The following is a 144,179-nucleotide window of genomic DNA, read 5'->3' as shown; positions in this document are numbered from 1 at the left end:
GAGAAGGATCTCAACGTTTTCGTGTCGAGGGTCGTTAATGACGTCACCATTATAGTTCACCCCTCCCACTTGCAAATGTTAGGTTAAGTGAAAAATTATTAGTGTTTTTCGCTAGGTGTCTTTCTTGAGCTATTTCTCACGATTATTACATTTGATTAAAAAAAAAACACCTGAAAGTATGCTTAAAGGTTAAGCGTATTCTTTAAAAAAGTTCATTTACAGTTAGTTATCTGTTTGGTGAAGCCAATTGTGTTGAGCAAGTTTACAAAATAGATTAAACAGAGAAATTCGCTATATTATTCAGTATCATTATAACCAAGGTGAAAAGGCACAGAAGGAGGCCAAACAACTTTGTTCTGTTTATGAACCCAATGTAGTATCGAATGCTATAGCAAAGCAATTGTTCCCATTATTCTGTTTTGGAACCATCTAAATTAGATAATCATAACTATGTTAATTTTAATTGACAAAATAATGTGAAGCAAAGCTCAAAGCTTTTTACTACACATATTACAATTACAGGGCCGGAGTTCTTCTTCCAGATGTTATCGTATAAATTATGACTAGACCCCAGTGAACTGCTACCTGAGTCCTGAATGTATGAAATATCTTTAAAGGATTCAGTTCTTTTGCTGAATAAGTTCTTTTAAATATTAAAGTAATTTGATGAGTCAGTTCTTTTGGTGATTCAGTTCATACTTCTTTAGGTGATTCAGTTCGTTTGGAGGAATCAGTTCTTTTCCTGAGTTGGATACTGTCCAGTGAGCGAGTTTAGTTGGATGAGAGCTGAAGATTTTGGGAATTTTTTTCATTAATATTTTTCTTTAAATTTCAAAAATTAATTTTTTTGTGAACAGCTGAAGTCTTTTGAAATTTTTTATAAAAATTTAAAATTTGGATTTTTTTAGATAATTGATATTTTTTTATAAATAACTGTTTTGAACTTTTTTACAAAAAATGTATTTTTTGTGAATAACTATGGATTGACAAAAAAATTAATATTTGAAATTTTTTTTCGAAAAATTTAATTTTTTGTGAAAATTGAACATATACAATTTTTGAAAAAAATTAATAAATGAAACTAAAGCTTTTTAAAAAAAAATTCCAAAATTATAATTATATTTTTTTTTTTTTTCAAAAACTAAGCCATCTAAATTAGTCCACCTTAAAATCATATTTTTTAGATAATTGATATTTTTATAAATAACTGTTTTGAACTTTTTTACAAAAAAATGTATTTTTTTGTGAATAACTATGGATTGACAAAAAAATTAATATTTGAAATTTTTTTGAAAAAATTTAATTTTTTGTGAAAATTGAACATATACAATTTTTGAAAAAAAATTAATAAATGAAACTAAAGCTTTTTAAAAAAATTCCAAAATTATAATTATATATTTTTTTTTTTTCAAAAACTAAGCCATCTAAATTACCTAAACCTTCAAATCATATGCATTAATATTATTTTCTTCTTTTATATTTGAATATCTTTTATATATCTATAAGTCTTAGTTGATTTCTATTCAATTACATGTTACTCCTCAAATGAAATGACTTCTTAGAAATGAATGCATCAATCATAGACATATAATAATTCAAATTGAGCGATTTTGTGACGCCTTTTTGTATAAAGTTATAATAGAAAAGTGTTCATCCATTCGAGACTCTCATAGTCTCTTAAAAAATAGTTACATATAAGTGACTTTATGAAATAATGGAACTTTTTTATACATACATTTTACGACTGACTTTAAGAGTGTATTATATAAAATTACAGGGGGAAACAAATGCATTAAATTATGAAATACTAAAATTTTGATTATTATTATGGAGAGGAAGAAGTAAAGGGGGATGAAGATACCAGTTTGGATTTTCTATTTTCATGTCTCAATCTTATAATATGGCGATTTAAGTGATGAAATATGTCCTACAGGTATGTACAAATAAAAGAAACCGAAAAAGATCTTGGTAATCCTAATAATTTGAGAAATGTTTGAAAATACTGCAGACTCCTATTAAGGTTAATTAAATCAGCTGCAAGCTCCCATAGGAAGATAGAAATAAACACACATCCTACTTCGTATTGGGCTGGAGGGGCTGTAGACCTCACCAAAATTAAGAAATTTTTACTCTTTACCTATAAATTTAATATTTAATTTTTTTTTTACATTAATTTTTTTTTGTACAGCAGTAGATTTTTGTATTTTTTTTTTCAAAAAATTTATTTTTTCGAAAGTACCTCTGGATATTTGAATTAATTTTCCAAAAAAGTTAATTTTTTGTAAATAGCTGTAGATTTTTAATCAAAAAATTTCAAAAAATTTTATATTTGAAAAGAATTTTTTTTTTTTTCATATGTGTAGATTTTAATAAAAAAATTTAAACTTGAAATTTCATTTTTGAAATTTTTTTCCAAAAAATTTAATTTCTAAATGATTTTTTCTAAAGAGTTTAATTTTTTTTTCCTAAAAAAGAAAAATGTGTGAGAAAAAAATATTAAATATTTGGATGACCGATGAGTACTTAAGTCTTTAGAGCGCGCTCACTAATAAAAAGAAACAAAATTTATTTTAACATACACGTGTTTATATTTGATTCAAACCTTAACATGTATACTCTGAAAATTAATGATGGGACGATTGAAAAAAAAAAAAAATCTAACCCGATTCCGATGCCATTTGAGTAAAAATTCCCGATCCTGATTCCAATTCTATAATATTTTAAACAATATATTTAAAAATACAAGTTCGCTATAAATTTTTGAAATAAATCTTCTAATTAAATACATAAAATAAAGGAAGGTGATTATTCTACAAGATCCCTTTAAAATGCTTATTCTCCTAAAATATCTGCACCAACCGCATTTGTTTAGAAGACTTTTGTTAACGTTGAGTGTGTGTTCAATTTGTTTCTTCGCAGTTTTAGAGTACTTTTTATCATAAATTGCAAAAAATTAAAAGACTCAACTTACAAAATATCTTGACGGATATATTATATAATTTTTTTTCTCATAACTTAGATAAGTAATTAACAGTTAAATACACGTAATAAATAATAATACATAATAATTGAAATTACAAATTAACCATTATTTTCCGGATGTCTATTCCAGAAAATAATTTCGATTATCCGATTTCGATTAATCGTCCCAGCCCTACTGAAAATGCACATGAATGATGACTTATGAAATAAGTTTTAAAATAATTTAGACATAACAAAACAAAACCATTTTTCAAATTGTCAGGATTACCAGTTTGATTATAAGTAGTTTTTTTTTTTTTTTAACATACAAAGGATTTTCATTACTGGGGATGACTGATGATTCATCAAATCCGTCTATTCTCTTAACACACTCTCCGGGTATCATCAAATGTATTTGTTATTTCGTTGTGCAAAGTGTCCTTTGGGCAAAGTGGTTAGCCGGGAATAATTTTTTCGGCTAAGGAGTTGTACAACAAACTTTTAGTTTGTTTAATTTTGATGTAAGATTGTTTTTGGGTTGACATATGTATGTACAAAACACGGATTTCCATTGACGCAGTTACATATTTATTACTTAATATACCTTCAATCACTAATGCGTCATATATATAAATTTTATACGTAAATTGGTTATCTATTACCTTTTCAATTGACCACAGGTGTCAAGTCATCTTAGGTCTCTTATTCATGAATACGCAATATAAATATGCTTTGAGAAAAGAGGATATAAAATGATCATCTTGTGTTTTGATTTATTTAAAATTATCTATTTAAGCTATGTCTTCTGACTCTGGGGAGGGGTGTCTGCAAGTGGTGGCTGAAGAGGCTGTAGCCCTCACCCCCAAAATTTAAAAAAAATTACTTTTTGCTAAAAAATTGAATATTTAAATTTGTTTTCAAAAAATGTAATTTCATTGTTAACAGCTGTACATTTTAGAAATTTTTTTCCCAAAAAATTTAATCTCAAAAATCGACTACTTTTCACAAAAAATGTCAAAAATTATATATTTAATATTTCCTTTAAAAAATTAAAATATTTGAAGTTGAATTTTTTAAAAGTTCTGGACAAAAGTTTAGGATTTTTGAATTTTTTTCTAAAAAATTAAATATTTAGAAATTTTTTCTAAGAAAATTTAATTTTTTGTGAACGGCTTTAGATTTTTGACATTTCTTTCTTGAAAAAATTAAATTTTTTGGGCATAGCTTTTTGAACTATTTTCCCAAAAAATAAAAATATATTTAGTTAAAAATGGTTGATTTGTGAAATTTTTTTCTAAAAAATTGAATATTCGAAATTTAATTTTAAAAATTTTGTTGTTTTTTTCTAAACAAATCTAAACAACCAGTGGGCCACAACTCATTCTCACTTCACTTTTGTAGCAAAAGTGTCATAATATCTTAAGATACCGTAGAAAGTGCATAATAAAAACAAACATTTGTGTGTGTGTTTTTACCATTCTTGTTTATAGTAGCACAGACATTAATTAGAAATGTTACCATGTCTCAAATGTTGCCTACCCTGTATCTATGCACTGCTCTTAATACAAACATTTTTTTTTCGACCTCAACATATAGATGGCAGCACTCGTCAATAAAAGCTAAGAAGCATTTTTGAGAATTTTGAGAAAAACAGAGGAAATTTCTTTTAAGGATTTCTTTTTTGAAAAAGATCATTCGATCAAATTATACAACGGAGGAAAACATTTTAGTTCAAAAAGACATTAAAATAACCAAGCCCCCAAAATTATATTCCTCAGTACAACAGGCTTGCCAGATTGGCCTTGAAAAATTAGTTTTAGATTTTCTTTATATTTTACCAAAATATGAAATAAATATGTATTTAATAGTTTTGTTTTAGGGAGCCATTCTTTATTAAATTAAATTTAATTGGTTATCTGGCCCATTATATTAAAAGATTGGACATTTCTGATCTAGATCTTCATAAGTGTCCTTAGCAAAAAATATTTAAAAAAAAATAATAATAAAAATAAAAAAATATTCACGAATGTATTTAATTTTTAAACTATATAGTTTGAATACTGAGGTGTTTAAACAACCCATCGGCACTAACACTAGATATCCTGCACTATCCCGACTGGTTTTTTTCTAGCTAACAGCTAGGTTAAATTACTATGCCGCCACTTCGCTTACCATTAAGGAACCCTCCTAATATCCCAAAATATACACTGGGCTTCATATTGTACATGATCAGTGCTGGGCCCCAAGGTAGATTTAAACTCTACCGACTCCACATTAGCTGAGAACCAAGGATCCTTTAAAAAGTTCTATAGCAAACCCCAGCCAACTGGCTGTGTATATGAGCTCCTGGGATCCAAGGCTATTGAATTCATTTCCCTGAGTATTAATGAACCCTACTAATATCCCGAAATATAGACTGGCCCTCAAGTTATACGGTTGAAGTGCTGGGCCCCAAGGCAGTTTTAGCTTTACCGCCACCGCGTTTCTAAGCACCATGGACCCCTTCTAATATACTATGCTACATATAACATTTAAAAAAAAAAGTAAAACGTGCTTCCTGAGAGGTAGAAGGTTGCACAACCTGTTGGGCGGTGATGTATCATAAAATATTATAAGTGGTCCATCAGAGCCATCTACATTAGAGGGAATAGAGGGGCGGTAGTTCCTTTTCAAAATTTAGGAATTTTAACTTTTAAATAGAATCCATACAAAATAGGGATAGAAAAGATAATCCTGTAGACGCAGACTTTGGTGCATAGAAATTCGGCGGCAGTAGAATTTAACCTGGCTTGAGGCCAGCACTCTACCTATATAATGTGAGGTTCGGGGTGTATTTTTGGTTATGATATTAGAAGAGTTCTTTCATGCTCAGGAATGTGGTCCCTCGAATAATATAATCTTCCTTGGGGCACAATAGCTCATCCACATAACCCAGAGATCTCGATGTATTATATAATATTAGAAGGGGCCTTGGAAACGCGGCGGCAGTGGAGCTTAAACTGCATTTTGGTCCACCACTTCACCTGTACAACCTTTTGCCAGAGATATTAAATGACGTCTTCTATGGCAAGTTTCTTCATCATTCAATAGTTTTATCGTCCGAATATAATATAAATTACAACGAAATTGAACACGATAATAATGTCTTGCAATGAAATTACTCACAATCATATTGCTTCACTATGATCTTACCCAGAGCAATGTTGTCCCACAAAGATTATGTACAGGACGATTTTATTACGCAATGCTATTACCCCAACCATTTTTCTCCGCAATCTTTTTAAAGTGAACCATTATTTTCTTCGTTTTAATACTCTTCAATCCTAGTTTGGAGTGAAGCTAGGTTTAAAGGACCCACTTATCGGTCCTTAGGACTAATGAATGGAGAGAAAAAACCTGCCCAATTAGAGAGGGGAGAATAAAAGAAGACTGGTTAGGAATACAGACTTTGGACCGATCCAACAATAATCGTAATACAATCAAATTTTAATAGTGTATTCCATAAATTAACTATTGGAATGGAAAGCATATGATAATTTCATCTCATTATCCTCAGTGCAGGGGCGTCCACAAGATTGTTGGGTGCAGGGGGGCTTCAGAAACTTTAAGAGGTCTTGAGGCCCCGTAAAGGGGCTATTGACCTCAATAGTTTTTGCTATCATTCATTATTTCCTTCCTTTTTATTTTTTTATTATTCAATACTAGCTTGGGGTTAAAAAAAAAAGTTAGCTAGAAACGACGGACCAACTAAAAGAGTCTGAGGACCGTTGAATGATACAAAAGATTGGACTGATCGATAAATCAGTCCTAGGACCCATCCAACACAAATATGTTCCTTTTATATTGCATTATAATAGAAATATGAATATTTTTTGCAAGATATATGCCAGGGGTGGGCAACCTATGGCACACGGAGGCATATTCACTGGCATACGCAAGTTAGAACATATTCCCGTAGTCTGTGTGTGTGTTTTTACCATTGTTGTTGAAATTGGCACTCCATGTCTCAAATGTTGCCTAGCCCGTATCTATGCACTGCTCTTAATACATACGAGAGTGGTCTGAAAAGTTTCCGACCTCAACGTATAGGTGGCAGCACTCGTCAATAAAAGCTAAGGAGCATCTGTTGAACGTTACTCACGAAACTTTCAGCCATTTTAGATGTAAGTGTCGTTGTTTGAGTGGGTTGATGTGAGTGTGTTTGTGAAAATGGATCAAATCAAGTATTGAGTCGTCATTAAATCTTGATTTTTAAAAGTGTTACTTTTAAATAGATTCAAACAATAACAGACATATAAAGGCTTGTTGTGCTAAAATGGGACGAGGCTAAGTCAATCCAGCTTGGAGTAATTACACCAAAAAGAAAGTGTCTCTCATTAACACTTAATTTACAGAAAAAAAACGCCTAAAACAATTTGGACAAAGTGTGTAGAGTTAAAAGGAGACTATGATGAACAATAAAAAAAAATCAGAACAAATGTTTTGTATGTTTGTTAGGTCGGAAACTTTTCAGAGCACCCTCCTTTATATTATTTGGCTTTATGAAGCATCTAATTTTATCGAAAAAATAAGGAACTACACAACAACAACGTTCTGAAAGTTGAGTTTGTTTTAACCTCCTCCTTATAAGATGAATCCGAAACTTATGAATAAGAAGCTATCTCACGCTACCCTCCCTTTACCTATTTTGTACCGCAGACAAAAATAAAAAATAACGCACGTTTTTTTAACTGGCTAATAAAAAAACACGATGTATTTTCTTAAATGTTCAATAAAATAACACATTTCTCTGCAAGAGATAGAAAAATACGTAAGAAATGGATGTAAAATAATCTGGGTTTTTTTTTTTTTTTTGCTTATGCAAAAAAAAAAAACCAAACAAAAAACAATATCATATTGTGCTTCTAACAAAAAGGCATATAACATATAAAAATATAGACTTAAAAAAATAAGTAATAATTGATTTATATACAAAGAAAATTTTCTGTTTTTTGATTGGATACACTCGCATAGTGTACATAGGCATACTGGGAAATTTTCAAAAAGTTATTCGTCAATATGAGAAAAAAGTGGAGGAAAAAAAATATATTTTGTATATATATATATATAGTAGAAAAAAATAATGTTATTGTACATTGTATCTTGAGTATGTACAATATAATTAATTGATAAAGATATAAAAAGACTACAGGCGGGAGGAGATCAGGGAAAGGAAGTTGATCTCTCTGGGATTCACATACTTAATCAGCTAATAGAAAAAGGCAATGGATAACATAGAAAGGATAACTAAAGAAACCAACAGATTAACACAAAATGACTTGTAAAATATATAATTATAATATAAAAAAAATACATCTTCTCAATACCCAAGCGAATGGTTTTCATTGCTCAAGTTCCCCACTCCTAGTAGAGGACCTTCAAGACCCTCAAGCATATTTGCCACATCTGATTCAAACAGTGAAGATGAAGAATAGGATGAGGCAGAAGAGGACGTTGAGGTTGTAGATGATGAAGAGGGGCGATCCCATGAAAAAGAGCTGGAGAACATCGACGGAGAATTCCCCACTTCCCCACTCCTCCATAAATCCTCATCATTCATGGGTAGAATACCCGTGATAGACTCCCAGTCATCCATCCATGATGACAAGGGTGTAGTAAACTCGTTATTATAGTAGCTGCTATCAAGGAGGCCTTCTTCAGGTGTTGGTCCTAGTAGTGCGGCCCCAGAAGACAACATGGATCTTCCAGCGTTGGAGCTTGGACTAAAGATATCTTGTACATCCATGGGGAAATGCTCCAGTTCCTCAAAGCGTTCGTTATTTGGCAAAAATGATGGGGGTGAAGGAACCTCGATGAAGGATAATGACTCTGGTGAACTAGGAATATCCGAACTACTACATGGACTAGAAGGTACTTTGACAGCTGGAAGCATGGGCGTAAATCGACGACCACGAGTGGCAGATTTTCGCAACTCCGCTTTGTATTTTACATCCGTAGAGGAGAAGCGGCTTCCTTTCAGACGTGTCTCATCTCGGATTGAATAGCTGGTGGTGATTCTGAGGCTTTTGGATCGAGGATAGTCCTTGATGATTTGAGACTTTGTACTATTGCTGCTGTTGTTCGTACTGCTAGCTGCAGATCCGTTGTTCTTTTTGCGGGGCCTATATTTGTAGTCAGGATATTCTTGCATGTGAAGGACTCGTAGACGCTCGGCCTCTTGAATAAAGGGCTCTCGCTCGTCTTGACTTAGAAGCTTCCATTTCTTTCCAAGATTCTTTGAGATTTCCGCATTGTGAATGTCGGGTTGGATTTCTATAATTTTTCGTCTTTCAAGTTGCGACCAGACCATGAAGGCGTTCATTGGGCGTTTGATGTGATTCGCCGGATTCTTTTTCGTCTAATAATAAATATAAAATATCAGTACAAGTCCCCATAACATATAAATATAATTATATCCTTACCTGAGTTGCGTCAGTATAGGGTGTTGATGAATTTGTATCAATCGTTTGACTCCCAAAAATGGGCTCCAGAGAAGTAGCAGTTGTATTATTCATTCTATATAACTTCTCAACAACACTTTTTGTATATCTAATCAAGTACCCCTTACATTCAAAATAAGTATTTAATGAATTGACAAATTAGTTCTATTTAAAGAGCTCTGAAGTGTAGAGGACCTCTTATTCTCTGTGCGTGTGTAAAACAACTAATGAAACATCGCATTTCAATTTGCATGCAATCCTCTTTTTATCGTCTTTTTCAACGCGCTCGAGATGTGTGTAAAATTCGCGCACACGGAATATTACTACACCTTCTATAGTTCATGTCTGTACGTACACGCTTCGTGTAGTAAAAATAAATCGCACGCTTTTTTTGCGTCTTCTTTTGATGGATGATTAATGGATGAAAACCTTCCCTCCTTCTACTCCGCCTTTTCTTCTCCCCCCTCCTCCCATCACTTATAGCGTGCGCGTACGTAATAAAGCGTGTGGTTACTACACAGTCTTAAATGGAAAAAAAATGCAACGTGTAAAACTTTTTTTATTACAAATACGGCAAAAAGAATGTCTTTGAAGGACTCACAAAGAAAATATATATAATTTAATTATAATTCATGGTTCGGTTATACTCTTGTATATTTTTATCTACTCATAAAAAACACATAAGATATTATTACAAGAAATGAGCTAAATAATGGCTTGAAATTATAGGGTAAAGTCATGCATAATTGCAAAAAAAAAAAAAAAAAAAAAAAATGCAATACATTATTAGTATTTTTATATGATAATTATAAAGGGTGAGAGTTTGAGCCCCCATTCAGGAAGAATCGAGTTTCCATCCTTAAAATAAATCCATAAACACTCGCCCAGAAAAAAGTTGCCTTCAAAGCGTGAAAAAAGAGCATTTTTGTCATATCCTCAAGTAATAAATGCTTGAATTAATTAACTTTTATAATAATTATATCAAATGATTTTATTGAAATCAAATTTCGGAAGATGGGCATCTGCAGCAGGATTATTATTTTCATTATTTTTCGGAGGAGAGTTATTGGATCTTTTTGAAAAATAATCCAAAACTTAAAATTTGTTTGAATAACATTTCAAAAATAAAACTTCAACTATTAAATTTCTTGAAAAAAAAATCAGAAATCCATAGATATTCATAAAAGTTTAAATTTTTAGGAATATAATTTCAAAAATTAAACTTCATATAATAAGTCCACAGCATTCATAATTTTTTTTTTTTTTGAAAAGAAACAAAATTATTTGAAGTAAATTTCTAAAACTAATTTTCAACTAGTCATTTTTTTAGAAAAATGTTTCAAAATCCCAGGTTATTGACTAAAGATTTAATTTCTTGGGAAGAAATCTTCAAAAATGCTGTTTAAAAAAAAACACTTCAAAAATGCTGTTTAAAAAAAAAAAAACATTTCAAAAATTATATTTTTTGAAACAAAGTTTCAAATATTAGGTTATGTAGTAAAAAGTTAAAATTCCTCTATTGGGGAGGGCTGCAGCCCATCCAGTCCATCACCTGCGGACACCCCTGAATAGTGATGCTATTTTAATGAATACATTGGTTTTTCAAATATATTTTGAAATTCAAAGAATCAATAATATCAATATCCAATAAATAAATACAATATTTGGTGTTCAGCTGTCGAGATTTCTGCTTCCTTTCCCTTAATCAATTTTCTTAACATTGATTAATAATAAATTGTAGCAAAGTAGAGATGGTTCTCCGGTTCCTCTCTAGTGAGAAGAATTTATGCCCAGATCAAGTCTACAACAGGTAGGTCATCTAAAATAAATCCAAAGGACGTTTCTGAGGGTATGTAAACGAAGTTTCCAGCAACTGTGATGGTCTTTGGAATCGTCTCAAGTGATGATGGTGGAGGAAATTGGAGATCAGCCTCGGGCCTGGAAACATGAAACAGCACCTTGTCATGTGGCAAACAGGTTGCTTAAGTGGCAATACCTTGACTTCATTGAATCCAGGCCATGATTCATCCTGGAGGCGGATTCATCAAATGAGTTCTTTTTCAACATGTATATGTACAATTTATAAGAGTTTTCAAGTAAATTAACTGAAAATTTAATAACTTTTCTGGAAAAAAAAAAAAAAAAAAAAAATGTTGCGCAGACTTACAATTTTTAATTTATAAAAAAAAACACGAATAACTCATGAGTCATTATAATAATGTACTTTTGGGAGAGGACATTCCATTTCTATACAATACATATATACTCGATAATGTACATCTCTTGATTCAAGGCCATTTTTTTATGTTTTACAAAAGATGATGAAATTACAATTGACCCTATAAATTTTCATATCGTGTATTAATTCACATAGGCAATAGTTGGCCCGTCAGCCTAGAAGTAAGGTTAGAATGATTTTTCTCATAATGAAGTCTAGATTAATTCATTTTTATTCTTCGACAACTATGGTCGATCATTTCTGTGAACAAATTAAACAGATGAAGCCTTCTGAAACCCTATAAATTAGAGTTAATCTATAAAAAGTTCTTCGTCACAATGAAATAAATAGAATTTATATATATTTTGTATGTGAAGTCGGTGCTAAATTATGTGCCATAAGTCAAATACAACTCCTGAATTATAGTTAAGATTCTTGGGTATCTCGTCACATCCCAAGAAATTTGAATACAAACGTTCAAACCAAACGAGTAGGTTTACAGGCTTCAGACAAATCACCTTCAACATCTAAAATAACCTCCAACCTGGATCTGAATTACATTCTTCATAAGAGGCATAAAATGTAAGTAGACCTTCTTCACTTGAACGCTAGGCAAATCCTATAATTACCTTTTTGATACGACTAATAAGTTTGTCTTTGGTGTTTCAGAGAATTCGATTGGTTTAAAGTTCGATAGCACCACTCCTAAACAAGTCCATCAGATTAAGATCTGGCGAGTTTAGAGACCAAAAGTACTGCAAAATGATCTAGACTAAATTATCTTTTGGGTATTTTAGACTTTTTGTTGTGGTTTGGCAGGGATTTAAGTCCTATAGGGCCTCAAATTTCCTCAAAATTTGTCTCTCAGAGTTCGAGCAATTGTTATCTTGTCTGTTTTTTCCTTTAAGGTTGTAAAAATGTCAATTTCGGTAAATATCTTCCTTTGATACCTCTAGCTACAGCCCCTCCAGCCCCTTCCGAACGCTACTTAACGCACGATAATTTACTACTGAACTGGCCAAAACCTGTTGTGCACTTAAAGCATTTGTAGTATATATACACCATTACAAAACTTTATCGTAAGATCCAATATGATCAATAATGAACAAACAAGATAAGACTTGGTTTAAAAAAAAAGGGTAGGAAATACGAAATTACTTTTTCCCCAACATAACATATTAAAATTACTTCCCTTTTTAGATGTTGGGGGTAGAAGCATCATAGTTTTGATAGGATACGCCCCTAGTACCCTATGCAGTTACTCTACTTACTTGGACAAGAATTCCAATTATGAATTTTAAGTGATCAATTCATAATTAATCTTTATGGACATAGATTATTCTCGTAAATGATTAATATGATTATAGAAGATTCATGTTAGCTTATCAAATTTATATCTATGTAGGCAACAGCATTTGAAGGGTATTGACCTTTACTATCGTTTAATATATATACATTTTATGTATAGAAAATTTGTGAATATAGGTAAATTAATGATATATTCAGAAATTTGCTCTAGCAACGCATACTTTGTTGTTATTTGTAGTATTTAAGGAGAATCAAAGGCATCTCTAAAAACTTATTTTGCTATGTTAACTATATATTAGAAAATTAATAAATAAAAAATTCCGTGAAATTGAAAATAAAATATCAATAAAATGCGACAAAATGATAAAACATATTATCTATTAAGTGGTTTTTTGAATAAATTAATATGTTCAATAATATTCAAAATATAGCAACTTAAAAAAAGCGTGGAGGCTAACTTTAGAAACCTCTGCATCCTGAGCCGGAGCACAAAAAATATTAATTTTTGGAATTTGGAGTTTTTAACTAATATTAAAATATGCGCCAAATTGAAAAAAAAAATCGAAGATGGGGCTGTGAATAATGTATTTTTTTGATTGATTTTATTTAACCTTCAAATTTTGCAATGTCAAGCTTTATTACGTAAGAAACTTTCTAGAAAACCATATTGCTGAAAGCTACTTTTGCAAAATAGCATTTCACCGAACAACCACATTGAAGAGTGGCCACGGTATAAAATATTTTATGTTGATCCATGATCCAATACTCTGTATTTAAGATTCACATTCATGTTAAACCAATTTTAAAATATAAAATATATAAATATTTGGCACAAATTCTAGTTTTTAAATGTTATTGATTAATAGTTAATTCGTTTCGCTATGGGAAGGGTTCAGCCCCTCGCATATTTCGGGTAAGGACTTCAAATAAATGCAAATCATATATTGTGTTTTCTTCAAACAATGATCATTAAAACGTCCACAGTTATAGTATATATTTTATGTGGGGGAAGTTTGATTTTGGAATTGTATTGAGAAAAAATTAAAATTTAAAATTTTTTTTTAAATACATTCCTATTCCAAAAAAAATTTCTATAATTTAATTTAAAATAATGAACTTTTGGAAAAAAATATGACAAGAAATATTAATTTCTAATATTAAATTTTAAGAAAAGTACTCAAAATCCTTAATTTGGGAGGGGGATATAGCCTCTTCAGCCCACCTCCAGCTAAACTCTTGTTTCAAATTAAAGAACTGATGTACACCTGGCATAAAGAAACGTACATGATTAGAGTAAACTGGGTTTCTTTTAATTTAATTTCCCTTGACTCCAGAACATAGGCAACATGCACAATGCATTTTTGTGATATTACTTCTAGGCAAGGCTTTACCCTTATCGGTTTAGCGGTTCAATCAGTTCTGGTTTTTGATCTGTTAATCTTTTGTGAAAAGCTATGGATTTTTGAAATATTTGTAACAAAATTTTATATTTGAAATAAAATTTTTGAAATTCTTTTTCAAAGAATTTAATTTTTTATGAACAGCAGTGAATTTTTGAAATTTTTTGTAAACAGATATGGATTTTTGAAATATTTTGAGAATAATTATGGGCTTTTAAAATTTATTTTTAATGTCTCAATGAAAAAAAATTGTGCAAAGATAGAGTTAAAAAAAAAATTTCTTAGATTTTTTTTCATAAAAAAAAGATTATTCGGGAAAATTATACAGATGAGCAAATAAATGAATATTTGAATTATTTTTCATTTTTTCAAAGAAAATATTTTTCTGTGAAAGCTATGGATTTTGGAATTTTTTTTCCAAAAAATCTAATTTTCAAATTTTGTGTTAACAACTGTGGATTTTTCAATTTTTTTGTAATAAAATTTAATTTTCTTTGAATGGCGATAGATTTTTAAAATATTTCTACAAAAATTTAATATTCGTTTTTTCTTTGAATGGCGATAGATTTTTGAAATTTTTTACAAAAAATTTAATATTTAATTTTCGTTTTTTCTTTAAATGTAATATTTGTAACTTAACCAACAATTCTTGATTTTTAAATAACTCTTCACTTAAGACTTATTTAAATGCTGTTGAAAAATTCTATTTTTATACCTATAAACATTGTGAAGTATACCCATTTGATACATAAATTTGCATATACCTGAATAGAAAGTTTGCAAAAGATATAGGTATAATCAAGAGCAAATAAATTTTGTTCTATATTACAAAGATCAACAACAACGAATAAAGATGTGAAAGGTATTCACGTCAAAGTAATTTTTTGTTATTTTCTTTTGTGCAATTTTGTTTATTTATCCTTTTAACATATGTAAATAAAAAAAATTACATATCAAACGTATAACTGTAATACAGCTTAACTGTAATTTACACCTAAGGTTAGTGAAAAAAAAATATTCATTGACTCGTATAGACAGTGTGGCTAGAAAAATTTGAAATTAGAACCAGGCCCTACTGGTGGGGTTATCCCCTTTTAGGGGAGCTGGAATCACTTATAGAATTCAAAATATTCGAACAAATACGCGGGAAATTTAGTAAGTAGACGTATAAAATTACTAAAAGTTTTTTATCATATTTTTTGAGGCTCTGATGTCCCTCAAAGTTTATTTCTGCCGGAAATAAATTCGTGGAAAGACTTCTTCTTGAGGACATCCGAAATGTAAAAATCCAAAGGACTATAACACACTGTAAAGATGTATTGATGTGCTCTAAGGGACGTATAACATATCGTTGTTAAACAACAGATGCACGTTGTCCGTACATTTTTTCTTGTGCATTTCCCTTTCAGGATCTGGGAGTAATGTGTATACCGGACCATTACCATTACCGGATTATTATTTACTCATCCTTATTATGCAAATTTTGAGAGGTTAAGAGTATTGTTATTAATTTTTTTTTCAATTTTCCAATGAAAAATGTTGTAGAACATATTACATTAGCTGTCAATTACAAAGTAAAACATTGTCCTTGTTGCCAACATGAGTATACATTACGAAAAGAAGATTGAAATAGCAGAGCTCCTCTGCACGGAATTGTCCCGGAAGACCATCCGGGAGCAGACTGGGACCTCGAGTAGGACGATTTACAATTAATATATTTGCATAATAAAGATGGGTAAATAATAATGGATGGGCCAGTAGATATCTGGGTAAATTCTGATTACTTGTACACTCCCATACTTTAAATGATGTAATAAAAAAAAAGGGTGAAATTGAAAAAAAAAAAAAATTGTTGTCCAATTTTTGTATGTATGGAATGTTTAATTACTCAGTCTTAGATGAATGATTAAAACATCTATTATGACTAATGTACTTCTTAAAAAGAGTGCGATACAAAGTTTGCCTTCCTGGTCATTTAGATTACTCATTAAGTAATACATGCAGGACAAGATTTATTCGTTTGCAGGGGCGTATTCATTAAAACATTTTTGTTTTTTACAAGAAAATTAAATATTTGAATTTTTTTTTTTAAAGTTGAATATTTGAAATTTAATTTGATTTTTTATATTTTTTCCCCCGAAAATTTAATCTTCTGTGAAGAGCTAAGGATTTTTGATGTTTAATATTTGAAATTTTTTCTAAAAAAGTTTTATATTTTAAATATAATTTTATAATTTTTTTTTGAATAAATTGAATTTTTTGTGAGCAGCTATGAACTTGTAAAGTTTTTTTTCTTCAAAAAATGGAGTATTTGAAATTTAATTTTTTGAATCTTTTTTCCAAAAATTTAATTTTTTTTTGAGGAACAACTGTAGATTTTTGAAATGTTTACTAAAAAAGTAGTTTTTGAAATTTGTCTCAAAAAGTTTTATATATAAAAATTAATTTTTTGAGAGAAGCTGTAAAATTTTTTAAAAAGAATTTTCAAAAAAATTTAATTTTTTTGAATTTTTTCCATAAAAAAAATTATTTTTTTTGGGCATAGCTGTTTTTTTATAATTTTTATTTGAATTGTTGTAGATTTTTGGAATTTTTTCCTCAAAAAATAATATTTGAATTTTTTGATTTTTTTTCAAAAGCATTCAAGCACTCCCCCTGAAAAAAATAGTAATTAAATATATATATAATCCTACGGACGCCACTGAATAGTTAGGCTAGTCAAGTTTGTCTTCCATAAGAATTCTTCTTTATTTATTTTTTTAAATGTTCATCTGAACAGTCTAAATAAATATGGATCAAAACTAAACTATTCACAAATTGTATTGTTCCATTACAAGATTCAATTTTGAGAATAATTATTGCGGCTTGCTTTTGTGTGGACAAGTCACATCTTTAAATTACATTCATGCTAATGTAGATTGTTCTAGAATTTATTCATTTTTATGAAACGAGTTTTTATTTTTTTTCATTATTTTAAAGCATTGATGAAGTCATGTTGTATGTAATTAGGTGCTTTACCTCCAAACGCGTGTTTGCAAGTGCAGGCGTTGTCGTATGATTGTGTTTTTTAAATTTCTCAGAAGGTCCTGGTGAAGATGCGTTTCAGGAAACGGAAATCCAAATGATTGCATCTATTTCATGTACTTAAATAACGTCATACTTCTCTACTAACAATGGCAGACATATTTACCGGCTGTGCAAAAGCTTTGAGACTAAAATGAAGAAATTAAAACAATGACGTCTTATTCGGTATATATTTAATATAAAACAATTTTAAGCATATGAAGTGAGGTCAAAAATTCTGAGCTTTATTTTGGCAATAACATTTATATTGTTAGAATTATCCGATTAAGGTGGTTCTAAATAGTTTTATGGCTCATTTTCAGTTCCTTGGTAAAAGGGGAAGTACTCACATGCTGGTCCAACTCGACGGAAAAAAAAAATGGCCGCCTGTTCTTCCTTTTCACTTTAAGAATGTATCGAATTTTCTCTTTTTTTACATTCATTTTGGAAAGATGTAACACAGAACTAGCTTCACCAAATCCAAAGCAGTAAATATACTTTTTTTTTAGTATACTCTAATATAATTTATAATAGTGATATCAAAGATAATTAACCCTAATCTTGAATATCCCTACTATAGGGAGTAATAATGGCTCTTAGAAGGACACATAATTTGCTAGATGGGCATTTGAATTAAACCAGCCGTTTTGTAGGGTCAGGAATCGGGTTTCTCAGTGGGGATCCCATCTAAAATAATTCCGTATATTTACAGTAAGTCCACGAGAAATCACGCATCTTCACGTGCAAGGTCAAGTCGAGGCTCAAATCTTTACACGCAAGTCCAAGTCTTAGAATATTTTCATCGAATCTGCAAATTGAATCGAGTTCATTTCAAGACCATAATTGTTATATGTTATTGTGTTTATACTCCATAGTATGAAGACTTTTCTTGAGTTCCTTATTAAATTTTGTATAAAAAGGATAAATACAATTGTTGTCCATTTTTGGATAATAGCAAATAAGTATGTGTAAAAGTTGTTGAAAATGTTATTTATTTGGTTGACTGTGAGACAACTTGAGTAGTCGATTACATTGCTGGCTAAGCCCTACTGTGGAACCCAATATGTAGGGCAAACTGAAAGAAAGGAAGAAGACTGAAAGACAGAGTACGAGAACATGGGGATTACATTGGAAGAGGAACAGAAGCCACTTGACTACTTCCCACAAGATTAATTATATGAAAGTCTAAATCATTGAAAAAGTGACGATAAATACAGAAGTGATGAGATTGACTAGAAAGGAAGTGTGGAATCGAAAGTTCAGCACAATGAGTGTAAGACTAAACAGGAAACCCTGGGGAAACTACTTCCAATGCTCTATCCCACTTACAGATGAGAAGGATTTACATTTTCGCGGATCCGCGTCGATTCGGATATTTCGAAACCAAAATAAGGTAAATTTTAAGGTATCCGAACTTTCATATCTAAAATTTAAATTAGACAGAATCTTGCCTCGAATTTATAAGTATTTTACCAGAAGTTCAGACTTAAATAAACTAGGATCAGGAATAAGGTTACATTTTTATTGATAATATATGTCGAAGCAATGATTAACAGTATGTTATTACAATTAAAACACAATTATTAATTATTATTTGATTTTTTTAATAACGATATTGAACACATTTTATTCTATCTCAGAACCTCTTCCCTGAAAAGAATCAGAATAAATCCCCCTAAAACAGTTGGTACTTGGCTATTTCTTCCAACTATGGAACTATGTATTGTTGAAAAATAATTAAGAAATTTTTACAGCATAATAAGGAACTCATTCGTATACAACCAATCAATGTTAAGAACAATGATTAGAGGAAAAGAAGAAGAAATATCGACAGCTGAACACCAAATACAGTGTACATTTTAGTGTTTGCGTGTTGTGTTCTTCATTTTTAATTAGTTCATTTTAATTGAACAATACTTGAGGAAAATGGGTTAACTTATCTACTGATTTTTAACCCTTTTGTCTGTTTCTTTTCGGGGAAAAGTTGTATATTACAATAAAGGTAAAGACGTGTGAGATAATGTTGCGTGGAATAACCACGAGATACAACTGTTTATGTTGATGTCGTCTCCAATTTAATGAGAAAAACAGATGTTAAGGGATTTAATAAAAAAGAAGGTCCTTTTACCTTAAGGACTCGAGAGAAAGAGGGGGCACACAGTATAAGACGAGCATGGTTTGTCCTCTCTCTGTGCTGATTGTCTAAAAATTGTCAGCTACCATAAGGTCTATTTTAAAGGTCTTGAAGGCAATTTATGTGGAACTTTTTGGGATTCATTTAATTATTAATCATAATTTAGCGAATGCTTTATAATTAAAATATATTTATCATAATGGTAACTTGTAGTGCAGTTTATTATACTTTGAGTTTAAAGTCCCCTGACTTAAGGCCCAAAAAAATTTTAATTTTCCAAAAGACACCGATCGAAGGAAGTTGTGGATCAATGCCATCAAGCGTGCGAATTGGACTCCCACCAAAGACTCAAGAGTTTGCCTAGTAATATAATCAACAATTTCTTTTTTACTATGTAAAAATTAAATTAATGGGTATTTGTATAAGGATGTCACTGGGCTCTATATTCTAATTATGAATGCTTAAATTATTCGCTGTAGGCTTACTTTGATATTTGTAGTGAAGTCTCCAAAAGGATGGTGGCGTTTGGCAGATAATGCAATTCCTACTTTACATGAACATTCTAAGATTAAAAAAAAACATGTTTGTTTTTTTTGAAAAATTAAATCATGTGAGGATAACAACATTATATTAGTCAGCTGTAAATTAAGACTTATTTCTATCCCTTATATACTTTTTGTAATAAATTTTTTGTCTGTCCGCTCTTTCTCTTGAATCGTTTAATTTGACCAAATTATAAAACGGATAATCACCCCTCTTCGAACAAAAAAATATATATCCAGGGGAAGCTCTGTAAATGATATGCCTACATGCATGTAAAGTTTCCTAATATCCCATCATACATATTTTTATCACTCAGAGAGTGTCCAATAACATTGTCCGTGGATTTTGTTTTTATGTGCTTCCTTCGCAGTTTCAATGATTGATAAATATGTACTTTGAAGTCCATTCCATGACAATGAAAGAAAAAAAATCACAACGTATGTCAGGTTTTAACTGGATGTTGAGTAAAAGCGTATTATTTACAAAACATGATGCAATCTTGATTAATTTCTCATAAGTTATCTACAAGCATGGGAATCTAGACGTACTCTTATGGAATATACATGTATGGCGCTTAGCATGTTTTAATCTAATCCTACAGATCCTACAAATATATGCTACAGGGTCCTAATTAAAAAAAAAAAAAATCAGGGGTAGTATTTATCAACTTATTAACAGTTTTTTACTAGTGTTTAGACTCGGTCCAACACCGAATTTTTTTTTTCGGGTCTATCTTAAGTAATTTTTTCTAGACAGATTTGGACCAATATTTTATCGGTCTCACTTTGAATACCAATTTTTTTTGGCCTCACTTTATGGCCGATTTTTTTCGATCTCATATTTTATGAGGGCCCAACTTTCTTTTTTCTAGATCAATTGTATTTGATTTTTCAAAAAAAATCTTAAAAGTACAAGATGTTCTTTAGAACAAATATTGTATACATATAATATAAATTTATTTATTTCGATTATACAAACAAATTTGTTGCGCCCTACATAATAAGTTTTATAAGTAATAAGAATTAAGAATCCCCGCCCCCTCCTCATTCATTTGTTTTATTATTTTACTAAGTTTTTTTCGATGTTCTTCAAGAGTTAGGGCCAAATGAATATAAAAGGAATCGACAAAAGATATATCAAACTTGATCATCCATCTCTAGAGATACTCGAAGGAATAATTCTGTTTTCTACGAGAGACGACGGAATTAAAACACATCCGATCTATCTCTTTTTAAACTTAGTATGACGTCATTGTACTTGAAAATTCACATTAAGTCATGTTATAAACAATTTATCTATAAAATCGCTCTAGACCAATTTGTTTGGGGATAAAACTAGACCTTTTTTTGGGCCGATCTAGACCTAGCTTTTTTATTGAACCTAATTAGTTTGGTCAAAAAAAATTAAAAATGTAACGGTCTGAGACCGGTTTAGGATTTCCAGACCAAACCCCAACACTATTGTTGCCTCAACCAGCTCCCCACCCCATAACAAGAAATCTGACCCCAAATAACCTAACTTTGATTTCTACACTGTCCTATTAAGCTTAATTTAGGCCCTTCTTATTCATTATTTAGTAAATACTTTGTTCGTGAGTAAGATACAATTATTCATAGATCTAAAAAAAAAAAAAAAAAAAAAAAAAACATTTTTGAGAATTTCTTGAATTTGCTCGAACTACTCGAATATATATAAACAAGACAGGGGCAAGACAGTGGGCTTTAGGGTCCTAATTATCCCCCAAAAAAAAATAAGATATACAATTATGCGGAAACCCCTGCAGATGCGTCGCTAATCCCTTCTTTGCTAGGGCTCAAGTTATGTGGCGTAATAATCACGGAGTCACCAACAACCTGTCTCACCAGTAACCCCACTGGGCTGACAATGCGTTAAATCCAGGAAACCAGAAAGAAAGTTAAGGATTTGAGGAATCACCCGAGGACTATTTCGAGATAGTGGGATTAGAGGAGGACTCCAGTAAAGCCATGGACGCGGAGTTTATCGAGAAGGTGCACACCATCAGTAACCGGTCCCCCACAAAGTCCTCCGTCTCATTTGGAAAGGAACTTTTAGTCACTGACTAGACAGGTAGGGAATGTGTTAACAAGGATCTCAATAGCCCAATCTTACAAGATTCCAACTGGCCAAATTCGTAGCTGCCCTAGTACCCCCGACATTTATCCAATAGATTACTTTGTCTAGGACTACCTTGAGGCACACCCTAATAAACGTTTCAAAAATTTCAAAATTAAATTTTTTGCTACACAACCTTCTATGACTTTGTTATTTATTTGAAATAAAATATTAATAACTACATGTTATATGATGTTTTTTATACATACGAGAGAGGGCGCAGATTTTTTTTTTCGAACCCTGTACATCATCCATTTATCTATATAAAATACTTAGAGAATACTTTTGTAGCGGAAATGCTTTTTAGGGGGGCAGTGATTTAAAAAGTATATTTGACTATGTATATATTTGATTATTTGTGTTTTTTTAGTGCATCATTATCATTTCTAAAAGTCCAATTAGCTTATCAAATGTGTAACTAAGTTTAAAGGTTTCAGACATTGACCTTCCTCTAGACTTGATATTATCTTGTCAATGCAAATATTTCTTATCCTACTCACTTGACGTCACGAATTTGCATCTGCAGTTGAGACACTATTGTGTCGCTTCTGTTGAGTCTAAGAAAAATCAAGGGAAATATTTATTCTGCTGGAAATTGGGCAAAAAATTGGGGAAAAATATTCATATTTTCATTATTATACATTTAAATACGTACATATATTAGTTTACTTGGTAATATAATTTACTAGCAAAGGCTTAGCCGGCGCTGCTTGTTCTAAGGAGAGAGCAAGAAATCCCATTGATAATGGTCAATATGATTTCTTCTGAATGTTTGGACCCTTCCGTGAGGGCGAACATTAATGTATAGCAATAACATAAAAAGCAAGGTGGAATACATTTTCTCAAGTTGCGACAGTATGATAAACATATCCGTTGATATGAGTAATATAATTCATATTAATTTAAAAAAGTGATAAAGTCCTATGGAGCCACGATTTTTAAGGTTAACTCAACCTGATAAAAATGGGTTATTTGGTAATACTGCTGATCATAAAAGATACTGTGACGTCATGATGTGAAAATTATTGTTTCACATGAAGAGTGTATAAGTATTCCTGTTGCAAGATTAACAAAAGAAGAAAGGGATTAGCTGGTTAAAAACATACCTCACCAACTGAAATTGATTATATTGATGATATCAAAATTCGATTTAAAGTTGAAATACCGCACTATCTAACTGACTGAACTTGTATATAATATTTTCATGTAAAAATTTAAACAAATATCATTCATATTAATAAGACAGACAGCTTTTCAGGGGTTTATTATAGAGTATTTGAGTCTTACAAAATTCCTCTTAGGGTTTTCATTGAAGTAAAATACTCATAATGCGTTTTTCTCTGCTTCTTTAAAAAAATTCCCAGCTTGCTTTTATATTCTCGCCACACATATACATAAGACCGAACCGAAAAAAAAATCGGCTCTACACCGAGTCTCAACACTAATATATACCTTAGTTATGAAAATAAAGATGGAGTGGGGAAATGAATATACGTTATACTACATAATATACTAATCACATATATTTTAATCCACTTAAGTAAGGTAATCCACGAAATCTCATAAGAGCAACACCCCCTTCCCCCAATGCTCTTATTCGTGCGAAGAAACATTGCCGAAAGCCATTTTGCGGAAAGGTAACATTGCCAAACTTATTGTTTGCCCAATGACCACTTTGCCAACAATGTGGTAAATTTATTTGGTGATGATTCATACTCCAATACTTTGGAATTATACTTCAGATTCATATTACTCAAAAATTAAAAGATAAAATGTTCAATTATTTGACACAAATTGCAATAATTAAGTGTTTTAAGATTTATTCATCGTTAAATTTATTCGTTTATTTATGTTAAATAAAACTTTTTGTTAAGTACTTTTTTGGTTTCAGTACATTTAAAGAAAAGTTTTAGAAATAAATCATGTAAATAGATCATTTGTTGGCATGATTTAGTTTCAACAGCTATTGGTTCTTTGGGAATATAGTTTAATATTGCTGGATATCAGATTCAAAATAACTAAATACTTTTAAGAAATGAATAGCAGATTCCTAGGTTAGATGGAGTAATTGTAATACTATAATGTTTACTCATACTTGATCAGTGCAACTCCATCTAACCAATTAAAGGAACATTAAAAAAATGAATAACAATTTTGATGATGGGCATATCTCCTTCCCCTAGGGATACTCTGCCCTTCTTAGCGGTCTCCCAAGAGTTCCAAGGGCCCTGGACTAAGGAGTAGTAAAAATAATTAACCAAGAAAAGACTAATGTTTTTATTTCGTATGGTGTATCCCACAATAGTTATAAATATTTTATAAAGGGATATGTGAAATAAGTGAGTTGGGATAGACTTTAATGATTCAAAAGGGGGGGAAATGTTGGATTTAGTATTGGAAACTAGGCTGGAAATATGAATATGTACATAGTTGATATATTGTCTGATGATTCAACTTTTCATTTGTTCCTGAACCTTAGGTAGATACAACGACTTGTAGGAGAAGAGACCAAAATATTGGTATGCATAATCAGTAATAATTAATTATTCTTTCTGCTCCTTATGTACTGTAAGTTGGATTCAACTCCAATAAAAAGCAAATCTTGAGGATTATTGAAACTCAGAGGACCTCGAGATAGAGGGGTAGTTAGTTATTAGTTTTTAGACTCAACTGAATGAATATAAACGTACACAAAAATCACTTACGAGCCATTCTTTTAATTATTTCATATATGAGGTAAGGTAATTTTAAAAAATCTTGACTAAAATTAAACAAGGGTCAACTTCTCAATTTTGTATTATCATCATTAGTGATGTAAATCCGTTGAATTTTTTTTGGAATTGGTAATCTGAAGTCTGAATTTTCTTTTCTTTTGCTATTGACATTATTATTTAAGTATTTACTATTACATTTAAGTATATTTCAAACCTGATTGAATATTTGTATGGGCTCATACAATACAAAGAGTCATCTTAAGGATTTGTTTTGGAGTGTACATAATTTTTAGTGTTTGGTGGACTCTGAGTAGAATTGATAAACTACTCTGTTCTACCCAATGTCTTTTTTTATTTCCTTCTCCCCACCTATGTACAATCTCACAGCTGATTGTAGATGATCCTAGGTGACATCATTGCAACTAAGCCTCTCTCCTCCAAACATACTTCAAATTGTCGGGGTTACCATCCTTAGAAACTGTCAATAAATTTTTTAAGAATATAAATGTAATCTAGACTCACTTTCGATAAAAATCATTGCAACTTGCTTGTGTGTTAACAAGTCACATACGTAACTCTGATTCCTGCATAAGTTAAGTATATTGTTATATAATTTACTTCATTTTTATGAGATGAGTAACGCTTTTAAAACTTTGATGAAGTCAAGTTGCATGTATTTAGATGAGTACTCACGCTTCATCCATATTGTACCTCCAAACACGTTTTTGAATATGCAGGCGTGGCTGTATGAGGGTGTTGAAGATGCGTTTCAGGAAACGGACATCCAAATGATTGCATCAATTTAATGTACTTAAATCATACGTCATACGTGCATCTATACCGGGCGTCCAAAAGATTTGAGACACTAAAAAGAACCAATTAAATAATGACGTTTAATTTAGCATAGCTTTAAAATATAAAGCAATTTCATTAATATCATTTATAATAATGACACTAAGGATAAGTGATCTGTAATATGACTATCAAAGACTGCCTAAAACGGGTTTCAGGCAGCAGTGGAAATTGCTACAGATACTTTTGATTTAGGCCTCCGATATGAAAGAATTTGAGCCCTCGAACATTTGTGTGTCAGATTTTGAAAGTCTAAGACTCTACATGCCACAAAATACTACAATCAAGGGGGTTTAGATCTGGTGCAATTTAGAAAAATACAAGCGCTTTTTCTCCATTTTTGCTGTTAGGAGTGGTACTTTTTGGGGTTGTAGGAAACACCCCTAGAGGAATTCCATGTCAAATCAGCCAAGGGCCTATAGCAAGGTTTTTAGATTTTCTTCATTTTTAGATATGTTTGACCCCTTATTGTAAAAACTCTCCTGGCAAAATTTGAAGGCATTACGATGAAGGTCCATTTCCCAAATATGGAGTGGTTCACATAAGGATCTGAAAACTAATTTAGCTTAGATTTGGAGAAGTACTCGCAGAAAAAAAAAAAAAAATTGCCACGTGTGATCATTTCTTGATGAAGAATTTAAAAAAACACATTGAAACACCCATAAATGAAAGCATCAACTTCAAAAATTATTGTATATGCGTCAGTAACCGCACCCTGCTCTGCGGTCCATACCTCAAAACACTATTTTTTTTACAACTTTCTTTCCGTATACTCAAAACTAACTTTATGGAAAGTTTTGTGTTTGGAAAATGTCTATTAAATGCAAAATAAACAATTTTAGATCTGGGTGAAATCAACTAAAAAAATTATTTTCTGAGACCAAACCAAGTAATTTCTGCTAGGTTTCGGAGTAAAATTATCTATTTCGGGAAGAATATTAATTAATAAATTGTTAAATTTAATTACTACATTGTATATTTAATATGTATATTGCATTCAGAATTAGTCAGATATCCAATAATAATAATATAAATTTACTTAAAATCAAGTTTCAGTAGTAAGTTTCCATCAATTTCTATTGAACGCCGCTCAAAATTCTTAAGATAGAACGGGGTGCCCTCATTTGTAATTTAGTGGGAACACGCTCATTGCTTCAAAAAAGGAGTGGAAGAGAGAGAGTGCGCTCACAAATTTGTAACTGAAGGAACTATTATGGTTATGTCAACCTTCAATGTCACTAAATAACATGCACAAAAATAAATAACTTATTGAGTGAAAAAGGTCCAATATATTACCATCTTCCACAGTAGAGACTGTTGCATTATTTTATGAAAATGATGAATTGTCACGTGTAATGCCAGGAAATAAAGACTGTGTTAGTGTCAGTAAAAATATTAAAGCATTAGATTCAAAAATGACTTTATCTTTGTCAGTACCCGCAGCCTGCTCTGCGGCCTATATCTCAAAATACAGAGTGTCGTCATTGACACTGAAATAGTAATTTTTGACGTTGATGCTTTCATTTATGGGTGTGGTGTTCCTATGGGGTTTTTTAAAATTCTACATCAAGAAATGATCACATCTGGCAATTTTTAATTTTTTTCTACAAGTACTTCTCCAAATATTACTTAAATTATTTTTCGAATCCTAATGGGAACCAGTCTATTTTTGGGAAATAGCCCTTTAAGAAAACATCAATAACTCGGGAACACCTCATCATAATGAAATCAAATTTTAGCAGTGAAGTTTTTACAATAAGGGGTAAAACATATCTAAAAATGAAGAAAATCTGAAAACCTTGGCGTAAATTTTGAAAAAAATGGGCTGATTTGACATGGAATGACTAACCAGCCTCTTTGATTTGCTTTGAGACATTGACGTCCATGGCCATTTTCGTCATGGAGACCCAGCTGCTCTTCAAAGACTTTAACTACAGCTTCAGTAGTCAATTCAGGGGTGTCTACAGGATTATATCTTGTATGTGTGAGGGGGGAATGGGTAGTTTTGGGTTTTTTTTGAAGCATCAATAAACATGCAAAAATTAAGATTTTTTTAAATTAATTTAAAAAATCCATATTCATTTAGAAACAATTAAATTATAAACAAAAAAAAGTACTTATATTAAATATCAAATATTAAATTTTAAGGAAAAAAATTCGTTAAATAAAATTTATTTATTCAATTTTGAAGAAAAAAATTCGAAAAAATAAAGTTCATGATATAAATTTTTTTGAAAAAGATTTTGAGATATTTTTAAATTTTGGGAAAAATATCATAAATTAATAGCAACTAATAGAAAAAATTTCAAATATTCCATTTAAAAAAAATCAAAATCCTCAGTTATTCACAAAATTACATTTTAAATATAAGATTATTTCAAAAAAAAATTCAAAAATTCACAACTATTTATGAAAAATTAAATTTTTACCAAAAAAATTGCAAAAGATTAAATTTCAAATATTAAATTTGTTGGGAAAACATTTCAAGAATCCAAAACTATTCACAAAAAGTTAAGTTTTTTTAATGTTAAATTATTTACTCTGCTGCATAATCGGCCCAAATGACGAAAAAAATAAAATTCTAGTAAAAAACACAAAAATTCTTAATTTGGGGAGGCTACAGCCCTTCCAGCCCACCCCTTGTGGACACTCTGCAATTTCTTAGACGCCCACTCCTCTTGGGCTTCTACGAGATCCACACACTTATCTTGGTGCTACTTGACACGGTAAACAGTTACCTTTGAACTATATTTGGCCTCAATAGCTTCTTTCGGGACCTATTTGTTGCTAGAAATGTTTATGGTATACATCATGGAGCACTAAATACTGCACCCAGTGCCTTGATTTCATATACACATTGACGCTTTGCTTTATTTATATAGATATACTTTTGTGGACTGAATTTAATGAGCATACTTTTATAAACAATTTATGCCAAGATATTGGGGTCCGAATCTAAACCCCCACCCAGTACTTATATTAAAAAATCATATTTATCATCGTTTTATGAATTTATTCATAAATGTAAAAGTTTCATTTTATTCACAACTTTTATTTATTTTCACATTTTTTCAGTATGGAATTTGCCAATTCCTTTAGGGAATTATTTATATGAATACCTACAAATGCACATTTGAAAGAATCATTCGTTCCCCAAAGATTTACAATTTGTATGTTTTCTTTTGTATGTGTCAGTTATGTTGTTCCTAGTACTGAAAGGTAATTCAAAATGTCACAGTTCTTTTATCTTATTACACAAAACACAGATTTTACACTACATAGAATTTTGAGGTGAAAAAAAAAAATTGTGAAGAAAAAAGTTTGGAGCGTTTTACCGCCTTTTTTTTTACAATAAAATTAACATAGTTAAGTTATCCTATTTAAATGGTTTGAAACGGTTTTTAGCTAACCTATAGATCCTTGGCAATGGAATAATTGCTCACATGACGGCTGAACTCAAATATTTCCATTTTTTATTGACATTTTGGACGTCTATATTACTAGAACGGAATAATTGGAACCCCCGCCTTGCTAATGCATTCGATACTGTTTAACATCCATACATATCAAAAAAAAAAATCAAGAATCCACAGCTGTTTACAAAAAAATTCAAATTTTTGAATCAATTTTTCCAAAATCGACAAGTCTTTAAAAAATTACAGTTTTCGGGGGATAAAAAAGCTGAATTTGGGGGGGTGACTACAGCCCTGTGGAAGCCTCTGATTAGTTTCGTATCAACATGAGGAAGAAATCTGATTCATTCAAGCTGGTAAAGAATGCAATATATAAGTAATTACCCTGGCTTAACAAAGGTTCTCATTAAATATTAGAGCAACAACAAAAAAAGGGATCACGTGTCCAATAATATCCAGCTGAAAAGACTGTTAGCATCCCCATCTCGACTGCCTTCATCCATTACGGCCACATACCCGCAAAAAAATAAATTGTAGCATCAATTTGACTGACTTTTTGGTTGTCTCTATGTGGCTCTTCTTGACCTCGAACCCTTGGACTTTGCTCTTTAAATATTTTAAATTTAATTAAATTATTCAATTTTCTGCCGCAAAAAATAGATTTTCTATTAATAACTATGGATTTTTGAAATTTTTCTCTGTTAAATTTTAGTTTTTACTCACCCGCTCTTGATTTTTGAAATTTTTCTCGAGAAAATGTAATATTTGAACTTTTTTTTCCAAAAAATTTAATATTTGATATTTTTTACCAAAAAAAATTAATTTTTCAAATTTTTTTCCATAAAATGTAATACTTGATATTTGTTTTACAAAAAAAATCATTTTTGAATTTTTTTTTTCAGAAAAATGTAATTTCTGAAAAAAAATTTCAGAAAATTATAGTGTTTAGAGTTTTTTTTGTGCAATTATTATTATATAATTCCAAAAACAAAGCCCGTCCTCTCACCCCCACCAAATATAATACTGCAGACACTCCTGGTGTTGACACGGCCTTTTTCGAAAAGAGCCTTCAATTTAGTATTTAAACAAATCACAAATTAGTTTTTAGGTTACTTTTCTTGATTCCATAAAAATCACGTTTCTCATAATTAAGTCATCCTACCTCAAGTTTTGAGTCCCTCCTCCGAATACTCTCTAAAAATGGAGAAGAAAATATTTGTATATTTCCCAACCATACTTTTTAATGCAAAAAATTTAGTATCAATTTGATATGCCCAAAATATAAGGGGTTTATTTTAATATCGTAGGGATCTTTTATATCTTCTTCACATAGTCTATTTGTTTGTTTTGCATAGAAATGGTTTTTTGAGTAGAGAGAGGGGAGGGGGGGGGGAGATTCAAAGATTTCTTTCATTTACAAATCTTCCGACACGATAACCTATGCTCTTGAGTGCTGGTATTATATTTGAAAAAATTTATGTATATATTCACAAGTTTGTTTTTATGCATTAAAATAGATAAAATATTCAGATAAAGTTATATATTTTTTAAGAGGGCAGTTGTAGGCATATGTATAGGCAAATATCTGGGCATTAATGTATATATATATTTTTTCAAAATAAAAACAAAAGTATTTAAAGCATTTGGTCGTTTGATGAACATCTACTAATTGTAAGTTATATGTTGGCGAATGGTCACAGACAGTAGTACCTCAATTTCCGAGCAATTTCAGTTCTAAACAAAGTTTTACGTTAATTGAGTATTTCAAACAGGTATAAAGCCATTAATCTGTTTCAAATTTTGACTACTATTGAATAATAAAAAGAGGTGTATCCAAGGACAACTTTTCCGTCGATTTATACAGTTCCCAGTATATAAAATGCCAAATACTGCATTAAAATATTTCAAATATCAAATTTTCTGTTGAAAATTTAAAAAATGAAATTGATTGGAACTTTTTTTGAATATATATATACATTTTTTTTTTTTGGGTGGGGGGTTACAATTCCTTCAGCCCGCCCCCTGTAAATTCCTCTGGTACTACCAGTGATGGGCAGGTTAACTTATCCTTTTTACTTGTTAAGTAAAAGTAAATTATTATTTTATTTTTTAATAACTAGTTGAGTTAAAGTTAATTTTGAGTCTCGTTTTTTAACTAGTTAAGTTTAAGGTAATTAACTTTGGTGTGACTTAATTTAGATTAACTTACAGAACCTTGGTTAAATTAATGTTAATTTTGATTTATTCAGCCTACATAATAAAAATTATTCTATCGCTCTGTCTGTCTGGGATTTTCTCCACTTTCAATTGAACGATCAAGGAAAAAATACAGATTCAAACTCCCGACAACTTCTGGTTTGAAGCAAAGAGCAATGCAATGGAAGCTTGCATCGTAGGATAACAACCGGAGGAAGCTAATATGGAGTGAAACGCGTTTAAAGACGTGTCTACAGATTTTCACTTGAACTTTAACTTAAGTTAAGATAATGTAGTTTAAAAAATTAACCAGTTGAGAAGGAAGTTAATTTTGATAAATATAAAATTAGCTACTTAATTTATAGTTAAAATAATGTTGTTTAAATAATCAAATAGTTAAGTTAAAAGTTAATTAACTTATATAAGTTAAAATACATAAACTTGGCCAACTCTGGATCTTAGACCCTTAGTGTGCTTAAAATTCTTTTCGACAAGAAATTGCTTGAATCTCAGGCAATTAAAAGTTTTAATAATAAAGATTTATTTACAGAAATAACTTTTTATTTCGAAAATGAGAAAAAAGCGAAAATTATTCTTAGAAAATGTTGATTTTCTTGTTTTTTAAAGTAATATATCTATTTATTTATCAAAGTAGAATCTTTTTTATATGGCAAAATTCCGTTCATAGCAATTTGTTAAACCTTTATTCGATAAAAAATTGTCGTTAAATAAACGAATAGATTTTTTCTTCTTAATTTGGATTAAAATGTTGCATATAGCTGCGTAGTACTTGCCTTTTCAGTAATGAAGAATTTTTTTAAGAGTCATAAATTTTAATTGGAACATTGTCTGCCCCATTATTGATTATGTAGACAATATTTTATCCATTTAAAGATTTCTTCATAGTGAGATCAAGGAGTAAATTTTTATTAAAATTCCTGTAATAAATGTTGTGTGTCAATACAAAAAATCTTGGATGAAAAAAATTTCAAAAATCCATCACATGTTCATGACTATTAACAACAAATTAATTTTATTGGAGAAAAATTCAAAATTCCTCAATTATTCAAAACACATTTCAAAATCCACAGCTATTCACAAAACAAAGTCAAATTTTTAGAAAAAAAATCAATAATCTATATTTATTCACAAAAAATTTGCAGAATTCATAGCTTTTAACAAAATATTAATTTTATTGGAGAAAAATTTACAAATAATTTAAAAAATCCATAGCTATTTTCAAAAACTATATTTTTTGAAAAAAAAAGTTCAAAAATCCATAGTTTTAAAATGGAAAAATTACCAAAATGTAATTTATCCTTTTGATGATTTCTTTGTTATGAGATCAAGTTGTAAATGTTGTGGGTTGATTAAAGAAAAATCAAGGCATGGAGCATATCTTAATTTATTTTTTACGTCATATACGTGATTTAGAATCCAATTCTCAGTTGTGTGCGCTTGCGATTTTGTTATAATACAGCTATTTGAACTATCTCTTTTTGGGTGGCAAATACGACATTTTATCAACAAACTTTTGTGAACTTTAGGGCATTATGCCAACAAGTTTTCCAGATATAAATAAGATTCAATTTACAGAGGAGAAAATATATGTCCACGTGACGAGGATGTTTGTCCACAACAACATGAAGATATAAAATTGAGCTTGAGTCGGGGAAACAGACTCGGTACCTTGTCATGTCTCTGACAGGTGGCTGAAGTGGCTGAGTGAGCACTGTTACAACTCCAGACTATGACTGATGCTGGAGGAGGATACATCAAATGAGCTCTTTGTTAACATTCATATGCCCAATTCAAGCTAATTTTTAAGTAAATCCTCAAAAAAATGTGGCCTCAGCGACAATTTAAAGATTTTTTTTTAAAAATGGGACAATTTGATCTTAATACCCTGATTTTCGTTATTTTATCCACGTTTTCGACAATCGGTCTTCCAGAGAGTGGTGTATCTTTGACATGATAATTACCGAAACAGAATCGACGAAAGAAAAATTGAGCATAATTGGTAGTTACATTATCAGGACTTTAAACACTATTAACATTTTTAGCCTCCTGGATTGGGTTTGATCCTTTATCTGTTTGCTGGTGTCCACATTTGACAACCACTCAAATAAACCTGAGTCAAACAATCAAAGAACTATCTAATTAGTTTTTTTAGTACGAAATCTTATCTTTCTAATAAAATCACATTAAATAGCTTTATTAATAAAAAAGACGTATTAGCTAAATTGAATAATACTCCTTAACAAATAAAAGAAGTGGTGTTTGAGTTATATCAAAGTAATGGATTCTTAAAATCCCTATAAAATTGCTACGTTTTTATAACTAATTCTTTGTTGGATCGATAAGCTACGAGAAAAGGTTATGCGTAATAAAAATATTGTAATTATTTTTCGAAAATATGGATATAGTAATGTGTATCGCACATTGTGTAAGTGTAATAAGTTTACGTGAGATGGCGTTAGGAAGATAAGATTTTGTACCAAGAAACTAATTAGACAGTTTTATGATTGTTTGAGTAAGGCTTGTTTCAGTGGTTGACAACAATGGACACCAGCAAATTTTCATTTTTTTTTTCTACAAAAACCTACGCCCCCTCCCCCAAAAAAAAAAAATAATAATATATCCGCTGTAGAAAAATAATGATACCTTCACAAATTGTCTTTGAATAGTCTAAATTCTAAGCCTTTGATTGATGTACATGTTGTAAATAAAAATTATGTATATGTCACGATGAGGCAAAAAGAGCATCATAGGAAACTTAATCCGCGCCGGGAGGACTACCTCAGTTAACATGAAGGCCTTAATTGTAAGCAAGTCCAAAGTCTGTCGGATCAGAAATCGTTTGAAGACAACATTAAGGACAAATCCAAGAGTAAAAGAACCACCAAAGTGAAGCCTGAAGATATCATGGATGTCTTTAAGGTCAACCCAAAGATGAAGATATCAGAGTACGCCAAGAAGAAGAAGAAGGATCATCGGTCTACTGTGGGCAAGGACATCCAAAAGGCTGGAGGAAGGTCACATAGAAGAATTGAGAGGTTACGCCTGTACCAACGTCAAAAAGATCTGCATCTTCAGCAATGTCAACAACAGCAAAATGATATGTTGGTGTGCATTGGCAAGGCTGATAACAGAATCAGGACAGTCACCAAGACGAAACATCCGGCCTCTTTGGCTTTGGGGGTTGTGGCATCACCTGGAGACAAAAATACCTCTAATTTGGGCCTTCTCTTGGATACTGGTTACCTGCACACGACTACTTGTTAGTCATGAACAAGTCCAACAAGCCTAAGTAGTTTTTTTCTTCAGGACAGGGCTAATACTGTACAAGAGTAGACGGGTAGCAACATAAACTTCTGGTCCAAGAACCTTTGGCCCCTTCTGATCTGAATCAACTAGAGCCTCCATTTGGTGGCAATTTGAGAAGAAGGTCTGCAAAGTCCAGGATCATGAAAAAAGACTACCTTGCGCCAAAATTTGTGAGGAGTTCCGGAGGAGGTTAGGGCTGTCATCGAGGGTGATATTGACCAGATTCATGGTTAATGTCTATTGTTATAGTAAACAATATAATAAAATAAAATTTTCTATGTTCAACATCATCCTGATCAATTATTAGTATTTTAATAACTAATTAGATGCAGGGCTCAGTACTTTCCCTGCACCCGGTATATATATACAATCCTGTAGACGCCCTTGTATAATAATATAGAAGACTAGGATGTACCCATCTTATATATTTTATTAAAATATACTAAAACACACACGCTAATCCTCTACCTAATTCCATTTTTTAATTCGCATATAACATATGTACGTTCTCCCTTTTTTGTGGACTTTGAGACACGGGATCTTGTTTTATAAAAAAGAATCAAGTAATTAGTTGAAAAAAAACAACTTGGCTCCAGAGCCAAGAATTGGGTCAGACGTGATTGAAACATAGCCTTAGGTACGTAACTCAGAACTCTGAATAGCTTTTGCTTTATGTGTAAGGACTGTATTTGTCTCCTCTTGTGAAATAAATCCCACTGGTTATGCTTTTTTTTATTAGCGAACTTACATACACCTACTTTAATATTACATTATAGTAGATATTGCCTATAATTTACAAATCACATGTAACTTCTCAATACTTAGTTCAATTCATATGACATATTCTGTCCTCCAGAATGAAAAAAAAACACTAAGTGTTTGTGAAAAAACATTAATATGTTGGGATAATTGATGATTAGTGTTGTATCGGTCCTTATTTATTCGGTCCAGTCCATTTCAGTCTTAGGACCGTCAGTATTTAGGAGTGGTCTTTAAGACCGTCAGTCCTTGAGACCGGTCCTTGGAATTTTTCATAAAAATATCGATGGTTTATTGAGCCAAATGAAATATGTATTAAGATTATTGGACATATCTATCAAAAAATATTATATTTTTCATTAAAAATAGGCTAGACTGGACCGTAGTCCTAAATAAGGACCGACACAACACTACTGATGACTTATTTAGTCCATAGTATGTCCACTTACAAAAACAAACAAAAATATTACAACTACAACATTGCTATTTCTTAAATCAAAAAAATATATATGATATACATTAGGGAACACTATTTACAATGCCACCTGTATACCCGTTTTATGCTATGTGTACACGCCCGCATTAATACAACTACATTGTTATTTCGCCGATAAAAGTAAGTTTATAATATACATCAGTGAGCACAATATACATTGCTTCATGTTACTGTTTTTCATACATTGAGGAATTCATTGACACAGACATACAAACTTTGTTTTATCAATAAGATGAATCCCCAAGACGTCGTTTCTTCAATTAGGTTCCAATTTGATACACCATTGACAACGGGCTATTAATAACTTCACTTGTTTATACCCAGGGGGAAAAATCATTGTTCTTAACATGAGATACACCTGTATTTTGAATTTAACTTCTTCTATAACTATAAGGAATGTAGATATTTATAATTTTGCAATATTGGATGAGTTTGCTAAACGTAATGGGTCATTGTTTACACTTATCGAAGTGGACCTTCCATTTTGAAAATATTTTAGGATTGATAAGATAATAATCAATATACAATAGAGGTGTAAGAGGGTGTAAAGTTCACATCAATGATTGGATATTTATTTTTTTTGTAAAAAGACAACTATAAATTATGTTCCTATCTTCTTCTTTCTTTTTTGCAATTTGAGTGCTCTTACTTTAGGCATTGGGTTACAAATTTTGACAGTCTCTAAGGATTTAATACTCATGGGGCAAATTGACTATAAACTATTTTGTGGAAATATTTGTTGTGTACATCTTAAAAAGCATAATTTAGTTAGAACATTGGTCATTCTAAGTACCTATTAAATGATAGTGTCATTTGATTTTGACCTATTAAAATTACATTGTTATAATGTATTTATGTGTTATATAACTTTGGGCATTTGAACTTTCTAATAGATATACCACTGAATACTATCATACCTATTTTAGTAATTTGGTATTAAAATAGTAAAGAATTACACTATTAATATATGGATCATTCATGGAATATAAAATTAATGCATTATCTTCATGAGAGTTCTAAGTGATAAATCCTCCATTTAAAATTATTCATCTAATTTTTTGATGAAATGTGTAAACAAAATATATAATGAACCAATTTAAATTTGTAATTGTATCGGATGGTCTATTGACATTTGAACATTTATTAATTCAATAATGGACTAATGCTGAGTGATTGAAATTAATTCGTATTTCAATATATTAAAGTTATCTAGCTTACTACAAGTCTAGAAAATGACACTTGAACGTGATGGACGAATTTACATTTATGCAGTCCATGCTGTTGGGTGTCTCCAGGATCACTGTCTACGCCATCAGCAAGTCCGAAACGTTGGAATGCAAGAAGGGGTATATCAAAAAGCCCTAACTGGATCCGGAGGAGTTCAAGGAAATATCCCAGGCCAATCCTCCATGACCATGAGGGCTCATACAAGAAATCTTGGGCTTTCACTACAGACTGTCCAAAGAAGTGTAAATCGGTGCTCCATTTGGTATCCATACCCAATTTCCAATGCCGTGGGTTGCGTTGAGCGTAGGAAACACCTTCTTGCCCAAGATAATTTTATATTCATTCGCCTTCAAGGTCCCTTTTATACATACGGTTAGAAACTCATTACCGTCTGAACCAATGACAGAGAGCAGCATGGCATTGGCTTAATGTTTCAAACACCCAGGGAATTTTACCTCGGGAGGGAAGTCTTTGGTGGTCTTGGTAATATACCTAAGGCTGCAGAAGATGTTAACTGGGACAATTGTGAAAAAAATTTCATCTGAAAATATAAGGAATTTCTAGAATTGGGTTTCTACAATTCATTAAGGAGGATCTTCGATCATTCCAGCCTCTTTTGTCTTTTTTGACAGCCCTAGACTTGATGCCAAACTCTCATTAACGATAATCCATACAACTGCTTCGTGAACCCTGAGATCACTGGTCATTTGGCAGATCTTGTCACGAGGGTTCGCATCTATCTTCGTCTTCACACTCCTTATGAAGCTATTTCTGCAGACCGATTTTGATTTTCCCGACCTCTGACGATCGACAAAAGATTCAGTTTTGTTGTAGAGCTTCTTGGTGTTGTCCACATTGGTCCTACAGATCCTAAAGCTACGTGCAATCACGGAGGATTGTCCCCAGCTTTGATACGTGAAATCATTTTTATGACAAACGTTTTCTATTTCTGCATTTTGGAACTCCTGAAAGGCCTATGGTTGATATTATTTCTTCAATAAACACCTGAAATTATTTTGAAAAACATGACCCCTTCGATGGGGCACCTTGGGACAAGAAACTGTCAATATTAAACATTGCTCTCTTCCCATACATCCTATTATTTACAACTCTACTCCTCCTACATAACTTTGACATGTCTCATCATAATTTTCCATTTGCCCCCCTTATTAGTCAAATATCTTATCTACAACCTCTATTGAATAAATTGTGGGTAAGATAGTGTCCTGACAACAATTATTCTTTGAATATTATTTGTATTTCATCTACTTCACTATCCAGTGAATTCCAAATGATGCAATCTGTAATAATAAAAATAAATATTTATTCAAATGCCTGTTTGGTTGATAAGACTCTTCCACAATTCTTTATAGAATCAAATTCTGCAAATATTAATAACTTGAGACATATGTTGAAATTTCATATTTCAATATGAAAGCCTTTAAAGATTTGAAATCTTTTTTTTAATTAACGATATCAAAATATTATTATTTTGATCATTTTGCAAAAATATATGTATATATTTTATTTTGTGAAAAGTTTCCATGAAGAGTAATGGACATGGCACAAAGTTCCACGACTGATATGCATATCCATTTACATATATGTATCACAAATGGCACTTAAATGGCTCTAATATCCAGGCTCGGAAATAATAATCTCATGCAAAAAAAAAAAAATATATATATACAAAAAGATTAAGAAAAAAATAATATTTTTTATGCGTCTTCAAATCATGAATAGAATTTCACAAAAATTTTATGACTTTTATCCATCGATAATTTTTTTTACAGGATTTTAAGCGGCCAACTGCTTTAATTTTTTTGCACGTGTAAACATTATACATAGATATATATTTTTAATTTGCAATAACTTTTGACTTAATCCGATCAATAGTATGTATATTGTATTAGTGTTGAGACACTACAAGAACGATTTGTTTTCGGTTCGGACTTGAGTACAATAACACGTAACTACTCAATACTTATATCAATTCATATGACGTATTGTATCCTCAATAATGAAGGAATAATAATCATTATAATAATAGTCTGTGATTTTTTGACTGAAAAGTTGTGAGAATTATGTAAATTTTATTAACATTATTTTTAATTTTTTTTTTTTGCATTTTTAGGAAGAAAATGTGTATAGAAACAGCCCTGATTACACACTCACTAAGTTCGTTCTCCCCCTCCCCCAAAAAAAGAACCCTGTCTCTTAGTTACACATCCCTGCTTATCCTATCCGTCTTACCGCCAAAGCTACAAAGGGTTTTGCAATCCATTTATCCTATATAAATATTTAGTGTATCCATTTTTCTTTTGGCTATGGATATATCACCCTACTCCTTAGCTACACTTAGCTTTTAATGATTGTTATTTGCAAATGAAGCTCAATTTTTATGAAATATTTGGACATCACTACTGATGGGTCATAAAACATAACTGTTGGAACGGTCGTCGTACAACCTCCATGGGGATGTCTTCAAAGCCTTCATTAGGTAGTATTTCAGTAGATACAAATTTGAAGAGACTTTTTGCTGATCCTGTCCTTCCAATTGGAGCATATACCAAAATCTGTCTTATTTTATTGGATGAAGGCTAAAGTTGATGCTCCAAAATATGGGAAAATTAGTGTTTGACCATTTTCGCCATCATATTGGACGTGTGAAAGGGAAAACCAATTTGTTGAGAGATATAATTAGTGTTGTGTCAGTCCTAATTTATTCGGTCCAGGCCAGTCTTAGAACAGGTCCCATCGGTCATTAGAACTGTCAATCATTTGAGACCGTTCCTGAATACCGCTGGTCCTTAACTGTCTGTCGTTGGAATTTTTCATAAATATATCGATGGTTTATTTAGCCAAATAAGATATATCAAATATGAATTAAGATTGTTGGACATTCCCGGCTTAAGAATTGTTTTTTTTCCATTATAATACTATATACTAAGAACGGTTACTTAATGATAGAATTTATATGATTATATAACGGAATAATTAGTAAAAAACAAAGCACCCTCATTGACGTCACATGGGTTTGATTTTACCTTCTTATAGGACCGACAAGCGGGAACGGACCGTGGCCCTTACTCCTAAATAAGGGCCGACACAATACTGTGTATAAATCTTCCCGTAAGTAGGAATTGACCAAAAGCTAGATGCATTCCTCAAGGATAGTGCTCACGTTATAAATGTTTTTAATTTGGAACCCCGTGAGCAGAAGAATAATGACCGTCTTACAGAATCGGCTAATGCCACCTTATACCCTTAATGTCTCTGATGTATCCTTTCAGATCGTCTTTTAATGAACACCGTATCATTTTTTGATTTGAATACGACCTCTACAGAAAAACATTATTTGGAGGCGTGACATACTTGAACAAATTGAGGGATTTATTGCTTCTGTTGACTCTCTTTTTTTTTTGTAGATGAGAGATCACCAAAAAGTGCTTAAAATTAATACTTTAAAGCTTGATCAATTATTCTTTACATTGATATCTCTATAAGTTAAGTTTTTATCATATTTAAGGTCAACTCTGTACAATTACTATGAACTTTTCTTTGTGACCGGGTCAAAATTTGTTTGATCCGACAAATACTATGAGGGTTTATTATTTATAGACAAAATTCTAACACTAATCTATATATATAACGACTCGTTAAAATGAACTTCACAAACCTCTCGAATACTAAAAATAAAGATATAATTTTTTATGCAAAAATAAAATATATATATAAATAAATAAAATACTCTAAATCATTTTAAGCCATTCTTTACAACATAATTACATCGTTATTTGCTTAATGGCCTTTCGAAGTAATTACATAATTTTTTAATGACCACTTTTTACCTCTCCACATATGTATTATTTGAGGGTAGATACCTTAATAAATTCAAGATAATAGTAGACTTGAAGAGTCAGGCCCTATGTTTACCAAATGCCTTGCATGTATTTTTTTATGTACTTTTTTTGCAAGGTACGAATTTACATATGTATGTAGTCTATTTTATGCACAGCTTTGCTGTAAAATATCGATTTAAGAAACAAATTAGTTTATACTTGTCTTAAGGTATACTTTTTGTACAAGTTGCAACTTGTACAAACCTATTGCCATGGCTATAACTTTTACATCTCAATACGTTTTATTTATTTACCCTTGGCAGCACCCAAAATTGCCTGGGGTTATTAGGATTTGACGAAGATACAATTTTTTTTTTAATAGTATAAAAGAAATAGCCCCAACAAATCTTGGCCTTAATTAAAGCATTAAAATAAAGTCACGCATCCAGACAGCTCGACTGTAAGGATTCTGTACGCCCGCGTTGAGGTTTTATATTACAAGATGTTGCTTTTGAATCAAACTTCTTACGTGACAATTTCATTCCTGTTATTCATTTTATTCAAATATTAATATTATCATTTTTTCAATTCTACCTACTTCCTTTTTTTCGTATTACGAAATAGTATAATACATATTAGGTTATTTTAAAAGTTCTGAGCATTTTTCACTGGATGTCTTTAGTAAGCTATATCTCACACTTAATAGATTTCATTAAAAAAAGACTCTATGTATCCTTAAAGGTTTAGCGCAGCCTTAAACAAAATTAATGTAAAGTTTTGTTGTTTGGTTAAGCCAGTTGTGTGTTACAGTGTTCCAAAATTGAAGTAAAAAAAAGAGAAAATTCGATACATTCTTAAGGTGAAAAGGAGGAGGAGGGGGCCAAAAAATTTGTTTTGTTTATGGACCGTTTTAACTAAAATTTGACGGATACTTGTCTCAAATTTTATATATTATTTTACCCAAAATTCATTTTAATATAAAAGGATCAGGATTAAGGTCAAATTTTACTTATGCTAAACAATGAATACCCAATGTTATGAACATCATCACTAGTAGTAATGTCGAAATTATCTAAATAAGATTTATTTTTCCATTTTTTGCTTCTATACATTTTTTGCATTTTCGACCTTTATTTTCATTTTTTGATAGATAATGTGTATTAGTGCAATAGTTCCGTAGAGACAGCCTCTATAATCTATTATAGAGAGCTTACACACTATCTAAGTAGGGCTATGCAAAGCAAGAGAGCTTTGCCTCTTACTTTCGCCACCCCGTTTATCCTATCCATCTTGCGGCCAATGCTGGTGAGGTTTTTACAATCCATTTCCTCTCTTGCACAAGACATTGAATTAATAAAGTAAAATTTCAATGTCCTAAAGGAGAGAATACCTCAAATCGAGGAAATATTACATAAAGAATGTTCGCAAGAGCCTACTTGTCCAGAAGATAATGAAAATTCTCAAGAAGCACCAAGGATTTGAGAATATGAGTAATATTTGTTTAGTGCTCTATGAGGAGAATGTGTCTGGCGGGAAGGTGAATTTAAAATCACAGCGAGCTTTAACTTCGCCCCATGACATTCGTGGACTGTGAAAGAGTCTTTAGTATTTTCAAGGACCTTCTCAACAATGAGAGGAACAGGCTAACGGAGGACCTGTTGAGGGATCAAAAGATTATTTGTTGGGATAAGGGCTTGCAAGAATAAAACAATTATAATTTGATAGAAATATTCAAAACCAAATAAACATTTTTTACTGGATTTATCCCCATTTTTTGCTCATTTTCTCCTAATTTTTTGCATTGGTATTTTTTGTCAGCATTTTTACTTTCATATTTAGCTCCTTTTTGATGCATTATTTGGACGTCACTACTTATTGGTTATTATCAGAATTACTTTTATAATCATATTGAACATGACATTACCTATATATTATCTCACAACCAAACACTCCCGAAAAAAATAGAAAAAAACCCCCAAAATCAGTTGGTATTTTTCCAATTATGGAATTATTATTCAATAATAGTTAATAATTGTTTACAGCTTAATAAAACTCATTCGTATCCAACCAATCAATGTTAAGAACATTGATTATAGGGAAAGAAAAAGACACTCTTACAGGTAAAAACCAAATATAATGTTCATTAACATCACTAAAACAAAAATAAAAGTGTATTTTGTGATGAGCTGTTGATATTTTTGCTTATTTTCTCCTAATGAGTGTTCTAAACGTTGATTGGTCGAATAAAAATTAGCTCCTTATAAACTGAAATATGCTAAGCAATCATTGAACAATGCGTTGTCTCCTGTTTGTAAAACCTATTGTCCAGACAAGGGCGTCCACAAGATTATATTTTGGAGTCCATATCCATTTTTAAATTACTATTTTTTTTTTTAAATAATCGAAAATTTACAACTGTTCACGATAAATTAAATTTTTTTGATTTCAAAAATTAAATCTCAAATATTTAATTGTTTGGAAAAATGTAATTCAAAATTACATTTTTTGGAACTTTTTTATAAATCCACAATTACAAAGTTTAAAAACTAAATTCAAAATTGAAAAAAAATTCAATAATCCGTAGTTATATGCCTAAAAATATAATTTTGAGGAAAAAAAATTCTAAAATCCACGTTTGTTCACAAAGAAATTTAGACTATTAAATTTTTTAGAAAACAAAATAATTTAAATATTACATTTTCTTCTAAAAAGCAAAATTCCCTTTTTTTTTTGCTGGGAGGGGGGGGGGCTCCAGCCCACTATATAGTAATATTTCATTAAAAACGTAGTTATACATTCTCCCCTCTGCTTTTTAAACCAATTATCCTCATGCGAAGAACAAGCGTTTTTTTTTGTGATTTTAAAAGCTATTTAGATTAACTAAGTAGCAAATTAGTGGGGATTAAATCAACTTATCTTATATATTAAATTATTGGGAGAAAAAGTTCAAAAATCCGTGGCCATTCACAGAAAATTACATTAAATTTCAGACATTAAATTTTCTAGTAAGAAGCAAAAAAGTCCTTATTTTGAGGAAGCTTACAGCCTCTCCAGCCCACCACCACCGGTAGACGCTCCTGTATACTTAGTGGTATATAGATGTTATCTAAAAGTTTTTAAAGCAAATAAAAAAACCATCTATTCAATGATAAAACGCATTTATGTCAAAGACGGAGACAGAAACAGGCATTTGACAAAGCTAAAAAGTTATTCGGAATTACGAGTTACATAAGTCCGGTTATGTTCAATTCTGATCAGATCAGAATCCTTGGCACTGGAGGCAAGTTTGATTTTTCGCTAATTAGTAATTTTTTTCATAAAAACAGATCGATTGATCTTGACTCAAGGTTTTTTTTTTAAGGTATGGGTTGTCAATTCGAAAATTCACCAAAAAACTAAAAGTCTAAAAAATGAATTATTGTTCTAACAGAACAATTATTACATACGAATTAAAAAAGGGAGTTAGGAAGAGAACGAGATAATTAATCTGAGTATGTATCATCAATCTTGATCTTGGTTGAAGAAGGAACATGCCAAGTTAGCAATGGCAATTACTATAAATAAATCACAGGGTCAAACACTTGAAAAAATTACTTTACCAAAGTCAGTATTTTGACATGGTCAATTATATGTTGAATTTTCAGCAGAACATTTACAACATAAATTTACCTAATAACTATTTATAATAGTTTAGAATTTTTACAGAAATAAAACTAAATATCGATAAAATCTTTTAAACTTTTCATTTCCTATCTTTAAGATAGCGTATTTATCCTTGCACTGTTTAATAAATTTAAATTTAGCACACACAAAAATATGCAGAAAACATTGAAAAATGTTACATTTTTTTGAATTGTTAAACTGTTTAGGAAAGTGGATTTATACATTCTTGAAAATGACCTCGTTTTATCTTAGGTTAATAAAAATACAAGGTTAGACCATCATATAATCGGGCTTGCTTGAATTTTTAATTTGATTATATCGTATTGACTGCTCGGCAGGATAGGCAGATTTTGACAAAACAGACAAACAATCCTAGTCTATGACGTCACTATTGCTAGAATTTTTAATCTGATGTATGTTATCGACTGCTGGGCAAGAAAAACGTACTTTGACAAAAGATGCAACCCCTCATACACTATGAGGTAAACGCGTTAAGGTAAAATAACATTTTATTTCTATTAACCCCAGTTTCATCGACAAGTATTAGTGAAACTGAAATGAGCTATGGATTTCGAATAACAAACAAAAAATTAACTTGTTTATCCATTATATATATTATTCCGTAAATTCCCACACATTTTATTGCGTCATAATAATGCTACAAAAGTATAAAAGCACGTACTTTTAAGGATATTAGGAAGTAATAGTATGTATTTATTAATAATATCATTTCATTTTGGCCTAATACGACTACTACAATGTGCAACAGATACATTTGGACTAATTTGGTTTCATCAAAATCAATAAAATGAGGAACACCAGGGGTGTCTGAAAGATTATGTATTTATGGTTATTGGAATTTAAAAAAAAAAAAAAATAAGTAACTAAATTTCATGTATGAAATTTTTTGGAAAAATTTCACAATGCTATAGTTATTGACAAAAATTAAATTTTGTTTAAAAAAATTTCAAAAATGAAATTGAAAATATTACTTGAAAAATTTCATTAATAAAAATTTTTGTGTAAAAAAAATTCAAAAATCCATAACTATTACCAAAAACTTAATATTTTTTTGCAAAATGTTTCAAAAATCCACCGTTGTTCACCAAAAATGCAATTTTTGGAGAAAAAATTGAAAATTAAATTTTCTTAGGAAGCATTAAATTATTTGGATATATTTAGGGGGGGGGTGCAGCACTTCAAGCTCCCCTGTGGACGCACCCTCAACATGGCAAAAGTCTTCCGCTTTTAATTAACAATATAAGTACCTATTAAAGTAATATTAGATTCGATTCGACCCGTCCCGTACTTGTAACTCAGTAATTCAGAAAATGATATAAATTTTGTTAAACACCAATTTTCTGAGTCAAATTTATATATAAACGAATTTTCAGACAAATTTCTACAAACTTAAATCCGATATTCCATTGGAGAACCATTTTTTTAACCAGAAAAAAAAGGTACAATTTTTACCAATTTCTTTTTTTTGCCCATACCATTTTTGATTTTGAATAAATTTAGAAAACGTCATTTTGTTATAGTTCTTTTTTGAGACACAAGTCAATTTTTGATTGATAACTTAACCCCCTTTCTAGTCTCTTGGAGCTCCAAAAAACGATTTTTGTCTCATGAGTATAGAAGAACCCATGTATATGACCCCCCTCCCCCCACCCACCTCCTGAAAATTGGCAAACCTATTTTAGCCTGACCATGTTCAAAAGAGCAGCTACTTAAAGTTTCAGTCTCCTAAGCCTAACCGTGTGGCCACCCATAAAGGACACACAGAAACTTTATTATATATATACTAGCAAGGAGTTTCCCGGCGTTTCTCGGGCTGAGGAGGAAGCAGGAAATCACAATAACAATAATCACAATTATGAAAAAAAATTGAAAAATTATTCAGAAAATACTACAAATACAGGACAAAATCTGCCGCATTTTAAAGACGGCATTACTCCATACGCTGATGTTTGACCCGTCTATTTTTGGTGTTAAAATTTTTCTGGGGCCATAGGCTTTAGTTATTATTATTTTTGATAGATTTGAATCAAGTTGTAATGAACGTTTAAATTCACCGAAACACTTCATTAGATTTAAAAAAGATCAACCCATCAAGATACATACATGGCTTTGGAGTATACAATCCTTCAGAAGAAGGCTCACCACTTGTAGCGATAGCATTATTTTAAGTGCCCAAGAAAAGTCATTATGTTGAATGAGAGAGATCGTAGGTGCGCTCCTATTCAGGTTATGCTTAGTGATCACATGAAATTAAGCAATGCTGACATCTTTGGCCTTCTGGCAATGCCAGTCAACGGTCAGAAGTCTCAGGAAGCAGCTGGAGGAGTCATCAGATCCGATAAACATTGTTGGCAGGAAGAAGAAGGAGGAGAAGAGCACCAGGGTTGTCCAGGACGTCACCTTCATCAACAAGGTCAGGGGCATCATCGACGAGGACCCCCAGCGTTCCATGAGAGCCATGGCAAGTCTGTTGTCAGCGACAGGCCGTGTATGGTGCAGCAGAACTCGGCTCCGGCCCACAAAGCTAAGCGGACGCAAGAATGGCTGAAAAACAATGCTTTTGCGTTCGTACCTTTCTCCTCTTGGCCTCCCTTATCACCGGATTTGAACCCGTTGGACTACTTTGTCTGGTCCTACGTGGAGAACATGACCAACCGCTCCGCCTATAACACCAAGCAGTGTCTCATCAGCTGCATCAAGGAGAAATTCAGTGAGATAGAAGCAGCGCAGATCCAAAATGCCTGTTCTCGGTTTTCTAGCCGCATTGAGCGGGCTTTGGCTGCAAACGGCGGCACCATTGAATAGATAGATATATCATAATAAATATATTTGTTTTTATTTTATCAATAAATATTATAAAATAAGCTTGTAGTTGTGGTTTTTTGAAGCGGCAGTTTCTGTCCACGCACCCTGTACTAATGATTACTATATTAATGTTTCGTTGTTGTCGAGAAAGATTCTGATAATTATAATTATCCTGTTATGATAATAACCGTGACCGGAAGTTACGCCCTCTGCAGTTTCGCCCTGCGGAAGTTTCGCCCTCATACATATATTATAGCATAAACGTATTCCACATATAATTTAAGGTCTTCCTTTACTTGAACTTGAAGTCATTTGTAATTAATTATGAAATTATGGCATTTGAGTAATTAATATGAAATAATTGTTGTTTATAATGAATTCCAAACCGTTTGATATGTTCTATTTTAAAATATATTAAAATTGAAGGAAATGCACTCATTTTACACTACTGAATGCAAAAATGCATGACAAATGACTTCGATTGAGGGGAGACTAATTTTAAAGCTTCAATTATATGTGGAAGATACATTTACGGTATCATTTTTGTATCCGGGCAAAATTCTGCAGGAAGAAACTTCTTAGGACATAACTTCCCGGGGCGTAACATCCTAGAACCGATAATAAGGATGGAGTGGGAAATTGACTATATTTTATACTACATATGCTAATCACACTACATCAATCCGTTTAAGTAAGGTAATCCACAAAGTCTCGTTATAGCAACACCCTCACATACTTTTACTCTTGGCTTTTCTAACCTTGGTAGTACTATTATGAATTTAAAGATAAATAATATTGTGTTATAGAATTCAAATAACATACCAACAAATACGCATCAAAAAACCTTTTCTGGATGAGAAGTCGATTTGGTAATTTTTTCAAAAAATTACCAAATCGAAATTTGGGAAGAAAATTGCCAAAGCCGAAAAAATTGCAAATGACATTTATTGGCATTTTAAATAAAAAAACTTTCCTACCATTATTTTTGTCGTACGTAAAAAGTAAGGAAGACTAATGCTAGCAAAAATTATAAACCGCCATACCAGGTACAGTTGTGCAAATATTGCAAAAATGATGTAACAAATTAGTCTGGAAATTGAAATACTCACATTTATATGTTGCATCACTATTCTATTGTGCAAAAAGCATGGTTTTATAGCATTTTTTCTGAAAAAATAGAAAAATGACGTTTGATGAAATAGAAGACAAAAAATGAATGAAAAAAATATTCAGAAAATGAAAGATATTTCCATTAAACATCAATTTTTATTAGTCAAATTCATATGCAAACGTGTTTCCCGACAAATTTTTATAAACTTTATTCTATTAACTCATTCAATATTTCCTTTGTGAAGTTCATTTTTCTGCACCTTAAAATTGCAATTTGCACCGATTTCTTTTTTTGCCAATAACTCTTTTGATTTTGAATAAATGTAGAAAACGTAGTTATTCATATAGTTGTTTTTTGAAACGCCAATCAGTTTTTGAACTATAAATCAATCCCCTATCTAGGCTCTTTGAGCTCCAAATACGGTTAATGTGTTTAGGACATAGCATTAGCCCATTTATATGATCCCCAAAAAATTGACAATCCCGTCTTAGCCTGACCAGTTTCAAAAGTAGGGCACATGCAAAATTTCAGCCTCCTTTTGCCAAGGGTATGGGCACACACACAGATTCCTTATCTTTAATATATATATACAGATAAGGAAATGGTGCTGGAATTATCTATACAGATAGTATTGGAATCAGCTGAAATTTTGTATCAGTACATATCTTATTACAGACAGTACCATTTTTGGAACATACCGATTTATGATGGATAAATATAGAAAAATTTACTACATCTATCTCAAAGCTAATACGAATAATTCTCATTATGTTGAAAATGGGCACACTTAAGTTAAACGGGCTGGCTAAATTATTTACAACGCAAAAGATTAAAATGTTAGTGTACTTTTCTTTTTTTTTTTACATGCAAGGAATTTTAATCGGATATGGAGTACTTTCATCAATTAGTTTTTTGTATATTAGAGCATGGGAAAAAGCAGAAACAATTGAATATTCAAGGTCATATGTATGTCAATATATGACGTAATTTTCTACGTTTAGGTGAGGTTGTTTTACGTTGTCCCATGGGGGTTCACTTCTAAATAATTGTGGTAAAAAGGTTAAGGACAAAATAGTACGATTAATATTGCTGCTTGGTAAAATCTTATTATCATCCTTTAGCAATTTCATTGTAAGAAAATATTATGTTCAAACAATCAAATTATTAAATGATTAAAACAATTCCAACGCAGCCGCTTCCTTGACCTCATGGACCCTTTCAATATCCAAAAATAGATCCCAACCCTCAGTTTATATAGATAAATTAGTTTAGTCTAAGGAAGTTTAATTCCCACCGATGCACGTTTCTAAGTATTAAAGATCTCTTCTAAACTGCTATAATACACCTGCTCCACAAGTTGTGGAGGTGAACTGCTGGTATCCAACGGAGGCTAAAATCCAACGCAGGTACTGCGTCAATAAGCAATAAGGTCCTCTTCTAGAACTATATATATAAATAATGTAACTGTGGACAATTGAATTCTATAATGTGAGAGAAAATACTTATATCCATAGTAACTTTAATTAAGATAGTCAGGAATTACACAATTAATATATGGATCCTCATTGGAATATTCAAGTATTGTAGATCATTTAAAATTATTCATCTCATTTTATGCTAGCAGCTTGTATGTAATTTAATGTTACAAGTTGCAATTTGTACAAAATCATAACTTTACAACTTATATATATATATATATGAAAAAAAATTTAGGGGGCACCCTCCAAGGAGCCTAGCAACACCACTGGTAATAACCAATTTTGATATTTTTTGATCAGGGTATATATCCTAGTGAAATAATTTATGTCTAAAGTTTTAGATTTGTGGGAGCACGAGGCCCTGATTGGATCTGCTAAATCAAAATCGGCGATGTTGTGAGAGTATTGACGCATCACATGGAATGCCTACAATGTAAGTTCAATAGACCTGAACAAGATTTTTATTAGTCAAAAAAGTATCGAATTACTGACTCCAATTTTGGTACTGAAAAGGGTAAAAAAAAAAAATTGATTTCGTGGTTACATATTTTAGTATTTGCATTGAGGTGAATATGCAAAAATATACACAGTAGTATTATGTACTTCAAAAACAGAGAGTGTATTTTTATTGCAAAATATTTTTATGCAACATATGATTGCACATAAATATTTTAGCAAGTAGCAATAAATCAAAGGTTCAATGATACAATTCCTAATGACAGATTGAATTATTAGTATTTTCAACAACTTTTCAAAGTGCCATGCACAACAAATTTTATACATAATATATGCATATTATATGGCTTTGCTCGTTCCATGTTATATGAAAACTTTTAAACACTTTTTATTAAATACAGAATGGGGACTCTAAATTTGGGAAAAATTTATGGATCAAGTATAGTACAATTAATTTCCAAAAATAAATTCAGTAAGGGACAAATCTTTTTCTTTTACATATAGGTGTCCATAGTGAAGTCAATTTCTCAAACCAACCAACTCCAGCTTCAACCGCAGCCATGGCCATGAGCCTACGACATGCCTTGATGAGGAAATCCTTATCCATATTGGCAATTACCTAGATAATGGAAGCTACAAGGAGTCAACAATGTTTTGTGTACGTTGATTGGACTCTCAACACAAAGTAGAAGAAATTATTGTAGATCCAGGTAGCTAGGAATCTAGAAATCCTTCTCCCAAAACATAAAGATCTTAAAAATGTTGTTTTTTCCTGAATAAATCTGAATCCAAATATTCAAGCGGACAAACTACACCAGTCCAAAATTTAAGCATGACACCGGATCTATTAACATCAATTAAAGTTCTCTAACATGATTATCTATGGCAGTGGTTCCCAAACTGGGGGTCGTAGGACAAAACAGAGGTGTAGCAATATGATTTCCAAATAAGAATAATTTATATTGACATTACTTTGAGTGTCATTAAAAATTGAATAATGATGAATCTACATATTTTTTTAAAGTCTGTTCTGAAACATTTTAAAAAGTATTTCCCGGAAGATTGAAAAACATAAACGCCACTTTTGTCTTTTTTATGTCGTCTGATATGGAAAATGCATTTATCGAACTTTCATGCGACCAAACACACACACACACAAAAAAAGATTTTGATTCTAAAAGAGATTTAGATTTAATTAAACAGTTTGGCTCAACTGATTTATGTGAGAAGAGCTTTTCCATATTAACTTACATTACAAATAAATAGAGATCCCAGCTCAACCTGGAAGATGATCTTCGAGTTGCAATGTCCAAAATTAAAGTTGGAATAGACCTGTTTTGCTCAATGCATAGTGTGCATCCGTCTCATTAAGACCTTGATTCGTTTATAAAAGTATCATCACTTGCACAGATTATAATGTTATTTGTTTGTGACTCTCAATTTTGATTTTATTTGCCATGTTTACAATATATTCGATTCTTTCGTTGTTTTATTTCTTATTTTTATCGATAAATGTAGAATTAAAATCGTTATTTTTGATCAATACTGTCAAATAACTGATATTATTGGCCTCTAGCTTGAATTAAATAGGGCCGATATGGCCTTTAACTCATTTATTTGCCTTAAATACGTTCCAAATTTTTGTATCCATCTCTCAATGAGAGGATTAGGGGTCGCACATTGTCTAACTAAATATTTGAAGGGTCGAACACAAAAAAGTTTGGGAAACACTTATCGATGGAGCTTCAGGATGTTTTCTACACGGGGACACACAATGATGCCCCCATTGTGTTCGTATTCAGAGGATATCTCAAGGATTTTCTATTTTTTCTTATACAATTTGGCCAGTTAAATATAATGAGCACACTTTCATAAACATACATATCAGGGTTGCCAATATATTGAGGTATAAACTCGTTCCGGATTTAAAATCCCCCCTCCCCCATATCGATATAATCTATTTTCCCAAACTAAGTTCTAGTTCATCTATCATCTTTGGGGCATAATGTTTTATTTTATGCGATGCTCTTGACACGTCCGTCAAAATTTGTTTTATGACAAAAATCTCTACTATATGAACAATAGTGTTGAGACTCGGTCAGCACCGAATATTTTTCGGTTTGGTTTTAATTGATTTTTTCTAGAGGGATTTTTTTCGGTTTACGGACGGAACAAATTAGCTCCAACAAACATTTTAACGGTCTCAGACCGGTATAGGATTTCCGGACCAAAACACAACACTAATTAACATTTTTTATTATAGAATCTTGCTCGGTTCTATGGTGAACCATTAATTTTCCATGCAGGAAAGGTTTTTTATTTATGCTTTAAGTGTCTCAGTTACGTTGAAACGCTATAAAGTCAATATTTCTGTAAGGTTTTGTTATAGAGGGTAAATTTAGTTAAAGAAGCACCCTGGCGTTATCTATACAATTCAATACTATTAACTAATTAATTAATATATTTTGAAGGAACCCTCTTTCTGGCTTTGATTTAGCGTGAATCCCAACCAAAAAGTTTACATTGTCAAATCCGGAGCTAATAAAAACACGCTTATACTCAATGTTCTCAGACACAAATTTTTTACTGCAGAAAATACTTTACAAGGAAGAAACAATTAGTAAATATTTGCATAAAGTCAACTTCCCCATTTTTCCCCTGCTTTTTTTTTGCTATCAAAATCATTATTCCTTTTTTTCCCCAAAAAATTTAATATTCCCTTGATCCCTTTTTCATTTAATCATAGTACAAATTGTAAGCTAGTACCACCATATTTGATTTATTTTATTTTATTTTGAAACTAATTTCCATTGCTTTTCAATCAATACATATCGTGTCTACCCCAAAAAACACTTTTGTTGAAAGACAAGCTAAAAATCCTCAATTGTCTGTCAAAAAAAGTATCTAATCGAACACTGGTTGCCTCATATGGAGAGTTTTAAAATTACTTATTTGCATTAGTATCCAAAAATTGTGTGATTTATACACAATATGTATACTTTGGATATAAGCAAAATTCGGATATAGTCAACTTTTCATATGAAAATAGCAGTTTTCTTTATCCAAATTGGACTTTTTATGTACTTATGTTTAATACAATTTAGTAATTACTTAGTATTAAGGATTAGTTACTTCGTTTTCCAAGATAAACACCTTAAAATTCCTACTGTGTGGTTACGAATTTATATATGTTAATTCTTTTTACAGAAAAGCCAAAAGTATAAGATAAAGTGCGTCCATAAAACTTATTTTATGGACACCAAAGCACATGGGAAATGAAATAAAATTAGCCTGCCTATTAGCTTTGTCTCGATACCAATATTTCAGTACTGGGTCGGTACCAATATTATAGATATTGGTATTTTTGTACTTCTCGATACTTTTTTTGACAGTAATATATTTCAAGAGCAATTTACATGTACTAGAGCACTGAAGCGTCTGAATAATTATAGTTCAGAAATTTGATAACTTTTTTCCATTCGGTAGTTGAGGAGTACAGGGTGATGTATAAGTTAGTAGGGAGAATATTTTTAGCTTAATATTTTTTTATGAACACTTTTGCGAAAAGGATCAGATTGTTAAATAAATTAATCTAGAAAAACATTTGTTGCCATTATCCACATGCAAATAGTTAACCGGAGGAGATAAAGCATCACTTCGGGAGAGCCATCACAGATACTTTCTTCAGAGATATTAACCCATCCCTGTATGAGGGTATGCTTCAGAGTGTTTTTAGTGGGGATGGAGTTTGACACTTGGATTCAGTTTGGTGTTGCGAGGAGGCCGCATATTATTTTCCTAAAAACCCTTGAAATTTGTTTTTCACTAATCCTTCTGACCTTTTGGAGTGTGAAAGGGACCCCACCCTGTGAAGATGTAAGGGGAATCACCATATGTCTCCTTAAGACAGGGAAACAGTTTGTCTATCAAAAGGGTCGTGTAGACGTGTTGACTGATCTTCACACCCTCCTCAATGGAAATGTGGGGCATCTTCTTCCTGTATTTCATATACTGACACCTGGTGATGACGTGCTGCTAAAGTATGCTGTTAAATGGTCTTGCCTAAAACGTAGAGATTTGTGCGTCTTGGATTGCCTCAACCGTGATCAACTTTTCTCCGTGCTGTCTCTTCCCAAGTGCCTCTTCGTCTCCCCCATCTAATTCTGACAAATTGCGGCTATTTCGATATAAAGCGTTTTTAAATGAATTTGTATTACAATTTGATCATATTCACAAAAGTGTATGATGCTAATGAATGCATTTATTTTGAATTTATAAACTTCCCGAAATTATTCCTTAACTTATATATGTATAGCGAAACGACAAAGTGTAAATATATATTTGCTTCTACTTGTACATAAATATAAGCATATAATATATATTTAAAATGTGGGCAATTTTGCTTTAGAATTAAGGAAAGGTTATCTGTTGACATTAAAATTTGGGTTCCTTATAAAATTACAACTACTTCTCTAAGATAATGTGACTCCTATTTCCATGATTTTATCATTCTACATTACTCTCAAGAAGTTTATCTTGTGATGAATTTATATTTAAAAAAAATAAAAAACCATCAAAATATTTGTAAAAAAATGTTACATAAGTTGTTTTCTTTAAATTTATTTGAAAGCTTTTAATGGCGTATTATAATTCCATATAATTGCTTTGATGTACGATATATCACAAATAAATCTTCAAAATACTGATTTAAACATCTTCAAGACATCAGAACTTAGAGTTGGATTCAGTTACAGATCAAGTATTTCATTTCAAAGTAGGACACATACCAAGTTTCCTAGTAAAAAATTAGTGGGGAATGCCCCTCATACAAGGGGCGGGGGGGGATATATATTGCCAACAATGACATCTATGTTTATAAAAGTATGTTAATCAGATTCGGCTGACAATGCTAAAGAAGTAAAACTACATAATCCTTGAAATGTTTTCCCAATAGGAGGAACGCCGTAAGGTCCTGCCTCGTTTTGGGATACACAAACAAAGACGCTAATAACTAAATAGATAATTTTGCTGGCTAGCTCACATTGATGTTAATAGATTTGGTGCTATGTTATACATTTAAATGGGTCCGGGTTGTCCAAATTGGGTTATTGGAACCGGATTTATTCCGGTAAACCAACATTTGAATGGTTTGTATGCTTCAATTTAATGTTTACGATGTTGACAAGATTTTCAAGGGGTCTGATGGTTCGAAAACACCTGTAAAGAAGACTCATGATCGTCTTATGAGTAAAATCTTTACACTAAATTTCTTGTGTGAGTTTTGGGGAATTAAAATGTGGCCTCCTAGTTACCTAGTTCTGAACTCCGTGGTCTACTATGTGCGCCCGTTTTTGAGAGAGAGTCTAATAACCTTGCAGGCTTCCATTCTCGTGGCAGTATCTGACATGGACGAGGAGTTCCTCATCAAATGCCTGTGCCAGGCTTAGGGGCTGTTTCGAGATTGTGTTTGAAGCTGGATGTAGTGGATTTGAGTGATTGACTTCACACTGGATCCCCAATGTAAGATCTAAATGTTTGCGAATTTCTACTATAGTCTGGGATAAAAATTGCAATGTATAGTTAAAATCTTCAATCTAGTTGTGTACTCGTAAATAAATATAATCATAAAATATGTTTAAAATGTGCCAAACTTTCTGTTTTTAATAATTCTGGTTGTATAATTAAGGAAAGGTTATCCGTTGACATTAAAATGTGTTTTCATTATAAAATTACGACTTCGTCTCTGAGGTGGTGTCAATTTGGGAAGATATTCCATAAATCATTTGAAGGATTTATATATTTTTGAATTATTTTTTTGCAATTCTAATTACAATTTGATGTAACCGACTTTTGCGTGGGAATCCTTTGGGATTATTACATGTGATAAATGCCCACTCTGGCATAAATATGTGTAAATCTGTTACTAGGAGAATTTAATAGTGTTGAGACTCAGTCCATTAGTGAAATTATCTTTCGGTTCGGTCTTTAATGATTTTTTCTAGAACAATTTGTTACGATATTTCGGTACAAACAGCGATCTCAAACCAAGAAACCAAAATTTAATCATTTTCAAATAGTAAATCAATTTTTCAGTGTCAATGTTTAGAACAAATTTTTGTTTTCAATCTATGGATCAATTTTTTTTGGTGTCAATATATACAAGGTGAGCCATAAGTATTGGAAAAGTAACTTCAAGTAAATATTTCTCCTCTGTGGTGGTATATTTTACAAATTCTGTTTGTTGCATTTGATTCACGCAATTTCCAGCTTTGTTTTTTTGTTGATATACGTGTCTTGAGCCTCTAATGACGACATACTGAACCCCAAACGCGACATTATTTCGCTTCATTTAAAAGTGAAGAACTTTAAGCCAAGAATCTCGGCCAATGGTCAATAGACTGACCCGGGCGAATGTGCTTCTGAAATTTCTCAATTTTTGTATGCACGTTTCAATCATTTGGACTTAAGGAAAGAACATCCCCTTAAAGCTGACATACAACGACCCCGTTCTGTATCAGAACATCAAAGACATTCCCTTGAATGAGTGCAGCGTGTTGAGGGACCAAAAACCCGGTCTTGATGATGGTCTGCACGGGTATCACCTTCTGCGGGATGAAGACGTCCTTGATCTTTATTCCTGAGGGTGTGAAGGTCAATCAACTTGTTTATCTGGACATGCTACATTACCAAGTACTTCCCTCGATACAGGCGTATAACCGCAATGGGTCTTACTGATTCTAGCAGGACGGAGTACCTTCACGGACTGCAAAGTCTATGCCAGAGTCGTGCCAAACCACATTTGATCACTTCTGGAGCAAAGACATGTGGCCCCCTGCTTCTCCAGACCTTTACTTAATTGACTTCTCCATATAGTCAATTCTGGAGAAGAAAGTTAGTCTGATTTCCTACCGCAGCTTCGACAACATGAGCATGAAAAAGTTCAGGCTGGACTAAAAATAATAACGCTCTCAGACCGGTCTTCGTTTTTCAAACCGAAACCAACACTAGTATTTACCAACATATATAGAGGATTTGAATACATTCAAAATTTGATTAATGGAACCTCTTATTTGTATTCGAAGTGTACGATATAGCGAGGAGTCCACATTAAATAGGTATGTATGTCAGGATTAGCGGCTAATGGGGTAGGTACCTCATTTTATTGATAAATTTCTCAGTTTTGTCAAGTGAATTATCATATTAGGGATGGGATCCTTGTAAAAAAGAAGAAAAATTTGGTCATAAGAAAAGAAAATACGATTGGTGCGTGTACTCTTTTTTTTTATTTGTTCATTCGTTAATATATCGTTGTTCTGTTGGCATATATTTTTGAAGTTTACAATATTCCTAGGAATGAATTGATGCATCGTAATTGGCAAGTATTAGCTTTTTTTGAATCATTAGAATCCACTCAATACTCTCATTAGATTCCTCCAATGTCTAGCAATAATTATAGTTAATATGTACAATATTTGAGCTCATTTTTGGAGACAAATTTGCGGGTTTGTAAATAACCTTTACTTATTAGTGCTCCCTTACATTTGAACTGTATCATGAGTCATTCAATAATTCCGCAATGGAAGGAATTGAGTTGAAGGGAAACCATTACTCTTTTTGAAACGAAGTCAGTGTTTATTTTTTAAAATAAAGTTCCAGTTTTTTCCCAGGTACATTAAAAAAACACGACTCCGTACTCGAGCACTGATTCATACGTATTTCAATCCCTAGGGTAAAAAAATCAAAATCAGTTAGGAACTGTAGAATCTCAAGACCATTTGATCTCATGAGGGCTGCTGACCAATATAATATAATAGGAAATAGCTTATTTTCTGTGTCACATGTATTTTTTTTATCGGTGAGGGAGTTGAAATTAAATCATGGGCAAGGAGGGTGAATTTAAATATCTATAAAAGTAGTCAAATTATCAAATATGAGCCAGCCAGAAATAAATTGACTCCTGAGCACCCAAAGGTATTAACCCTTTAAAATTTAAGTTTATATTTATTTAACAACTAATTACAATTGATAACTTTATGTATTTTTTCCCATATCTGTAATTAATAAAAAGTTATATACTAAAAAAAAGTTAACAATTTTATTCTTTGTGTATGAACCTCATTGATAGATAAGAAGAAATCGGAATGCTGTTTAAAGATGGTATCGGATTCGGCTAAAAACTCTCTATATCCCTAATTATATCCTATTTATGGTTTAAATTATTTTAAAAATACAAGATCAAATATATCTAGCCAGCTATTTGTGCCTCAAAAATAATTTTTTAATGTCATTTTCTCTCCAACCTGAGTATTAATCTAAAAATGATAAAATCAGATGAAGAAAGTTTGATATAGTTTATTTAATAAAATCACCTGCAGCCTCTATAATAGTCTCTATACTAGGCCGAAAGCGTGACCAGGCCTTCACCACTACGTTCTTTCGTATATCCTAGAATTTCTTCTTGATTAGACTAATAAGTTCGTCTTTGTTGTTGCAGGGGACTTGGTTGGTTTATCATTCGATTGTGCAAAAAAAAATAACAAAAAAAAACATCAATAGGGTTCAGATCCAGCGAGTTTGGAGGCCAAAAGTCTGTCGAGATGAAGTAGTCAAAATTATCGTGGATCCATTTGATACTTTTTTTATTTTGTTGTTGCCCCAAAATCACATTTAAAGGCATCAAATTCCCTCCTAATCTTGTGAATGAATGTCTCACTGAGTCCACGAGTTCGAGTACTTGCTATGTAGTCATAGTGCAGTTTAAAAAAAGCTATCTAACAAACAAAAAATCATCTGCTTCAGTTCCCAAAGTGCAGACCATGTATATATATCTGAATTTAAATATAATTATAATTGTAATACCATAAGCCTCCCTAGCCATACTTCAAGTCACATATTATATTCGTTTCATCTCTTAACCTTAAGGAAGAAAAACGTCATTATATTATTTTTATCATTTGTACATAGAAATTCCAACTGTTATATGCTATATTTTCATCTTACTTAAAATTCAGTCTAGAGTGATTATATAAATTAACTGTTCATGACGTCATGTGTGTAATACATTTGTGAACATTGCCACATAGAATAACGTCATATAAAGTTAAATGTTTTGCATAAATCATTTTTGTATAACTCATAAATCACTTCTAACACATATTTTAAAAATGAAGAACAAATAATAAAATGTATGTATGTACGTATTCTTTAGGATTAGAATACTCATAACGTGAGACAAATTAGAGCAGTTTTGTTTAAATACTGCAGAAAGATACACTTCTAATCTACATTATTTAATTTCTTCGAAATTCTTTCTCTCGATTGAACTTGACAATTTTAGTGGAACAACATTTTACAAATCTAATGTAAATATTCTACAATAACAAATTTTGAACTTTTTTCATTATAGTACAGTCATATATTGATAACAAGACCAAAGACTGGTTTACAGGAACTTGCGTTAACTTACATTTCTATGACTATAATTTATAACTTTCACAATTTATGGAGCCAATCTTAAACTTCACAATATTATTGTGTTAGTCCTAATTTATTTGGTCCAGTCCATTCTTAGGACCGATCCTATGAGTCCTTAGATCGATTCGTAATACTTTTGCCCCTAATGACTGTCAGTACTAGAGCCAAATAAAAAAGAAGAAAGAAGTTGATTGACGTCATCATGGACCAAACTGTATAAGTTTACCACTGAGTATTGAACTGAACCGGACTGAAGACTGAACTGGACTTGAGTCCTTTATAAGGATCTACACGACACTACTTCTCAAACAGAGATCCGTCTCGACAATAAAACTCATTTTAAAAATCATAAATCATGTTATCTCAGTTGCACGTAAGTAATCTTATGAAGTTGTGACATCAGACTTAGACTTAAATAAGTGACGAATCCATTTGGATTCACGACTTTTTAATTACTTTATTTATGAGCATTTCGTGAAGGAAAAAGGTCTTTTTGGAGAGCCCAATTAATAGGTCTTTTTTTTACCAATTATAATAGATGAAAGGTGAATGGATACTTTATTTAAAAAAGTAATTGATTCGTACAACTAAAAAAGGATCCCTGAACAGCCTAGTTTATTATGATTAACAATAGCAGAGTGTACAAAGGGGATTTTAGCGAGGAAGTTGTGGAACAATAGAGTACCTACGGTTTGCACATTAGGGCCATTTTTTTTTCAACTTTTATCGAATTTCAATAAAAAAAAGTTTGGATTTGGCAAGAAAATAACTTTTGCAAAATTTCATTTTCCTACGATCTCATGCACATCTAGTTCAAATTGGGAATGTAGACAAAAGTTATGAATTTCGTCAATCAAGATTAAAATACAGCCTAACTAGTTATTTTGCATAAATTCATTATAAGGATGACATAAATAAAAATTATTCATAATTTGATCTATTGATCTGATCTTCATCTGATCAATTAAAGGAAAATATTTTATATCCAAAAAAAAAAGTCTTATCAATTTTTAAATGTAAAGTTACACTTTTCTTTTCCAATGACTAGACTAGATTCGTTAAAATTATAACGAGATTTGACTTTAGGTATAAGGACTTTTCAAATCGTTGCACATTTTGTATAAAAGGATTTGTAATTACTGTCTTTTCCTCAGAGCCTCCTCCCTACCAAATCCTACAAACCTGTTTATTAATATATAATTACCAACCAAACCTCTCTTAATGTACATTCGTTATATAAATACAAAATATCTTATTACATTTGATATGAAACGAACGCAGTCGTATGTACTTGCTGTTTATGCAGTTTTCTAACCGTCTAAGACTTGTAGCATCCCTACAGTCGAGACATGCTTTGGTAAGATAGATAGGCCCAGCAAAAATTCCATATTTCCTTATCAAATCCCTTCAAATAAAAAAAAAATGTTTCTATTGCGTGAGTCAAATATCTAAATATTTTTGCATTCCCAATGATATATATTTTAATATATCGTAATGAATGATGTTTATTAATGAATTTAAATCAATCTAATTTTAAATCACTTTTAAGTAAAATGGTGAATAATTAATTTTGCATATGCATACAGTCAGCATACTGATAGATATTAACAAGTATTAGGATATAATACTTTTTAAGCTCTCTAAAGGGCTCCGCAATTAAATTCCATCACGCATTTTAAAAATCACGTTAAAGAGTATAACTGTTACCAAGAGTAGCTTTATATCGCCTTCCTTTGACTGTTAGAGTATCTCTGTTATACTCTATGACGTCAAAATCTTTATGTCTTGCTTAGTAGTTGGTACGGTACATCAAATTGAAAATTTTAGCAAGCCCGATTTCATAATAGTCTAACCTTGTATTTCTATTAAACTTGTATTATATCACCCACAATCAGTTGTGGCGAGGGAGGTGAATATTTCAATATTCAATATTTTCTCAAGGTTACTCTCCCTCCGTCTTTTATGAGCACACACCATTGTTCAATCAGGTTTCGAATATACAGTCAAATCCGCATAAAGGAAAAGGCTATTTTTATGGAAAAAGTTGAATATATCCAGAGTTTTCTTATATTAGAAAATTTCCGGATACTTTTGTAAATAAGTGATTTTGAATTCTCGAGAATTTGATTAGCTGTTTTTCAATTTTAGCGAGATGTTTTCTTTGGGGACACAGATATGTATTCGAATAAATTAAGGAAAGTAATCATAAATGAATCAAAACATGAACATACCTTACATCAAATTTTGCCGTGAGCTTAGGATTTGTACTTATCAAAAAGACACTTCATGAAATTTCTTCTTTTTCATGAATTCCTATGAAGTTGAAACCAAAAAAAGTAAGAGAGACTTTACGGGAACTTTTTACTTCGTGTTTCTTCAATGCAAAGTATTTTATGTGACAAAAAAAAATGGTAACTCTTGGAGAAAGTTGACTATAAGCCTATTTCTATTATATTCCAAATTCTTATATCCGGAATTGACTGTAGTAGAAAAAGAAGTTTACTCCTCAGGAATTGCATATTACAGAGTGGTCCATTTAAATCTGAACATTTTGAATTTTAAAATTCAACAAGATACTAAAAATTAATTAACAATAAAATGTCAACAAAATGAATACTACAAATAGATGTGTCTCTAAGCTCTCTTAATCATTAATGAAGCTGCCCTTAGTGGCAAAGATGGCTTCCAAGAGGCGGTGGGAGGTATGTCACCTACTGCAGATGAGGTCCTCTGCCTTGGCGTTCCAGTACTGTCTGACAATGGTTTTGAGGTCCTCGGTGTTTTGATGACGGACACTTGAGACCTTCCTCTTGACATGCACCCAAACGGTGTATTCAATGAGGTGGTATCAGGGATGTAGAGGGCTAAAAGTGTCAAAAAAGAATTCAAAAGACTTATTTAAAAGAGTCCTTCAATGTTGTTTTTCATTGTTGGTGACAAAAGTGGCCTTTCCACCCACTTTTTTGAGAGCTCTCTGGACAAGCATGTGTGAGACCCCAAGATCTCTTGCATAGGACCTCATAAACTTGATCAGATTGCCATGGGATGTTTTCTTTAAATCCTCCAAGTCCTTCTTGACAGACACCTTCTTCCTCTTCAAAGTTTCGGATTTGCTGACGGAATAGACGGTGATCCGGGAGACGCCCAACTTCTTGTAGCACGTAAATTGAAATTTGTTGATCATGCTCAAGTGTCATTTTTTCGATTTGTACGTAAGCTAGGGAGACGAAATTAGTTTTGTTCTGTAACTGATTGTTTATGCTTTAATATATCGAAATATGAATTAATTTCAATCACTCAATCTTCATTAATAATTGAATTAGTAAGTGTTCAGATCTGAATGGACCACACGGTATATTCGTGTGTGTATTCAAATGAAAATAATAGAAAATGAAGTTCATTCCCTTGGAATTACATAATAATAGCAACAGCTGAACATGAAAAAATTATCTCTGCAGTTTGCCAACTGAAAAAAAAAGCTGACTAAAAAATGTAACATATTTTCATGTCTATTAATATTTTCCTAAAATACGCTGAAACTGACTCTGATGTCAATTGATATTTTTGTATCCTCAAAACATATGTCACAAACTATATTTGGACTGTTTTGGAAGAGTGCAACAAGCCTCCAATTACAAAAGTTATTAGCTAATCATAAAAATAGCTGACTCAGCCTATTTAAGGATGCACATAATTGATTATTATCTAATTATTTTATTACATCATTTCAAAGTTTCAATTTCACTTTTATATTCCAAATAGTTGTTGATATTAGTAATGGGACAATTTCAAAAAAAAAAAAAAAATCCAATGCCAATTCGAATAAAAAAAATTCCAAGTACGATGACAATTTCGATTTCCTTCCGATTCAAACATTATTTAAAACTGTGCTACCAATATTTAGACTCCTTTAAATCCTGTCATATAATTACTTACCTAAAAAAATCATTGGTTTGAGTGTAGTAATTACAGTATAGACCAGGGATGTACAAACCGTGGACTACAGGCTGCATTACGACCTCCCTAATACTTAAGCGCGCCCCACTACTCATTCTCACTTCATTTAGTATTTTTTTAAGACAATTGTTACAATATCATCTAAAGTCGTAAACGCGCATAATTGCGCAAATAGAGAAATATTGACCAAATAAAGGAATATTTGAAAAATTATCCCTCTTTGATTTTGATTTTTTTTGTGTGAAAAGGAAAAAAATTGTTTTAAGGAGTTATCTTCTAAAAAAGTTTATTCGATGAAATTACGTAGTATATCCCATGTTTTAATTTAAAACAAATTCAAAATAACCAAGCCCCCTAGATTTGGCCTTTTTGTATATTTCCCCTAAATTTAAAATAAATATGAATTTTTGTCTTATGAAGCCATTTTTCATGAAATTTAATTACAGTCGAGACCAAGGATATCCAACCTTTTAATATAATGGCCTACATTCCCACTAGAACCTATAAAATTAAATTTCAAGAGAAATGGCTTCATAAAACAAAACTATTTCTAGGTGGATTTAATCAATCGGTAGAGGCTAGTTGTATTTCTAAAATTGTCTAAAAATTCGGTTAGTACCCACAGCAAACGGTTAAGAATATTTGATGGTTTATAGCTTGAAGGGATTATTTTTTCAAAATTTCAGAAGGACATGAAGATATCAGCGTTGTTTACTTATTTTAGTTATGTAGCTAAGGCAAATTAATACAATTCCCTCAATGATAATGCTCATTATCACATAGAGCAGTGGTTCTCAAAGTGAGGGCCGCGTATTTCCCAAAAAGAGGAATACAATTCAAAATGTGCCATTAAAACTAAGATATTTTTTATAAGTCTCATCTGGATCATTTAAAAAAAGTATTTTCCAGACGATAGTGCTCCACAAAAACATATTAGATAAGCCTAAGTGTAAATCAAGGATTTTTTTTTAATCTATATATTTTTCAGCCTCCCCATAGACACCCCAGGTATTATAATCGTCTAACAACATTACGTTGAGCAATATCATGTGTGTAATCTCCTTGCATGACATTCTTATCAAGTGCAATTTCCTTACAATTTATTTAATATTCGGATGCTTAAATTATTATATGATAAAGAAACTAAAAATCCGTCAAGAATCAGGAAAATAGTTGTAAAGATCAGCTAAGCTTTCTTGCTATTTGCTAAATTATATCTTTTATAGCTATGTCAGACATAAATTACCTAGATCTATATGGAAATCAGCTAGTTCGGCAACACTGCCTCTCTCAAACAATTATAATTTATAACCCTCAACTCCTTCGTCATGAACAGGAAATAAAAAAATATTATTAAATAAACAATTATCTCTCGGAACTGGCTCGTAATATTTTCTTCTCGTCTATGTACACTCATCCAGCAACTTACATATGATTAGATCTCTAACCAGGTAAACCGTGAGTCGATATGAGATTTCTTTGTTTTTGTTTACTGGCTGTTTTAATGACGTCTGAAAGGAGCCAATTGAGGAGGAAATTCGATTAGCACATAATACGAATGATGTCTTAAAAAATAATATATTTGAATAGCTACATTTTATAAATGTATTCAAAATCAAAAAAGTTATCTGCAAAAAAAAAAAAAAGTATGTCAAAATTGTAATTTCGTTTTTATCAGGTACAAAAAAAAAGGAACTTCCAACTAAATATTAGATTTCTAAATGAAGTAAGTTTTGTAGAAATTAGTCGAGAAATTTGTTTGCATATAAATTTGACGTTTAAAAGTTTAAGTGTAATGGAAATATTTGTCATTTTTGAATAATTTTTCAATTTTTTTAATTTTTTGACTCTTTTTTTTATCAAACTTCAATTTTCAATTTTTTAAAGAAAAAATTCCACCAAATGATGCTTTTTGCACAATTAAATATTAGCACAACAATATAAATTGAGTTTGTTCAATTTCCAGAATATTTTGTTAGATAGTTTTTCCAATATTTGCAAAAATTTTGTATAATTTTTTCGAAAATTATTCCCCATGACTTTTTTCTTTTTGCAATAATGGTAGGAAAATGTTTCTCTTTCAAATGCCAATAAATGGTATTAACCATGTTTTTTAGCAAAAAATGAGTAGTAATACTTGGTTTAAAAAGTAGTACTTATGAATACTTATGTAATTTCCACAAAAATAATGAAAAGTATTTACCTTCTTCAATCCATAAATGTTTGTACATCAATAAATATTATTATCTGTTCTAATATGTATTTGTAAATAATAAATATTGATAAAAGGAGTCTTTGACTCTTTACGTATAATCTTGTTACGTCATTTGGGAAATCATAACTGCTACTTGAAAGATGAAAAGGGGTTTCAATCTGGCAGTATAACAAGACGGAATTCTCTCGTTTCAACTAATTAGATCTGTCATCTTTATTTTGAACGATAAATTGTCTTCGTTGCAAATAACTTTACAGCTAACTTCTAGACATTTATTTCCTATCAAAGTAGAATAACTCACAAAATGGGATTGAGACAAAACAATAACTATATTATAAGTATAACAATAAGTATATTTTTTTTAAGACCTTGTTCTTGAATACCATGCAGAGACACTTTGGGAAAATTTGAGGCCTTTCATGTCATTTTCGTCTTTATATGAGTTGTATGTCAAAATTACCCATTTTTAAGCCTCATGCACCGTCCCAAAAATGATAGTATGAGTCAAAATTTTCCTTTTTTAAAATATTTAGTATCTGTTATATTATTTAAAAATATTGTGCAGTTTGTTTTTAATCGTTTAAGAGGTATTAAATGTGCTTAATGACGTACCCCTTCCTTGTTTGATCAAATATTACATATCAAAATGTAACTCTACAGAATAGGAACACAAACCTTGTAATAGAATTTAAGGTCGAGTTTATCCACATATAATATATCTAATTATGAGATGTCATTAGGAAACCAAACGACAGCTGGAACAAAAATAAACAAGTTTTGTTTTTATTCCATGTCTCAATGTGTTCAAATGTTGGGGGAGTAACAACAAACAAGACAACGACTCAGCAATTTCCTCTACGTCGGTGTCAGTGCCGGAAAGGCAGCAGAGACCGTCGACATCTCCATCATTGTAGCCTCTTGCAGACAAAAATAACCAAAAATTATGATGCAACTATATGGTTATCTTTTGGCGTGCATCCATTGGGCCATCCTCCAGCCCTATCCTCAATATTCTGGGCTTTGCAGTGGAGAAGAATATCTGCTACACCCCTCATCCAAATTTGGATTTAATATTCCCTACCCCCCCTTCAACAAATACTTTTCTGCTGTGGACAATCAACCACTCCCTTTGGCAAAACTTGAAGTCTCTCAGGCCATTTTTGACGTTATACGGATTATTTTAATCCTATATCAGACCCATTAGGCATGAGAAAGTATTTTTTTTGTAGAATGCCGATAATTTTTTTAGGTTTCTAGGTGCATACTTACATTATTTAAATTGTTACAAAAAATCATGGAACAAAGGTGTCCCTCTGGGTGTGATGTTTATTTGTTCATTTTTTCATATTTATTATATGTTTGAGCCAAGTCCTTATCGCGGTTTTTGGACACAAGAAAAATCTGTGTTGTACGGGGACTTTTTTAATTATCAAACCTATAAAATAGGAGAAATAATTTTTCAGAGTCCACTTTTTACTATTTTCATATGTTTTTTTTTTTTTAGTATTGTTAAGACAGTAAAAATGATTATAGAAAAGTTTACCGCCCTCTTGTTACCCCAAAAAGTTCACCTCCCTCTTTTCATCCCGAAAGAAAGTTTATCTCACGACAAGTGCATATCGAAGTAAGTTCATCACGAGGAAAGTTCCTACCGAAACAAGTTCATAGGGAAGCAATTTTATCCCAAGTAAAGTTCCTTCCAAGACAAGTTTATTTCGAGGAACTAAACATGCTATTTATATAATATTAAATATATCATTATTAGAATATGTAAATGAGTGATTAATGGGACCGTTTGAAGTACAAGAATTGGCACTAGTTCGACGGTCTCATTATAACTAACCATCTTTTTAATTTTCAAGAAGTTCGAATATAAGCAAACACCCTTAGATCCATACATTGAAATTTCATAAGGCTCATCTTGTCACCTTAAAAAATTTGATCTTCAAGAATGTAATGATTTGATACGTGATTTGAGATTAGGAAAGAAAATATCTCCTCCTAGCTTCACACTTGTATGAGAAAAGATTGCTTTAACCAAAGTTGATGTATTATACATTTGAAAAATAGAAATTAATTTCCTGGAATACGGTGTTTTTAATGAGGTGAAAATATGAAAACTTATCAGAGATGAAGAGTTGATCAATAAAATGACAAATCAGGATTGAAATGTTGTTGTTTTTTTGTTTGTTTGTTTTTTCAAATATTTGATTAACTTACTGGAGAATTACAAAGCAACTAACTACAAAGAGTTAGTGCAAATTAAGATGGAGGACTACAGAGCAATGGAACGTTAAATGCACGTTTAGCAAAGTAGCAAGCTTTCCTGATAATCTTGATAATATAAGCGATGAACAGGAAGAAAGATTTCATCATGACTTAATAGCAATCGACAAAGGATGGGATAAGTCATATGATGATTGACTATTGCTGGAGTGCATTTTGATAGATTTTTCTAACCTATTAACTAAAAATATAGTTTCTAAAGAAGATTTACAGAGTGAAAAAGGAAAAAATTAAAAAAATGTTACCCGTAGTTATTTCCAATTTCACGAGCGAAGTAGATTCATATATAACTGTATATCTTCAAAGTTAAGATTCATATTATAGTTATGAATAAATGAAAAAATAGATATGTTGAATTAGTCAATATCATACGTTTCTTCAAGACACTACAATCAAAATAACATGTTAATATAATGAAGTAAAATATTGTGTATAAACAGAACATTAATATGATATATAATCTATAATCATAAAATTTGATTAAATTAAAAATAACATATATAAATATTTGAGTAAATTGAGAAAGAAATTGTAAGTTTAAAAGTGTTTTTCATTCGCTAAGATATATTTTCATTAATTAAAGACGGAAAGAAGTATATGTTCTCTAAGAATTCAGACAAAAGACGAGATTCAAGATACTTTGCCCTCAACAAGATACAACAATTCTAATATGATTGAATGAAAATTATCCAAAGAAAATACCAAACCAAGTTGAGCCTCATACGAGAACAGACTCCTTCCCTGTGTAGAATTTTATCCATCCATATATAACAAGGAATATACTCAAGGGTTAAAACTATGACGGGTTCAATTTACATTCAGATTCAGATAAAATGGCAGATTTTTTTTTCTAGAGTGCTTCAAAGATGCTTTTGCATCTGAAAAGTTGTTTTAAAATTTAATTTTGTCACTTTCATAAATTAACAACATTTTTCTCTGAATACGAAATTTAAAAAAAAAAAATTTTTTTTCTTTGTTTTACGTAGATGAAACTTGAATCCTTAAGTACACATAACATGCCTTATGCTTGGGGATCTAAGGAGTTACGTCAGAGCATGACGCACACACCTTACTCATAATTATGTACATATTATATAGGTGGTACAGAAATCATCATAATCGTACGATAAATTACCACAATTTCATTCGCTCACAAACATGTCCTAAGTGAATTGATGCATTTAAAATGGCAAATCAACCGAAATTCCTTTTGGAATGACTCATATGATTATTAATAAAGTATGTGGTGTGATATCTTTTCGCATGCAAACTTAACAAGACTAGTAAAAAAGGACGCAGGATTGACTTAGTGACTAATGAAGCAACTATTTTGCAAGATAAAGACGCGAAAAAAAAAAATTAAAGTTGGATCCATTGAGTCTGTCTATACTATTTTGCATAAACAAAGAAATGCAGTAGGTAAAAATAGTTTAAATTGTTTTTTGTTTCGTTTGCAGTTGATGTTTTGTGCGCATCATTTTACAGGGCCCATGGCCAACGTATCAATATTATGCAGTTTCAAATAAGGACTTTGTTTAATCGTTGGAGCTGTAGAAATAATACACGAAGTCAAAAATCAATATGATAAACCTTATAGGTGTATAAAATGGTGTCAAATACTTTCGCCTCAAACTATTTTTCCTCTGACCATTTTCCCTTGAACAATTTCGCCTAAATATTCAGGATGAACAGGCTATCTATGCCGCCACTTTGATGCACTCTCATGGGCAAACGCAGGGGCTTAGGTACTTGGTTTTTTTTTCTTCGTTAGATAACTTGTTCAACCTTGCACCAGTTGAAAAAAAAAAAAGAAATCAATTGACGAATCCACTGTCCTAAATATTTCGAAAAAGCATGGATCACTCCTAGGAAGCTGTCCCGGGAGCGACTACATAACAATTCCTCAAAATATGGAACTTAGTGAGACATTTGTGGTCAAGGGTATGAGAGAGTTTGAGGTCTCTAAATGACTGGGCTCCCAGCCACACCTCGAAAAAAAGTTTCATATGGCTCAAGGCAATTTAAACGACTTTATCTCGTTGACTTTTGGCCTCCAATCTCCTGGATCTGAATATGACGTACTTTATTGTGTGGGGTGAGATAAAACGACAAATTAACCAAAGCCCCTACAACACAAAAGATGAACATATCTGTCCAATCAAGAAGGAATTCCAGGGTTAACTAATGGACCAAGTGGTGAAGGCCCCCGTGTAGTGACTTTAATTAAGACTGGAGGTAATTTTATTGAATAGAATAAATTAAAATCCATCCAGCTTTCATAATCTGGTTCTATTTTTTTTAATTTGATATCTGGTTGGATTTAAAAAATCTTTTTGGCGGGACAGTTAGCTTGGACCATCTTTATAAATAAGTGAGAGATATACGTTGTTATTATTTATTCTTAATTGAAATTGAGGTTTCCTTTGAATTTTAAAATCAAAATGTATAATGTCCATTACAATAAAAATAGTAAATGGACACTATATATTTTGATGAGTTCGAACTAGAGACAAAATATCTAATAAAATTAATATACTAAGAAAAATATAAAACAAGACAACGATTCGAATGCAAGAATCATTAATCTGTTGTCCATTATCATGTGAGACGAAGGGATTAATTATACATGTTCGAAAAGACTCATGGATTTGAGTATAATGTGATCCAGTTACATAATTTAATAACTACTTTAAGAGAAAAAAAAATACAAACATTTAATGCGTTTTAAACTAATAAACATTAGACTTTTTGAATAAATAAAATGGAAAAGGAACATCAACTACAACCAAAAACAGAACGACGTATAACCATCATTTATTTATATAATGAGGCAAAATATCCTTGAAACAGTCTAACTTTATGGAGAAATTGTCCTCATGCAAAATATTTTAATTTAAAAATACTGGACGCCGTTTATATATCCTTTTTATATGCATTTCACTAGCTGAAAGTTAGTCGTAGCTGCTCTCCTTTCCATACTATTTGATTTAAAATATGCAGTTTAATTTTAAGGCCCACTATAATATTTACCAAGTAATCATTTCCCATAAAAAATAAAATTTATATTCAAAATGTGATAAACTCACCTGATAGCTTAATTACATTTGATTGGCTACGATAAAAGAGTTTCCCTGAGAAATGTACTTTTCTAACCTTTTAATATATATTAATTTTTTGCCCTCAAAATAATTTTATCAGTGAAAAGTATTTAATAAAATAAAATACAACAAAAAAATCAATTTTTGTATAATATTTTTCTAATTCCTAATTACATACTTAGTGTATTGTCTGATAAAAAATCATATTAATATCTACTCACATTTACCAACAAGTTTGTTTCATAGGTAAAAAAAAGTTATAATATGACAAATTTTAGTTTAATATTAAACAAGTTTTTTTTAATAGTATGTTGCATATACGCATCAAAAATATTTAAAGGGGAAATACCATGGATAAGGTATTCAATTTTTTATTCCGTTAGCAGAATTTGAAGTTAGTTGTAAAGAAATGTAACTCTCAAAACATCTTCCAGACCAAAAAACTATGCTCAGAGCCACCTTAATTTGTACAAATATTCATCATGTGCTGTTCGTTTTGCTATTTGGCTTATAACTATGTAAACCACGTACGGTAAATTCGGGTCTGTGAAAGAATATGTATACTGTGTTCGTCTTTTGTTTTAATACTGCTATGCTTTTCAGTATTACTAATCCATTTGAACTTTCCTAGTTTTGTTTTTATTCTGATATGATTTACACATTAGTTTTAGTCGTTGTTTTTTGGAACAAATTTATTTAAGTTAGTTGCAACTGATAAGCCATTATCAATCACTTACACGCAAAAAAACCAAGGAACGATAACAACGATATAACATTGTTGACACTTCTAAAATTCTTTTAAGGGACGAAGAACTAAAGTAAACATTGTACACGTCTTAGACAAAAATGCCTGCCGCACCTCTCATCCAAATTTGGATTTGCTACGAGTTGGCATCATGAGTCATGACAGCGGGGTACGCCATAATATGATTTCTTATGAGGAAGTGCCTATTGAATAAAAAAATACCTAGCTAAATACTCGTATAATATTGAAACAGTACATAAATTGGTTTCCAGTTGTCTTTTCTTGATTTTATAAAAATCAAGTTTTCCATAGTTTTACGAAGTAGAACGGAAGTTATATTTTTGACTTTGTTCGTTGGTTAGTGACCAAGATTACGGTTATACGTATGAAACTTGGTACGAAATTTATATGTGGTCACAGTAAGAGACCATCCAATTTTGAGGGATCAAGGTAACACGTAACGCAAAAACTGCATAATCTACCATAACTTTGGTACAAATTGAAAGGCATAGCTCAATTTATTTAAAGTGGAGGTTTTGCACTCTACCGACTGCCAATTCTAGTTAAGTCATGCTACTGCAAGTTTTGGATCCTCACTTGTAGTATACGTGTATATACATATATATATATAATTCCTTATGAGAGGTCAACTCTTGCATTGATTTCAGACTACTTTTTGTGTGATTTGTCTTCTACGTACCTCCACATACATATATTCAAATATATTTAAACTATGTTAGTACATTTTGAAAATACTTAATACACATACAGGAATATATTTCAAAACATCAGACTGTCCTTGAAATATTTTCCGTTTCATTCTACAGAGAAAATAATATAATATGTATGTATTCAACATTTGTGTTCCTAACACTTTAATTTTTTTATGTGTGTTTATCTTCAACATACTTAAAGCCATAAGCTCCCTTCCATCCACTGATAATAGGTCTAAAATTGCATAATACGTCGAGAATGTGTTGTATGTTTAAGCATGTGCCTTGATATGTATGTATACAAAAAAAAGGAAAGAAAAACATCAATTGAAAAAGATCTATAATTCCATTTCAATAATACAAAATGTAAATATACGAGATCAAAATAGTTTTTCTAGAACAGCTGCCTTGTTTCACTTTTGATATGTTCATATACATATATCTTTAACGAAATGACTTTTCCCTCATTCAGATTTTATCTTATCCCTCATGATATTTTTTTTGTGTGTGTGTTCGTTAACTTGAAATAAGATGAGGTTACACTATATTTATAGTCTGTAGCGCTCAGGGATCCGAGTTTTTATTGTGCTACGCAACCTTTCATTCAAAAAGGAACAGAAAAATGGTCCCAAATCCTCTAGTAGGTAGCCAAATAAGTAAATCAACCCAAAAATGGTTATGTTGTCCGTCCTTATTAAGGATCGAGGACCACGGTCCAGTCCTGCCCCATTTTTTTGTCCTTAAAGAAGGCAAAATTGATCCCTTGTGACGATAATGCGAGGTATTTTAATAATGATTCCATTATAAAATGGAATAAATTATATAACTATATAATATGTTCGTATTATATTGTATTATAATGAAAAAACTTACATTTTTTTTTGTAAGATATCTGCAATAATCTTAGTACATATTTAATATATCTTATTTGCCTTAATAAATCATCGATATTTGTATGAAAAATTCTAAGGACTGGTCCCACGGACTGACGGTCCCCAGGTCTGTTAGGATCTACTCTCAAACTGGACTGCAACGAATAAATAAGGATCGACATTACAGTAACCAACAGTGCAGAAGACAATCATGTACATATTAGTGACACATACCAACATATCATCCTGCAATACAAAAATCTTAGTTGATGTCCAGGAACCGGGAGGAATTCTGGAATCTCCCAATGGAGACTGTAATCAAGACCTACTTCCGTTTCTGAGGTCAAGTAGAGGCCGTTATTTACGCCAAAGGTGATTTTATTAAATATAATACTTTTTTAATTTATTCAGCTTTCATAATGGTTTGGTTTTTATTAGAATTGGATAATCAGTTTATGAGAAAATTTGTAAACTGTAGTTTGTGTAATCAGAGTAACACAATTTGATGTACTTTGAGTATCCTTTTGATTAGAGAAATTTCAGAGTAAAAAAAATCAAAAAATCCCATACCTTCCCTCCCCTTGTATTTTGATGTCAGCTGTCAATTCCCTCGTCAACACTTAGGCTTCTTTTCCTAAAGGATAGGAATACGACTTCTTGTTGATTCCTTGTCAGATATATATGTCGTGTACCGGTTGAGATTGAGCACAAATTGTAACTTGTACAAGTTGAAACCAAAAAATGCCATTACTAATTTTAAATGAAGGATTTACAATATTTTGGATGAGCATAAGATAATTATTGAATATTCAGTGGACTATCCATCTATTAATTCTTTCATTTTTGACTATTTTTATACAAATTCCTGAAATATAATTTATGAGTATTCTGTAACACATTATAAAGTTCCAAGGCCCACAGTCATATTCCATGAACTACATAATAACCATGACATTTTAATAGTTCAAAATGAAATGAAAGTATTAGTTGTTCGGCATTAGAATAATAAATTTCAAGTTGTACAAGTTGGTTTTAAAAATTGCAAATCGTACCGACATAGGAACTTGTACCAAGGGCATCCGTAGAGTTATATATATAATTTTTTTTAGAGTAGGGCTTGGGTTTTAAAATAAATTATGAAAGAAAATCCAAATATCAAATTTTTTTTTGCAAATTTTTTCTAAATTATTATAACTATTCACAAAAAAATTCAAAAATACGATGTCAAATATTACATTTTAAAAAATTTGACATAAAATTCAAAAATTAAATATCCCGAAAAAAAAATCCATAGGTATTCACACAATATTAAATTTTTGGGGAAAAAAAAATTTAAGAATAAGCAGCTGTTTACAGCAAATTGATTTTTTGGGAAAAAAATTTCAAAATAAAATGTCAAATATTAAATTTTTGGAAAAAAATTATAAACGTAATATTTTATTATGAGTGTATCTGTATTAATTTGTACTTGTATATGATCGTAAAAATGTTTTCATGCAATTAATAGGATGTCCACTTTATATACAATCATTTACGAATTTTTAAGAACAACTTGGATATTTTATTTTTTTTAGCAGAAAGTTAAGTTCTGTCCTCAAACGATCTGAAATAATATTTATACTCATACCCTTTTTGAATCAAACTACACCTAATTTTTTGCCTGAACTAGTATAAATCCCGAAATTTGCAATATTACTGATGGCAGTGTGAGCAATTGGGAGATTTGAAAATCTATAACTATTCTAAAAAATTCACTGTTACATTATGTGAAAAAAAATCAATAATAGCTATTTTCAAAAAAAAAAAGAAACTAATCAAAAATCTTTTTGGAAAAAAATTAAAAAATCCGTATTTATTCTCAAAGAAATAAATTTTTGGATAATTTTTTCAAAAATCCATATTATTTTTTACAAGAAACTAAATTTTTTGGAAAAAATATCATAAATACATAAACAATTGCTTAGAACAAATTAAATTTATTGGAATAAAATTTCAGAAATCCAAAGCTATTTTCAAGAAATTATTATTTTTTTAAATTGAAAAAATCTGCAGCTACTCACAAAAATGTCAAAAATTACAATTTTAGTAAAAATCAAAAATTCCTTAATATTGGTTCGGGGGTTCATCCCTTCCAGTCCACTCCCTACGGACGCCCCTGATTTGTGGAGAATATCTAATATACGAGTACAAACTTCTCTTGCAAGCGTCATTAGGCAACAGGTTCATGAGCACACTCGCTAGATCCAGTCAAACATGACACGTACCATACTTTTATATTACGCGTTCATACACGTCAAGAAAACGACTATAATTCAATTAGGTGAAATATCAGAGGTGGTCTTAAATTTTTGCATATGGCTGTAAATACGAGGAGTTATCAACAAGAAATTGTATTTCTGTCTTTTTGGAGAGGGAGGATTTATTTCTCAAAAAGGATAAATTATGTCATGGCTTACCAACTGATACTAAGTAATTGACAGTTAACAACGAAATACCGTGGGTGGCAACTTTGCCGAAAACCTTATTCCCGAACCAAATAATAAATATATCTAATTATGATTCATCCAGCAATACGATGTAATTAGGATTCGTATTCATGTCGTATACACCCATTTTGAGAGTTAAAATGTTTAATTATTTGCCTCAAATTACAATGCTTAAGTGTTGATTGATTAAGAATTGAATTATTTCATTATGAAGATGCTTCGACAGTTGGATGGAACCCCTATAGAGCCCGCTCTAACAAAAATCCTGAAAATCACCCAATAAATAAATAAGTTTGGAAAGAGGAAAAATGCTTAAAGAAGAGAAACAGTCAGTTTCAATCAATGATTGAGATCCGATGGACAATGCGAAATAATGAATCGTTTGAATCGAATTTACCAAAGTTTGTATGTAAATGGTCAAATAATGATCGACGCTCCTCTATCCTGAGGTCGTCTTTGACTCTATAATTATCATGATGTGTTTGTCATTGTCGAGTACAAGGAATTTCTTTGTTAATGTTCCTTTAAGATGTTAAATGGAGTTACACGGGTTAAGTGTAGAATAATTAATCTTTTTATAGCTGAGGGATACTTTAAGATTCCTAAGAGGCTTGAGGGATACCAGCTTAAAAATATGTATAAACAAATAAATAAATCAAAATAATACAATATTTTTAGAACAAGTCCAGTGGCCGACTAAGAAGAAGCCAAGGGGCGAACGGGTGCCCGCGGGTATAAGGTTTGTGATCCCTACTTAGAAGGTAATAAAAATAGTATTTAGGAACAAATCTTTATAAATTATATATATTTACTTTTTTCGGCAACAAACAGTTTCATGCCTGTTTGACGGAGTGTTGTGCTGAGTTGTGCGTCCAAAATGGGCAACAGCAAAGAAAAAATACACCATCTTTTACAGTTTTTCTTTCGACAGGGTTAAAACACAAGTCAGACTCCCTAAAATGTGTTTATGGCCTCATACTTAACAGACAATCATGCGGTATTTTGAAGTCAATATTTGAAGACCAATAGTGGAAAATGTGGATAAAATAATTCAAATTGCCGAGTCTGATTGTCATGTAACTAAGCACTGCATTGATTGCCTGAGATATAAAAATTAATGTAGGATTCTGAACGGGCTTTTTTTTTTTAAACGTTGAGCGCTAAAAATTATATTTTAGTGTTCTGTTCCAATAGTAGTAAAAATATTTCATGAAATCAAAGTTTATATTATTTTTTATGGAACATCAAAGTTTCTTGCACTCTACCTTAACTCAAGCATATGAACTTGACCAGTTCAAGAATTCTGAATCAATGGGCCAAGGCTCATAATTTGACTGTGAATGCCAGCAAATGGGCCACTGAAAATAATCAATTCTGCTCTATTGGGTTACAAGGGGCGTAGTATAGTCCTGCTGGAACACATAGTTTACCTCTGGGTAGTTGGACTTCCCCCAGGGCAGTACGGGCAGTACCATCTCTTTGCTGAGGTCCTGATACTCCTGTACCCCAATTTTCAGGCCTTTCGGGAACTACTATGAGGACATCCTCTTCTCGTCCGATGCAACGATACACAGCATCATCGCAGATGATTATAACTTAGTTTGGTTGACCAGAGGGAACCTCATAGACTGCATAGGCGAGGTTGCGGTCCTTCTTAAAGTTTTTTGACTAGTCCATAGTCCAGTTTTTCTTGTTGTGTTGTTGTGCTTCGTGCGAATCAAATTGGCTATACTTTGCCTTTTGCCCTCCATCGCGACAATGAATGAACCGATTTTAGTACGTTGTAGCTGATTTGAACGCTAATATTCACCGAATTATAGTGTTAAAAAACCTAGTTCCCAATTTGAGGCCTTCCTGACACACTCAAAGTTGAAGTCGCAATTTGCTGCAGTAATAATGGTAGAATAAATAACGCTGAAAGAAAAAAAAATAATTGAGCAGAACGCTTACAACCCTGATTAATGAAAAAAATAAAAAAATCCAGTAAAAATAATGGATTTCTTTTTACTATACCTTGCAAAGTTATTTGTACCTAAGTGATACGTCTAAGGATTCAAGAAGCCAAATTTCATCAAATAACCAAAAGTTTATAAATATATACATTTGTATTTGTTCAATCCTTAGAGAATCATTAAATTAATGGGTCTGTGTTTTCATTTACTATGTGTTAATATTATCTATTTCATAATTTAATACGAGTCTTTTGGGTGTCATTTTATGGAAGTATAAAATAATTTGATACTTCTTATTACTCTAATAACTTTAATCTCATTTGCATAGGAATAATATAATATATAATATATTTTTTTGTTAAATGGAAGGTTTTCTGTTTTTTAAAATGGTTGTTACTATTCTTTGGCTCATACATATGGTATTAATATGTGCTCATTAATCCTTTGCTATGTTTGTAGTATATATAAAGATCCTTTAAATTCGAAAAAAGTATTAATATGCCCCTTTTTTAAGAGGTTTTAACTGTTCTATCATTTTTGTTGTTGTTTCAAAGTCAAAGGAAACAACTTGTTTGATTGTAAGGTTCAGTAAAAGATGAAATAGTTGGTTCAATTTATGGACGTTGTATTATTTAAAAAATATATTTTGGCATATATCAAGAAGTTCATGATATGGGGGAAGGTGGTGGATATTGCAGAACAGTGTTTTTAGCTATACATAGTGTTGTAAATTCTAAGGAATTTCGGTATGTAAAAAAAAAAGAAAAGAAAATCAAAAAATGACATGGAATAATCCTGACATTTAAAAATTTTTTGTCATGACGTTTTTTGAAGTTAGCTATGGGCTGAAGGAATTTTCACAAATCCCACATTGTATGTATCATAAACACACTTACTGGTGTTCTCAAATACCCAACACTAAGGTTAATTATACTTCAACCTTCCTATGATATTTCGCCGCAATACTAATTCCTTGCATCAGCTGGTATTGCACAGTTTATATAGGGACTGTTTATTGTCCAGAACGACTTGTTTGTAGATTCACGGCGCTAATATCGTCTAAAAAATCAATGGGATTTCAAACGATAGTTCTAAATAAATGACCCAACGGAAGGAGTGTTAGTAGAAATAACAGGTTAGACCCTCATGTAACCTCATCGACCTTGCTAGAATTGTCCATTTGATGTATCGTACCGACTGCTGGTAAGACAGGCAGATTTTGACAAAACACGTAACCATGCATAGTTTATGACGTCACTATGACTAGAATTTTAAATTTAATGTGTTGTACCGACTGTTGGGCAAGAAAAAACAGATTTTGACAAAATATTTAACCCCTGAGACACTATGACGTCAATCTGAAAAAGCGTAGGAGAAGTCAAACATCAGTCATGCACACGTTTTTTTGGGTATAACCTTGTATTTCTATTAACCTAGGAGAAGAGTATGTTTTTCCCCTTCTCTTTGCTGATTGGCTTAAAATTATCAGTTACCATAAGGTATATTTTAATGTTCTTGAAGGCAGTTTAATATTTATGTACTACATTCTGAGCTTAATTTAATTATTTCTTATAATTAGCCAATACACCTTAATTGCTATATATTTCATAACGGTAACGTGGACTATTGCCATAAAACATCAATGGAAGGAAGTTGTGGATCAATGCCATCAAACAAACAAGTTGGAATTCCTCAAAAGACTCAAGATTTTGCAAAGTAATTTAATCAAATATTTTTTACTATGTGAGGGATATGAGAATTAAATTAATGGGTTGTTTTATAAGGATGTCACTTATCGATATGATGATGGTGAATAGTTAATCGATTTCTTAGATGATTTAAAAGAATGAAGAAATAAATCAGACGAAGCGGATAATGTATCTTTTCTTCAAGAACTAATTCCTCAGCTACAAGAAAATACTCTGATATCTGAACAACAAACAAATATTTTATATTATATTAATGGATATATATCAAGACGTATCAGTTTGTTTTTTGGGACTACCACTTTATGAAAGAAGTCTTTGAAAATATATTCATTACAGTGGAGAAGCGATTTTTCAACCTTATAAAAACTCAAAAATTTAATGATTTAAGAAAAATAACCAAAATATTTCAAGATCTAATTGAAAAAGAAACAACAAATATATACTTACCCGATTGTCATAATATTAAAATAAAAATTATTGCCAGTTACTGCTAAAATGGACGCAAATCTTTCTCGAAATAGACGAACACATAAAGGACGAATGAGGGAAATTTTTTGGGGATAGTCAAAACTGCAATTATGCATGAAATTGTACTACACATGTCTTGACTGTTGGCCACATTCAATTATTAGAAATGATTTCAATGCACTATTTCCTAATAAAGTCATTTAAGTTGAGTGTTTAAAATTCTCTTAAGTATTTAATATTTAAAAAGCAAATTCTTTTCTTCATGAATTTTATATTTATTTTTAAAAATTAAATTCTTTAATAAAGATGATAAAATAAAATATTAACAACTATTTTATGAAAAATACATTCTAAGATTAATTCCCTTGTCCTATTTTTTCTTTTTTTCATTTTAATTCGTGTTAGTATATACTCTTCCTTGTTTTGTATGTACAATAATTCGTTTTTTTTATTTTTTTGTTGCATTTTCGAATCGACAACTCATACCTTTAAAAAAAAACATTCATACAGGGGAAATCGATCTTGTTTTATGACAAAAATCAACTTATTAGCAAAAAAATTAAACTGGCCCTCCAGAGCCCAGGAATCTGATCTGATTAGAATTAAACATAGCCTGACGTACGTAACTTAAAATTCTGAACAACTTTTATTTTATGCCTCCAGTCTGTATCTGTCTCCATTTTTGAAATAAAAGCGTTTTTATCATTGTTTTTCTATGGGGATCGTACATCACACACACAGACATGCATAAATTATTTTAATACTATGTAGGATCATGAATCATGAGAGAATAAGAACTATTTATCCGTCAGTTACATTTTTGTTGTGGTAGGTTTTTTTTCTGTCCGCTTCTTCCCTTGAGTACTTTAGTTATAACTAAAATATTATCACATGTGAAATTATAAGCTCAGAGCAAATTTTATAGCACAAAAAAATCATAATGAATTTGTGATCCTTTTGTGATTGAATAAGGGATCTATAGCTTCTATTCTTGTACATGAAAGAGCCCTTGTATCAATTTAGTCTTTGCGCAGACACTATTCTGAAAAAGATAATATATATATTTGATAATGATTTATGCTCCAATACTATGTAATCATGGTTCCCGATCATGTTGCTCCAATTTTAAATGATAAAAGGTTTAATTATTGGAACAAAAATAATGATAACCGCTCAATAAACAAATTGAAAGAGAAAATAAGTTTATAGAATATAAAAAGTCAATAAATCGATAATTGAGATTGAATGAACAATGCAAATGGAGCAAGCGTTCAGATCGAATGTTTTGGAGCTCTTATGTACCTGATCGCCACTCCTTAGGTTCGGGGTTAAGTAATTTATTGTAGACCGATTTTTCGGTCCAGACCGTGGGCGGATTTTTTTTTGTCTCTCTTTGTAGACATATTTAGATTCGGTTTCACTTTATAGACCGATTTTTTTCCGGTCCATAATTTTTTTTTCTAGATCAACTTTCATCCATTTAAAAAAAAAAAAAAAAAAATCTCAAAAGTTCACGATCAGTTCTAGAACAAATACTGTATACAAATAAGAGATGGTGGATCAAAATTAATCATAGCAATCTCTGTTTAAACTTCGTATAACGTCATAGTACTTGAAAAAACATATGATGTCATGTTATAAACAATTTATCTGTTAATCGGTCTAGACTGATTTTTTTGGGGGATCGTACTAGACCAAATTTTCCCTTTGGACCGATCTAGACCGAATTTTTATTTGAGACCGGTGCAGACTCAGCTTTTTTGTTGGACGGAATTAGTTCGGTCCAAAAAAAATAAAATAACAACGGTCACAGACCGGTCTAGGATTTCTAGACCGAAACCCAACACTAATAATTACATAGTATTGTAGCATAAATTATCATAAAACGTATTTATTACATTTTTCTTCCAGGTATCTGTTCGGCAAAGTTGCATTGGCCAATAATTTTAACGGTAATGTGTCCTTAACCCCAATTTAGTATAGTATCGTTTTAAAGTTAGAACGTTTTAAAGTGAATTATTTCTAATGTGTAACTTCTAATTCTTTATATTTGGAAATTTCTAATCATAGAAATTAAATATAATGAGTGATCAGACTGTGCAATAGCTATGGAAATTCTTTGACGTTGCAACAGCAGATAGGAAATAAATAAGGTTGTGCCCAGTTCATGATTCAGCTGTTCTATCAGTAACGGTTCTTTCATTAGAACGGTTTCGGTCTTGTTTCTTTTAAATACAGGCTCAGTTTGGTAACAGGTATTTAAAATAAAGGGATTCGCTAGAAACTCCAGGCCCAAGACATTATATTAGATACGGCCAGGGCCACAGAAACTTTATAGGCAGAGTGTGTAGCGCCCAAAGTTTCAGGAGTGGGCAAAAAAACTAAGGTTGCTTAATCATCTTCTGAATCAAGCCATGTATATGTACACTAATTAAATCTATTACAAAATGTTTTGCAGGCATAAAATTATATAATTTGGGAAAACGTGAAAGTGAACGGATTCAAGGGATCACATTTCCGGGCCTACTCACGAATCTTATACAATTTTAGACTAATAATTATTTATTCTTTAATTGGACTATACTTAGAATAATCTCCTAAATTCATCATTAATATTTTGAAAGACTAAATATAATAATATTTAAAATTAAAAATTGGGATAAAATATTAATATACTTCATAAAATAATATGTTTAAAAATACTTAATTAGCTTATTGACATCTCATAATTCATATAATTATACTTATGAAATATTATTATTTCAATAAACATTAAAAAAAAAATATATTTGAAGCTCATTCTTTGTTTTTAACATACCTAACTATTACAATTCGAATGTTTAGGTCAGCTGCTTTTTCACATCATCACTCTTTGAATTTTGTCTTTCATCAATAAAAATACGTTTTATTTATATTGATCCTGTTTTGATAATTAATTTTGTCTTTTGTTATGCAAGTAAAACTAATTGGCTTTTACTCTGCAGGATCTGATATCTCTCCTCAGCATTGAAAAAAAAAACCCCATTAAAAATATTATGGATTTCTATATCCTTGGCTTTTTAGTGAAATTAAAATCATTAAAATCAAGATAACTTACCCATTTATATCTGCTCAGAAAAGTCTAATACCCCCATCAATAAGTCATGTAATTATACAAACCCTACATTTTTATATTTATTTGAATTGGAGGCTGTAAAAAAAAAACCCTCATAGATTCTTACAACCTATAAAATTTAATCTGATTAATGCTAAATCATTGAGCATAGGCATGCTCGTATTTAATTGTAAAAATCAAGAAAATGGCAGTTTATATTTTATGGAGATTGAAGAAGAAACTTAAAACCCTTGAGAGAATCTAATTATATTAGATTTTTATCGTCAAACAAGACTCTAATATATGTGTTTTTTTACATAAATATATACGAGAAAAATTAGTAGCCCGTGATCCCGGTCCTATGTAATTTATCACTCGGAATACTAAAATATTACACATCCTGCCTGACTGGCTACATAAAAATATACTTGGAGTAGGAGCTACGTGTGTAAAATGTTTCGTCATAAGATTGTGCGTATTTTGGCATATTAAAAAAATGAAAATGGTAAGCCTGACAGTTTGAATCATTTTTTGTAGAAGAGCGGCTATGGTGACAGAACGTTTCAATCAGCTGTGACAAGGGGAGAAGGAAATAAATCTGAACATTGGCAAAAATTACTCCGATGTTGGAGTCCAACAAAGACTTGCAATTATAATTCCACTACACAACCTCATGGGTACTCATCGTCCTTTAAGACCATACCCGAATGCTCAATCAGGTTTTAATATAATTGAATGTATTAGAAAAAGCTTAAATAATAAAAACATTGGCTAAGGAAATGCAAATTCATTCTACCTACAAAATTCACACGATTTACATCACTAAAGATGTTGTTTTAGCTGATAAGCTGTACTTAATTAGAGCTGTTCTAGTGATTAATGTCTTACTACGCAGGAAGGACTGGATCAAGTACATTGAAATGTAATAAATTGAATTACAAGTACTTTATTGAAATTTTATTTACATATATTACCTTATTGTTAAATACATATTTAAGTAATTTACAGGTAGTCTAGAGTTTCGGTCAGGAAATCCTAAACCAATTATGATTAGTGTTGGACAGAACTATTTGTGTTCTAAACCAGTTTCGGTCTAGATCAGTACGAAGGAACAATTCGACCTTGCTACGTCCCAAAAAAATTGTTTAAAATCCAGTCTAGACGGATTTTACATGGAAATTGATCATATGTGTTTTCAAATTGTGAGCACGCTACAATAACATGCTGGGATGTTGAAGATAGTTTGAAGGAATTTTCATTCCATTGCCCCTCTTGGAATAGAGAACTCCAAATTCGAGTATCTTTTGAGATGGATGATCCAGTTAAAAGTTTGATTTCCTTGACCTTCCTTAGGTTTTAACTCTTGGAGAACTTTTCCGGGCTTTTATCGTTTATCACCATGAAGACAATACTCAAATTAACACTAAATGTACATCCATTCAGCTAAAGAGACACAAAGTTAATCAAGTTGTATGTCGTAATGACAGTTATTCCAAGAAGATTCTGCCCTCCCAATGGCTGCCAATCATAGTCGAATCTTACTCTTATTGTATAACTTTGGATTTAATATGAGTCTGAGCCCATCGGGTAAATTATATAGCGGTTACATCATCAGCGACTGTGAAAGTTTCTTTTATATGGAGGGAGGCATTTCTGTTTGGCTACTTTTACAATTTTGACAGAATGTTTAAAAACTTATTTATAGAAGGGACAAATAAATTTTTTCTAAAATTTAAGAGTTACGTTTTTAAAGAAGGAATAAAATTTGTACGAACAATCGTTTGAATGCTTTTTTGATTTGAGAGCATGATTATAACCTTTAAGTGTTTATTGCAATAGTTTATGAATTTTTTTTAAGGAGGATAAGGTTTTAAGGAGGACAATTTTTTATATGATATATTCTTTTTTAAATAATAAATACCCATTAAAAAAAATGACATGTTAATTTTTTTTAAGCATGACTATGTTTTTTTTTTACAATTATACATTTTTTGCAAAATTGGTGGGTCAATGGCTGCTTGGTCCTTCTGGTTTTTCCCCCACAGTTCTGTACCCACAGTCCACATGTTCAGAGTCCGAGTTCATCAAAAACATAATTGAGTCTCAAATTTAATATACTGCTAAAAATAAATGTACTAAGGTGTCCCTATTTTGGACCAAACAGAGAGACCGAGACAAGGCTAAAATATTCAATAATGTTGATGTTGAGACCAAAAAGGATCTCAATATCCATATTATTAATCTTTATCGAACAAATTCTCTTCAATATTTATTCCAACATTTCCAAACTCTTCTCCTGCATATTACTCTCTAAAAATTAGGAGCGAACCAATGCATCGGAGACGGTATCAGAAAAGGCAAGTATATGCCTTTTTTGAAGTATCGGAGTCGACTAAACAATGCCGATTCCACCAATACTGGTGTTTTTTTAAAAAATGATATAGAAATGGCTAAATAAAAGAATTCAATTTGATACATAGTATGTCAAGATTGTGCAAAAAGGAAAAAAAATCTTAAATTCATTAAGATTTGCAGATAGAGACATATACTTCGATCTTTAATTAACATCAAACTTTAATATCAAATCAAATCAACTGTTCATTATTCTAAAATTAGAAAAGGAAATATTATTCCATCAGATCAAAAATGTAAGTATTCTATTAATGGTATAAAACAGACAATAAATTACCAATGAGATATTCATATTATTTTTTTTTAGGATTGATTAAAAGGTTATCATCTAACTCCACATTTTTCTTTATGGATATTTAGGTTTTATCGTTTTTTTTTTTTTGTTTTTAATTTTATTTTTAGATTAAAAAAGTAGAGTTTATGAGGTAATAAACAGACTTCTTTTTTTTATATGAAGGTTTGCAACTCAAATACACATGACTTGGATATTGAGCAGATGACGTAATTCATAATTCACATCAATTTTTTAATGTCCATGCATAATTATCTGAGACACAAAAATATCATTCACTAAAGTTGATGATTGCACAAAAATATTATGTTTTATGGCTTGTCATAATAATGATGCGTAATAAAACTACTAGCTACCTGTACTTTATTTTACTCAAACTGTTTAAGGGCCAGAGATTCAACCAAGTATTGGATTGAGTAGGCTGCAGTTATAATTTGGCTTAGGCTTTCTTTCAATTAATTGCACGGAGTAATTTTTTTTGTTTTAAATCTATACCATGATAGGATTGATATTGTTGGAAAAATCCTGGCTAGTTGGTGCACAGAGTTAGTTAACCCTCTTTTTTTCCTTCCTTTTTGAACAAGAAATTTTATCCCATTGTTTATTGCAATTTCATCCTTAAAAAATCGGCTTAGTTTATGACATAATCTCTCAAACAAAAGTATCCGTTATAAATAAGAAAAAAGCAATGATTTTTTGTGTAATCAAATCTCTGAGATAAGCAAAAAGCCCTTTTCTGATGTCTCTGAAAGCTCAATTTAGCTACCTTTAACAACATTTTTGTTTTGATTTTGAATAGGGATATACCGACACCAAAATTTGACTAAAATTCGATACCATCTTTATGAACAATTCCAATACCGATGCCTTATTAATTTTATGCATAAAGGAATTAAGTAAACAAATAAAAAAATGATTCACTTTTAATAATATTTATTTTCTTAGTAAATAGAGCTTGACAAGAAAAGACGTCAATATATCAATCATAATTATAGTTAATTGTAAATAATTTGCAATGAAAAGTTATTTAAAAAGTTATTTTCTTTTCTGTTCAGTAGTCAATTTATTCCTGGTTTGCTCATATACATTCCTCCCCACACTAATGAATAGACTTTCATTTTCAATTGATGTACCTGAATTTTTTTATGCAAATCTTTCTTTATTGAACTTATTATATATTAAAATTAAAGAAAACACAATCTTATACGGGTCCCTTACAGGTAGGAGTTGCTAGTTTTAAGTTTAAGTTAGTCTATTCTATGATCATTACTTCTTTTTATTGCTTAACCAAATCGAAATAATAAAATCAAAATTTTATTATGCCTAATAATGTATATAATTAAGTAGACAGATGCATTTGGTGGAACTCTAATAACCAATTACGATACTTCAAACAGGCAAATTCTTGTGTATTCAAATGGATCGACACACTCTTAATTTTTAGTGGAAAAAGTAACAAACTACTGTGGAGGCCGTACGAAAATTTGGGTATTTTGACAACACAACTCGGCACTTGATTATATCTAATATGGTTATAAGCACTGATTGAGATCCGAAGTGCTTGCCTAGAGATTATTTTAATTCAACCCTCTACGAAAATATAATTAAATGTTAAAGATAAAACTGTTTGATTAAAGCAACAACATTAACTTGATTATCTTTTTGCTTAATAATTTGACGTGTATGAACGTAGAATAACCACAGTCATATAATTTTTTATAGGGGTATTCTTTTTGCCTATCTCATATACGTATGCAATTCCTATATAATTTGTACATAAATTGTTAATTTTGAAATATTACATTTATTTAAAAATCTTAAATAAGTTAGGTGGTTGTAAAGGATTGGCTGTTCGTATTATTCTTGGAAATACTCAAATTGACGATAAAAAGTTGTAATATAATATATTTATGGCCATAATTGGCTTATTATAACTTTACATGAAACATATGTGACATCAAACTATTTAGATCTAAATGGAATGCAAATTGCATCTCGAAAAAAAATAAAAATTTGTAGGCATGCAACAAGAATGTATGATTTCTCACACATATTTGCAATTTCAACTACATTGATCATTTAACTTTCATTTCTAAAAACTTGTAATTCTAATAAATCTTTTGGAAGTATCCCAAATAACGCTATATTTTTCAAAAACTCCACTTGATAATTAAAGAAAATTCTGATTTTATTTATAAGGCCATATCTGGCGCCAGATTTCAGTGTTCCATGGTTTTATCCTATATTTATATTATATATCTGCTTTCTCTGAGATAAATTTGTGAAAATAAATAGTGCACTAAATCCACTCATAAATACTTAGATCAGATAATGAAAATTGCTTACAATCAGTCTGGATGGCAAATGGATAAAAAAATAAATTACAGTCGTTAGAAAATGTTTAAATAAAAATATTCAAAATGGATAAAAAAATAAATTACAAAATTGCCAAATCAAAATTCAAACAAAAAATTGCAAAAACTGTTTTGTAGTATTTTTGTAAAAAAATGTACTTATATATAATTTAGTCGTTATTAAAATGTTTGAAAAAAATAAAAATATTCAAGTTTTAATGACTTGTATTATTAGTTTTTGGTATTTGAAAAAAATTGAAAAATGATTACATAAAAGTAAAAAATGACAAAGTGTTAGAGTTTATTTTAGTTAAACATCAATTTTAGAAAATGACTGATATTTTGTCATTTTATTTTTATGCAAACGATTCTATAGACACATTTCTACAAACTGTATTATATCTACAAATCCAATATTCGGTTGAAATACCTTTTCTTTTTTTGCATCTGAAATAAACAAAACAAAGGAAAGGTCCATTTTGAAAAAATTTAGAAAAGGTTCGGTCACTTTTTGCTTTTTAAATCAATATCTAGTCTCCTTGAGCTCCAAAAACAGTTTTTATGTTTTGAGCATAGCATAAGCTGTCTTTATAAGAACCCCCAAAAAAAAAAAAAAAAAAAAAAATCAGCCTCCTAGATTCAACTGTGTAGGGACCCATAAATACATACACACAGCCAGACACAAACTTCATCATACATAGAAAGATATTATATACAGTCCAATTAAAATTATAGCCCGCAAGATAATCTTTTTATATTTGGGCTAACACCCAAAAAATCTCGAAGATCCCTGATCTGCATAATTAAATCAAAGTTTCCCTGATTGTCGACGTCTAATAATTCCCAGAAATACAGACTTCTCCCACTTGCTAAAAAATAAATTGGTTATCTCTCATGTTCATAATTTTTATTGAAAATTACTTTTATATTGGTGGACCTCATATCTACGAAATATTTGCAGATCTCCGGCATTATTCTACATACATTAATATTGACAATCTATTTTATTCCCAGCTGTTGATTTTTCTACTTTTCTTCTCCTTTGACGTTCATGGAATGTTTATATTTTAAATGAATAACCTAATTGTCAACAATTTTTTATGCTTCATGGTAACCCATAATTCCAATGGCACATAAAAAGTTATCAGACATTTCCTTAAAAAAATATCGACTATACTTAGGTATAATTAAGTTTTTTATTTTTTTTAATTTAACTTTAAATTTGTTTGTAATAAAAACATAACTAATTTCGTCTTCCAATTGATTTTGTAAGCTTAGTTTAACATATTTAAAGACTACAAACTGCTTTCTGGCTCCAGTTATGTGAGGGGGGTAGGGAAGAACCTTTTTTCTAATGTACAAATACTTTGTTAGAAGAACACGTAAAGTTGTATTAGTATTCAATTAATGTTCCCCCAACTTCATTTAAAAAAATTCCTTAAGTTTGCCTTGATTCTTCAATTTGCACAATAATTGCAGATTCTGTTTAAGTTATTTTAACTAAAATGCCATTTTGAAGAATGACGATTTTTTTTTTAAACATAACAAAAAAATCTTTTCTGCTGGCAACAATAATAAAAATAAATTTTTTATCATTTACAAATAGTTTTGTTAAAACTTTTGTGTTTTATCATTTACAAATATTTTATACCTTGTCTTGAATAACTTAAGGAGATTTGCTTAATAGGGATGGCACGATTAATTGGAATCAGAGAATCGGGTGTTTTTTCTGGAAACGAATCCAAATTGGTATTGGGAAATTAACGTTTATTATGCGATTTCAATTCTTATTTATTACTGATATTTAACTATGTATAACTTTTCTAATTTATGAAAAAAAAAACACTTGCAAAATTAAGGAATTTTTGCTTTTTATTATAAAATATAATATTTGAAATTTTCTTTCGAAAAATATAATATTGGAAATTTAATTTAATTTTTCAAATTTTTTCCAAAAAATTAAATTTGCACATAATTTAAGTTTCTTTGAATAATAATGTATTTTGAAAAAATTTGTCCAAAAAATATATTATTTGATATATTTTTTCACAAAAAATTTTATATTATAAATTTTATTTGTTATGAGAAGATGTGGATTTTGGAAATTTTTCAGCCAAAAAATTAATTTTTTGCAAGTGGTTGTAGATTTTTGAAAAATATTTAAATATCAAATTGTGTATTTGAAATTTTTTTCCCATAAAAATTAAATATTTGTAATTTTTGTCCAAAAAAAATTACAAAAACCAAGTATCGCCCAAATATAATCATGTGACCACCTCTGATTGCAAAATGGTATTTTTAAGCATTGTATAAAATTTTAAAGATTCGGCATTCCTAATTTTTACTAGAATTGCATGAGAATTGGGATTTGTTTTAATCGTACCATTTTTAGCAATTTTCTAGTGTTATGTTTTAAATATGTTTTTTCTATTTGAGCAACGACTATCCATTCAACTAAAGTTACATTTTGATACGCTATGATAGGCAATACTGTTTAACTGCAAATCAATGAAAACATCTTAAACTCCTTAAATTATTAAAAACAACGTAGACAGTATTTTTAACTGAGAAACAAATGATAAAAAGTATAAAAGTACAAATTTTTACTCGTAACAACATATTTGGGACGGCAATAAAAGACTTAATAATAGTAAACTTTGACCAGAAAATTACATTCCCCCAAAAAAAAAAAAAACAACTAAAATGTCCTGTTATCCATTAAAAGTGACTAAAGTCACTTGTAAATACTATATGTCAAGAAATTGATGTCCTCTTTTTAAAAATCAAACAAATGTAAGTAAATTTACCATTGTGACATAATTTTGTTTCCCAGTATATTCCCCTTTAAGTTTTAATCATTTTTTAATGCATTGAGGCATACATGCGATTAAATTATCCAAAGTAGACTAGGCAAATTTTACATTTTGGACGAGAGTTTTTCCATTAATTGCAGGCGGTAATTTCTTGATCTTATTTTCGACAATGGGTCACAGATTTTCTGTCGGAGACAAGTCTGGACTGTTACTAGGCCATGTACCCTTTCCTAAAATGATTCCAAATTAGCCTGAAGCCAGGCTTGGGAGCTATGAGGAGGAGCTCCTTGCTTGAAAATGGCTCTTGACATGTCTGGTATCATTTTCTTCGTTAGAACCGATCCGTTTACTCGGCTCCTTTGCATCGCAGTAGTGAAACACTTCCTAAGTTGGTCTCAACATAGTATGAAGATATCACAGTTCGTCCTCGAGGTATACAATAAAACTCACTAAAAGCCCGGTAGCTCATAAGATCCCAGCCGTGAATTTTCAAGGGAAACTTCACTTTTGGAGTAGGAACAACATCTTCCTTATTGCCAGCTCAAATGCGATTAGAGGTGGTAAAACAGTTCAAAAGTGGACTCGTGAGAGAAAATAACTCTTCTCTAGTCATTTATTGATCAATTTTTCCTCTCACGATCAAAAATAAGTCGGGGTTTCTTCTGAATCTCTGTGAGTTTCGGCTGCATTTGATACCTGTACCTCAAGACCTTCAGCGATTCCCTGTACTTGCGGACAGTCTCGTGTGACACTGGAGGACCATTTGACGTCAATCTGGTCACTAATTTTCTCAAGTATTCAGCTTTTTTTGTAAGACTTTTTGCCATGGTTATTTTTGAAACTCTTCAAAATAAAATCTTCCTTCCACGTCCACCCTTGTTGTCGAGGCTCTCTCTGGAGAGTTGACAGTTCCACCACCTTCGAATAGTTCAAACCGTAACACCAAGTTCCTGAACGACCTCATACTGTTATTCCTGGCCTCAAGTTGGCCCTGCTTTGGATGCTTAAGGAGTGCTCCTTTACCCTTCTGTGACATGTATTTTTTTATAGTCATGTGTAAATTTCAATTAAAAAAAGAAAAATGCTCTGAGACTACCTACTTTTATTAATATACAAAATATACATATTATACATACTTCTTATACATATTAACGTGAGTATCAAATCAAAAAATAGCAACATAAAGACACATCCGCTCCAGAAACTTAATATTAATGTCTCTTAAAAATAATTTTATTCTTCTCCCTTAATGTCAAGTCATTTTTACCATAAAGGGGCAACGAATTGTTATATCTAGATTATACCTAATACTTTGGAACATAGGTGCTTAAATGTTCTTCCCCCTTCTCAAAAGAAAGCCATGAAATTTGTTGTTTTTTTTCAATTTTATTTCTGCATTTTATGGCACACAGATACACATATCAAAAGACCCATAAAAATTTCTCATAAAAATTCCTGTTCAACACGCTTAATTAACCTATTTAATTACACTTCATTGATAAGAAGATGTCTTTATTGGTTTTTCTTCTTTTTTTTCACATTATTTTTTACTACTGACTTGACATCCTTCCACCTATGTGTGCAGACCTACGTCAAACATTGTTTCATTGTGTTCTGAGTTGATACAAGGAACATAATGTTCTTTTAAATGTCTTGAGACATTAAATTGTATGTACATTTGCAAAGAGTAGAAGTTTTCAATGGTGCAGTCATTTTTATGTATGTACAAGGGTTGTTTCGGCCTAGTACACTCTTGAGACAGGTCCTTCTAAACTTCAGTTCGTGAATTTTTCTTAAAAATAACCGTTGCTTTATTTAGTCAAATAAGTTTTATCTTGTATAAAGGGATGTTCTAAATAATTGAAGCACATAAATTAGCATTAAACAATGTTAAATTCTATATTTAGCCTAAATATATACTTAATATTAAATAATTAATTACAATTTCATAGCTTGAGTGAATATATCAACTATTTAACATCCAACTTTTCAATACCAATAAAAAAAAATTTATATTAATATCGTTAGACGATAAAGAATTACGTATAACATTTGAGTAAATGAGACAAATTTTATATATATACTTTTATATAATATTATTTGTCAAATTATCGTTCATTTCTAGCCTTTGGAGGATAGCCAAATTCCATTTAAAGTAATCAATCATCAAAACGAAAGAATTTGAAGTTGAGAAATTTTATTTGAATGGTCATATCGTGAGCAAATTAATTTTCATAAATCAAATAAAGGCTCCAAACTCAATCTAACATTATTAGGTATATCACCGTCTACTATAAACTTGAATGCACAGACTAAATTTCCCAAAATATGTCTACGAAATAGTGGACTTTACATATTTGGACATTGTGGCCCGTTAACAGACAAACAATCTCGGGAGATTTTTTAAAATAGTAAGCCTGGACTACATTATTACTTTGAATATGATTATCTGACTTTTCTATTGATACAATGTCTTGATTCATCTTTGGTAAGCTCTGTAAATTGCATTTAAAGATCCTACAATTTATCGATCCTTAAAAAAAAAAAAGATAACATAGATTATGTTTGAAAGGCATAAATCAGAACCTATCAAAGGACCCACCACATATTTGATTTAAAAAATATAAAGAATGTATCCTTCGTTTTTTTCTTCTTCAATCACCACTGTATGATTTAACTTAGAATTTCCAGTTTATTGTAAGCCTATTTTTGACGAAAAAATATATTACTAATTCAATGCAACTTGTTTTTTTGTTTTTTTTTGCGAGTGAGAATATTATACATATTATATGTTTTGACTCTTTATACCATATTTTTCGTGGGTAAACTAACCGGTTCTCAAAGTGTTGCTACTAAATTTTAAAATGATGTTGAGTAAGGCTCTATCATATATAGTAGTACATTGGATTACGAGCTTAATTACATCAGCCAACGAAGTTGAACAGAAGTTATGTTTGTTTGTCTGTTCTCACAAGGATTACGGTGGAGGTATGAGCACTATCAAGTGATCATTCTAGTTAGAATTAGATGAGTGTTAGGTATTCAAAATATAAATATAAACAAAACAGGTTCAGATCTTACTTCTATGAAAAGAGTATAAATGAACGATTGTTTCAGGGCAATTATAAACCATGGATCAATTTTCTTTGCATCTCTCAACCTTTCCATCAAAAAGAGAAAAAAAAGACTTAATGATTTAAACTTTTTAAGCGGTACAAAACATATTTGTGAAATACGAGTCTCAGCATGATTAGCTTGGCTGCAAAAAAGCTGTCTGTACATGTAAGATTTCGACTGTGATATACAACATATCACATTAATAAATAGGTTTTTTTTTACTCGTGACGTTTCCAATTTTTTTACACGTCTAACAACTTTTACTCCTGAAAGAAACTGAAAAACGGCACAAAAACAGTTGTTATTTAGCCAATTATTTTTTTTATTTTAAATTATTATGCAATAATTTGTCAGAGGTTAGAAGGAGCTAAATTTAATTCAACCAATCAACGTTCATAACTTTGATTTTGAGAAGGAAGGAGAAACATTGAAAGCTGACATAAAATACCCCGTATACTTTTGTGTGAGGGATGTAAGGGCGTGTTTACATCATTCACCTAGTTTAATTAATGGCCAGGTATGCTTGGGCCGTCAAGAAGTCTCAGGCTATGGTTGGGGAAAAGGTTGTCATATTTTCATAAAGATAAACTTTGCTTATTTAATATAGATACAAATATTTTATAGTCCTTTATATTAAAATATCCACCATTTGCCCTAACTATGGTGTGAAACCTCTTGACATCACTGGCATACCTGATACACGCCATGTCCTCTATGATAACCATTAATGCAGCTTTTAGCTACACCCATTAACCATTAAAAATTGCATTCATAATAATGCTCGCCTGGGCATAAGGGGTCTAAACATTAAAAAGAAATTATGTGGACAATTGTGATTTCCAACTCCCTCCTGGTCCCAAGCAACGTCGGGTAAGCCTCTGCTAGTTATATATACACGATTACCATGCTGGGTACCTTGAGCTATACTGATCATCTCAAATTAAGAGTCTTTATTAATTTATGGTACTTTATTGCTCTCTAATGCAATTTGGAACGGCAACGAAGGATAATTTATAAAGATAATATTTGTGATAACCCCCATTTGCGCTTGCATTTATGTTGATGACTATCATATTTTTTTCCTGAATTTGTAATAATACCACTAAAAAAAGCTATAAAACAAGTGTCTTGAAGAAAAATCACTTGATCAATATTTGTCCTAATATAGTTGAGTACGTACAAACTTTTTTGTCCACTCAGGCGTGGAGTTTATTGAAATATTATTCTATTGCTAATTTAGCAACCTCCACAAATTCACCATTTCAACTGAATTGAAAAATTGAATCCTGCAAAGGGAACAAGAAGTAGTTACGTCATGTGAGCAAATGACGTCATCTGTGGTGTCATAAAAAGCGATTTGTTGCAGTTGGGGGGAAAACATAATTAATACAAGGAATCTACTCAAGCTATCACTTTGTTTTAATGTATGACCACTAAGTAATAAACAAATTTATACTTAATTTAATGCAGTAGATTGCAAGTGTTATATTTAATGCATATGGCTATTACAAAGGCACACGAAGAAAAACATTAAATATCCTTTGTAATGACGTAATACTTAAGACATTCAAAGCTCGACTTATGAGCAACTTGGTTAGGAAGATCTTTGGACATAGAGTCTTATTGTGAATAACATTAAATAATTTCATTATTTTAGTTAATTTCAAAAAAGGGAACTAACCAGGTTTTGGCCTTAAGGTCTCGCAGTTCAAGCAGTTCTTGAACTGCTTGAGCCGGAACCGAAAAAGTTGAACCGAGACCGCAAAATATTGCTTATCCGTCTCGGTTCTTGTGCTTTTGGTCCTACATAAATAGAATATAGGAATAAAATTAATACAAGTTATAAAACATAAGTTAGCTTTAATCAATAAGTCAATTTTCTGAGTGTTTTTTTTTTTGCAATTGCAAAAAGCCGTTTTCCAATGATTTTTGTACGTTGTCTGGGTGATATAGTTGTGTCCCAGGTCCAGTATCTAAGGTCTTCTTATAGATCTGGAAAAGGGGTTTTACACACCAGACATTGTTAATACAAGGGGGAAGGAGTGGGATATATTATGGATCCAGGCCTACTACTAAGCTTGTAAGGGCCCTATAATATGATAAATATACCATTTCTTAAGTCAGCGTTCCCCTAACTTCACTATGCAAAGCTTTCTCCTGAACGAATATATTTTAAACTTAGGCCCCACTTATATGAGTTTTGAGGGCCCCTGTTGGAACTTGGGGAACACACTCTGCGTATAACGTAGCTGTAGCTATTTTTTAGCCCGATTTTTTTATTGACGACCTTTTTTTTAAGTGCATGTTACCAAACGGATCATGAATTAAAAAGAACCGAGACGAATGAAGCGGAACGCAGACCGAAGCCCTTGAAATGAAAGAAGTGAGACCTGGACTGATAAAGCCGCTGAACTAGAATCAGGCACAACCTTGGAACGAACCTTTCCTTATAATTAAGACACTGATGGTTTTTTGATGATTATCCTGTGTATTTTGGGGGTGATCAAAAATAAAGGAACCGAAAATCAGCATGATAACCCTGCCAATTTGATTTTTTTTTTTGCAACAGAGCAGCTTATCTGTCATGACATTCTACAAAATCAACCATGACGAGGGAGGAGGAGGAGGAAAAGAAAATAAACAATGGAGTAATTGACAAAATACTTCATGTCAATCCTCAATTCTACTATATGTCGAACAAGGCCTTACAATAATAATTCTGCAACAAATTGTCCAGGTATCTGTCTTGTATAAACACATAAGAATATTCAATCAGGTTTGAGTATAACAAATTGTAATAGTAAAGGAAATTCACTACTCAGGAGTAAAATAATAATGAAAAGAGCATAGGAAATGCCAATTCGTTCCTCAAATTACCAATTCCAAAAAAAAAAAAAACCCCCGGCCAGCTATAAAATACACACGATTTACATCACTACCAAAAAATATCTATTGCTATAAAAGATTACTATAAAAACCATTACTGCTTAATTTTATGTGGACGGACATCATATTTTTTGGTGGCTTTGTATGACGTTACACAATGCTATCCCAAAACATCAAAAACCCTGAATTTTATAAGGTATCTATTTTCTACTTCTTATTAGGGCTCTTATAGTTGATTCATTGAACTCGAACTAGCTATAGTTAAACTTTGAACAATTTCGTAGAATGAAATGATAAATAGTCCCACATTTCCCATGAACAAAAGCTTTAAACCAAGCTACAAAACAAAGACCGTGTGATTAATATTTCTATTATTTCTTTCAGTAGGTTTACTTGAATGTTATTCTGGTATAGCTAACTATGCAACCTGTATTAACTCAACAAAGTGACATCACGAACACAAAAGTATACAGGGTATTTTATGACAGGCTTTCGATGTTTCTCCTTCTTTCTTCCTTGAATTAGATTTAGCTCCTTTTATTTTTAAAAATTATTGCATAATAATTCCATTATTGGGACGAATTGGCTAAAAACAACTGTATTTGGGCTTTTTCCATTTATTTTTGGAGTAAAAGTTGTGTGATACAATTACGGAAAGGACGTGTAAAAAAATTGGAAACGTCACGAGTAAAAAAAAAACCGATTTATTAATGTGATATGTTGTATATCCCAGTCGAAATCTTACATGTACAGACAGCTTTTTTGCAGCCAAGCTAATCATGCTAAGACTCGTATTTCACAAATATGTTTTGTACCCCTTAGAAAGATTCAATGATTAAGACTTTTTTTCTCTTTTAGATGGAAAGGTTGAGAGATGCAAAGAAAATTGATCCATGGTTTATAATTTCCCTGAAACAATCGTTAATTTATACTCATTTTATAGAAGTAAGATCTGAACCTATTTTGTTTATATTTATATTTTGAATGCCTAACACTTATCTAATTCTAACTAGAATGATCACTTGGTAGTGCTCATACCTCCACCGTAATCCTTGTGAGAATAGGCAAACAAACATACAGAGGAAAAAACATAACCTCTGTTCAACTTCGTTGGCTGATGTAATTAAGCTCGTAATCCAATGTACTACTGTGTATGATAGAGCCTTACTCAATATCATTTTAAAATTTAGTAGCAACATTTTGAGAACCGGTTGGTTTACCCACGAAAAATATGATATAAAGTGACAAAACATATAATATGTATAATATTCTCACTCGCAAAAAAAACAAAAAAACAAGTTGATTTGAATTAGTAATATATTTTGTCGTCTAAAAGAGATTTATAATAAACTGCAGATTCTAAGGTAAATCTTACAGTTGTGCTGATTTAAGACAAAAATACTCTTGAACAAAAATCAAACGAAGAATACATTCTTTTTAAAGCTTTTAAAAATATTATAATTTATCGGATGGGTTTATGTACCATGGAAGGTTAGCCATGGTTTACTGTTTTATTTTGATATATGATACATTAATAGGTTCTAATAGGTCCTTTCAAACATAAGCTACGAGAGTCCTTTCAAAAGTCCGAGAAATTGCACTACTGGGGCATATCGAAGTTATGTTTAGTTAGTAGCATCTCTTGGAAGAACACAAACCAACTTTCAGCCAGATCGGTCTGTTTGGCATTCGTTCGAATCGAGAAAGTGGAGTGATTTTCAAAAAATCAGACGAAAAAGAATTACGTGTGTTAATCAAACATTATTTTATAAAAGGAATAACGCCTCAAGAGACTAAACAGAAGCTTGATAAACATTATGAAGACTCTGCACCTTAAATTAGAACAGTTTATTGGTGGTTTCAAAATTGTGAGAGTGGCCATATTGGTACAGGTGACGCTGAACGTTCTGAACGTCCTGTTGAGGTTACTACTCCAAAAATCATGGATAAAATCCATGATATGGTGATGGATGATAGAAGAGTGAAGATTTTTGAGATTGTTAGCGTTGTGGACATCTCGAGGTGGAACTCTATTTCCAATAATTTTGCGGCTGGTGTGAGTTGGTGAATTGTCGTGGTTGGAAAGGACGTAAAGTTTGTGCGTGTTCTTCCAAGAGATGTTACTAACTAAACATAACCTCGAATCGCCCCAGTAGTGCCATCTCTCGGCCTTTGCATGGACTTTTCAAACGCCCCTCGTCTTTTATCTTTTTTCTATAACTGATTGATAACTTTTATGATCTTTAATTGGAATTTGTAGATCTTACGAATGATTTATCAAGATATAGATTATCGATAGGAAAGTAAGATAATCAAATTGAAAGTACTAATGTATTACAGTCTTACATTTTAGAAAAATCCACCTAGCTTGCTTTACTTTTGACGGGGCATAAATGCAAAATAAGTACAGTCCAATATTTCATAGGCTTATTTTGACAAATTTAGTCTTTTGTGTAAAATGTCTTTCAAGTTTGTGTGTTCGAATAATCCTTTTGTCTATTTTTCTAAAAAGTAGTTATTTGTCGTCAAACATTATAAGTATAAAAATTTTCTCATTGGTATTGGAAAGTTGGATGTGTATAAGTTTAAGTATTCACTCAAACTACGATGATTATTAATTATTTAATATTAGCTACAGGTGATGCCGAAAACGTATCTTATTTTTATTTTGAAACAGTTATTTCAATATGGAATAATGCGTTTGGTTTTTTTATGAATGATAAAAATATGAATTTATAACTTTTTTTGTTGGATACTTAATAATTTTTACGGATTGGATTTGCGATGAATAAGAATTGATCAATCTACATTTTCTATTTATTGCTCTAGGATAACAAATTATTAATAAAATTGAGCACAGCAGGTTATATTATGTAGCTTTGGCTTGAACTATACTTGATAAGGGTCCAATATCTTAGCCGAACATAAATATTCGAGTATATATAAGAAGGAACACACCATGTAGAATTACTAACTTAAACTGAATGTATTTTATCAAAGTTCTCATATAAAATATAAAAGGGATTTCAACCTGTCTTATCTCAAAAATCCTATCTATATATATACTAACGATTGGAAAAAATCACATACTTTGCTCACAGATCCTTTTATAATTTCACTGATTTTTATTTAAGTCAAGAGAAAATGTAAGATCATTTAAAGAGTACTTTATACTCAGTGAACAAATTGAAATGACTTTTGAGTCTATGTCGAGCATATGATTCTTAATCAAGTCAAGAGTCTTTTGAAAATCTATGATCACGTCAGGGTCGCAAGTCTTCAGTCCAAGTCCATACCTCTGATGTACAGGAAGCAACCACTATTTAACAATTAACTCCATTTTTATAAATGGATTTTTTCCTTAACTAATCATCCTATTTTAAGAAAACCAATGACAAATAAAAGCTGATATCAAGGAAAAAAATATTATTATTCAATTTAATCCCCTCTGTCATCAATGATGGCATTCGACCTTAGAAATGGGAGCAGTTCTTGATGAAAATATCATTTGGTTAGTTCTAGAGTTCCTCCCGGATCCTGGGCATCACATCGTATTTTGTGTTTTAGGATTATATATTAGTGTATTGCACAACTGCAGCCCACTCAAAGAAGTCCATGGAGTTGAGGCTCGATGAACTGGAGGCCAGATACTGGGTCAAACAAATTTTTCATCCTCCGTTCCTTTATATTTTTTGTCAGAAGTTTAGCTACTATCATCTTGTATCACCTGTATCGCAAATTATATGTCACACACTTCCTGATAAGCCTTTCAGAAATTGCCCTCATCGATTTGGATGGCTCATCATCCGGCTTTTTTTCCCAAATTTGCAATGAAATCTGCATTCTGACCTAATCTTGTAATTCCAACGATTTTCTGTTGGTTCAAAATCAAATTCAAAGTCTTCCATTTTCTTCCCAAATCTGCAGACCAAATACTTTTCCAGTTTTAAGTGTTTTTAATCTCGACATTATTTAAAAATATATATATTGTTTTTTACAAGAATCACATCGGAATGGGATTTTTTTTTTTTTTAAATCGTCCCATCACTAATACATGATATACATCAGGAATCACTCTATACAGTCCAGCCAATGAATTTTTCTCATACTTACATAAGTTATTTTTCACTCGCTAGAGTGACTGCTTAAGTTGAATCCATGTTACTTTTTAATGACTTTTTCGCGACAATTAAGAATATTTTTTGAAAAAAAAATCCTCAGATGTTTGACACAATTCAGTCAAATTATATCAACTCACTGAATACTAAAATTATAAATTCTGATCACATAATGAAATGCCTTAATGAAACTTCCTTTTAGATTGAAAGATCCAATAGTTGATGTTATTATAATTTCCAAGGAGAGCAACTTTGTAATATTAATAAAGATGACTTCGAAGATCATATTTAGTGATTGCAGAATTGACATAATTATAATGAGTGTAAATTAAAAAAAAGGATATGTTGTATGTATGCTTAGTGTTGTTTCAGTCCTTATATATTCCGTCCAATCCAGTCTTGAGACTGATCCTTAGGATTGGGCTTTTAAGGAAAAGTAAAATATAAGAAAATATATATTAAGATTATTCCATATATCTTGCAAAAAATATTACTCTTTATTATAATATAATATGAATGGTGATGCATCCGTCCCCTATCCATCACTAGTCGTTACTCATCTCCAGTGATGACTGCCCAGTGACAAGCCCTCCGTCTACAGCCCTACACAAAAACTACTAACTAGTGTAGAAATATTAACTTTATGACTTCACTAGCTATGCCTCTTCAAAGTGGGACTGAAACATCCGGGAATGAATTTACTAGGAATGAAAAGGCAGAGAATGAAATTACTGGTCACAGAATATGAACATATTATTTTGTTATATAATTATTCTATTTTATAACGGAATAATTTAATAAAGGAACAACACACTAATTGACGTCATCTGGGATCAATTTTACTTTGAGTAAGGACTCACAAATGTACTACTGAACTTGACTCCGGTCCTTGGTCTAAAGGAAGGACCGACACAACATTACATATCTTAACAAAGGAATCATTATTTTGATAAACATTTTTTTTTAATAACTATTATGACATATTAACTGAAAAATGACATGATGCAAAAATTACCTTACCTGGTTGGATTTGAAGGGAGTAACTGCATTTTTTCTTGGAAAAAAATTAAAACCTTTTATGACCCGCAATCGTCACACTTTGTATTTGTTTGTTTTGTCTATTTGAGCACTAGATGATGGTGTATCGAATTATTAAAACATGGTCATGACAAACATAAAAATCCATACATTTTTTTGTTGATATTAAGACAATTGCAATTCATGATCGCATGACAACATTTCGCCACTTAATGGACAAAAGACTATTATAGTTTACCTCAAATACATATATTCAAATGTTTCTCAAATCAGACTCGGAAGTCGAAAAATATAAGTAATGAGTGAATAAACTTTTATTTTTTGAGGTTGCATAAAAAAAAACTTATTGTTTGTTTTTTCTCTCGTTCAAATTGGATAATAAAACATTCACTGAATAACTAGGGTGAATATATGATAGAGCTACTTAATCTAACTTTAATTTTTTTGTAGTGGCGCCCTCTACATTCTAAACATACCTATATCTTGGTAAGAACATGACATGAATGTTCTTATTAGCTATTTCTTCCTATTTTCTCATGATAACTTTTTCTTCAACATGAGTAATTTTTCAAAAATTCCTTGATTGAGAGGACTGAACACCGTTCACCCCCCAATGCGGACTAGTTATTCCTCTCTATTTTTATAATCAGTTCAGTCTCACATATCCTTCCTAAGAACTTTTTAAGCTAGGTCCTTGATGACGTCAAGTAACTTTATTTCATGCTTCTTATGTTAGTTCTAGTATTGTCAGCCCTAAGGACCTGTACCAAGGACAGATAGCTCCAATTTTAAAATTGGACCGAATAAATAAGTACTTACTCAAAATTTTCTTTTAAAAAAATATCTTCTACTGATAATTATCAGATTATAATATATTTTTATTCAATGTATTTCAGCCTTCAATAGGACAAAAAAAAAAACACGCTGGGAAATTACTTATTCCTGCACCTGTTCATGTAAATCGCCATTATGCGGACTTTGCAAAAATTGTATAAAAAAAGGGAGAGTTGTTGCTGCTGATGTGAGGGTCTAGCACCGACCTATATAGTAACTGGATACTCAATAAGCAACGAAAAAGAAAGTCAACACTCAGTAAATATTATATATTATATCTATGTAATTAAAAAAAACCCATGATGTAGAGCTATTAATGTAGTAGTCAACAGCTGAAAGAGGAGTTGCTCTAAAATCCTTTTATTCAGTAGGTTGTGCATCCAGTCATTATATAGGTCAAGTAGGGTCAAGTCAAATTTAGTGGCCTTTTTTTTGAGGAAAAAAATATAGGGGGATAATATATAATCGGAACTTGTATGTATTAGTGATTTTGTTAAGGTGGAGTTATCTGATGGGGACTCTTTTTGAAAGAGCTGAAAAAAAGTTGTTGTATCGCAAACTTTATTGAAGTTTTTGGCATTATTGCAACAGCTGCTCCAGATATAAAAAGATGGTATTTACAGAGGAGGAACGGTCTTGCAACGTGAAGATAATTTTTGTCCACAACAACATGGAAATTTCAAAATGGGACGTTTCAAATGTGAACAAATCGTTGGAGATCAGCCTTAGGTTTGGCAACAATATGATATGATTTGGAAGAAAATATTGATCCCCAGCCATCTGGAACATAATCAAATGAGCTATTTTGTGTAAAAATACGTTGAATCTAAAACAAACTGAACATCTCATATCACCAATGACTCTCTGATTTCTTTTATCAAGAATATAACGAGCAACATGTCAAGGAACTACCTCGTCTACGCCTGCTCCTCCTTCAGTGTCGGGTTCAGACCATAGTTGATGCTGAAAGACTAAAACATCCAACCAACTCTTTTCCAACAACCATATGTCAATCCAAGCTAATTTTCAGGTAAATCCATCGAAAAATATGCCTCAGTGACAATTTAAAGATTTTGGAAAATGTGTAGATTATATCTTAACAACCTGTATTTGATTTGTATCTCTCAAGTTAAATGACTGAATAGACCCAAATTTTGAGGATGTTTATAGCTAAATAGTATCTATATCCTTTTAAAAGATTATCAAACTCTGAGCTATAAACCCATTCACATGATTTTCCATACATTTATTTTTTCAATTGCTAAGTTAGGTTAAAGAAAAAAAAATTGTATTTTCTAATTTTACATCCAAAATAAACAGTTTTTTATTATTATTTATTTCCCAAAGCCTGGAGTTGCACAATGAATAATAATGCGTAGTATTACAAATTAAAGCATTTCATCTTTGAGCAGAAAACCTAATTGAATTGCATTTTTTTTTCTTCAAATTTACTTACATTTAAAAACAAAAAGCTGCATTATTCAATTACTGAGATACAATTAGCCTCATTAAGTTAACTTTAGTTTCCATCTATCTGACATCTATAAATAAAAATATGATTTTATTATTAAGTTGTCATTTGTTGTCATAATGATTTGATTTTATAAACTTCCTCAATGATAAGTATATGATTGTTAGGGTTAAATCCGTTCTTAATATAGAACAGATATGGAGACTTGTTCACAAGACGTGGCTTGGACTTGAGAGCTGAGACTCGAAAAAAACTTACTATGGACCCTATATTATACCATTCGTTCAGCATCTAGCATGCTATACTTTATTTTAATCAAAAGGAAGTCGAAAAAATTCCGGCATGGTAGACATTAAAGAAAGATTTATTCAATATTTATACAACGACATTATTTGTGAACTTGGTCGCCATAGGAGGAAATAAAGTTTCAAGGTGTGGCCAGAAGGCCACGCACAAATCTATAGAGTAGCTGTAGGTCATTCTACTCCTGATTCAAGGATGATTTAAGGTTGCAATATTGGTGTGTCGTACTGAGCAGTCCTTGGATTCCACTTACCACTAGATGTTGTAGTGCAACAGGTCGAAGTACGGGCTCTGGGGGGGTTAGAAATTAATTTAGAATTGATTAAAAATACTTTAACAACGCTCCAAATTGTTGATGATTTTTAGTCAAGAAGGGCCTCGACTTCCCCCCCCCCAGCTACTTTGGCTATCTTTGACATGGTAGACCAGTCTATGGACTTTTTTGCAAATTTGACATAGACGGATTCGCCTCCCTCAAAAGAGTGTCCTGTGTGTAGGCGTTTATTTTTACTGTTCTACCACCTCGAGGGCGATCCTTGACTAGACCCTCAATCTAGCTATTGCAAACGCATTAGATGGTGTGGCGGGTGAGAGGTGTAATCTCAAACCTTTTTGGTTCCATCTTTGTCCTATAGTAAGATATATTATGTTGCAATATCTCGGTTTTAAGATAACAACTACAGCTTTTTCTATATCTCCCACCTTCAAAATTGAAACTCTCTACACCGCTCAAAAGAGATCTGAGGACTCGAACTGTACTTGATAAAAATATGCAAGGACTTGTATTAATGAGCAAAGACTCGAGACTCAAACTGGGCTTATGGAGTATATGAAGTTTTTCACACATCTGATTTGGAACTTGAAACAAGACCTGACGAAGTAAAGTCTCTTTTGTATACTCTTGAGAAAGTGACAAACAGTATTTTATCACTAATATAATAGGAAATTCAGTTTACCATTGAACTAGTTCAGTCATACTTCTAGTGTCTTTCATATATTCGAATAGTTTTCCATTATACTAATTTAAAGCTAATTAAAGTATATAATGAATAAGGTTACAAATTAAATGATGAGGACGCCACTTAGCAAAAGTTGTTCAACGGACCAGCTTTTCCGTCCCATTCGGACGCGCCCTTAAGATTAAGAATGGGATCAAACAAGCCCTCAAAATTTTTGCTACATTCCTAATATTTCTTAATTAAGTTTTTAATTACCAATTAAAATTTAGTAACTTGAAGTCAGTAATTTTCTTACTTTAAGCTTCATTTTTTCTGCAAGGAGAGAGTTCAAACTTCAATTCAGTTAATTTTATTTTACATAAGTTTAAAAAGATTGAGTTATTACGTAGTAAAAAAGAAAGACAAAAACATTATTGTGGAGTTTTAGGATAATTAATTTTTTATATAAGTTTATCTCTTAAGCCATAGCCTTAAATCCCGTTGTTACCCTTTTAGTAATTATTTTTGTTATCGTACATACGGTAAGAAATTTTTTTAAGTGTGTGGTTGGAGGTTGTAAAGCATAGCAATTAAAAAACTGTCTTTATAGAAAGGTAATTTTTAAAAAGAAAATTAACAATGTTGCTAAACAACATATGTATATAAATGAAATCAAAGTTGCATAACATAAGACCTGTAAATAAATATTTTAAGTGTATCCATCTATCAAATATCTACAACAAAGTAAAACTAATAATAGCAAGATGTGTATTGTTGAAACAAAGGAAAACAAATGCGTAAAATTTAGGACTAATAAAGTTACATTCAAATTGCACTCAAAAGTACATTGAAGGATATTTACTTTGACTTGGTATCTAACAAAGAAACAAATATTTTCTGCAGACCCATAACTTGCAATAACATTTAATTACGACATTTTAAGAATTATTTGTTATTACATGATTTCATTACGCAACTAAAGGACAGTTGAACAAAAATCAACAAGTTTTGGGTTCATCCCGTGCCTCTATGTGTAAAATGTCGGAGAAACAACAAAAAGCGGCAACGCGTGTGCAATCTCCTCTGCGTCAGTATCAGTGGGGTGAAGGCTACAAGTTCTCTTGGTATATCCATCTGCCCAGTCAGCCAGGAAGAATTACAACTTCTGCATGAACAATCTGACTGACTTCTGTCCTTCCTTCATCTGTCTGTCCTTCACAGCTGACCTCAGCCCCCTGGACTCTACAGTATGGAACGCCTTGAAAAAATGTCTGTTGGATCTTTAATTCAAATTTGAATTCACTCCCAGCTCCCAGAATGTCATCATGTTACGCTATGGACACAACAGCCTTCATCATCAAGACCTAACCATCTGCTCGCCACGTCACGTGTTGAGACTGTTGTCTTATTTTATAAAAATATAGCTGAATATAGGATTTGAACGTGTCAGAAATTAGTTTTGAGTTGTCTTCTATTGGTTCCATAAACTCACCTGTTTCTTGATTTAAGGATGCTAGACAATTCCCCACTCTGTATACATGTATTTCAAATCCACCACAAAAGCAAATTCAATGTTGTGCTCTTCAACTAATTAATCAATGTTTGTATACTAAAGTATCATTCAGTCTGATTTTTATTTTAAAAGTAAATGACGGACAGGCTTCTACAGTGGTATTTTCCCTTTAAATCAATTATCTCTACTGCAAATTTCTTAAAACTGACATAATCGTATAAACTCTCTCCTCGGATCATAATTTTAGTGATAGAAAATACATTTTTTTTTTGCTCAGGTCCATAGTTATTTAAACAGGAGGTGTTCAATATACCCAAAAAATATCAGTCTCAAGATAATTTGTTAGCAAAGACTTGAGACTAGTGTTGTGTTAAGCTGGGTGGCCACATCTAAGTGTATATTTAGGCCAATGTGGAAAATTGGACCGGAGTTACTTATAGTATATTAGAAGGGGCCATTTATACTCAGGATAGCGGGTCATATACCCCTTTGGGACCATCTGTCAACCTACACAGCCTGTTGGTCGTGGTATATTTTCCAAGATAAAATGGGGTTCCGCCTAACCATTTCTTATCATACAATAGTTTGATTATCCGAATATAATTTCAATGAAAGTGCACAGGATTATCAAATTGCTTGCAATTAAATTCCATCATAAATCATATCCTTAATGATCAAATGACTTGCAATGAATTGTTTAACGATCAAATTGCACACAATCATTTTACCTGATAATGTAAATAAACGTAAAGTGACCACCACCACTCTTTTGGAAATTTGATAGTTTGTCCGGGTATTTTGCACATTGTGCGCTCGAACGTGCCTTTTGCAAAATTCCAGATTTTTCCCATTGCCGTAACATATAGATATATTTTGACCTATATATACACGTATCACGACGTTATCTTTATTTAATCACTCTACCTTTCCTCCGAAAAGGAACAGAAAAAAGAAAAAAGGCCAGCAATCATTTGTTAGTAAGCTAATGAACCTGCTATTTATCTTGTATGTACTCTCAGACTATCAATTTGATATTATTTTCCACAATTTTTAAAATATGCCATATATATTTCGTAATATTAAAATCCTACATAGTATTTTATTCGATACTGGTATGTATTATAAAATTGCTTAGTAATATTTTATTAAAAGTGTAGCTTCTCCAAAATTTCTTTATATAAATAATAAATTGACAATATATATGTATATATATCGAGGCATTAACAAGAAAATATATTCCTGTACTTTTGGAAACGGTGCAAGTATACAATAACTTATTACTTCCTTTATTCATCAAAAATAATATTTATGAAATAGTCCTGACGTATCAAGGGAGAAGAGGCAATCGACAGCTGACAACCAAATATAGTAGGTATGTTTGTATCAGGGAGGTAACACCGTTTTAGCTGCGTACACACGCACGATATATTTAGTAATCCACGGTAAGTCCTTCTTTTTTCGATTTAATCCAGTTTTAGGACGAGTTCTATTGGTTCTAAGATGAACACACTAGAGTTAATATCTTAATGTCTTACTATTAGCAAAATAGACTCTTTTTTTTTTTTAATCTTCGCTCACCATAATTTAGCCAATATTCACATGTTACATTTGTATTAATATAGAACTTATGCAGTAAAACGTGATCAATACGACCCCAAATTATGCATTTTTCCCTACCTACATATTTATCTAGGTCATTTTGTCTAACCACACATATGTTGCTTATAAGTAATAAGATATCAAGTGCAAAACTTTTTTTCTTTTTTTTTAATATTGACAATATGAGTCTGGACAATTACATTTTTGCAAAAATATATATTTTACAAATGAGTTCCAAGTTTTATTCAATGGAGCATTGGGTTCTTCTTAAAATCGTATATCCAGTACAAAAGGTTACAAGGTTTGTTGATTATAAGTACTGACAATTAATTTATAAGAATGAAAGCTGAATCAATATAATTTATTCAACTTTACAAGGCTTAGTAAGAAATTACCACGTGTTGATACGTTTGATCAACTTAATTGATTTATTTAGATATATACCGATTTTCAATGTTTTTAGTGTACCCTTTGGTTCATTATAATTCACAGAAAGTAAGTAAAAATATAGTAATTTTAGATATAGTAATAAATAGATGTGTATAAAATATGTCCGAAAAAGTGGGAACTAATTATAGATCCATAATTTCCTTACGTCCAGTATATGACAACATGTTCAATGATTTAATATAGGGGAGCCTGTGTAAACATGATAGTTGACTTTTGTCTCTATAGAAAAAGATAATTGAAATATGAACACCGTTTATTAAAAGGGCCTTCATTAGAGTTGAAAAAAAACGTTTAAGTAATCAAAAAAATTGGAAAAAAAAAAAATCAACACTCCACCTCAAAGATCTCTAATTCTGAATTACTCTTTTTTTTTCATAGTCTATGTCAAATTGATTTATTCCATTTGGCGACCATTGGCCTCACAGATGGTCACAAGTCTTTTGCGAAATTATTTGTAACTTTAATTATATAAACAACAGAAAAAAGGCCCCAAATCTGTTAATAGTTGGCCATCTCTTTCAAACTACGTAATTATTAACTACTCAATGATAATGAACTAAAGTAGGCACTAATTAATTATGGATTTGTTGATATGTTTTATTACTGAGATACTGGAACAAAAAACTCTCAGATGACAGCCCAACCCACGAATGATTAATTATACTCTGTTTTCATTTGACTAAAAAAAGTAAATACATGACTGATTCATTTTATTGTTAAATTAATAGCTAATGGAAGCATTATATTAGATATTATCCATAACCGGATTTTACATTTGCAAAACAAAATAAACTGATTTCATAATAATAAAGTATATTTGATATGTATTTAATAGGTCTAGAGCAAAATTTAATTCAAAAATCAGAGTATGCGACTGTATTTAGAGTTGTAAATCCCAAGGACCTTTAGAGTGCAAGTTTTATTCCTGGGGTTGGAAACCTGAGTTGTACATTAAAATTTGAACACTTTGAATGTAAGACTTCAACAAGTTATAATTTATTTATAAAAAATAGAATTTCAACAAATTAATACTATAAATAGAAGTGTATCTGAGCACTCTTAATTATTAATGTAGCCTCCCTTAGCGCCAATGATGATTTCCAGGCTCGATACTCTATCATGGCGTTCCAGTGCTGGCTGATAGTAGCTTTAAGGGCCCCTGTGTTGGAAGGAGGGACACCACAGGCCAGGGTGCATAAAACGCCCCTATGTTCTTTGATTTTCTTCTCTATTCTCCTAAATGTGTGACTTAGTGAAAAAAACCATTGTGCAAAATCAGCACAATCGGAGGGGACCGCTGATCCTTAGAATTTTTCGGATAAAGCTGCAATATAGTAAAAATTACATATCTCCTTTTCCCTCACATTAAATTGCTTGATATGCGATATATTGTTTTATAAATAATTTTTGTATATTCTTGTATAAACACGTTGTTCAAATTCCGGTTGATGCCCTTTGTTTGAAAGAAATGAGAAGAAAAAAAATATACCCCTCGGTTGATGAACTTTAAAATTGAGAAAAATAAATGTTTATTCTCTAACATTTGTGGCTAAATACTTCTGCGATTTTTCTTTTGAAATTGTGCTCATGGGGACTCACAAAACTAGATCAACAAGTGGCTGTATTTGGTCTTGGCAATGGCTTAACTGTGGAAGATGGTATATTAACTGGAGTCCTGAATTTATGGGTAGGTCCTTAGATGCCTGCAAAGACAGTCCTTATTCAGCTGACAATTTTCTGTAATAAGGCGAATATTCATTTCCTTTCGGATCATCCATGTTGTAAATTAATACTTGATCTTCTCAGTGAAAACAGCAAATTACGTCAAATGCCAGCATCTCGTCGGGGAGAAAATCAAAATACCTTGACAAAGCACGAGTCTGAAAAAGCAGGACTCGACAAAACATTTTGTTTATGGATTAGTGATGCTATAGACAAAATTATTAATGAAGAAGATAAATCGTTTTTGGTATCTACGAAATCAGATCAGTTGGCATCATTTGGTTCACCAAACAAAAGAAACGGAGCGGTACACCGTCATTAATTTCTAAAGAAGAAGCTCGACGTCGATCCGAAGCATCAAGCTTAGAACAACATAAATCTTCAAATTTTCATGAAAAGGAAAATGGTTTCCAAAGCCTGTAAAAGGATCGAGGAAATCACTAAACAAAAGAAACGTTGCCACAACAGATTAATCTACATCTACCGGTACACCGTCATTAATTTCTCACGACATTTAAAAAAGGCCATGAAAAGGATAATCCTAACAATTGAAATAATGTATGGAAGGAAAGTAGCTTAGCTGTCATGACTTTGTATTAGATCAGCTGCAAGCAGCTGCGAGAGGAAGAAATGAAAACAAATTCTACTGCATATTTAGCAAGGATTTAAATTAGGGTAAATTACTCTGATGCCTATCCTTCATTTGACTATGAGTTCAACAAGGACTTAAACTTATAACTCCCGAGGAGCAACCCCTCAAGGTTACTCTCTGTCTTTCATGAGCACACACAACAGTCATTACTTATACTGAGATATTCTGCCTGTAAAAATAAAATAATAATGACAAGAGATGTAAATCGTTTGTATTTTTTAGCTAGTCCCTTGTTTTTTTTGGAATTGGCTATGAGCAAAAGATTATCTTTTGCTCTCAGATGTTGTCATTATTCATTAGCTGAGTAGTGAACTTCGCTTCCTACTAATACTGTTCAAACCCTGATTGGATATTCGTATCTGCTCATAAAAGACGGAGAATAACTTGGGAGATTGATTGGATGTTTATGAGTATAAGTTCTATCGGGCTCAGAGTAAAATTGAGGATCTAAATGGGAGTATTTCTGGCCAATGTTCTTGTTCATTTCCTTCCCTCCCTCCTCCCTTGTCAATTCTGATGATAGCAGATCTAATCAAACTTCATGACAACTAAGCTGTTCTCCTCTAAAACATTAATCAAACTGTCAGGGTGATCTTGTTGATTTTTGGTTTATTTTTTAACATGACCAAAATAGACACAAATGCCTTAATTACCTAATTAGATGCATCAGCATCATTTATAGGCTCGGATTAAGTAGATTTTTTTGTATGTTTACAGATTTTTTTAAATAGGTAAATGCAAAATCGTTCTAAATACGTTAAAGTATGACCAGAGCAGAGTGTCCATTTTCAGTTATGTATGCTACTTTTTCTGAATTTTGAATGTTAGTCAACAAAAAATGGATACTTAATTTGTGCAAACTACTATACACAACCAATAGATCTTAAAATACAAAGGCTTATAAATGTAACTTTTCCTATTTTTTGTTTGTTTAAAAAAACAACAAAAGTAATGTACTTGGTCATAATGTCGATTTACAGGAGTACAGGGTTTAATTAAAGGATTCTAATTTGTGATCTTAATTTAATGTGTGAAAATTGGAGTAGTGAAAAATACTTGGACTCGAGACTTGCTACTTGACTTGGACTCAAGTCCATATTTAAGTAATTTAAAGATAAGTCTCAGGCTCAGCTTTAACTCCAAGGTCATTTCAATTTTTCAATAGTTATAATGTATTATTTATTGTTATTTTATGAGGAGATAAACTGGATTCACGGCGTTACCTCGGTTATACAAAAATATCACTTAATACGTAATTCACAATTACAGGGTGGGGAGTTTTAATCCCAAAAATTAAAGGATAATATGTATTACAATTATTTTCCCAAAATTAATTCAGAAATACTTTGCTCTTACATAATGGGTTACATAGTGAAGGCAATCCCTCAAACTAAAAACCTCAAGCTTCTACGACAGCCTCCAACATGAAAAACCTTGATGAGGAACTCCTTCTCCATGTTGCCCACTGCCTCTGGAATGGAAGCCCCAAGCAGTCGACAGTACTGTTATGTGTTCGGTTATTGGACTATGTCTCCAAGTCAGCCCGCTCATATAGTGTAGAGCCGGAGATCTGGAGAGCTAGCAGGCCGCATTTATTTTGCTCAAAGCACAAAGGACTAAAAAATGTTGCATTTTTCGGAATAAATCCGCTTCCAATCCTCCGCACCTATTTAATATTCTAACATGACCCGTAATGTGTTAAAATCAATATAAGCTTTTTAGCATGATTATTTATGAAGTTATTTGCGCACTTGGGGGTATACCCAACAAGGAGGCACACAATAATGGACGCACGGCATTCGTATTCGGAGAACATCTCAATGAATTTGATTTTTTTTTTTTTCAATTTTGTCACTTGAATCTGATGAACACACTTTTTACAAGCATAGATCACAGGGTTGTCAAGATATTGAATTTTAAATTTGTTACAGATTTTATATCTCCAACTTGTATATTGGACATCTGATCATATAAAATGTATAGCTATGCTTTTTATTTATAAAATTACTTAGCAATATTATAAATCATTATTGAATAAAATACGATGTAGGATTTTAACATTAAGAAATATTAATTCATTTTAAAAATTGTAAAAGAATATTATGGCAATGATGGTTTAGGAGTACATAAAAAATAAATAAAAGTTGGTATGATTGACACATACTTGTATAATTACCAAAAAAACTTAGGCCGTTTTTTACATATTTCTTCAAGAAAGGTTGTGTGATATAATACAGATAACGACTTGATTATTTTTTTTAATATTCAAGGGCCTTAACTGGTCCCAATTAAAAAAATATTCATGTGATTGGACTTCTCAGCAAAATTGTTCGTACAACCGAGGAGGCACTGTAAAAATAATTTTTTCAGTCGATTTTACTTACCACTAACGAGCTTAACAAAATATGCATATTAATTGGAGCCTCAATTCTCAAATATCATGTGACTCTGGTGATTAAGGATACAAAAACTTAATATAACAATTTGAAATGAGTAAAAAATTTTATGTAATTTGTACTCCTTGGGGCTATGGCCAAGTCTAAAAAAAAGAGGTATAGATTATTTTTCCCAACTATCTATGTAGGTACATAATTTGTAAATGGATAGTTACATATGTACAAATTAGTTAGTGGGATTATAATTAAATTTATGAGTGAATCTCTTTTTGGAGATTGACTATGTTTTTCAAAAAAAAAGAGTCAAACTTATTTTTTATGACCTATTTTTTTTTTTTTTTGCTATCAAAAAAAAAAATCACATGTGCTATATATAGAATAATTTTACATACACTTATCATCTTCAGGTAAATGTCAACTGAGCAGTAGGACTACATATTTACAGGGTAGTCCAGTATTAACGTACCTTACCACATCTATCCTGCGTGTACTTTAGAAAGGTTTAATTTTCAACTTGACTTGAATTTCGATTATGGTAATGCGGAAAAGTTGTCATATGGTATGGCCATTAACTATGCGAAATATCATTGTCCTGAGAGGTCATCTTAAGGCCGCATAATCAAATTATGAAAATGGCAAAACATCATCAGTTAGCGAATATTGATACTAAAAAGGCTCTACAGTCATATTTTTTTGAAGCAGCGAGGCAAGATGAACTGAAAAAGGAAACGCTCACTTTATGTGAGTTATTAATTTTAAAAACTGAATATAGCTGTTCTCAACCTTAAAACAAAATCCAATTTTGACTGTACATCCAAAATCAATCACGAAAATGTGTTCATTAAATAACACACAACAGACTATGGATTGTATTAAAATATTTCTTTTTACTTTCTTTGAGGCTTAATATTGTCCTAGAAATGACCAATATCTCATTCAATGTACATGCCCTTGTTCTGAACAACTTTGTCGAGGCAGTTTGTCAATGAATTGCGGTTATTACGAACAATGTCTTTCGGAATACTTTTTCCAAGCAGTCGTCTCGGCTACCACCATGGAGTCCTTACTGAGCCTGGAAACTGTCCATAATAGGACCGGCCATTTTGACTCAGTACTAGAACTGAGTAAAAAAAAAAAGAAATAAAGTTGAATGACGTTATCAAGGGCCGAACTGTATCAGTTTTAGGACTGGTAAGAAGGACATAACTGCACCAGACTGAACGGAACAGGACTACAGTCTTCAGTACAAAATAATGACTGACACACCACAAAACATGGGCAACAAAATCCACGGAGCGGTACATTAAAATCTGAACACTTTGAATTTTAGAATTCAACAAGATATAATTTATTAATTAACAATAGAATTTCAACAAAATTAATACTATAAATAGATGTGCGTCTGAGCTCGCTTAATCATTAATGTATCCTTCCTTAGCGGCAATGATGGCTTCCAGGCGGCAGAGGAAGGACTCGCACCCACTTCGAATGTTGTCATCTATCATGGCGTCCCAGTGCTGGATAAAAGTGGTTTTGAGGGCCTCGGTGTTTGGATGATGAACACTGCAGGCCTTCCTCTCGACATGTACCAAAATATGTGGTCGAGCGGATTGACATCAGAGCTGTAGGGGGCCCTAAAATGTCAAAAAAGGGTTCAAAAGAACTCAAAAGTCTCTTTCAAAAGAGTCTTGCAACAGAGGAGATGGGCTTCAGGGCTAAGAGAGCTCAGGTTTTTTTTTGGTTCTGTAACTAATGAGTTATGTTTTAATATCAAAATATGATTTAATTTCTGTCATTCAACCTTCATTAATTATTGAATTAATAAGTTTTCCGATTTCAATGGACCACCCAGTATATATACACTATAATTAATTTAATTACTTTAAAGTTAATGGAGCTCTAATTTTGTACCACTCGGTACAGGGCATTGTAAACGGAGAAGGCAAAGGTACTAATAGTATCCTTGTGCGCAAAGTACAAATCTAAATTCTCAATTCAACAAAATGAATTAATCTCAATTTAATTAATCAGATTTTTAGTGTGTGTGTGGTGAAGGACAGAGAATCTAAATACTAAAAGTCAAAAACCTGTTCACAAATTACAAAATTATGATTATTATCAATTGACTATAATATTTTTTTAACAAATCATTAAAGCTATTTAGACGCACATAAATTTTTATTCAACCCTTAAAACAAAGCATGATTTGTACTTTTTTTTTTAAACAAGAATACAGTGTATCAAATTAGGTTTGTTACTCATCAAAGGTTAGACTCGAAACTTGCCATTCGATTTGAACTTGATTCCGTATTTTATCATATATGTTCCTTTCATTGGTCAAATGGAATTTCACTGATTAAGTTTAAGTAAGGATTATAGTATTATAATTACTACATATACCTAGGAATGGTCTTTAAAGTCCATATACATTAAGCATATTTCCTTTTCTTGGAACGTCTGAGACGGGAATCAACGTGAATTGAATTCAAGAGAATAATTTAGTCCGAGCACATGGTCCATTGAGCTACGTCGTTCCATCCAAAACCATCCAATACACTATAAATAATTACATACTAGGGTAAGATGAACAGTTTCCAATAGTTGTTTAGACAAACTGATTCAGTAAACATATTTTTGTTGTACGTTCAATTGTATAAAATTGAATATCGTTCGGATATAAAATCCTTTATTTTGGATGAATTAACCCCAAAGGAAATTGATTAAAAGTGGACAAAAGTATACGGGGGCTCTGCTCCTTCCATGTCAGCTGTTAAAAAGTGGACAGCTGAATTTAAAAGTGGTAGCGCATCTTTGGAAGAGTCGCCACGTTCAAGGACTACAACCACACCGATAATTATCTTGAATAGGGGAAAAAAATTAGAGGCAAATATTACTCCAACCTTCTTGGACTGTTGAAAGTCAAAAATTGAAGGAAAAAAAACAAATAAAAAACATGTTTCATCAGGACAACGCACATGCACAAAAGAGTGCGCTAGCATTGCGAAAACTGTGGGATTTGTGGTATGATTTGTTCGACCATCCTCCTCGTTGATTTGGCACCCTTAGATTCCATCGGTTTACAAACCATAAAAATTTGTGACTGGAAGGGTTCAAGGGCGCTAGGTGAATATTTTCACAATTTTCTAGAAATCAAAGTATTTTATTGTCAGCCCGAAAATTTTTCACCTTATTCTCATATGTTTACACTCCTACCTATGTACTTTTCTGTCTAAATATATCATCATACATATCAAAAATATATTCTTGGTCCATTAAATTTCTTTTGTATCGGGGGGTTTCTTTGCATTTCTTTACCAAGGACTTTAAGCTCCATATATTATATTTTATGACATATTCAAATGGTATTTCCGCAATATTAATGCGCAATTTCGTCAAAGGAACAATTGCTAATGAAATTATTTATACATATTGAAAGGTCAGTAGTCTTTGTAAAGTTATTTAATAAAAAGACTACCTTTTTTTAATATTGGGAAACACTATAAATTTGTATGGAGAATAGTAGCAATTCCCTTGTGATTACGTCAATCGTGAAGACCCATTGATGATGACAATATGGAACAAGAAACTTACTTTTTACGAACATGAAAAACAATCTGTTATTTTTATATCATTTTAAAAAATGAATGTGACTGACTGAGATTAGAAATGAGCTATGAAATTGTATCATAATCAAATCCTTAATGATCAAATTGCCTTCAATGAATTGTTTAATAATCAAATTAACCAGAATCATTGCTCCTGAAAATTTAAAGGAAGTTAAAGTGAGCATTGACCACTCTATTCGAAGTTTTGTAGATTGCCCGAGCATTTAGCACATTGTCTGTTCTAACAGTATTTTTCGCATTGGCCGTAACATATATATAAATTTTTTATTCTTGAACAGTGAAGTTCTAAGTATTGAGTGACTAGCTACGCGTGAGTGGGCTAAAACTGAGGGTAACACCAAGGATAGTTTAGGAATGTTAACTTCAAATATCTATAAAAGCAAAATTTGTCTTTTAGCAGACGCCTAATAACTCTATACAATGCCTTTTATTACCTCTAGTATTGAAATAAATGGGGTTTATCCATTATTATTCTTTAAATTTATATTTCCTTTGAATGTATTAATCCAAATATACAAAGTCTATAGCTATAAAACGCATTAAGTGGTTATTTTCTATTGAAATAATGATGGAATTATGAAATGACCTCATATTATGGTTTTTTTTAAAAATTCATTAGTATTTTTCAATATGAATAATATCCATCATGTCTGATTGACTAGCACTTTTACTATTGCAATCGTTAAAGTGTTTGTTTTTCTTATTAGACTAATTTTATTATCTATTTTGTCTCTGGTTAGAATTTATTACATAATCAGATATCGATAGTATGCATGTACTGAAATATTTGGAATAATTCCATCATTTTCCAACAGAAAATTACTTTTTAAACTAATAAAAATTAAATATTTTGATTAAAAAATTAAAAAGGAACATCAATTTCCCGCCTAAAATATGGAATAAAGGCGTATAAATCTAATTTATTAATATATTCAGGCGAAATGGTTTAAGGAGGAATGTTCTATGCGAAATAGTTAAAAACTAAAATGGGTAAATCCAAATCAAATCATCCAGAAAAAAGACTTTCGTCAATCTACCTCTTCGATTTTCTTCAAAATTGCAGCAGAGTTAGCTTTAATGAAAATGAGATGATCCTGAAAGTTATAGCGTCTAACTCCCAGCGTTTCTTGAGATATCACATTTTTTTAAATCTGCCTTGTCGAGAATTCTGTTGAAAATTGTAACAATTAATATAACCTTTTTGGTCATTAAATCTGTTCTAGAGGTGCAATAGACCTGAAATTTGGACCAGAAAAGTTAGTTGATACGAAGAACCCAAAAATTGTATTGATTTGATTGAAAAACTTTCCATGTTTCAGATATGATACTAATTCTTTTTTTTTTCCAATCCACATTCATCGAAAAAAATTGGAGTTGGAATAAATATCTGACCAAAACACTTGTGTTAACATCCCTTCCTAAGTCTCTTGATTCTTCTTATCAATTATCTTCACTATTGGTATAAATTTCAGGTATATCTAACCTTTACAACAGATTTTATGACCAAAAAAAATCATTTTAAATGTTGCAATTTCCAACAGGATTATCGAAACGGCTGATTTAAAGAAATGTAATATATCGAGAACAACTGAGAGCTAGAAGCTCAAATTTTCAGGAGAATCTAATTTTCATGAAAACTAAATCTGCTGTAATTTTGAAGAAAATCGAAGAGGTACAGTGACATCCCCTGAATGATGTGGTTTTACCCACGACAACAATTTTGTTCTGAGGCAAAATAGTTTAAGGCAAAATTACTTAGTACCTACCAAAAGAATGGTTCCTGATCCTCTTGAGAATTATAAGCTAAATCTGGCAAATATCATTTAATCCACAAATCAATCAACGAATCGTTGATTGATTCCATTGTCGATCGAATTTAGAAATGCAAAGTCACCGTTATTACCGTTATCTGCTATTTTTTGATGGATTTTCTTCGTATATACAACAAATATAATCCAGTTCATAATTTTTTTTTTGCTTGAAAGACAAACATCAATTATTTCAAGAAAAAGGTGCTCTAATGGATCAGTGTTTTCAAATAATTCAAATAATTATAGGAACTCATTGGATGTCCAAATGAGACTAACAAACAAAAGACTAAAACTGTACTTTTTTATCAAAAGTATACAGGGTGTCCACGATAAATTGGAAATACTTTAAACTTCATCCAATTCCATAATGTGGATATTCGGTGTTAAATCATACTAATATAAAAGGTTGCGTCAACAATACACTATAACTTCCACCACAATTGTTTTGACAACAAACAATAGTCATCATGGAACAAGCAAGGAGAGACGCCATCCTCGAATTGGCTCGCGCAGGACACAAGCCTTCTGCTATCTACAAGCTTCTTAACTACCCCAAGACCACGGTGTACCAGGGTGTTCAATGCCAGGGAGGTTGAGGGGAAGGTCTGCCGCAATGCCCACAATATGAGAAGTGACCCAATTCACACTCCCCGCTTCCTTGAAGGCCTCCAGAAGTCTATCAAGGCTTCGCCGGGGACTTCCTTGTCCAGGTTGGCCAAGAACTGTGGAGTGAGCAAGCAGCTGGTCTCCAAAGGCTGGGAATGAGGACCTCGGGTACACGTCATACCAAATGGCCAAACAACACATCCTCATGGCATCCATGAAGGTCACCAGGCTCACCAACAGTAAGCGTCTCCTCAATGACCTGAAGAGCCATGGAGGAAGAATCCTCTTCTTCTCCGACGAGAAGAACTGGACTGTCGACAGAAGCTACAACGTCCAGAATGACCGGTGGCTTGCCAAGGGGAGAGAAGAGGTCTCTGTGGTCTTCACTACAAAGTTCCCGGCCTCTGCGATGGCCCTGGGTGTCATCTGCAGGACCGGTGAGGTGATGCCTCCTTTCTTCTTCAATCCCAAGGAAAGAGTTAATGCGATAAGGTACTGCGAAGTCATGGAAGAGTTCGTCCTCCCCTGGATGAAGGATACGGCCGCTGGGATGGAGTTAATATTAAATTAAGACTCACCATGTGTGTGACATCACCATGAGGACCACTAACCTCTTCAACTCCCACGACATCACTTTCTGAGATCGCAACACCTGGCCCTCCAACTCACCCGACCTCAATCCGTGTGATTACTACTGGTAGGGAAGTTGGAGAGGGAGGCGTGCAAGGTCAGCCACAAGAGCATCGCGGCCCTGAAGGGCTCTATTACGAGGGAGTGGAATGCTGTCGATTCCGCGGAAGTCATCAGGGCATGCAAATCCTTTAGAGGGCAGGATGGAGAAGATGGTGGCTGCTGAGGGAGGACATGTTGAATAAATTTATTGTTTAATATCATGTTTAACTTTTTCATATTAACAAATACACTCCAAATTCCATTTTTATCAAGCAAGTTGAATTTTAAGATAGTTCCAATTTATCGTGGACACCCTGTAGGCCTGATTTGACAATTTTAATATTTATCTGACCCTAAAATGTATTAAAAATATGTTAGATCCTCATCATAATTTGTTAAAACGCTTCTCCTTTTTATAATCTTGTAACAATTAATGCCATTTACAGTGATGTAAATTGTGTGTATTTTGTAAGTATCCGGGTTTTTTTCTGTGTTTTTTTATTTATGGAATTGGTAATCTGAAGAACACTTTCCCCCCCCCCCTTAGTTGTTGTTATTATTATTTAACTCCTGAGACGTGGACTTCCTCTCCTACTACATTCAATACTATTCATAACCTGATTAAGCATTTGTGTGTGCTCATTAAAGACGGAGAGGTTTTGTTGCAGAGTTTTAATCGTAAGTCCCTTGTTGGACTCAGAGTAGAATTGAGGATTTATATGGGAGTAATTCTTTCCAATGATCCTATTTATTTGTTTATCCCCTCCATATTGTCACAGCTGCTAGTGACTAATCTAATAAAGTATCAAGACATCTAAGCTTCTCTCTTCTAAAACATTCATCAAATTGTTAAACATTTCCCGTTGATTTCCGTCTATTGCAACATGCCTAAAATACACCCAATTTTCATCACTTTACATGTAAGTACTTTGTGTTAAAAATGGGCGAGTCTAAGTCAAACCTTCTTCGAGTAATTGAGGCAAAACAAAAAGTATTGCAGTTCTTCACGGTCCCCCCTACTTTAGATAGGTAAAAGTCACATTAACATTCTTAAGTTTTTTTTGTTTTGTTATTGTTCTATGTTTTCAAAGGCCATTCATATGTGCAAGGGTAACAACAGATCGTTTGGGGTTACACCATCAAATCATTCTGTTATCTCATTAGAGTCAACGATTCCTGAAGATTTATTAACAGATTTTTTTTTTTATAAAAAGTTATGAACAGATAAATAACAATTGTTATGCAATTTGCAAATACACTTCTTTTTATTTCTTGCTAGCTAAATTTATGATTCCCATAAATTTGCATTACACATTTGAGAATACTTTAATGTACTTATATAAATGGGTATATATTCTCCATTTCAGAGCAATTCTAAGGGGGGAGGATGGAATGGAACATACCTAAAATTCTTCATCTAAATTATCGAATAATTATCTGATCAACAAATGAATATTTGTTCTTGTGTCATATATAATAATATGTAGTCAACAAAGTGTTAGTCATATATATCTCCAGATAATTGATTGTCAACACAAAAGTCATTTGGCATACAAATCAGAGAAATGAGACATTTTGTTCAAAACTTCATAAAATAAACCCATCATTATTTCATCGATTAGAACTGTATGGGTCTTGAATAAGGAGGGGGCGGAGTTAAAACTGGCCCAATCCCTATCCCCTGTTATCGGCTCATGCAAAAATATCTCAGGCTTAAAACGCCCCCTACAATGCAACATACACTTTCACAAGTACTGGATTTCCGTCCTTGACGTCTCTGAGACTGCTATGATTTTTGTTGGCTCAAACTAATTGGGTCCTCTAAGAAAAATTCAGTCTAGAGTGGTCCCATAGAACTTTTTTGTTTACGTCACCCATAGAAAAAAATCGGTCTGAACCACTCCTTAGAAAAAAACGGTGAAGATCAGTTACAAAAAAATAGGTCATTTTTTAAATTTGGCATTGACTCATTTTACATAAGGTTTTTAATTGACATCATATGTATTTTCAAATTATGAACACGGTACAATGACGCCAAATGAAGTTTAAACAGAGATAACTCTGAGGCATTTTCATGCCATGCCGTCCTGGCATACAAAACACCGAATTTCAGCATCTCATGAGATATTGATCAAGTTAAAAGTATACTACTCATTTGATTCTCTTTACCTTCATTTTGTTCTAACTCTTGAAGAAACCAGAAATGCACATATTCCGGGCGTAATGAATTAAGAAGGACTTGAGTAATTATTCTCAAATTAAAAGCATGCCTAAACTTCAAACTGTAATGTATATTCAAGTTCTATTTTCATAATTTCATATTGTGATATATGTTGGATAGATATTAACCTTATTCTTAATGTTATATTTATACAAGGTGTGTACTAGAACATATTGTGTCCACTTTAGATTTTGAAGGTTATCCAGATATTTATAATCTATGTCAGATCTTTAAAAAAAAAAAAAAAAACATTAATAAAAAAATTAATTCAGTCTCACATACTCATAATATATAACACGAAAAACATAGATTCAGGGTCTGAAACCGCAGTCAACTTATTTGCAAAACAACAAACCAGGAATCTCGTCTGACCAGAATGAATAATAATATTATATTATAATAAATGTATGTACGGTAATAATAACACGTAACTAGTGTATTTATTTCAAAAACGGATACAACCCTTAGATATAAAATAAAAGTTGTTTAGAATTCTGAGTAACGTACATAAAGCTTTTTTTCATTCTGGTCAGATCAGATTGCTGGGCTCTGAAGGGTCAGTTTGTTCTTTTGCAAATAAGTTGATTTTTTATCAAATTAAAAAAAACCGATTCCCCATGCTTCAAAGTTGTTTTAAGGTATGGGTTTTAGATTCGATAATGCACCAAAAAAAAAACAGAAAAAAGGGAGAACGTATATTTTACAATTGCGTCCCATCCTTAAAGTGTAGAGGAGGACCAAGCAGGACCTCAATTTTTTTTGGACCGTTACATCCCCATTAAAGAAAAAAAAAACCCCATAAAATACGTTTAAAAAATGTCCCTTTACTTTTTTATAAAGGACATTTGTCGCTTAACTTTTTCTTGGGTTTGTTGATTAAGGGAATTTTAATCATACAAATATGACAATAAACAAGAATTAAAAAATTGATTAATTGTTACATTAAAAGCACTAAAAAAATAATCAAATAAGTAAACAAGTGATTAGGAATAAATAAGAATAGACTCATATTTATTATATAACTTGAGCTTTGTTTCACAATTCGATTTAATAGAGGGGATTTTTGTATTGCAGTATGCCTCTTGTTTTCTTTATAATGTTAGAAAATAGGATAAAGACAGATATATAAAAATGTGGTCTGTCAAAACAAAAATGTGTGATAACGTTTTGCTTAAAATTGGCAATAGATTCCATTTGGATTCTTGAACGAATTATTGGCATTTATTTCGTCAAAAATTATTCTGATTCATCCCACAACCAGTAATTTTTCCCAAGAGATTTCACCCCCACTTTCTGTCTTTATACAGAGCAAGGTTAATAGAAATACAAGGTTATACCATAACGCGTGTACGACTGATCTTTTGACTTCCATCACACTTTTAATATTGACGTTTTAGTAGATGAGTAGTGGTTGTTGCATGTTTTGTCAAAATCTGTATTCCTGCCAAGCAGTCGGTACGATACATGAAATTGAAAATTCTACCAATAGTAACGTCATAGACTATGAGTGGTTGGGCGTTTTGTCAAAAACTGCCTGTCTTGCTCAGTAGTCGGGCCGATACATCAAATTGAAAATTCTATCAAGCCACATTACATGAAGGTCTAGCCTTGTATTTCTATTAACCTTGATACAGATTGATTCATTAGAATATGAACACTTTGAATTTCAAACTGCAAAAGGATATAATTTATTTATTCAGAATAAAGTTTCAACAAAATTAATAGCATAAACTGACGTGTTTCTGAGCTCTTTTAGTCATTAATATATCTACCTTTAGCGGCAATGATGGTTTCCAGGCTGCGGTGGAAGTCTTGGAATCCGCTACAGATGTAGTACTATGACATGGCATCCTAGTGCTGGCTGGCAGTTGCTTTGAGAGGTTCGGTGTTTGGATGACGGACACTTAAGGCCTTCCCCTCGACTATACCCAGAAGGTGTAGTCGAGGGATTTATATCCGGGCTATAGGAGGGCCAAAATTGTCAAAAAAAGAGTTCAAAGGCAGTCTGGTGGGAAACCCCGAGATCAATTAGACTTGAGGGTAATTGCCCTGGGCTCTTATGTTTAGTTCCTCCGAGTCCAGTTTGACCTTTTTGGCATAACTTTTTCATATTTTCCTAGGTTTTGGACTTGTTGACGACGTAAACTGTGGTCCTGGAGAGACCCAACTGCTTGGAGTGTGCGAATGGAAGTTCGTCCATCACGTTCAAGTGCCCTTTTCATGTACAATCAAGTTTGTATTGTTTTGTAATTAATTGTTTATGGTCTAATATAGAAATATGAATTAATTTCAATCACTCAACCTTAATTAATTATTGAATTTTAAGCTCAAGTTGTTTGTCCTGTAACTAATTGATTATGCTTTAATATAGTCAAGTAGGAATTAATTTCAATTACTAACCCTTTATTAATTATTGAATTAGTCAGTGTTCAAATTTAAATGGACCACCTGCTATTGTCTGGGTCTCACTCCTAAGAGTATTGAACTCGGTTTATAGTTTTTGCGTGGGCTGCAATGGTATTGACCGTAACACTAATAGATGGAGACTTCGTGTTATTTCTGAAACTGTATTAGCCTTTAATATAACCTTTTAAATATAATCTTGAAACACTTTTATATATAATTGTGGGGATAAATTATTGCAATCCTTCAATGCTATTGGAAGTTCTTATGAAGGGTTAACTTAAATAGTTTAGAAACAAAAAAGGACGAGAATTAATTGATTATTTGACAAATTTAGTATTTAATTATTTGAATTATAAAAATATACTGATATATATATATTGTAATATAAGTTCCAACCAGTTTCAAATAGAGGATTTACAGCACTATGGATGAGGATAATGCAATAATTGACTATTCCATGGACGTCATTTTTGACTATTTTAATACAAATGACCGAAATATAAGTATTATGGAGCACATTATAGAGTTCAAATACCCATGTAGTTATAATATTCATAAATCATAATAACAATGTTATTATGATCGATGGAAATGGTAGCATCAATTTGTATTTGTTGCTAAAAATGACTTGTGTTTTAACTCAATAAATCATTATGGAACGTAAAAAATAAGGAGCAGAATGTACAAGTTACAACTCCTACAGGAATCGCAACCCATACTTATTACTTAATGGCATAATCAAACCCTACAAAAGAAAACAATCAAAATCTGTCTTTAAACGAATAACATGTAATTTACGACGAGAGATACTTACTCCGAAGACAAAGTCCTCTGTTGTACGTTCTTAATTGTCTACGAATACGTAATTTATTAGGTGGAGGTGAAATAAAACTATGGGTAGAAGGTACATAAATGGTTTGAAGGCAGAGAGTGTGAAGAATTCACACTCTACAACGATGCAAATTGTTTTATTTTTATGAATTACGTGATGACGAATGGGACTCAATGTGTCATTGAGAGGAATTAACTTGCATCTAGGGGAGACTTGGAACGTTTGAAGCCTGCCTTCTTTTCCAACATCCAAAGAGCACATGATAATTGGAATAAATACAGGGTGGCCGGTGATAAACTTAAATGACTTTGATGCTAATTTACAGCAGATATCAAGCCATTTTATTTCAGTTTGATTTAAGCAAACAAATATAAGACTGATTTTATTCTGCCTTCCCGTCAGTTTTTGTTCTGAAGGAACAAATCAAAAATCATTGTCACACTTTTTCGAGCTCAAAAATACCCTAAGGCTATTGTGACAGTGTCAAAAAGAGGACATAGGATAACTACAGAAAGCATCCTACCTTCTTAATGGTATTTGACGTCATTTGCAGTGAATGCTTTGAGCCGTTATTCTCTATCCTCTTTTTTACGGCGTAGACAGTGATAAGGTAACCCCAACAATGGCTGCAATCTTCTTCAGGGGAAGTGCTTATTCGAGCTACTTTTTATGTAATTAAACATTAGAGCCAACAAGTTTATTAGCAGAACAGGACTCTCAATGAGTTTTTAAGAGTGAATGGTCCGGATCTCTAATACAAATCTTATTATATCTCAATTTAAAATAATTGAAATATAATTCATTTATTCGTTGAACAACATTATTTATATTTAATCTTCTTAATTTCTATTTCAAAATTATTTTTTTAAACGGTTACAACGGCAAGAAGAGTTGCAACATTTGAATAAATGCATTAAAATGGCCCATATGAGGAAACACTTATTTGAGGGATGATACTCCCTAAATAGATCCAAGCTATTGCATAAATATGTTATGTTAAAGTTGGACTGATCCAAGTCATATATCCTCAGAGTAATTAGGCCAAAAATGAAAGTGTTGCAATTGTCTTCAATCTTCCTATCCTATATTTAACGAATATAATATATCTTTACACAATGAGGAAAAAAACAGAGACAAAATATAAGAGTTCTTTATTGATAATTAAATGTAATTAATATTAGCTAGACAAAGAAAAGCTTAAGTATATAAAATAGTTTGATTGTTGAACGTTATATGGCGCTTTTATTTACAAGTTTTAAGAGTATGGCGTTTTATGATTTAATAAGCAATACGTCACGTTGTTACCTTTATTCTATCACGCAACCTTTTCTAAAAAGGAAACAAAACAAAAAGAGGCCCAAAATCATCTCGTAGATATCCAAATAAGTCAATCATACCAACAGTTCTTTATTTCTTATCGTCACTATTTCTACACAACTTTTAAAATATAACTATATTTTCTTAACAACTACAACCTAAATGTATTTCATAATATTAGAATCCTACATATATTATTATATTCGATACTGTAGTAAAATGTTATTAAAAGGTAGCTGTAAATTTTATATTTGTATTTGATATTCAAAATTTCTTCATAGAAATAATAGTATGGCTAATATATATATATATATATACGATAATAAATCAGCAAAAAATTGTATTCCTGTCCTTTTGGGAACGGAGCCGACGTGTAGTAACACTAGGGATGATTTTTTTGTATGAGCGCGAGGAAAAGGCGGGAGCGAGACATGATTTAAATTAATATATACTTATTTGATTAGGCATTTTTAAATCAATTGATACCAAGGATAGGGGACAATTATTCTTTTAGGGGGAGATGTTAGTAGACACACGACTTGTGAAGTAATGAACAAAGAAGAAGAAACAACCCACCCACTAACCGCTTAGTTTTTTCTTTACCCACATCCCCTCTTTAAATGTAGTATAATTCATTTATACACAGTTATTTTGTGTTAGTATTAGTGCCATCTCTGTCCAAAATCAATTTTTGTTTTCAATTCGGTAGTAAGTGATTTGTTTCAAGACCGATTTGGACCGATATTTCGATTGCAATTGAAGTTAAATATAACTAATTTCCATTATGAGGGTCTCAGACCAGTGTAGGATATTCAGACTGCAACCCATCCCCAATCAGTATGAGCTTACAATCTACATGGTATATAAAAAGTCCTTGACGTATAATTACGATTAAAGATGGATTTGATGAAGATGCCTTTGCATGTTACGTGTGTTTAATGCGTTCGGCTTGCAGGCTAATTAAGTCTATGTACATATGTAAGCACAGCATAGATCATCATTCATAATCTATTAAGCATTGAAGGAGCAGATATGGATATATAATATTTTAAATGATTCCTTCGTTTGAATGTTCAAATCTAGTTATGCTATTTTTTTTTACATTTTAAGTGGAATTTTTCTCGATATATTTCCATTTAAAATAATTCGTTCTTTCATATTTTACAATTTTTTTATTGACTATGAAATAAGCTTTGCTTATGTTTCTAAAAACAAATTATGTAGCAGCTATTAATAATTGTATAAAGGAACAGTGGGTGATTTTGCTTCTGGCCATTTTTATTTGAACCATTTCCCCTTAGGACATTTTTCTTCAAGAATATTTCGCTTCAATATATCAATAAACGAAATTTATACGTCGTTTTTGTATATTTTTGGTTAAAATTTACGTTGTCTCGGTATTTTTTAATCAAAATAAGTTCTGTGTATTACAATGAAATACATTAAATGTTTGTTTTCTATTGCAACAAAATCTCACTATGAAATGAATTCGAACCAGAGACGACAAAATATGTAATCAAATTAGTAAAATAAGAAAAACCAAAATAAGCAAACAAGATACAATTTGAATAGAAAAATGGCATATCACTTATATTTATCATATATATTATGCATTATTCGTACTAGAAAAGACTCATGGATTGACGAAAAAGCATAATACGAGACAAGAGCTTGTATTATTCCAACAGAAATAAATATTTAATAGATTTGAACCTAATAAATATAATATATTTTGATTAAAAAATTTCAAAGGCAACATCAATATAAACTAAAAATAAACAATAAAGACGTATCAACTATATTTATTTATATATTAAAGCAGATATCCTTGAGGCAAAATAGCTTGATGACAAAATGTCTAGAAGCAAAAATAACGGTCACCGTCTCAATGACCAATTATGTCAAGGACAAAATCTTCGAGTTTTACCACGATAGTTGCGGAGATGATCAAAAAACTTGGTGTGTCACCGAGAAAAATTTGTGAATACGCACTCAAAACAAATAGAACTCCATTTATGGACTCCAGATCTGAACTACAAGAAGATAAATAAGGATGATGAAATTGATGAGGGGGAGTAATGATAGAGAATTGTCATGAGGTCATTTATTTCTACTTCCCTTGATCTGAAAAATATCTAGGGATAGGGATTCCATTCCTCCTCACTATTGAAGACCTATGATGGCGTCATTTCTAATCCATAAACACCCATCCATAAAATCCTTCATATCCGTGCCCCATTCATCACAAATAATCAGTTATCTCCAGTGCCGACTGCCCAGGCATTCCTACATACATAAAAACTACGAACTGGTTTTGACCGTATGATGTCATTAAATATTAATGTAGGAATGAAATTACACGCCAGACTATGAAATATTGGGATCTATGCATATGAATAAAAAGCTGAACTGGGATTTATTCCGTTTCTACATATTTGTTAAAGACATTTTTTTTTGTGTGTAATATTTCTATCTTTCGAAAGGTTATTGTCCATTTCTATGAACAAATTATTATTTTTAACCCTTTGGGTGTGCCACAAATAGTAATCTTTTTGTAGGCAAAATTAAGCATCCCAATAAAATTAGGTAACATTGATAGATTTTATTTTAATATCAGTTTCTTATAAGAAATTTAGTTTTCAAATTATATCTAAACGTCTGGAGAATCTTAATCCATCCCACAAATTTGAATAACAAGCCTATAAGTAACTCAATTTTGTCTAGGAAATATTGTGATGTATGTACAGGGTGGTCCAGATAAATAGGGACCCCTTAAAAGGCTATTAACCAACAAACTAGAACAGAATGAATAAAATAAAATTTAATACAAAATTTATTATTCATAATAAGATCCGCCTCGTTCGATAACCTCGCCACACGGGGACAGAAGCATTGGCAGGCCCGGACGACATTCTACGGATCCAGTCTTTGCCATTTTACTGGTTCTGGTTTGTGCTTGCAATTTACATTCCATGGATGGATGGAGTTGGCCAAGGAAGAAATTAAATCTTCTAACAATACAGTGCACCGGCCCACAAAGCCAAACCAAATGCTGGATGTCTTGACCAAAAAATGTTCTCACTTATGGAGTCCAGATTTTTGGCTTGCAATTAGCCCGGACCTGAACCCATGATATTGATATCGCTGGGTAGAGTCGAGTATGATACCTCTGCCAAGTAATATTCGTTTGTAAAGGCCATGAAGAAGTACTTGCTTTACCAGTACAATAGCAAAGCTGGATCTTCACGAGGTCACTCAGACGACCTACCATAGCTTCCAGCACAGTGTGGCCGAGATTATCGAGAAAATTGGATCTCATTATGGATTTCATTAAATGTAGGTTTCAAATAATACAATAATTTTAATTCGTTCGTTATTAGTTTTCTATGATTTTCCTCATTTATCTAGACCACCTTGTATAATTTGAGATTTTCTTAATTAATGTTCAATATTGTTTTTATGATGTCGGTTCGGGGCTTCTAGATTAATTGTGTGTGTGGACCCTGGCTTTTAGTTAAGCCTCTCATCTGAGTATCTTAAATATTTGAGGTAACATAAGTTATTCAGCAGCCTCTCCTTGTAATGAAAGGGAGAGAAAAATAAGTGGTTATGTGAAGATGTTAAAGATCTTAAACCCTCTTTAAGTCCTTAGACAAATAAGACACAAGTTTCATTAAGGAAATGTAATAATTATCCGAGTCGGATTCTCTTTAATACTCATCTCCTCCTGCTCATTCTAACCCTCATCAAAAAAAGAATTAAAAAGTTTATCAACAATACTCCACTCATTTTGGATTTGAAGGATTAAGAATCTCCTACCTAATTATGCGTAAGGTGTTTTTTCTTATATATAATCCATTCTATAGTACAATAAAATGAAGAAGGGGTCAGGACAATTCTCTTCCCAAAGACAAGAGTCAAAACAGTATTAGAGTAAACTTATCTAGCAAATGACATTTCTTAACCTTTTCTCTCCGAATAGGGAGATACAAATATACTCTAAATTAATTGGTAGTTAGCCAAAATAATCATTCTATCAAAATGTATCCATCCATCAAAAGCTGGTTTAAGCTTGATTAAAACAGAGTTCAGTCTAATTATACCTATTATTTTGTTTCAATGCCCTCTTTGGATAAAGTATTACGTGGTGCACTGACGGAAATTTTCATCACGTTCATCTCAGAGAAAACAAAGTTGCATCTTTTATAAATATAAAATAAAACCAGGGAGCACTTTAATAGGAAGTTGGATCTATTTTACTAATCTAGAGTGGAGGTATTGTTTGGGGATGTAAAAGCGTGGTACGAAACAAGGATGATATTACCTAGCACGGGTATAATCAATTCGTAGCAATTGATTATACCCTTCCCAATGTTATTGAGTAAAGCATGTCAGTCTTGTCATTAAAACGCAATAATTGTGTCTAATTATACCCACATCAAAATGAAATTATTTTAATTTTATAATTGTTATAAAATAATATTAAATGCACTTGCGGGCCACCTGTCGAGAATCCCTGGTGTATGTAGTCTTTTGGTGTATGAGATACTCCTTATATACAGTTTGACAATGATCAGGGGCATCCACAGGGAGTGGGCAAGAAGGGCTCCTGTATTTCGTCTTGTTTTGACTGGAAATACTTTCTGAAATTCTTTCAATGTTTGCAGGTGATCGTTTCAGACTACAAGTCTCTTTAATAATCGCGGGTTTAAGACGCTCAATAGAAATAGCATCCTTTTTACCCGATGGTAATTCCACATAAAATGTATCAAGTTTGACAAAAAAACTTTTCTAAAGGAATTTTTACTTTTTGTTAGAATTTTTTTTCGTAATGCAGCAGAGCAAAGAATTAAATTATTCTTATTTATAATTTTTATAATTAGTTAATATTGAAAAGGCTCCCAAGTAGGAGTAAAATGTATTTTTTGTTTACTGATTTCTCCTAAGTCCAGCTTTGGTGAATTGTTGATTGTCTCACTCCCAAATTAATCTACAAAAAAAATTTAAATATTAAATTTTTTTTTCCAATAACTAAAACTTTTCACTTTTTTATTCCAAAACATTTAATTTTCTATGAATAGCTATACATTTTTGAAAAAAAAATTGGAAATTTAATTTTTGAATTTTTTTTTTTTCCAAAAAATTCCAAAAATTAAGCCCCTCCTTCCTTTTCTTCTATTTGCAAGCTGCAATTTGCATGGTTGAAATCAGAATAGAATTTAGGATCGACATCGGTGTAATTATAGCCTATATGTCCTTGCCATATACGATGTGGGATTTCTGTTTTTTTCTATCCTCTCAGGGTTTAATTTTAGCTGATCTAATGAAACGTTATGACAGCTAATCAGCTCTCTTTCAAAACATTCTCGAACTCGTCAGAGTTGCAACATTTATTTTTTTGTTGTTATTTGTTTTTTAAATACAAGAAAGACATGTTTTTATGCTTCCCTGGTTGTCGCATCGAGTAAAAAAGACATAACAAGCTGTCCCATTGACATCACTTGATATCCATCAATAATGTTGCAACTTCAAAATATATTTCTATTTTTCAAAAGCTTTTATCCTCATTGTCTCATTCTTGAGGATAAAATATGCAAGTATTAAATGAGTAAGTTCATGGATATAAGAGAGTTACCCTGAGGATATGTTATGTCGCTTTAATTCCAAGTCCTTGCTATACTCAGAGTACAATTGAAAATTTACAACAGATTAATTTTTGTCTATGTCCTTTTTTTATTTAATAAAATATCCCTAAAATCCTACCCACACATTCAGTCTTATGTCATATTTGAGACAATGGTTAATCCTGATTGAACATTCGTGTGTGATAATCAAAGACGTAGAGTAACCATAAGAGTTTGTTCCGGAGTATTAATTGCAAGTCCTTGTTGGACTCAGAGTATAATTGAGGATCGACACTGGAGTTATTCTTAGATATGGCTTTGGTTTCTTCATTCTCTCTCTCCTCCATCGTCATATCTGATTCAAAATACCACCTGAAACACTTGGTATTTTATGCATTTACTTAATAAATTTGTGGATTTCATGTGAGATAACACCAGAAATCGACTAGTAATTAGGTATGTAAATTGTGGTTATTTTTTGATGTCCCACTTTTTTGGAATTGGTAATTTGAAGAATGAGTTTTCTTTTGATTTGAAGGTATCATTATTATTTAGTTCCTGAGTACTCAACTTCCTTTCCTAAATATCTTCAATCTTACTCAGAACCTGATTGAGCATTCGTTCACAACATTCAAGTCCAACTGAGGATCAACATTGGAGACATTCTTCTTTGTTTCCCTACCTACTCATCAGAGCAAATTGTCAGGGTTACCATTTTGCTTATTAAGCATCACATTGCGAGACACACGTCTTATTTGAGCCGATGTTAGATCTTATTACATTTGAATCATCATAAATTATATTATAAAATCAAAATAAAAGAAAAATTAGCCGGAAACATGAGTTGATAATATTTGTTTCAACAGAGCAAGCCTATTTCTTTGTTTCCTGCCCATACACACATTTATTCTCTCACTTCTGATTTCCCATTGCTTTTTATGTACATATATATAAATAAAGTGATGTTTATTTCTATATTTGGACACAAAGAAACGCAAGGAGATGTCATTCAATTGTATTTGTTGTAAAGGAAACACTGTAGTAGAAGAATAAAAATATATTCATTTATCCTTCTAAGGGAAGAGGGGGGATCCTTGATTAAAGCCCCGGAAGGAGGAAGAATAGGAAAATCTGAATATGAGGAATTTCTTATTAGGAATATTAATACATATATGTATATGTGAACGTCTAAAAACCCTTTTTTAGAATGGTGGCCATTCTGGTTAGTTGATTAATAACAATGGTATACATAAATTGAGCTTTTCTATTATTAAAATTTGTCCATATGAAACGAGTAATCAAATCAAATATCTTTGGATATGATTTCTAGAGTTGTATAAAAATATGACCTGTTGGTTAGACTGGTATGATTTTCAACTTTTTTAGAATTTTAATAACGGGTAGTGTGGAAATGTTGCCTTGAGGTATGGAAATAATCGTTACAACTTTATCTTCATATGGTAAATTTTGTTCAATTTTTTTTTTTTTTAAATTGATAATTTTTCCTTATTTTGACTTTATTTTTTGATACCCCAAGAATATAAAATAGGGATAATGAATAACTTATTTGTCATCAGTTATTGTAATGGACTCAATTTGTTATGTAAATGAAGATCTGAGGATGAAAAAATATAGTCAAAATATGGAAAAATTATCAATTTTCAAAACTGGAATCTTAGGAGAATAAAATTTTGAACGGATTATTTTTATACTCCAATTTAACTTTTCCACATTGCCCATAATCGAAATTCAAAAAAGTTGATGGTGTTGTGTCGATCCTTATTTATTCGGGCCAATCCAGTCTTATGACAGCTCCTATTGGTCCTTCGTAGGTATATAAAATGTTCCATTAAGAAGTGCTATTTTGATATTCAAAGAAAAATGGCATTTTTTGAGTTAAATAATCGGATGCTTAGTTCAATGTATGTTACTAATCATGGAAAACAATATCATCCAAATGACCACCACAGCTCTGCTTACAGGACCGTATCCTTTTTTTTGAAATTTTCCATCATCAAATCCCAAAGTGACTGTTTTGTATGCTCTCAATAGCTCCACGAATTCAACCTTTGAGGTCTTGAATCGACGCTGGGCTGTTGTCGTAGACATATTCTTTCACGTGACCCCTAAGGAAGAAGTCGCAAGGTGTTGAATCACAAGATCTCGGTTGTCAATTGCGATCATCTCTTCGAGAGATGACACGCTTTATAATATATTTTGGCTGGAATTGGATTGTATTGATCTGAAGAACGTTTACTTTCAACAAAATGGCCCTACGTGCCACATAAGCAACGAAACCATCTACTTTTATGGAAAAAGTTTTTATATACCTATATTATATGAATATAATTGTGAATATTTAGATATATAGTGACACAAATTACAATTAGCAAACCTATAGCATTCATTTCTTTATAATCATCACTGTTACTCTCTAAGATTTATGAGCAGACACGTTTGTGGTAGCAATATATACATAGATATTGTTGTAAAAAATATGGGATTGGTTTATTATTCTTAAAGAGAGAACAATTAAGTAATAAGTAATCACTAGTACAATAAATAAAAAAAAGAGTAGTACCAAAGATTTGTTGCAGACTTATAAAAATGTAAGTACTATGTGCACTCTGTAAAACATTCGTGTGTTCTCATAAAGAAAGAAGCATAGTCTGAAAGATTTGTTGCGTACTTATAACTCTTAGTCCCTGTGCGACTCTGATTAGAATTTAGGATCGACATCAGAGTAAATCCTAGCAATGTCCTTGTTTATATCCTTTGTGTGTTCTTTCCTTGTTACAACTGATTGTAGCTGATCAAATGAGGCGACCTGAGCATTATTATTTTACTATAAACAAACATTTTTGAAAGTGTTCGAGTTACCATGTTGATTTTCGGTTTCTTTTTTTTTTAACTGGTGGATATTTTTACAACACATACACACATATCTTTTCGATAATGTAACGATAATGATAACAGCTTTGGAAAATAAAAAAAAATCCTACTCAATTTGAACAGCAAAAATTATTACACGCGTTTAAGTTCATATTTTATACATCTCTAATGGTTTATACAAGGAAAAAATAAGGAAATTAAAAAATCTCAAGGAGATGGCTTTTATTGCAGTTTCCAACTTTATTTTTAACAAATATTTTATAACCCGGTGATAATTTTATTTTACATAGAATTTAATTCGAAAATGAACCATGTTTGAAGAACTTAGTTCTAAGTATCTCAAGGTGCATAAGCTTTTTATTACATATAAGTATATTTGCTTTACGATTTTTACACACACCTCGAAGAATTACAGTAACACCTCAGTAATTTAGTTAGTGGGAGTTTTGAAATAAAAATAGTCCCCATTTCGTAACAGACTAACTGTTATTGTGGACGTCTATATTTTCTACATATAAAACCTACATGATTAAATTTGTAATTTTTCAGAAAACACGCAGTTTTACCATGGTTTGATGAGGCATCACCTAAAGGTCATAAGTAAGATATTTGCACTTTTTTTTGTCCTTGAAATGTATGAGAGCAGAAATTATCAAATTATTTAAATTAAGGTTTCTAAAACTCATTTATGAAGTATGTTACGTATTGCGAACTAGTGTTATCAAAACTCTAGTTTAATTATATTAATCAGATTAATAAAGTTTTGAATCCCCACGAGTAAGTTCTGCTTAATCCGACCCGGGTAAGAATTTGTATGTATTTCATGGTAATCTTATTCATTATTATTAAAGACGGGGAAATGAGCGGATTTGGCTTGTATAAATTAACTCCTCTTCTTAATGAGTACAATCAGCTTGAACAAACATGTACAAGCTGATTATACAAGCTGTCTACCCATAAAGGGTGTAGTAAAATTTCCATTCTAGATAGTATTGTGTCGGTCCTGATTTATTTGGTACAGTAAAATCCAGTCTTAGGATCAGCCAGATCGGTCCTTAGGACTTTCAGTCATTGGATATTTTCCTAAGAGTGTCGATAATTTATTAAGCCAAATATATTGTACATCAGATATGAGTTAACAGCATTACAAATATCTTACAAAAATATCTTCATATCGATAATAAAATATTCATCAAAAGACTATTTTTTTCTTATTTAAGGCCTCAGAGCTTGGGAGTTGAATTGAGTTGCAGATGCAACATATTGCTTCTAACCTGGTTTACTATCAACAGTACCTCGTGCTTGGTTAAATAATTTATTTTACTATATAAAGGAATAATTAATCAAGGAAAACCAGTCTGAATGACATCAGAAATGGTCGACTTTAACTTCTTTAAGGATCTACGAGTTGGACTAGACTGGACTGGACAGGACTGCGCCCTCGTTCCTAAGGACCGATGCAAAAATAACTCTACAAGCCATATTTGAGTTTTTCTCGGAGAACATTTTTGTCTTAACAGAGCCATAGACACGGATATTGCTCGTAATCCAAAGATACTACTGTATCATTTGATAGCCTTCAAGTTGTATAAAAAAAGCAATATCATCACTATAAAGCAATTATGGCTTTAAGGAAAATTATTAATGTCTACTCATTCTATATAGGGTGTTAAGATCAAGTCGGTGTATTTTTCAAAAACCATTAAATTGTCACTGAGCCCACATTTTTCGTACAGTATTAGTTGAGGAGTTACTTGATTTGTATATATGAATGTTGAGAAAGTGTTCATATGATGTATCTACCCCCTAGAATCAGTCACGACCTTGATCCAGAGGAGCAAGTGTTGACGAGTTAGTTCTTTTGTATGTTGATCATTTGTTGTTTGATAGATACAATCAGAGAGCCCTTGATGACATGATATGTTCGATGTGTTTGAGATTCAACATAGCCACAAAAATAATAATCCGTCGGATTAAGATCTGGACTACTGGAGGCCATACATTCTTCCCCATGAACCATATCAGTGCTCACTCAGCCACATCAGCGACCTTTTTGAAACATGACAAAGTGCTGATTCTTGTTTCCTGTCCCGAGGATGATCTCCCATTTCCTCGAACATAATCACTTGAAACGATCCCAAATACCATCACAGTTTCTTGAAACTTCATTTTCATCACCTTGGGAACGTCCTTTGGCATTATTGCTGATGATTCTGGCGGTTGTATACTTGATCTTAACATAAACTCTTCTCATCTCAGAAGAACCAGTGTATTCCTCTCTCATTTGGATGCTACTATCTATTGAACAGTTTTGTAGCATTCAACAGTATCCGATTATTGATTGCATCACTAAGAAACTATGCAGTTTGTAACCGGTAGCTCTTGTATCTCAAATACTCCAACATCCAAGCTCTCACAGTAAATTTGATGGAACATAACTCCTTAGCAATGGATCTGAAGCTTCCGTATGGATGAGCATCGATCATGACCTGGTCTTTTTGGATGAAATCGCTTGTTCTGACTTTCTTGGTCGACTTTTTTTTTGCGTCAGATGACGAATCTAGAATCCTTAGTCTCAAAAGAGACTGACGAATCTTTTGCACGGTACAGACATGGACGATGGTCACATTTGAGACCTCATGATTTGAAATCTTCATGTTGTTTTGGACAAAATTCATCGTTACAGGCCAACGCTGTGCCTCTTTTGTAAATCCAACCTTCTTTATTTCTGAAACAGGTATCACCATTATGTACAAAACGTCACAAAAGCTTAATGGTACAGCAACGTTTCTGCCGGGATAAATTGAGACGGTAACATACATCAAAACACGTTTTTTCGTTTTTCGGAGCACAGTCTGCATAATACTTTAAAACCATTGCTTAGTTTGAATGGTATTTTCTACCATCAAGAAGTATTGTAAAATTTAAACACAAAATTGTTTTTGATCTATTGTTTTTAAAATAACAAAAATAGGAATCCACTTAGCACAATAACTCATAAACTAAAAAACAGATTGACATTAAATTTTGACAACTGTCTTTTGAATGTTGATACAGACTTAAAGTGATATGAATTTAAAACAAAAAGAACCATCTATGTGTGAAGCCTGGAACTTTTCAGCACATGGGTTACTTATTGAAGAAGATTGGAAATTGGATTTGACTCAGGGGCTTTATTTTTATTCATATCTCAGGATCAAAAATTGATGAATTATTGCTTTTTCCTTTAATAAGATGGGTTTAATTATTTAATTACAAAACTAAAAGAAGAGGTTTTTGTTCCTTATTGAAGCAGAAGTGAGTCGTAAAATAAAATAAAAATATTCAATGAACGTATACATAATGCTTTTAATTGTTTTAAAATATAAGTACTTACATATGTAAGTCTAAAGCATAAATTAAGCCTAAAACATGGGCAAATAACAACAAGAAAATGAAATGTTTTGTAATGCTTAATTCGTGATGGAAAGAGCTTTTTGTTTTTTATTGTTTTGATAGTAAAGCTTAAATTACAGTAATATAATTAGAGGTATTTAAAAGTCAAACACACGTTATTTAATGGGGAAAAAGACAATTAGATTTTTGAGAGTAAAAAGTAGGCCTCTTTCCATAAAAACAAATTGAACTAATAATGATTCCAAATCCGCTCAATTAAGACTATTTTTGCAGGAATGGAATCAACGACCAGAGAGATACAAATAAGGAAGACTCTAAATATCTAAATACTCTCCTTCTACTCTTGATTGATCAACTTATTCATCTTGTGATGGTATACTTTAATTTTTTTTTTGGGCATAGTTTTTATTGAAAAAAGAAAAGATTGAATATGAAAGATGTTACTTTTGGAAGTGCTTATGGATGTATATGAACATATTTGTTCATTGCTTATCGTCATAGCCTGAGCTTAAGATTCTACACTGTCCTTCACTCTACCCAAGTTTACAAGGGTGGATCAGAGAAAATCTATATATTCAGTACCTTTGGTTTATTTTCTGGGACACGTCTTGGATAGGTGTCAAAGGAAAACAGTTACAGCATTCAAGGTTGATAGAAATACAAGGTTATAACATAAGGCGTGTATGACTGATGTTTAACTTTCGCCACGCTTTTGATATTGACGTAATAGTAAATGAGTGGTTGCATGTTTTGTCAAAATCTGCCTGTCTTGCACAGCTGCAACGGGTCTATTTTCGTCCCCTCTTACTTTATATTTCACTAACCCCGATCCTGAAGAGTTTTCTAAGACATTAAGTTCGGTATGAGATGCGGGACTATTCTTGTTCGTATCAAATTCTGCATAACCGATCATTTTTAAATCATCAATGAAAAGGGATAAGGCATTAGAGAGAACAGTTTCAGAGATTTATTCACACATTTAAGATATATTAAATTTTCAACTATATATGTATATTGGCTATTTTAAAACCTATAAGCTCTCTTCTTCCAGGATCCGTTTCAGAACTTAAATGGGACAAATCCTAGGCAGGGAGACCACGTTTCTGAATTGCTATATCTCCTAAGTCAAAGTCTAAGAATTATCTATCTCAATGGAAATATCTATCCTTAATTTGAATAATTAAATTAAAAAACTGCCACTTCTTCCATTCAGTTGCTATGTTTAGATTTAAACTTAAGTAATTGTCTTCTTGTGCGTCATCCAATGTCAACTCAGACGGGATTTTGGTGTTCTCCAGGAGCCTTGAGAGATTATTAGAACCAGACAGAGTATCTCGTGGATAGCGTTCTCTGATTACAGATTTTGAGCTCGATTAGTTTGGGAGAGGTCAGTATTCTCCGATGGATTGAGAGTGTGACAATTTGATATGGATTGAGATGGGGAGGGGGTTATCCAAAAAATAAAATTAGTTTAATAATAAGTGATGGAAATCCATGTGTTTTTTAGACATCTAAAAAAATCAACATGGCAACCCTTATTGTTTGAAGAATGTATTGGAGGAGAGCCGCTTATCTATTATGACGTTTCATTAGATCAACTACAATCAGCTGTAATGAGAGAGGAGGGGAGAAGGAAATAAACTATGACATTAGCAAGAATTACTCTAATATTGACCCTCTATATTTCTCTGAGTTTTACAAGGACGTACAATTAAAACACTGCAACAAATCATTAGGGTAAATCTCCGTCTTTTATGACCTCACCAGAATGTTCAATCAGTTTTGAAATATTATTGAATGCAGTAGAAAAGAGTTAAATAATACAGACAACAGCCGAAGATAAGAAAGTTCATCCTTTAGATAAATAAAAAAAACAAAAACCGGTCCGGCTAAAAATAAACACGATTTACATCACTAATGATAGCATGGGGGGATAAAATTCAACTTTTAAAACGCGAGCTTCTACCAATGTCATGCTGAACTACTCTAAAAATATTTCCAAAAATATTTTAAAAAGTGGTTATTCAAGAAAAATTAGCCATGCCAAGCTACTTCTATGACAAAGGACTAAATTTTTCGCTGTAGCCTCCCCACCCCTCCCCCCAAAAAAAGTGAGGCATTACTTATAAACTAGTTATTAAGTTTGACTTAAAGAACCGATAATCCGAGATTCTTCCATTAAGCCTTAATTACATCTAAAATTGATCAATAGAGAAACATTTTGTTGAAACGTAGCACTTCTGTCTCTATAGCTAATCTTCAATCTAATATTGAAACTCAATGTGGTATATTATTCTGCGGTACTCGTAAACCCCTTGGATTCCCTTCAGCCATAAATAAAAGACTCTCTATGATTGAGAGAGACATGACCTTGGAAGCGGTCTTCAAGAATATAATCGGAGATCTGGATTTTTATTCCAAGCATGGATCAGTTGCAGGTCATTCATTCGACTGTAATCTTCGACTTGTGGTTCCTGAGTATCATCACAAGCCCTGAAATGGCCATATGGAATTTCTTCTCTATCTGAAAATTAAAAGTGCATTTTTCAAAAAAAAAGAACAACGCTTTTGCTGATTGTCAATAGCTACTCCTGCAGTGATAATTTCTGCTTTTTTAAACATCAATGAAAGTAATAAAATTGGTTGGCTTCCATTGTAAGTGGATTTCGGGATGGACTGAGTGGTCCAGATAAATTGTGAAATACTGAAGCAGCTAGATGGGGTAAAACCAAGTTCTAGATTTGCCATTCTCCTGGTTCAGGTTTTGCACTTTAAATTTACAATCCCTGGATAAAAAAGGAAGAAACGAAACCTTACAACTAGACAGTACAACAATCCACAAAGCACAAAAAAGTGCAGGATGTCTTACCCACAAAATTTACTCTCTTTTCGAATTTTGGCCTGCAAACACCCCGAATCTGAACTTATTCGTTTTTTTATGTGGGAGGCTCGAACATGAGGCCTGTAGCAATTATCATTCGTCTGTGGAGCGCCTGTTTAATTAAATTACCCGTACAATAACAAAGCTGGATCCACACGAGGTCCCCTGTAAACGTAGCTTTCAAATAAAAATAAAAATGATTATTGCATCTAGCTTTTTTCTTTTATAAGCCTTTAAATATTTTTCTGATGTATTTTGACTACTCTTTCTAATATTTTAGGCCAGCTTTTCTTGTGGTTGCAGCCTTTTGGGGGTTACCTGGGAAAATTTGTATACTATCACAATATCAAAAGAAGCCACACTCTCAAATCTAGAAGGTTTTGTTATAAAAACATACATTATCAGATGACAAACCCCATTACTGCTAATTTCTTCAACTTCAAGGTGCTCTGGTTCAATTGCATAAGCAATGATCTTTTCTCAGAAGTAAACAAAAATTATTCCTAGTAAGTTGTCCAAACTATAGCTAACATTTCCTCACAATATATTATCCTCTTTGTAATTTCCTTATGCCAGAGATTAAGATTGTTTTGGTTAGGCCGAGAGAAGACTACATCCATTCTGATGAGTTTTCTTCTCAGTATCCTGCTCAGGAACAGGCCAAAAATATTGATGACATTTATTTTACCAATATTTCCATGAAGATAATGTGCAGACAGGTAGATTATCGCCTTCACACAAGCTTAAGCAACTTAAAGCTGTAAGTTGAAGCCAGATACTTGAAGCTTAAAAAGGGATCTGATATATAATTTGTAAATTTATATGATCAGACAATAAAGATACTACCGATACAATTGACATGGAGTGAAAAAATGAAGGAAAGATTAAGAAACAGTGCAACTGAAAAGGAAGGATTAGTCATTGAAAAAGACTAATACTGTTTTTCGAAAAGTTGAAAGAGGACGTTGGTAAAATAGATATTTACATGTAATAGTAAGAAAGAAAGAAGGAAAATATGGTATTTTAAATATGGAGGTCTCATTTGCAAGTCCATCTTCCAAATTCCTCCCTAAGCTCATCAGAATACAAGAGACTCTGTCCAGTAAGAAAAGGTGAGACAAAACTCCTGTGAATACGTTAATATGTTGTTGCACTTATAGAATTATTGGGGAAAACCATTCAAAAGCTTATAAATTCTTTGAAGAAAATACCTCACATAGTAAGCATCTTATATGTCAGTATTTTTAATAAAACTTTATGTATGTACCCATTTTATATATAACATTTATCTAATGTTAGAAAATATTAACAATTTTAAA

The 144,179-nt window shown here is 31.7% G+C and overlaps 1 protein-coding gene across 1 annotated transcript; it reads right to left on the bottom strand.

Annotated features, from left to right (window-relative positions):
- Nucleotides 1-7,936: 7,936 nt before the first annotated feature.
- LOC121130299 (uncharacterized) lies at nucleotides 7,937-9,675 on the bottom strand. Its single transcript, XM_040726060.2, has 2 exons — nucleotides 9,423-9,675; nucleotides 7,937-9,358 (listed from the first exon to the last, which is right to left on the bottom strand). The coding sequence occupies exons 1-2, from the start codon at nucleotides 9,513-9,515 to the stop codon at nucleotides 8,321-8,323; spliced, it is 1,131 nt and encodes a 376-aa protein (XP_040581994.1). The 5' UTR covers nucleotides 9,516-9,675; the 3' UTR covers nucleotides 7,937-8,320.
- Nucleotides 9,676-144,179: the final 134,504 nt, after the last annotated feature.

The sequence above is a fragment of the Lepeophtheirus salmonis genome, chromosome Z, assembly GCF_016086655.4.
Source record: "Lepeophtheirus salmonis chromosome Z, UVic_Lsal_1.4, whole genome shotgun sequence".
Classification (NCBI taxonomy): Eukaryota; Metazoa; Arthropoda; class Copepoda; order Siphonostomatoida; family Caligidae; genus Lepeophtheirus; species Lepeophtheirus salmonis.
This window is presented reverse-complemented; position numbering and strand designations above follow the sequence as displayed.

Excerpts from the sequence above, each read along its gene's own strand:
- LOC121130299 (XM_040726060.2), bottom strand. The coding sequence starts at position 9,515 with ATGAATAATACAACTGCTACTTCTCTGGAGCCCATTTTTGGGAGTCAA. Across the intron at positions 9,359-9,422 it reads CCTATACTGACGCAACTCAG|ACGAAAAAGAATCCGGCGAA; the intron begins GTAAGGATATAA and ends ATTTATTATTAG.